Source organism: Adiantum capillus-veneris, chromosome 5, assembly GCF_014529385.1.
Source record: "Adiantum capillus-veneris isolate H3 chromosome 5, ASM1452938v2, whole genome shotgun sequence".
In the NCBI taxonomy this organism is placed as follows: domain Eukaryota; kingdom Viridiplantae; phylum Streptophyta; class Polypodiopsida; order Polypodiales; family Pteridaceae; genus Adiantum; species Adiantum capillus-veneris.
The window spans coordinates 59,756,414-59,900,592 of NC_140935.1; the positions used below are offsets into that span (position 1 = coordinate 59,756,414).

Below are 144,179 nucleotides of genomic sequence, written 5' to 3' on the forward strand. Positions count from 1 at the left end.
TATAGGCGCCTGTGCCTTGCCCGGCCGCCCAGAGTCTGGGCGTCCACTGACTTGTATACCTTATACATAGCATAAGTGTATAGGGGGCTGCTCACTCTTTTGAGTCTCCCCACCCACATCGTGTGTGTGTCTCCTTCTCTCTCTCTCACTCTTCGTCTGTGGTGCTCCCCGATCCCCTTCAATTGGTATCAGAGCCCCAAAAACAGTGTTTTTTGCATAACTTTTGCATACGGAATGCGATTTATGCAAGGTTAAGGTGTAACCTGGGGTTATGGCACGCTCCAAACGCATTGGTGATGTCCATTTGAGCTGATTTTTACCTCTGAAATTTCTGCTGCTGCAGCAAGTTTTTGCTGCATTTTTGGGCTGAAAACAGTGTTTTTTGGTATATTTTGCACACTCGGACTCGGATACATGTGATCCAGGAGTCTACCATGGGGTTTTGACATGCTCCGGACGCGCTCGTCATATCAGAATTTTAAAATTCTGAACGCTGAATTTTCTGCAGCAGCAGCAGTTGTTTATTGTGTGTCGAGGATTCCACACATGGTTTGCTCTCAGATGTGAGAGTGACATTTGCTGCAAGTTTCCTCACAGGTGGGAGGATACGATGTATGCCTTATGAGATTTTGATGCTCAGGGAGACTAATGTGATTGCATTTTGAGCTCGGCAATGTATGCCTCGAGCATGTTTTTTGGCAGTCATAGGTAGAGCAGATATTTGTGTACTAGATTTGCAGGTGTTTGCAATGATGTATGCAAAGTGTGGAGATTTGGTGCATGCATTTGGAGTACGGTTTGATGCGCTTTGGTTGCTCATGGTTTTGAGCGTGCAGTCAGTTTGGTTACTTGTTTTGTGGCCGTTTTACTGACGAAACTCTGGCGAAATTTTCCCAGGAGTTTTATGCGCATCATTTATGCGATCTAGGTAGAGATTGCGGGTTGCACTCAACATTTGCGTGCGGTGTTCTCTGCAGGTGGGAGATTTGTGCGTGTGTATGCATCGATACCGCACAGTGTAGGCTTGGTGATTAGCTCACGGGTTTGACAAGCGTACAGTTATCTTGGCACACTCACAGGAGTGAGTATTGTGATGTATGCTTGTGTGTCTACGAGCTAGGTAGCCGGATTCGAGCACTAATGGCTTGAGGTTTTTCAGCAGGTTTCAGCTACAGGTTTACAAGTTTACAGGCAGGTTTGAGGGCTTATTTGGGCACTGAATTTTCAGCCATTGTTTCCTCTTTGCAGGTGTCCATGTATGGCTCAGTTGTAGGCTGATTTGGGACACATTTGTGACTTCTTTATGCAGCTGTTTAAGAGCTGAATTTTGGGGCTGATTTGCAGCCATATCTTACAGACATATTTGCAGACTTTTGTTGATGCGATTCGAGTCAGATTAGGGCTGATTTGGTTGACATTTGCTACTCATTGTTGGTTGCTCTTTTGCGAGCATTATGGCTGATTTTTCATTTGACTTCCAGCGTTATGGTCTGACACAGTTTGATGGTGCAGATTTTGTTGCTTGGAAGGAACATATGCTTGTTGCATTGGCGGATTTGGGGCAGGATAAACCCTTGCATGGTTTATCGGCGAAGCCCAATTCTATGCGTGATGATGATTGGCAGGATCTTGATGAGTTAGCCATGTCTACGATTTGTTTGCATCTGGTTGAGTCTGTTTACTGGTAGGTCTCGAGGGAGACTACAACTCATGCTTTATGGTAGAGTTTACATGCTATGTACGCGGCATCCATGTCTACTAGGGAGTCTAGTCCCACTTCTATGTCCATGGGAGAGATTGGTCCCACACGCAAGTCTCGACGGCATAGAGACTTGACATGTTGGCATTGTGGACATAGAGGGCACATTAGGCGTCGATGTTTCAGGCGTTTGAGACAACGGAGGCGACAGATGCGTGATGCAGATTTGGGCATGACAGATGCTAGTGAGATCAGTACGGTGGTTACTGAGTATGCTTGTGATGGCGATGTCACATTTACATCTAGCTTGTCTTCATACGATCTTATGTCTACGGATTGCATATCGGATTGCACATTGTCTTCACATTGGTTACTAGATTCAGATGCTACATTCCATGTCACGTCGCATCGTGAGTGGTTTAGCACGTTTTCTAGTGGGAGACTTGGTTGTGTGCACATGGCTGATGGTGCTGTGTATGACATTGAGGGTACAGGAGACGTATGTTTGTCCTTGCCCAGTGGTATGAGATTTACCCTGCGTCACGTGCGTTATGTGCCAGATCTGAGACGGGATTTGATCTCAATCAGACAGTTACGGGATAGTGGATGTCAGATTTCGCTACGAGAGCGAGATTTTGTGATGCATTTGGGTTCGCTAGTGATTGCGAGAGGTGCCAGGAGTGGTACAGGTTACCCATTGCAGGTGGATCACGCGAGAGACGGTGTTGTCTCTGTGATCATGCAGCCAGGTAGACAGCGAGAGAGCAAGCGAGTCTCTTTTGCTTGTGGGTTGCAGGATACTTTGCATGGAGTGCAGAGTAGTGAGCTCGTTGTGCACACAGTTGGGGCACGACTTGAGCAGTCACACAGAGAGGTGACAGAGTCATACATGCATGCTTTGCTAGTGACTGAGCAAAGCAGAGAGTCAGTTGTGCGAGATACTTCTATGCAGGATAGACAGGTAGAGCGGTCTTTCTCTAGTGAGTCACGACAGGAGGACGTTGTGCAAGAGTCTATGCATATGGAGCTAGAGCATGAGAGCTCTAGTGAGTCACAACAGATTGAGTGGTCATGTTTGCAGTGGATGATTGCAGAGGAGGCTGAGATGTCAGCGATTATGCAGTCATTCCTTTCTATGATCAACAATGAGCATGGGGATATAGTTGTGCAGCATATGTCTTCCAGCAGACACCTAGAGCAGCTGGTTTGCTCTGAGGTTGCACGACAGGTTGATGCGTCTTTTGTGGACAGTCAGGAGATGCATGTGGCTGACACGCCTTGTCAGTCAGAGATGCCTATTGCCAGGGATATATATGTTGATGCATGCTCCGTAGAGCTAGCAAGGCCTGCTAGCATTGCATCGGCATTCGGTGGTCTCATGTATGAGATGTTGATCTTGAGACCGGATATCGCAGCTGCAGTGGGAGCATTTGCAGTTGGGGTTGTCAGTCATTTGTTGACTGATGATGGCATAGTGCATGAGGGAGATATGCAGGTATTGCGTACATACTTGCAGTACGTGTGCGGTACGTCTGGTGGTGTATGGACTTACACGAGAGCAGGACAACCGGATGCACACGATCACAGCCAGCTAGTGGGCATCGGTTGAGAGTGGTTTTCTCTCACCTTTTGTAGTCTTTAGACTAGGTTCCCTTGCTTAAAGGCACAGTCGCCTTTAAGTGGGAGGTTGTTGGGGTATAGGCGCCTGTGCCTTGCCCGGCCGCCCAAAGTCTGGGCGCCCACTGACTTGTATACCTTATACATAGCATAAGTGTATAGGGGGCTGCTCACTCTTTTGAGTCTCCCCACCCACATCGTGTGTGTGTCTCCTTCTCTCTCTCTCACTCTTCGTCTGTGGTGCTCCCCGATCCCCTTCAATAAATTGAGATAGAACCTCTTTCCCTTTTGCTAGTTCTACCACTAATTTCTTGGTGCGATATTGGTCTAATTTAAGTTTCCTTAAACATTTAGGGGAGAGAAAATATTGAGTGCTGCCACAATCTATAAGTAGTTCAAAATTTTCACCTTCTCTGTTTGCAGTGGTTTGGATGACAGCATACTGTTGCCGAGCTCCAGGGTTATCAATGGCGGCAAAAAGAGTAGCTCTTGAATCTTCCTCATCCAGCAAGGTAGGCTCTCCTACTGCAGCATAAGATCTGGCTTCTCTACCTCTTCTTCTGCCTTGTCCTCTATTGCCTCTACCTCTTTGATTATTTCCTTGTCCTATCTGAGTTTGAGGAGTGGTTCCGGTAGCAACTCGGGGATTTTGCCCCTCATGACATTGACTCCTGTAGTGTCCCATTCTATTGCATCCATAGCATCTGATGTTTGGAAAGGTCTGCTCTATAGTGGCTGGAGCTGACACTGCCCTCCGTTGATTTCCTTGGCTACAATTTTCCCTTGCTCTTCCTCTAAAGTTATTGTAGTTGTAATAACTCCTGGCAGGGGGATTTCCTTCAGCTACAAGTGGTTTGGCTCTTAGAAGAGATCCTTGAATAGAGATGGGTCTCATAGCTTCCAGGCGGGTACTTAAAGGTTTGTTTAGACCCTCACAGAAATGAGCAATCTATTGTTCCATAGTCATTGGTGGTGTGTAACGTTGTAAAGACACATATTTGGTGTAGTACTTTACCAAAGTAAGCCCTAACTGTTTAAGGGCGAAGAATTCATTCATTTTAATAGCTTGGTGACTTGGAGGAAGATATATTTCTTTCACTGCCTGCTTCATTCTTTCCTAGGAGGGACTAATGGAAGGGTTATCTCTACAGTATTGTTTCCACCAGAGTTTGGCATCTCCGGTGAGTCGAAACATTCCTAACATTGCCTGATTTTTCGAAGCAGTTCCTGTTGCCAAGAAATAATCATCCATTGCGTCGAGCCAAAGGCTTCGGCATCACGTTCTAAGTTGGTTCTTTCTCCCTTGAAAGTTAGGAGTTGAACTTGTTTTAACAATAGTTTCTTTTCCTAGGTGGGAGTATAGAGACTTTTTGCATTTCCCTGGGTTTGTAACTAATGAAAATCTTTTAGTGATTACACTACTTTTGTTTTGTCATGCAAGTTTTCTAATCTATATACTTTTAAAACAATGGAAAGAGAAATCTAACAATCATTATCACCATCTTACTTAAACTACACAAGCATGTCATAAAACCATGGTATATACAAAGGTTAATACAACACTGACTCATACTATGTACAAGACGGACTCCTACTATGTACAAGATGGACTCATACTATGTACAAGATGGACTCGTACTATATACAATGTGTAATTCTCTAGATCAACATCCTCTTCACCACTGGTGGATTTGATAGGGGATCAAAAAATATGACATCTTTTGGTCCCCTAAATTTTAGGCCTACACTCATGGGCCTGATCCTACCTGGGTATATTACTTTCGCTACCTGATCATATACCCATTGATTTTGTGACACTTCTACCCCATCTATACTAATGATATGATCTGGATTTTCAGTCCCACTGAAAGAGAAAACTTTGATGGTCCGAAGTGTTTCTACCTACTTGAGTCTTTTCAGATTGAGTGTCAACCCTTCTAACTGTCCCGCATCAATCAGGAAAATTCCCCCAAACTGTGACCAACTGATTCCCCATGTAGGAGGAGTAGAAAACATTACATCTAATAATTGCATGATGCTCTTGCGAAGTACAAAGTTATTGGAGCTACAAGCAGCCTCGAACATGATGTTGAAAATCACAAACTTTTGGTAAGCTTGGTGGATATTTTCCTGTATTGATACGGAAATTCTCATTTCACAATATGCCATAATTAAAAATGCAATATAACTTGTGCCTATTTTTTCAACTTTTATCCTCCTAAGGTCAGGACCTTATTAAACCATGCTCTGATACCACTTGTAAGGTCCCCAATCCCTCCGACACCAAAAACGGGATGGTACCATTCACAGGTGTCTAGGCCTACTAAAGTAGAAGTCCTTAAACAAGAAAAATTATAGGGAATTCACCCTTACCATTGACAATGGTTTAGGTTTATAGCCCTAGAAAGAGACCTAGTCCTATCTCGCAGTGGAAACGGGACCATAAAAAAATAATTTTCGACCCTATAACTTCATCATTCAGATTATGGTTTCCTTAGCCAACAAATTTTTCCCCCTAACATATGTAAGGGCAGAGCCGTTGGTGGTTTCCTCTTCCAAGTGAAGAAGTTTCTAAACGTTTTAGCGCGCGGGAATGGATAGTTACCTGACTAATCAAGTCCACCCATCCATGATTGACAACCTTAGTCAATCCCCACTTACCACCCCACACTCACACATGATTTCTGTGTTCTTTAATTACTACCACATTCTTTTCACAATTAAAACAATGATTCCTTTTTAACTTTCACAACTGCATTTCATTAAGACAACCTTTGAAAACAGTATTTGAAGACATTCTTTCAGCAAACAAACATCTTTAGACTTAAGACAAGGTACTGTCATTCTGAAGTATCTCTGACTAGTATTGGCTTGTCTCAAGACCACCTATACAGGGGTGAAAAAACGGCACCCACTCCTTATTTATAAAAACCGGGGTGGAAAAAGCCATCACCCAAAGTCCCGGCGCCCATACGCCAACCGACTGCCCATACAACCGAGCGGGTCCTCTAGGATAAACTTGAAAGTACTATCCACAAACACAAACAAGCACGGGGTAAAGACTCCACTCGTGCTGAGAAAACCGACTCATCCATGATGGTATCTCCATCATTACTCATTACCTGAAGTAAAATATTTTCAAAGAATGAGAGGTGTCTTGAGACAAGCTGTCTTAAAGATGGTCAAACATTTCTTTCTTAGGTCAATCAGTCATAACCCAATCATTTCTTTCCTATTTACAATCATTGCTCGTTGGTTTCGTTGAAGTTACCTTCCATTTATAGCCAGTTTATCCTTCATAACCTTACGTATGCAATGTTAACTTCAAAATGATCTTTAAAAGATTTTAAGTGAACAAAATAGAAATCCACATGGGACTGCTCGTCCATGTGCTGTGGGGCGGGAGCCCGTAGACTTTCCTCCGTTGGCCTATGGCTAGGCCCAGCCTCATGGTCATTAGTGGCCTTGTTTCTTTTGTTGCTAACATCCTCTTCCTCGGTAAGAGGATTTCCTCTGGTTCTCTTTGGAGCCATGTTGGCAGCTTATAAAAAGACTTAATCGATTAGAAGTTTAATTGAATAATCTTTTTTCCCTTTTTTACCCAAAAATAAGGATTTTTGGAGTAAGTAGGTATCTTTAATAGTCAATTTGAGGAGATATTCCTCTCGTAACTTATTTATGCTATAAGTAATTTTCCATAATTACCATTTAATTTGGGAATCCCTTTAGCTAGATTTATCCTTAGTCTATAATCCATTTTAGCCTTAGTAAATTATAATTTCTATCGGCTAATGGATTACTCACCCTAAATTGTAATTGAATATGTTCTATCTTTAGGAATTTTCATAATTTGATTTATAACATTTTCCTCCTATACTTATGGTCTAATTTAGACTGAATTTTACTGATAGTAATTTGTTATACCAACCATTTATGATGAGATAATTTTCCCACCCTTTAACAGTGATTTTGGACCTCATATATTTATTTGGTAATTAAATAAATTCATTTATTATTTTCCTTCTTTATTCTATTCGCAAAATGGGTTACTTTTCTTGAAGATAAATACCTAAACTATTTATTTGAGGTTGGGGTATTTACCATGGGTTCCTCAAGGTGTGTTCTACCTCTGGTATTAATATCAACAGTTTTTGGATTAATTTACTATATTTTTTCGTTTAGTTTTCCTAAAAATAATGAATTTTACTGGGATAATTAGGTAAACTAATTATTTGAGGGTAACATAATTATAATGGTTTTTCTAAGGTGTAATTAACCTCTAATAAATAACTCAAAGCAATTTGAATTCATTTACTAATTTTCTTCTTTTAATTTTTACTAGAAACATAGTATTTCTTCTAACGTAATTAGGTAAATTAATTATCTGAGCTTGACATAATTATCACAGGTTCATTAACATGTAATTAACCTTTGATAAATAAATTAAAGCAATTATAATCAATTTACTAATTTTCTCCTTTTAATTTGTCTTAAAAATAGAGTATCTTTGCTAAAGTAATTAAATAAATTAATTATCTGAGCTTGATAAAATTATCACGGGTTTTTTGACATGTAATTTATCTCTGATAAATAACTCAAAGCAATTGTAATCAATTTACTAATTTTTCTTTTTTAGTTTGTCCTAAAAATAGAGTATTTCTTCTAAAGTAATTAAGTAAATTAATTATCTGAGCTTGACATAATTATCATGGGTTTCCTAACATGTAATAAACCTTTTTAAATAACTCAAAGTAATTGGAATCAATTTACTAATTCCCCCTTATAATTTTCTTTAAAACAAAGTATTTTTGCTAAAGTAAATAGGTAAATTAATTATCTGAGCTTGACATAACTATCACGGGTTTCCTAACATATAATTAACCTCTGATAAATAACTCAAAATATTTTGAATCCATTTATTAATTTCTTCTTTCTAATTTGTCCTAAAAATAGAGTATTGCTGCTAAAGTAATTAGATAAATTAATTATCTAAGCTGGACATAATCATCACAAGTTTCCTAATGTATAATTAACCTCTGATAAATAACTCAAAGCATTTTGAATCATTTTATGACTTTCTCCCATTTACTTTGTCTTAAAAATAGAGTATTTCTATAAAAGTAATTAGTTAAATTAATTTTTTGAGCTTGACATAATTATAACAGGTTTCCTTACATATAATTAACCTATGATAAATAACTCAAAGCATTTTGAATCAATTTACTAATTTTCCCTATTTAATTTGTTCTAAAAATAGAGTATTTATTCTAAAGTAATTAGATAAAGTAATTATCTGAGCTTGACATAAATATCACTGGTTCTTTTACATATAATTAATCTCTAATAAATAACTCAAAGCATTTTGAATCAATTTGATTATTTTCCCCTTTAATTTTCTCAAAAAAATAGTGTAATTTTGCCTAATTAATTATGAAAACTACTCAAAAAATTATAAGATAATTTTGTAGCTTAATGACTATCTAATGAAGCTCTGATAATTACCTCAACTTAATCTAAACTTAATTAATATATTTCCCATTAATTTATGGTTGATTTGGATAATTTTAGCCCTAATATGATAGGATAATTAATTAGCTTAATATTTTCAAACTTTAATTACAACAATCAGCAGAGAATATTTAATTAAGAGAGGATTTATGAGTATACATATGTTTAATCTTTAATTTAGTAGATTAATCTAGCCTTGCTAATTAAGAAGGATTAGGCTAATTACCATTTAAGTTAATCAACTAGAGCTTAATCTCTAGTGATTTCTGCATAGCGGTCTCTATAGATGAGAGAGAGTGTGTCAAGGCTCCGAGTCTAATTTTTTATGAAGGGAAGGGGGTCTTTTTATAGTTTTCTGGGTCCCGGGCAATTTTTGGCATGTTTTGACACCCCAAGCAGGCCCCCAGCTTGAAAATGGCGCCAACTGCTGCTAAATCAGTCTCTGGCAGGTTCCCCCTTGCTCCACACTACCCCCATACCTTCCAGAATTGATTTTAATTGATTTTACTGATTTCTAATGATGAAAATTGGAATATCAGTTAATTGTAGAACCTTAGGATAAGAAAGTCTTTGTTAATAATTATTAAATGAAACCATCCAATTTTTATTAACTAATTGAATTCCTATTGTAACCTTCCAGGGCCTGTAACTTTTCCAGTTTTTATCAGATTCTGATTCTGAAAATTACTAACCATAGTAAAGCTCTGCTTATGATTCCAAAAATACCAATATTAGCCGTGTTTGAATCCTTCAACAATGGTTTTCAAGTTAATTTTACAAGCTTTGTACAATTTTTAAACTTTCGAAAATTGAAAACCTTACAGTATTCACCTTTTGGAGGTTAACACATACTCTAATTTTTCCGTTCTTTTTTGGTACTGCTACAATTGACGACACCCAGTCATTGTGCTCGATTTTGTAAATGAAATTAGCTTCCTTGACTTTCTCTATCTCTTTATTATCTTTTTAGCAAATGTCCCATTGTAGGTTTAGGGCCTTTGTCTAGTCGGTCTAGCATCATCTCTCATAGGGATAGTGTGCTGACATATTTCAAAATCCACTCCCTTCAGATCTTTGTAAGACCAAGCAAAGATGGTCATGTTTTCCTTAAGAGTTTTAATGAGGATTGCTGCTTCTTCTTGACACAAATCTATAGCTATGTATGCTAGATTTGAGTCTTCTCTAGCTTGGCAATTTCAGGACCCTCATAGGATTTTCCAGGTTCCTTGGGTTGTCTCATGGACTGTTCCACTATGATCCATCGATCTTGTAGAGTATACTTCTTATAATGTGAGGGAACGCTGATTGTCCCCAGTCTATCACTCTCAAACTCCATTTCAGTGGTCCATACCTCTTTTAAGGTACTTTTCAAACCCTTATACTTAGCTTTTTGCTCCTCTTTTGTCATTGGAGGTTCCTTTCCTTTGGTTTCACAATGTTTGCTTGATTTTTGGGTAGTTTTTTTTTGTTGATTTGTGTTTTTTCCTTTCTCCGAGATAGGGTATATGCATGTGATCTTATTCTTGATACAATCTTTTCTATCTACCATCATCAAGAATCGAGTTTTGTTTGATTTCTTCTCAGGTTGCTCTCTTGTTTCCTATGATATCTCTATTGGTGTCTGGAATACTGATTCAGAAACTCAAAAAAAAATTATTCCCCTCCCTTGAGCAATAGCTTGGCCCTGACGTGTTCCTTTTCAAAGTTAGATTTCTCAATTGTGAGTGTGTCCTCCTTCAACTCATCAATGGCATCATAGTAGTGATCAGAGAAACTTGTTGCTCCTCGACCAGTCTATGGATACCATTTGGATAGGAATTATGTTGTATTCCTCCTCATCACAAAATTTTCTAGGGTGTGGATTTGTTGATGCATACATCCATAGTGGTCAAAATATGAGTCTACTCAATTGTTCAAACAAGTGTTCTGGAACGGGTCGATGTAAACTTCCAGTTTCAAAGGCTCCACACATCCAAACCAGTGTGTCTTTGTCCAACCACAATGGTAGTTTAGTTCCAACTGATGTCTCAGAAACCAATTCTTGGATTGGTGTCCTCGGAACATCCTTATATGAATGGTCTTTCAAGTTTACACGTGTAATTGATACAACTTGTTTCAAGTAAAGATAGTCATTTCCCTAGTCTTGGATCAACTGTATTTGTCTCATAAAAGGTTGTCCCAATATGATTTCATAGTTCATTTTTTTTCCCAAACCCACAGTGCTGTGTAGAAAGATCGTAACACTTATTATCCAAAAAATTCCCTTAGGTTTTACAAAAATTGGCTTTTATACCTTAGCCAAAGGTTTTGGGTTCAAAAATGTAAAAATTTATTTTGCAACCTAAGATTCCATTGATACAATGTGGAAGCATTTAGCCTCACTCTATTTGGCTCATAATCACATAATTGTTTACAGCTTAACTCTAAAAATCAAAAAGTTACGAGGGCTTAAGGCTATCAATGATTAAAAAAATATGAAAGATTACATCATAGGCTAGATATATAGGCTCCGATGTTAGCAATGTGGTAACACTAGACGACAAAAATGAATTGGTGTGTGGATCCAAGATGAAACAAAATAAGTTTCATCATTAACATGATATGTAGGCACCTTCCCATGTTTACTGAGAGAGAGAGAGAGAGAGAGAGAGAGAGAGAGAGAGAGAGAGAGAGAGAGAGAAGATCCTTAGTGTGAGCTATCATTATTAGTACCCAATCATTATAGTCAAAGACAGAAGAGTTGATCCTTAGCATGAGTGATCGTTATAAGTTTGTACCCCATAATCCAAGGCATGAAGAGGACCTTGGGCACCCAAGAGAATGTCCCTTTCCCATGTTAAAAAGCAACATTCATTTACTTCTGCCAAGTTATTTCAAGGCCCAATAGGATCCCAAGGGTTGGCAGATCCTCATTGCACACAATGACATGTGTGTGTGTTTGCGTGCACTTGCACGTGCATGCATGCACACATGCTTGCCCTTACCCAAGCACCATACTCACTATTGGTAGTAGGCCAAAATGGTCCTACTACCTCATCACATTGATAAGAGAGTCACAATTGAGCATGATACTAGGCCAATTGTTATGTTTAATAGCAATGGTGATAGTTTGGAAGAGTTCTTGTCTACTAGATCGGTGAAGGTAGTGTTTGTTAATCAGTTGGTTAATCTCTTCAAACTTGAAAAGATGCTAGAAGAGGAGTATAGAATTAGGTAAAGCATACCCAAATAGGTATTGATAGTAGCTCTAAAAGGTTAGTTACCATTGTTACAACAAATTATGCAAGGAGTATGTTTAGTTTAACTCTTTTCCAAATAAACCTGAGGTTGGATTCCCAAGAAAAAAGGACCAAGTAAAGTAATGAAAAAGTTAAGAAATTTTGAACTCCAATTCAAGATTTACGACATGATGAGTAAGTTAAGTTTTCAAAAAATCAAGGTAAATAAAAGGTAACGCCCTCATGGGGAGATATATTATTAGTTCTTAGGATATCATCTACGTATCTGAAAGTTTGTGAGAAGTGATAAGCTTCTTCCAAAAAATTTGCAAACCATGTTTTTCATAAACAATGCATTACACTAAAAAAAAATCAAGATGTAGGTTGCACACAACTAGTGAGTAGAAAAAACCCATTGGGATTCCTTTACATTGTCTAAAGAGAAGTCCACCAAATTGAATGAAGTAATTTTCTAAGCGTTGATGGTTGTAGATAACCATTTGGATTTCCTAGTAAGTGAGATCTTATTAGAGCCTTGAAGCTTTCTTCCATCAAAGGCTAGGTTGATAATTTCAAGTAAGATATTAATGAGTCCAAACTCCCCGATAAGAGGGATAATTTCATAATATTGGGTAATGTTTGTAGTGAGAAGACATGAAACTAATTTTCCACAAGATTAAAAATTGCTTTTGTAAAGTTTTTAACAATCCAAACAAAATTGCAATCAATCTATAAAAAAAAATTACAAATTTTCTATTTTTTCACAAATGTGTTCAAATTTTAAAAAATATCAAATTGAGACAAGTTATGATATCTTTGGTGATATATGTAGAGATGCAATCAGAAGCATAAGATATCCATCTACATTTGTGTTTATGAATTGTGTACAAAGGAAAGAGAGTAGGCAATTTTATAGTACCAAGAGAATACTCAATATTGATGCACTAGTTCTCAAAGGTAAGTATGTTATGAGATGTTAGCCACGCAAGCCTTTTACACCACGAAGATTGCATTCTTTGATGCTTTGTCAAGCCTAACAATGAACCACTTTTGTGAAAGGTTTTGGAAGTAGCCTCCAATCTCATGAGTAGTCCAAGTATTTTTAGACGAGAGCCATTAAGGTGGTAAGTATACAAAAAAGCACTTTTTCAAATAGTTTTAAAGGTCTATTCGGATTGAAGAATACAATTGGATTGCAGAATCCAATTGGAGTATACCAACCAAGTCGATCAAACAGGCAAATAAGGTTGAAAAGGCAAGATGAGGATTTCTAGATTGAACCATAAAATGGTTCAAAAGTTTAGCAAATAATCTTCTTTCTTTTAGATTATTCACAATTTTTAAATCACAACTACACATGTTCCGCAAATCCATCAAAGAGTCTATAAAATTTTGTAAATTGATTACAAAATTGATTACATCTGATGTCAGGAACAATATTTTTTCTGAGGAAATCAATATTGTATACTAACTGCTTGACTAAATTATGATAAGTCCAACCCACCATCATATTTTTAGTTAACACTAGAGTGGTAACAGAAACACTTTTATGTCCTTGGACACTTTTTTATCCCGTTAACCAAGCAACTTTCTAGATGGAAGAGATGCAAATTGATTTTTGAAGTGTTCTATATCCACAAAATTGTATTATGATCTGAGAAAAAGTTGGCATTTTTGGGCATATGGATTCCATCATTTACCTTGTGCTTCCAAACAATTTTTCAACCTAAACCATGTTGAAAAAGGAGTGTTGTTTTTGGAGTTTTTTCATGATTTGCCAATATGACTACCTTTAAAGTCATCTTGATGAGGCTTAAAGTGATATATATTTATCTATTAACATTTTTAAGGTGCATGAATGCTTAAAAGGAATAGTACATGCCTAGATTCCAAGTTATGTAGTATATACAAGGATTTGACCATGTTGATTTATTGATAAAATAAGAACATTTTGGATTTTCTAAGAAAATTGGACGTTACTTGTGGTTGCAGATATTATTGTGCATATGGATCCCATATCACATGGACATTCTTCCTTGACTTTTACAGCAACTAATACCCCATATGACTAAAGAAACAACGACGGGTTTTTTTGGCATTTTTTAAAAAATAATATGGTGCCTTAGGAAACCATAGATTATGATCAACAAATCATGAAAGTTACTGGGAAAAATACAAAATTTCTTTAGGGTCATTTGGACTAGATTGACTTTTCCACTTTGTTGTTTTTTGTTGAAATGCGCAAGTACATACACTTTGGAGGGTTTACATGACCAAATGGTAAGGAATTTCATCAAGTACTTATTTTTCCCTAATAGATTTGTCTTTTAGCTTCAACCTCAACAGGAGAACATGTTGAGAAAGAGTATTGAATTGCTTCCCAAGATCCTAAAAGAACACTTTTATGTCCTGTTAGGTTACCAAACTAGTGTTAATATACACATGGTGAACCAAAATTTTATCCAAACATTCATGAAAGATAGCTTGGAAGGGAACTAGTCCAAAAGATCATTTTCAAACTAACAATGTACAAAAATCGTTCCTTTATTTTGCACTTCATGAAGTATCATCTTTCTCCCACATGGCCCTACATGAAAAGTAGACACCGAATAAAAGCACTCTTGCCTCTGCCTCTAGTAAAACTTCCAGCCTTCTCTCTATTATTCCTAGAGGAAGATCCAGAAGTCAAAAAAGATGTAAAAGACTTGTCAAGTGAGTTAAGGGAGACAGGTCATTATAGAGTGGATGTTACTTCCTTGTCAATATAGGTTTTAAGCATGTTAGTAGCCAATTTGACACCCTTATTATTCCCATATGTTATCAAAATAATGCCAGGATCATCCGACTTAAGCTCTTTAAGAATGTCCAGAATCAAGCTCCTAGAAATGGCAATCTAGGAAATAACAAAGGACTTGTCTTGACCTCCCAGCCCTTGGGAGATTCACTAGTACCTTCCGTATGGTGGCACGTGAGTGTACAATAGGGGGGTTTTCTCAGAACTCCCATAAGCATATACAATAGGGGGTTGCCCCCAAATTTGGGTATATATAAATATCGTACATAAGGAGGGCACAGGGGCACAAAGGGGACGCAAGGGGTGGGGGAATATTAAATTTGTTCCAAATAGTATTTTTCATGCTAATAGTGAACATAAATATGAAATAAGTAGATGTTTATCTACATTGAAAGAGCATTCAACAATTTATAGATCTTCTATTTCAATATAGGGAGGTTTATTTATGTTTTTAATGGCTAAAATCCAATGAGGGGATCCTACATAGTAGATTATGAATTTGTTCAATAACAATATAGATGTGTCTTAGTTGGAAAAATTTAGTAAAAGATTGCCTATTTTCCATTCAAGGTGAAAATAGGTTTAGTACACATAAGGTAGGGGGGCTTTGCAAATATTCAAAAACTCGTATGTAGAGGTTTATGTAAGTTACATGATCTCCATAGATAGGGATCTATGAAGGTTATATGATCTTTGTAGATAGGGGTTGGGTCAAGACACAGTATGGACGGTTCTCTATATAGGGGAGTTTTGGCTCAAGGGTTGCTTATAGGTGACGTCCCCTTATAGAAGTAATAGTGGATCCCTTGAGTCCTAGCCAAGCATAGAAAAGAGACAGATGAATCTCGATTGCTTTATTTAAAAACAAAATCTCCAAGTGAGTAAGAGCATATCACATTGCATGGTCAAACCAAATCGTACTAGATTCACATGTTGCTTTTGGATCCAAAAATTTGCAAGCACATTTTAGATAGGGTCTAAAAACATTTTAAACAAACTCTAGTCCATATTACTCTTAGCAAATTCCATGGCCCCTTTAGTTCATATAATCCAAAATTGGATTATATGAACATTTGGATGCACGTTTGGAGGAGTGTAGAAAGTTCAAATTGAAAGGGGGTTTTATAAGTTTCCCTTTGTCAAGGAAATATACCCCCTTGAGAATCTTGAGCCTAAAATCTTCAAGAGTGGAGGCAGGCACTTTAGTCAAAAACACCCAAGTTCCACTAAGAATGGGGACCCAAAAAGCTTTTTTGGGAAAGATCTATAGTTGATGGTCCACACTAAAAGATTCCCTATCAATTTGTCTACAACATCCTATGAGCTTTGATGCAAACCGTCTCATAAGACCTTGAATGGAATTACTATTGATATGATTTGTCATTAAGTTATAGAGCTAATTACAAGGTGATTTGGAATAATCTTCAATAGTCTCATAAGTATTTTTTTACTCAAACCTACTCAAATTTTGTGTCAACAAGTGGTTAATATATTATTCCTTATGCCTTGCCTAGTCAACTGGTTAAATGTACACATAATTGTTGGTTTAAACACTATACATTTATAACCTGGTGTAGATCCATTGGTTTAAGCAACACCGACTTGTTTGGTGCAAATTCATTGGTTTAGACGACATGCCTTTTAATGCACATTCATCGATTTGGGTAGCAATAGTGTAGATTCATTGATTTATGTAGCACACCATAAACAACAGATTCACCAACTTAAGTAGTTAAATTGTAAATCCATCGATTTAGGCAGCACAGGTGCAAATTCTCGTAGCATGCCCAATTGTGTTCAATTTGTCAATTTAGGCAACACCAATAACAAAATCATGCTGCAATGGTCGGCCACCACTACTGCTAGTATGATTTTGTCAGCCCGAGTATGTGATAGACATGCTTTGGAATATATCGATTTGGTTTATGATGATATGATGTAGACAATGTTTATGGATTAGACTTGGAAATCAATAAAACTTGGTTATTGAACAATCATTGTGACCAATGATATCCTGATACATCTAGATATGACACATACTGCTTATTCTAGTGATATGGAACACTAGAATATGCAGTATGTGGATGATGGAAGGCATAAGGAATTATTGTATTTAATTTTATGAGATTTTATATTGGTACATGATATTTTTCACATTGTAAACCATTTTCTCCTTACCCCTTACCTCATACCCCTTTGGTTGAAGCATGTAAATTTCCTCCTCTAAGTCCCCGAGAGGGAATGTTGTATTTACATTCATTTGTTTGAGACTGGCCGTGAAAATTTTGGTTTTTGGTGAGTGATTTTCTTCACGCATGATGGCTTCTCCTCATAACGGGGGCCTTACAAATGTGCGTTTTTAATACAGAAAATTACAAGGGGTAAATCAGGCTCCATACTTAACAAATCACTGTAAGCAGTAGGTCAATTAACCAAGCAAGCGAGGGACAACAAGAGTCAAAGGAAAAGGATGCCAAATTGTAGCTCACGGGCTGCATCATTGCTCTCTCTCTCTCTCTCTCTCTCTCTCTCTCTCTCTCTCTCTCTCTCACACACACACACACACACACACACACACACACACACACACACACACACACACACACACATTAGACAGAGCGTGATTCCTCTTCTTGGGCAATTAGATAGAGAAAGTGGGAGAGAGAGCAGACGCTCTCGGGTGTGTATACATGAGAGAGAGTGAGATGGCAGTGTCTTTTGACTAGTGCACGATCGAGTAAGCCACTCATCCACCGGCATCGGTCCCCTTGACTCTTGGCCTTAGCTTTTGGCATCGAAGAGCTACGACATTCTGATTGAGAGAGCTTCTCCCGAACGGCTTCTTATCGGCATCGATTTGGAGACCAATTTGGCGGCTACGACATCAGCGCTTCTATATGGCACCAAAAGGCGGCCTTGAGTTTTTTCTGAGCCTTGAGCAATAGCAAGAGAGAGTGGCTTCCAACATAGTTTTTCCATTGACTACCCTTCCACATGCTCATCCAGAGTGGTTTGGCTTCGATGGGTTTCCCCAGCTTCCCGACTTTGACATACCTGGAGAGAGATTGAGCAAAAGGGCATCGACACTCCTCTAGCCTGCATTTGAAGTGGCTCGGGTTTGTAGCATCTCCTTGGTGACCCCCCCTCAATGGAATTTTGGCCTCGACAGTTCTCCAATTTCTAGCTTCGGCCACACATACCAACACATACAGCTCTGACGGACCATTCCATAGTGGTTTTTTCCCTCGAGCATGCTCGGATCTTGGATGATGTTAACGACCATAGGCAATTGGTTTTGCTTTGCGTTTGGTTTTTGATCAACGTGTTTTTTGATTGATGAGGTAGTGTGTGCCAGTTTTCAGGCATTTTGCTCATAGGTTGTGCATTCCTTAACAGTGCAGATTATGCGGCACATGTAGTGCTCTTGTATGACTATGTGGGTAAGTATCAAAGAGTTTTTAGCACGATTTTGTGCAATTTCATGCTTTGTATGTATATGTGGATATAGCTTGAGCTAGGTATAGCTTGCACGTAGTGGGTTCATAGGTTTACAGGTTTTTGGATACATGCAATTGTCCATAGAGCCACTCGTTCATGAGTGAGCCAATTTGCAAGGTTTTTGACAATGCATGTATACCATTTATGGACCTGTTTATTGAGACACTGAGTGTTTGTTTTCATGCGGTTTTGATGAGTTTTTACTCAATTTACAAGGGAAACAATACCCAAATTTTCCCAAGATTCTCGCCATGTTTATGTGTATCTACAGTTTACTCTCTGATGGTTTAGTGGTCAGGTTTGACTCCCACTTTGATAGGTTTTGTTAGCTTGGACACAATTTAGTGTTCTTGTACCCACTCGGAATGGGTGTCGTTTTTTCACCCCTGTATAGGTGGTCTTGAGACAAGCCAGTACTGGTCAGAGATACTTCAGAATGACAGTACCTTGTCTTAAGTCTAAAGATTTTTGTTTGTTGAAAGAATATCTTCAAATATTGTTTTCGAAGGTTGTCTTAATGAAATGCAGTTTTGTGAAAGTTAAAAAGGAATCATTGTTTTAATTGTGAAAAGAATGTGGTAGTAATTAAACAACACAGAAATCATGTGTGAGTGCGGGGTGGTAAGTGGAGATTGACTAAGGCTATGAATCATGGATGGGTGGACCTGTTTAGTCAGGTAATTAACTATCCATTCCCACGCGCTAAAACGTTCAGAAACTTCTTCACTTAGAAGAGGAATCCACCAACGACTGTGCCCTCACATATGTTAGGGGAAAAAAAGCGTTGGCTAAGAAAACCATAATCAAAATGATGAAGTTATAGCGCCGGAATTTTTTTTTATTGTCCCATTTCCACTGCGAGACAGGACTAGGTCTCTTTCTAGGGCTATAAACCTAAACCATTGTCAATGGTAAGGTGAATTCCCTTGAATTTTTCTTGTTTAAGGACTCTGACTTTAGTAGGCCTAGAGACCTGTGAATGGTACTATCCCGTTTTTGGTGTCGGCAGGATTGGGGACCTTACAAATATTGCCACCATACAAGATAACTATCCTCTTCCTATCACAAGTCATGTTTTAGAGTGGGTAGCTAGAAAAGAATCTTTTAGCTTCTTGGATGGTTTTTTTGGTTATAACCAGTTGGCCATAGATCCAAAGGATCAATATAAAGTGGCTTTTGCAATGGAATGGTGTATTTTTGCCTATAAATTCATGCCTTTTGGGCTGATCAATGCACCAGAAAAATTCCAAAGACTAATGGGCCATGCGTTAAAAGAGTATCTATGAAATTTCCTAGAAGTTTACATGGACGATCTTTATGTGCATTCAACAAAAAGAGAAAACCATTTTGCGCACATCAAGTGTGTCTTTTGAGAAATGTTGTCTATATAGGAGTTGTTTAAATCCTAAAAAGTGTGTATTCATGGTTAGAGAGGGCATGATTCTTGGACATGTTATCTCAAAAAATGGTAATGCTACTGATATGGACAAAGTGGTAGCAATTGCTAGACCGATGAGTGTCAAAGAGGACATTGTGGCTATTACCATAGATTTATCTACATGTATGTTGTTATTGAAAAACCCAATAATGGCCTTATCACGCACTTTGAATGGACTAAAGAGTGTGAAATGTTGTTTCAAAAGCTTAAACAAGTCGTGTCATTGACATCAATATTGAAGACCCCAGACTGAAATAAAGTTTTCCATGTGCATGTAGATGCTTCAAAATTTTGATATCGAATGTATACTAGCTCATCAACCAAAAGAAGGGACAATGGATTTCCCTATTTCATATGCTGCCAGGTAGCCAAACATAGCAAAAAAGACTATACCAAGACTGAAAGAGAAGCACTTGGAATGGTGTATGCCCTGGCAGCCAAACATAGCAAAAAAGAACTATACCATGACTGAAAGAGAAGGACTTGGAATGATGAATGCAGTCAAAAAAAATTGACACTACGTATTGGCTAAGAAGTTTGTCTTCTTTGTGGACCACCAAACCTTACTCTATTTGGTAAAACATGTCTGCAATACTAGTAGGATTGCAAGATGGTTTATCATCCTACTACTGGAGTTTGATTTTACTCTGATAGTTAAGAAGAGCACCACACATCAACAAGCAGATCACCTTTCAAGGATCGATTCTAGGGAACCCCCGAAAGGAGTGGATGATGATTTGCCAGATGCTTACTTGTTCTCAGCAGAAATGATTCCTAGATGGTCAGAAGATCTCGTCTCTGTGATGACCATTTCTCAAGTAGATTCATAAACTTCACTTCCAATCACACCGCGACTAATAGAGCAGTCAAATTTGTACCAGTTATTGGCTGTAAGATTGTATAAATAAAACAAAGGATTCTACTTCCTCGCATAAGCCATGAGGAACAAGCAAACTACCTAAATAAATCTCTTACTATGGTAGTAGAAATTCACTTTGCAGAAGATAAACTTTGTGACGACTAACTTGGTTAAGAGTTTACCGGTTTACCATGAAACAAGATGTTCATGCGTATGTAAAAATTTGTTCCTAGTGCAAAGAAAGAGCAGCCATTCCACATGGAACATCATTCGAGGTATTCATTGCACCAAAGTGGAGTAGATATCTGGTAGAATATCTAACAAATTAGAAATATCTAGAAGACATGAGAAAACAAAGAGACAGAGAGATAGAGATCGAAGTAACTAACTATATGATGGTCAGTCAACAACTTTACAGACGAGGAAAAGACCAACAACTTAAACTATGTGCCAACAAGGATGAATACCTTCCTATTTTGGAACAAGCATGTGTGGGGCTAGCAAGAGGTCATTTCTTGCATGAAACCACAACTAGAGCTATATTGATGGCTAGCATATGGTGGCCAACTCTGTTTTCCAATGTGAACAAATTTGTTTGATGATGTGACTCTTGTCAGAGAGCAAAAAATAACGACTAAAATCGACAACATGCCATTGCAATCTATGATGGGAGCAAGAGCATTTGCTAAGTGGGGTATAGACTTTGTTGGTCCAATACAACCATCTGCCTGTAAGACTCACGCACAATATATTACTGTGGCCATAGATTATTTGACTAAATGGACAGAAGCTAGAGCCACTAGGAAGAATAATGCTCAAACCACTACAACATTCCTGTATGAGTGCATATTTACATGATACAGACTTCCTATTGAGCTCGTGAGTGCTAGAGAGACGCACTTCCTCAATGAGGTGATAGAAAATTTGTTGAAATGACTTTATGGTGATCCACAAAAAATTTGCACCCTATCATCATCAGATGGCCAAGCAGAACATATGAACATGATCTTAAGTTTTATGCTTACTAAGAGTGTGAGCTATGGAAGAACTGATTGGGAGATGAATCTTTATTTAGTCTTATGGACTTATAGAGTGTCATTCAAAATGACTCTAAACGCCACTCCATTTAACTTGTTCTACAAACTTGATACTATATTACCAATAGAGTTTTTGTTTCCAACTCTCATAGTTTCACATGTGTTAGAGTGGAAAGGTCATGAGTTGTCAAAATGATTGGAGGATTTGGAACAGTTAGATGAGCAGAGACTAGCTGCTATTGAACAAATATATGCTCAAAAACAAAAACAAAAACAATTCTTTGATTGACATTTGTTGAAAAAAATATTCAAGCCAGGAGATTTGGTATTGGTTTACTCGCTAAAGCAACACATCCCTAAGTTCAAGAAAAGGGACATGGTCCTCTTGCAATTGAAAGTGTTTCACCAAGCGGGGTAGTTAAGCTGGCCACCTTAGATGGGGAAATAATGAAAAAATTGATTAGTGGATGTCGCTTAAGAAAGTAGCATTTTCCATTGAATAGTCATCTCTTGCAAAGAATGCACACAGCTAAGAAATGTAAGCTCACGACAACAAGTGATCAAATAAGCTCTAGAGGAGATGTGCATTTGAATATTGAAGTGAAAAGCTGCAATGCAACATATCCCTAAAGTTTTGCTAGTCAATACACTTTAGATTCACCCTCAACACTTTAATCAGTCTTTAGCAAAAGATGAAGTGGAGACTGATGATGAATGGTTGGACGGATTGGACATGAGGATAATAATAATATTGAAAGATGGATTCAAAGTCAAAGCACTTACAGACACAGGTGCTCAACTCAATGCAAAAAACTATTCAACCTATAAAAGGGCAACCACCCATCCATTGGAGCATTGCAGGGCTAAAGTCAAAGGCTACCATAAGGAATTCACTCCAACATTGGGTTTGATCAATCTCAATATCTTTGTGCATGGATTTCTATGTTCACATATGTTTATATGCATACCCATCGATGAGCATATGAACAAAGATATTGTACTGGGCGCTCCATGGATGAGGATATACAAAGCTATTCAGGATTGGGATGATAAAGTTCTCAAGTTAACACTCAAAGGGGAACAATTGAGAGTACCATTTTCTCACAACTGCGAAGAGTGGAAAGCAGCTCTTAAAACTTCTAAGTTGCTAGAAAGCACGGTCAACTAAGCATCACCAATGTCAACTATTGGACATCAAATTCATCCTCATAGCACATGAATGCAAGGAACCAAGAAACTTTGGGTCTCAAAAACTCAGCTATACAAAAATCCTACGTAGATTTGGGTGCCCAAGTAACTGTTGATCAACAAACAACAATCAAAACCAACACCTCCACAACCTCTCGGCCAAACAAGTCACAACAGTTGCATCGGCTTAAGTGAATGTGGATAACACCAAGGCAGCTTGAAGCCGAGCCCCAACCCAAGATAGAGTATGGATGGAAACCTAAGTCTATTTGAAAGTCATTGATACCCAACAAAGTGACTTACAGAAGGGTACCAAAACTTCAACCACCACCAACACAACAACTGACATCATTGGAGAATGATCCCATGAAAATAGATGGTTGTTCACCGTGAACTATCAAAGAACAAGAACAATTGCTTCAAGATCTACTCTTCGAGAGAGTTAACCAATAGGATGCTTTGTCTTTGACAAACCTTGAGCTCTCCGTTCAAGGCTCTCCTCTTACCCAACATAGCGTCTTAAATTGCATTGACATCGATGGCATGGTAGAGCCAATCTAGGCTATGCATACACACGACTTGACTACCCATGCACTGCACTACCCGGGCTACACCCCATCATCCTGGACGACTCTGACAAGGAGGGGGGAAAGCACTGAATGTGGACCCAGATAAATGAAATCGACAAGGAGAAGGGTAATGTTTTGAAGTATTTGTATGTTAATGTGTGAGTTTTTGCAATCCAAGCACGATGATCTTACAAATAAAGAGAAAGGGGACAATGTAATATGATAACCCCTAGGTGTGTGTAAATAGTGTAAATATCATGAAAAGCCAAAAATATAATAATTTTCACTCTTTTTGTGTGTTTTTTTGCCAAAAGAGTCATCAAAATGGAGAAATCCAAAAATATGGCCAAGTCTATTGTTTGTGTGTGTGTTTATGTAATTTTTAGATTGAAATTTTATTTTTTGAATTATTATCGTAATTTTCTCTTGATTTTTTTAATAAAAAGGATCAAAAATAAAAAATAAATAGTAAGAAGGCTCAGATGGAGAAATGAAAGATACCTTGGTGATTAGGATGGGAAGAAGGATGAGCATGTTAAATCTTGTTCAATTTTGACGATGGTGACAGAAAGCCTAAATTGGCCCAAAACACGTGATTTGTAAAATTCTTGGAAAAGGAGCAATCAATGTCCAAATGAATTTTCTTTTGAAAGGAAAGTGTACTACACAGTCTAGTAGGACTAATTAGGGAACTTGGGAGAAAATGAGTTGGGAAGCCCATATATGTATAGCCTAGGTCGACCAAAACTAGTCTCATTTCTACTTTGTCTACCTGGAGAGAGTATTTAAAGCCCTATCTTGTGCTTTCGCCTGCTTCTATCGACCTCGACACCACACAATCTTGTGCTTTTGCCTCCTTCTATCGACCTCGACACCACACAGTCTTGCATGAGACATGAGCGGTAGGTTCCTAACTTACTAATGTGCATATTTGAACTCACTTTGGGGGTTGGGGTAGCTAAAAAAAACCCTAGGTTATCGGGAAAGAATGAAGTGAAAAATGATTGTACCACGAGATCTGCGGACCAAAACTTACCAAACTTGACGGGGGGCATAGCAAGCACTATTAGAACATTCCCAATGACTCATATGACCATTTGACTCAAGGCTAGGGGGTCTATAGATAATAAATTGAAATTTGGTCCGAAGTCAGAATCACAATCTGACTTCATAGAAAGCTTTGACATGGGTTTCATAACAGATGTACCTAGTGTTGGGGTATAGGCACCTGTGCCTTGCCCAGCCGCCCAGAGTCTGGGCGCCCACTGACTTGTATACCTTATACATAGCATAAGTGTATAGGGGGCTGGTCACTCTTTGAGTCTCCCCACCCATATCTGTGTGTCGTGTGTCTCCTTCTCTCTCTCACTCTCCGTCTGTGGTGCTCTCCGATGTTGGAATTAGGGTTGCAGAGAAACACACACATCTTGGAGAAGACGAAGGAAGCTCAAGGCACACAATAGAGAGTGTATTACTTAGTGTGCAATGGAAAGATAGATAGCCCTAGAGTGATGGGCGTATATACAATGCACGGGGGGGAAAAACCTCCTAAAGAGGGAAAAAATGCCCCAGTGGTCCTAGTGTGTTCACAGACATCACTACCACATGTATATGGTAACAAATCCCCCCTGGAGTGATGCGGTGAACGAGAGCTGGCACATGAGTAAAGGGAAGTGCCATGCCCTGAGGACAGGATCGGTCCACAAAGGGGAGTAAGCCCAACGCTTTGCGGAAAGCTTCAAGCTTCTCACGAGACAATGCCTTTGTGAAAAGATCTGCAAGGTTGTCCTGTGTTGGCACATAAGCCAAGCTGATCTCTCCTGCTGAGAGCCTCTCCCTGACATAGTGGTAATGCACCTCAATGTGCTTTGTGCGAGCATGAAAAACTGGGTTCCTCGCAACTGCCAATGCGCTCTGACTGTCAGTGTAGATAGTGTTGGCAGTGTCCTGTCCAACACCCAAATCAGCCATAAGGCGTCTGAGCCATACACACTCAACCGTAGCTGTGAAGACTACCCTGTACTTAGCCTCACAACTCGAAGTGGCCATAGTAGGTTCCTTCTTGCCCAACCATGATATACATGAACTGTTAAGCATGAAACAAAAACCACTTGTGGACACTCGCGTGTCAAAACAGCCAGCCCAATCTGAGTCCGAAAAAGCATGTAAGTCTGGCGGCAATGATCCCCCCTTGGGATAAAACAAGCAAAGATGTAAAGTACCACTAAGGTAGTGGAAAATCCTCTTGACAGCCTGCCAATGCTTAGACCCTGGGCTATGCATAAATTTGCTGACCTGTGAGACTGCAAACTAAATATCCGGCCTCGTGTTGCATACATAAATGAGGCAGCCAACAACAGTTTGGTAAAGAGTGACATCAGCAGGATCGCCAGCATCATGTAGACTCAACTTCAAACCTGTTTCCATGGGAGTGACAATAGGTTTGCAATCCTCAAGTCGAAACTTACATAGCAATGTCTCTATGTAACTTTTCTGACACAAGGCAATACCACCATCACACTGCTTAAACTGTATACCCAAGTAATGATGCAACAGCCCCAAATCTTTCATCTTGAAAGTAGCATTCAAATCAGCCTTAAATTCAGCAATATGTCTCTCATTTGGTCCAGTGATCAACAAATCATCAACATAAAGAACCACAATGAGAAGTACATCACCCTCACGCTTTACATACAATGTGCTTTCTATTGGACTGTTACGAAAGCCTTGTTTGACCAAATGAGTGTCAGCTTTCTCATACCAAGCACGAGGAGATTGCTTCAACCCATACAAAGCCTTCTTACATCTGCACACTTTGTCCTCTTGTCCTTTTATGACAAAACCGCGAGGCTGCGTTACATAAACTTCCTCAAATATGTCACCATTCAAGAAAGCAGTAACAATGTCTGATTGATGTACATCCCAACCAAAATGAGCTGCCAATGCACAAAGAAAACGCACAGTAGTCATACGACAAGTGGGAGCAAAAGTCTCTTCATAATCTATGCCTTTTTGTTGTGCATAACCCTTTGCAACAAGTTGAGCCTTATGGCGATCGATCTCACCATCCGGCTTGCGTTTCAACTTGTAAACCCACTTCGTACCAATGGCCTTTTTGCCAGGAGGCAAATCACATAAAGTCCATGTGTCATTTTCTATAGGTGCATCATATTCTGATTGCATGGCAACCATCCAATTTTCTGAATTCTGTGCTTCATCAAAAGACACAAGCTCCTCAACATCATGTAAGCTAGACACAGCCAAAGCATAACAATCTGATGCATAAGATGCATGGCGAGAGCCTGAACAAGTACGACCAGACAAAGGTGCATCCAATTTACTATCACGCAAAGTGTGCACCAGCCGTTTTGGCATACCTCTAGCCTGCTCATTTTCAGCCCTTTCCTCATCAAGTACATCATGTACATCTGCATCAGTAATAGGCTGATCTAAAACATTTTCAGAAACCCCCATAGGCTGTACATTTGCCTCATTGGAACTTACATTCGTATTTCCACCACTGAAAAGACGCAACAAAGTGTCATAAATGTCCTGTGAGCTTACATTATTGTCTCTAGTACATGACAGCAAGGGCTGAAAAGAATCTTCCACAAACACTACATCTCGAGAAAACAGAATACGTTTTGTTTGCGGATGATACAACCTGTAACCTTTGCTTTCAACACTATAACCAACAAAAATACATTTGACAGCCTTATCATCCATTTTCTGCGCTGCACTTGTGGCGCCAAAGCATATGCCAAACAGCCGAAAACATGCATGTGCTCAATACAAGGCTTTCTATCATGCCATGCTTCATATGGAGTAATAGATTGCAAAGCTTTCGTAGGACACCTGTTAAGTACATAAGTGACACACATGTGGCACTTGTGGCACCAAAGCATATGCCAAACAACCAAAAACACGCATATGCTCAATAGAAGGCTTTCTATCATGCCATGCTTCATATGGAGTAATAGATTGCAAAGCTTTCGTAGGACACCTGTTAAGTACATAAGTGGCACACATGATGGCCTCCAGCCAAAAAGAATGCGGCAAAGCTTGACTTTTGACCATACATCGTGCCATTTCCGTCAATGACCTGTTTTTCCTCTCAGCAACACCATTTGTGCTGAGGTGTGTAAGGCACTGTACATTGGTGTTTTATCCCACGACTAGCCAAAAATGCATTAATTTCATGAGACATATACTCCCCCCCTCGACGGAGGGTGCCCATAGTACATTTCGAGACATTTTCAGCCATAGCCAGAAATTGTTTGAAGCACATAAAAACTTCGGACTTCGCTTTAAGGGGAAATACCCATGCATGCCTGGAGTAATCATCAATGAAAGTCACGAAGTACAGGTAATTGCCTAAGGACGGAGTTTGCATGGGCCCACAAACATCACTATGCACAAGCTGCAACCTGCATGTGGCCCGAACTGAACCATCCTTTGGAAACTTAGAACGCTGCATCTTACCCAAAATACAGCCTTCACAAACATGTTTGACAGGTGCTTCAAGAGGCGGCAAAGAAGCAACCATATCAGATTTCTGCAAACGCAGTAAACTGGCAAAATTCAGATGACCAAAACGTGCATGCCAAAGTTTTGCATCTGAAATAGCCCTTGAATCTAAAACAGAATTTGCAAAATTTTGTACACACTTGTCATACAAAGTGAGATTATACAGCCCACGGCACAAAAGCCGAGATGCAACAATTTCATCACCAAAACTGAGATCATGAACTGTACATCTGTCATCTACAAATTTGACTACAAGTCCAAGTCTAGCAAGTGCGGATACAGACAAGAGATTCTTCTTGATCCCAGGTACATAAAGTGCATCAACAAGTGTGAAGGAACTGCCATTAGCAGTAGTAAGCACAATCTTTCCAACTCCCTGAACTGGATAAGAGGCGTTGTTGGCACAAGTGACTGAATTCCCATGAGGGACAGACTCGAGAGAGGTAAACAATTCACGATGTGAGGTAATGTGCTTTGTAGCACCACTGTTGAAATACCACACATGTGAATCTATAGCAACTGACAAGCATGCATCATGGACAACAGGATTGTAAGTGGACTCTGCGCTAAAAGCCCATTCTGCATCAACATCAGCAACACAGTCTCCTTTCACAGAAGACTCAACAATGGCTGCATTTGTAGTGGAACCAGCATTTGCAGTGGAACCACCCTCTTTCTTCTTAGCCTCTTTGGCCTTCAACTTAGGACACGACTTGATCAAGTGATCATTGGCTTTACAATAATGGCAACGCATCTTCTTTTTGTCCTTATCACCAGAATTTCCAGACGAATTGCTGCAGCAAAAGCATTAGGAACAGAATTTTTGCCACTCGCAGCAACCATAAGAAGTGGCTGCATTACTGTTACCACCCTTTCTTTGAGAAGCAATAAAAGCTTGTTCAACTGCACGCTGCCTAGTTCTGTTTTTTCTAGAAAGTGACTCTTGCAACAACAATGTGCATAATGCATCAAACTTGACAACTTCAGGATTTCCTTGGGTCATCAGTCTCCAAGTACTAGAAAAAGTCTGGTAGGAATCTCGTAAGGCATCAAGAACAGTACGTCTGCACAAGTGAACTGTCTGAACTGACTTCACTTGCAGAAATAAGTTGCTCATTGATATCCTTGACACTAGCAAGGAAAGTGTCCATATCATCTTCCTCATGCATAATCTTCAACTCCAGCTCTTTACGTAGCAAAGAAATTTTAGCCTCATTGCAACTTGCATAAAGACCTGCTAGAATATCCCAAGCCTGTTTTGCAGATTTTGCTGAACGGATGTGAGGAACAATGGTGCGCTTCATAGAAAACACAATCAATGCATGAGCCTGCGCATCCTTAACATCCCAATGAGCTTGTTCTGCCGTAGGCAAATCAACTCTAACAGCTGCAATCCTTGCAGCAAGACCTGCAACATCCTCAACATCGCCTACATCCTCAGAACCAGGACGTACATCAATGCCCTGCACAATGTTCCAGACACCCTTTGACACAAGAGCATGTTGCATCATATAAGCCCACATAGGGTAGTTGTCCCCATCCAACCTGTCCTCAGCAGCAAACATCTTGCACACATCTGTGTTGTTGTTGTCAGCCATGAAATGATGCCCCTGATGTGAAAACTGCCCGAAAATAGGAGAAATGGAGCGGGAACAACCTGTGCCGTATAGCACAAACTGTAGAAGACTATAAGGCACCTGTTATGCAGAAAACGACACTGACAGAAATTCTGCACAAAATGACGAAATAGCCTATGCAGTACTGCTTGTAGTGGAAACGGAGGCCGAAATGAGCCCAAATCAAAATTCTGAGCAGACCAAGCTCTTCGAGATCTCCCAAAACTTTTGTTGACCTGCGAACGCTCACCAAAGCTCACTGAAATCGGAGAAAGTGAGCAGGCGTGTGCTGGAGCAGCTGGCGACTAAGCCCGAGAGGATGTGACCTGCTCTAATACCAATTGTTGGAATTAGGGTTGCAGAGAAACACACACAGCTTGGAGAAGACGAAGGAAGCTCAAGGAACACAATAGAGAGTGTATTACTGAGTGTGCAATGGAAAGATAGATAGCCCTAGAGTGATGGGCGTATATACAATGCACGGGGGAAAAAACCTTCTAAAGAGGGAAAAAATCCCCCGGCGGTCGTAGTGTGTTCACACACATCACTACCACATGTATATGGTAACATCCGATCCCCTTCAATTGGTATTAGAGCAACAGGTGTGAGAGCGTAGATGTCCGGACGGCTTCGCGATGAACTCCTCGGCTATGGCGGAGAGGTCATAGATCTGAGCGAAGAAATAGAGGAGGCTTGTGGACAGCCATACAGAGGCTTGCAGGAGAGCTCTCAAGAGCTTCCTAGTGATCATAGATCAGTCCACAGTTCCTCTACAGATCAGCCCACTGTGTACATCATTTTCCCTCTTCTCGATAAGCTTTGCAACGGCTACATCGGCGATAGATTGGAGCTTGGAGCTTCCATAGACATGGAAGCATTGTGAGATTAATACATTCAGCTCACGCATCGAGGTGGGAAGTGAGTTTGAGCTTTTCTATGAGCTCAAAGAAGCACAGAAGAAAGTCGTTCAGTTTTTTGGCAGTTTGACAGCAGTCTACTATTTTGCTCATAACTTGAGGTACAAAGTTCCGATTCCAAAACTTTTTGGTTCAAAATGTGTTAGAAAATAATTCGTAGCTAAATAGATAATTGAGTAGATTACTTAATGGAGAGAGACAGATTTATATACACGAGATTATAGAGTAGAGAGAGAGTACACACGATATATGTGGTTCACCCAATGTGGGCTACGTCCACGGGAAAGCAGCCACTCAATGGCTTTAGTACTTCAAAACAAGAAGTAGTTTACAAAGGGATTATACCCTTAATGGAGCTCCCGCCTTGCTTCACTCTCACCACCTCACACTCACCTTGTTGCATCAACTTCACACTATGAAATGTGTGTAGAAATGGCCAAAAGGGCTACCCTCTCTTATGAGAGATAGCCATGTGTAGCCGCCCTTGTGCGAATAAGTCCAAATCGGACCCTCCAATCCGCCCATGTGTGGCCGCCCTTGAGAAGACAAGTCCGCTTTTGAATTCGACCACCGGCCATCGGCCATTGACTTCTGACCACCGGCCATCGGCCATTGACTACCGGCCACCGGCCAACCGACCGGTTGTTTTCCGACCACTTTCCGGCCGCCGTCCGGCCATAATATTCCGGCGAAAAAAAGTCTCGGGGGCCTCCGCCCCCGAGGCCTTTAAAGTTGCCCCTGATTCTTGTCCGTGAAAATTTTGGTTTCTGGTGAGTCATTTTCCTTCACGCACGATGGATTCTCCTCATAATGGGGGCCTTACAAATGTGCGCTTTTACCACAGAAAATTACAAAGGGTAAATCAGGCTCCATACTTAACAATCTCCCACTTGGAGACTGATCTCCAAACCAAACCTGTGACTGATTTCCATTCTGGCTTCTTATCCTTGAATGCCGATTGAAGAAGAGCAAAAGCTCAACTTCTCCTTGTTGACCACCTTTGTAAACATGTCTGCAGGATTTTCACTTGTATGCACCTTTCCTAGCTTTAGTTGTCCCTCTTCCAAAAGAGTGCGTATGAAGTGATATCTCACCTCAATGTGCTTTGTCCTTGAATGAAAGGCTGAGTTCTTCGCAAGATGGATAGCGCTTTGGCTATCACTGTACAAGACACAATTGTCTTGTTTGAATCCAAGCTCTTCTAAGAATCTGTGAAGCCACATAATTTCTTTGCTTGCCTCCGTCATTGCTACATACTCTTCTTCCGTGGTAGAAAGTGAAACCACTTTCTGCAGCTTTGAAGCCCAGCTTACTGCTGTGCCTCTAACCGTGAACACATAGCCAGTAGTGCTCCTTCGAGTATCTTTGTCACCTGCCATATCTGCATCAGCATACCCTTCTAGAAAAATATCAGTTCCTCCAAAATACAAAGCATTTGTTGTTGTCCCTTTTAGATACCTAAGTATCCACTTCACAGCTTGCCAATGCTCTTTACCTGGGTTGTCCATGAACCTACTCACAACTCCCACTGCATGTGCAATGTCTGGCCTTGTCCAGACCATAGCATACATTAGGGAACCTACCGCTGTAGCATATGGAACTTTAGACATATAGGCTATCTCCTCTTGTGTCTTTGGACACATATCCTTCGTTAGTTTAAAATGACCAGCCAAAGGTGTAGAAACTGGTTTTGCATATTGCATTGCAAACCTTTCTGGTACCTTCTTGATGTAATCTTCTTGAGATAGCTTTATTGTCTTCTTCGTCCTGTCCCTTGATATTTTCATACCAAGTATCCTCTTTGCAGCACCTAAATCTTTCATTGAAAAAGATTTGGACAACTCCTCTTTTAGGTCTTTGATGTCCTGCATGTTAGCACTTGCAATCAACATGTCATCAACATACAACATTAGGATGATGATCCCATCTCCCAAATTCTCCGTGTAGACGCAGTGATCCGAGTTGCATCTTGTGAATCCATGATCCAACATCCATCGATCAAACTTCAAGTACCATTGTCTTGATACTTGCTTTAAACCATACAAGCTCTTCTTTAATCTGCAAACCATTTTCTCCTTACCTTTTACTTCATACCCCTTTGGTTGAAGCATGTAGATTTCCTCTTCTAAGTCACTGTGAGGGAATGCCGTATTTACATCCATTTGCTCGAGATTTAGATCATGAGGAGCCACAAGGCTTAAGACAAGCCTAATTGAGTTCATTTTTACAACAGGAGAAAATATTTCATTGAAGTCAATACCTTTCTTTTGAGAAAAACCTTTTACCACAAGCCTAGACTTGTACCTTTTCTTCCCACCTTCTTCTTCCTTTAGCTTGTACACCCATTTGTTTTGAAGTGCCCGCTTACCTTTAGGCAACTCAACCAACTCCCATGTTTGGTTGCGATGTAGTGAGTCCATCTCCACTTGCATGCTCTTCGTCCATTCTTCTTTGGATTCATGTTGCATAGCTTCTTCATATGATTCCGGCTCTCCAGAATCTGAGATCAAGAGATGGTTGAAGGAAGGAACAAACCTTTCTGGAGGTCTACTTGCTCTTGTAGATCTTCGGGGAATAGGTTGAGGCTCTTCATTTGGTTGACGTTGTTGCACATTGTCACCGTTTGCAGTCCTTGAGTCTTCACCGTCCTCAAGCTCCATGTACTCATCACCTGTTTCTTTTGTTTGTTTTCTTTCCAAGTAATCTTTGTACATATTTTGTTCTTTAAAAATTACATCCCTACTCCTTACGATTTTACCATCTTCAGGATTCCATAGGCGATACCCAAAGTCTCCTTCTCCATAGCCAATGAAGAAACACTTTTTGGACTTTGCATCTAGCTTTGATCTTAGGCTTCTATCTATGTGCATGAAAGCCTCACACCCAAACGCTTTGAGAAATGCATAATTCACCGGTTTACCTGTCCATGCCTCTTCTGGAACTCCCCCATCCAATGTCGTTGAGGGTGACCGATTGATTAAGTACACAGACGTACTTATAGCTTCCGCCCAAAGCTCAAGCGGTAGGCCTGCATGTAGCCGCATGCTTCGTGCTCGTTCCATGATTGTCCTGTTCATCCTTTCCGAAATCCCATTTTGTTGAGGTGTCCTTGGGGTTGTCCTTTGCCTCCGAATGCCGTTGCTAGCACAAAAGCTTTCAAAAGATTGGCTGCAATATTCGCCTCCATTGTCAGATCTGAGGCATTTAACCTTGGTACCTGTTTCATTCTCCACAAAGGCTTTCCACCTTTGAAATATGGAAAATACATCGGATTTATTCTTCATGACATAAACCCATGTTTTTCTAGTTGCATCGTCTATGAATGTTACATAGTACAATGAGCCACCAAGTGATGGTGTACTTGCAGGACCCCAAACATCAGAATGAACCAACTCAAGTTTTTTATTTTTTCTTTCATTTCCTGATTTTTGAAATTTTACCCTCTTTTGTTTACCATAAACACAATCTTCACAGAACTCTAAGTCCACTTCTTTCAAACCTGGTAGAAGCTTCTTTGTTTGAAGGATTTGCATTCCTTTGGCACTCATATGCCCAAGTCGGTAGTGCCACACCGCACTGTCAACTTCTGTAGTTGCTGCACAAGCTGAAGGTTGCGTGCTAACAGTACACAAGTAAAGTGTACCGACTTTTTCTCCCTTGGCAACCACCAAAGATCCCTTTGAGATCTTCCACCGTTTGTTTCCGAATGGAATGTTGTGACCTTCATTGTCCAATTGTCCTGTAGAGATCAAATTTTTGCGAAGAGAAGGAACATGCCTAACATCTTTAAGCTTCCATTCATTTCCGTTAGCAGTTTTGACAGAAACTGTACCTTTGCCGACAATCTCACAAGCTTCATCATCTCCCAATTATACATACCCAAAATTACCTTTGGTGTAGTCTTGGAAATGTTGCTTGTGTGGTGTCGCATGGAATGAAGCCCCGGAATCTACTATCCAGGAATTAGACACATTGTCTAATGAGAGAATTAGAGCATCTTGCTCTACTTTACCTGCCACATTGGCCTCCGATGTTGGCTTGTTGTCTTGAGACTCTGTCTCCTTCTTCTTCTTGGACCAGCAATCCTTCTTGACGTGGCCCTTCTTGCCGCAGTTCCAACATTCAAGAACTGACTTTGTGCGTGACTTGCTCCGCCTTGAGCGATCACGACCCTTTTGGTTTTTGAACCTCTCCTTAAGCCTTCCTCTTGTTTCCACTGATAGTGCAGCACATGATGATTCTCCTGTGCTTCTCCTTCGCATTTCCTCTCTTAGGAGAACACCCACAACATCATCAAACTTAAGAGTATTTGTGCCAGAGATAGAATGACTTACAGCCATCACAAGGCTGTCCCAACTATCCGGTAGAGATGATAGTATAAGGAGAGCTCGCACTTCGTCATCGAAATTGATTTTCACTGATCGAAGTTGACTTATGTTTGTGTTAAAGTCATTTAGGTGTTCTGCAACTGAACCATTCTCTGCCATCTTTAGATTGAATAAGCGCTTCATAAGAAATACCTTATTGGATGCCGATGGTTTCTCGTAGAAGTCGTCAAGTGACTTCATCAAGTCCTTTGTGGTCTTCATCTCCGAAACATTGAAGGCCACCGTTGACGCCAAGCTTAATCGGATTGTTCCCAGTGCCTTTCGATCAAGGACAATCCATGCTTCATCTGCCATTGTTGCGGGCTTCTTCGCAAGACCGCCTAGTGGCAAATAGAGGTCCTTCTGCTAGAGATAGTCTTCAATCTGCATCTTCCAATGTTGGTAGTTTTTGCCGTTGAACTTCTCAATCTTGAGCTTCCCTTCCTCCGCCATAACTCCCACTCAATTCAAGGAATCCTTTCCTTGAGATAATTTAGCTACGAGCAAACCTTGCTCTGATACCAGTTGTTAGGAAATAAGACGTAGCTAAATAGATAATTGAGTAGATTACTTAATGGAGAGAGACAGATTTATATACACAAGATTATAGAGTAGAGAGAGAGAGAGAGAGAGAGTACACACGATATATGTGGTTCACCCAATGTGGGCTACGTCCACGGGAAAGCAGCCACTCAATGGCTTTAGTACTTCAAAACAAGAAGTAGTTTACAAAGGGATTATACCCTTAATGGAGCTCCCGCCTTGCTTCACTCTCACCACCTCACACTCACCTTGTTGCATCAACTTCACACTATGAAATGTGTGTAGAAATGGCCTCCTTTTATAGGCCAAAAGGGCTGCCCTCTCTTATGAGAGACAGCCATGTGTAGCCGCCCTTGTGCGAATAAGTCCAAATCGGACCCTCCAATCCGCCCATGTGTGGCTGCCCTTGAGAAGACAAGTCCGCTTTTGAATTCGGCCACCGGCCACCAGCCATTGACTTCCGACCACCGACCACCGGCCATTGACTTCCGACCACCGGCCATCGGCCATTGACTGCCGGCCAACGGCCAACCGACCGGTTGTTTTCCGACCACTTTCCGGCCGCCGTCCGGCCATAATATTCCGGTTAAAAAGAATATTCCGGCGAAACAAAAAGTCTCGAGGGCCTCCGCCCCCGAGGCCTTTAAAGTTGCCCCTGATTCTTGTCCGTGAAAATTTTGGTTTCCGGTGAGTGATTTGCCTTCACGCACGATGGCTTCTCCTCATAATGGGGGCCTTACAAATGTGCGCTTTTACCACAGAAAATTACAAAGGGTAAATCAGGCTCCATACTTAACAAAATGGACCTGGCTTCAAACTCTATGACTTTGTAGAAGGAATCATTCTCTGATTCGGAGTGCAGGTGGGTCAGAAATTAAAAACACAGAGACTGTTTTTCAGGACAGTTTTGGGCTCTATTGTTTTCTTTGCTGGAGACAGCTTACCCGTGCACACTGCAGGTAGCAAGCACATATGAGGTGTTACAAGATCGGGTTTGACTCCTAGGTACAGGTTGATTCTAGTACTCCCACAGGTGTTGCCAGTTGCAATTGAGTGGTTCTTCTGCAGTGTTGTGGCTTGCATACATGGTCTTTGAGCGGGTAATGCTCTATGTATTCTTATGTGGTGAGCAGTAGATCTTGTGAGCAAGTGCAGAGGTTGGTTGTGGATGACATGTATGGTCACCTGTGGTACTCTTTGTGAGCATTTGTTGGACACAGGTTTGCAAAGCTTATGCATGTATGTTGAGTGTAGTTTGATGCGCATTGATTGCTCATTGTATTGAGCTTGCAGGACAATGGTTATTTTGTGTTGATAGCCATTGTGCGTCGAAACTCAGGCGAAATTTTCCCAAGAGTTTTATGCGCATCATTTATGCGATCTAGGTAGAGATTGCGGGTTGCACTCAGCATTTGCGTGCGGTGTTCTCTGCAGGTGGAAGATTTGTGCGTGTGTATGCATCGATACCGCACAGTGTGGGCTTGGTGATTAGCTCACGGTTTGATAGGCGTACATTTATCTTGGCACACTTACAGGAGTGAATATTGTGATGTATGCTTGTGTGGCTACGAGCTAGGTAGCCGGATTCAAGCACTAATGGCTTGAGGTTTTTCAGCAGGTTTCAGCTACAAGTTTACAAGTTATAGGCAGGTTTGAGGGCTTATTTGGGCGTTGAATTTTCAGCCATTGTTTCCTCTTTGCAGGTGTCCATGTATGGCTCAGTTGTAGGCTGATCTGGGACACGTTTGTGACTTTTTTATGCAGTTGTTTAAGAGCTGAATTTTGGGGCTGATTTGCAGCCATACAGGAGCTTGCTTTACTCTACAGGAGCCTCGTACACTTGGCATTTGGGGTTTGCATCATTGCCATTTGTGGAGCATAGTGTGGTTACACTACTGCAAGAGATTTTATGCGTGGATTCGCATGAGCATTGTAGGTGCTGGTGAGCTGTTTTTTTGAGAGCATTTTCTCGTTGCAGGTTGCTTCTTTTGGATCAGTTGAGTGCATTTCATTGCTACCGTACCTAGAGTAGAGTTACAGCTCTTGGTTATTTTTGACATTCACTTATAGTAGTCAATATGTGTGATACTTTTGAGTCTAGGACAATGACTCATGAGAGACGGCGTTCTCGTTCGTGTTGACACTTGAGATGTTGGCATTGTGGTCACACAGGGCACATTAGACGGCGATGCTTTCGTCGTATGAGACAGCACAAGAGACATGCTAGTCTCAAGGATGCAGTAGATGCTATAGACTCCGTTGACTTGATAGTTTTGCAGGATCAGATACAGTGTCTGAGTACCCTAGTGACAGCGAGGTCACATTTGCTTCCTGTATTACTCCTGATTTTGACGTCTGAGGATAGTGCACTTCTTTTGCAGTGGGTGCTAGACAGGGACAGTTCTAGCAAAGTGCATGGTAGTGTGCGATTGGTAGATGGGTCACTGCATGAGATTGCTGGTTCAGGAGATGTGAGACTATCATTACCGAGTGGCGCATCGTACGTGCTCAGAGATGTGCGTGCTCAGAGATGTGCGGTGCATCATACGTGCTCAGAGATGTGCATCATGTGCCAGATTTGACGATGAGTTTGATCTCCGTTGGTCAGCTCAGGGATAGTGGATGTCGGGTATCGCTGCTTGAGCGATCTTTTGCGTTGCATTTGGGTTCGCTAGTGATTGTGAGAGGTGCTAGAGTTGGCACATGGTACCCATTGTACATAGTACTGGTGCGAGATGGTCGAGTCTCAATCTTGTTACAGCCATGCAGAGAGCGAGAGACCCGGACAATCTCTTTTGCTCATGGATTGCAGGGTGCTTTTCATGGAGTGCAGAGTAGTGAGCTCATTGTGCACACAGTTGGGGCACGACTTGAGCAGTCACACAAAGAGGTGACAGAGTCAGACATGCATGCTTTGCTAGTGACTGAGCAAAGCAGAGAGTCAGTTGTGCGAGATACTTCTATGCAGGATAGACAGGTAGAGCGGTCTTGCTCTAGTGAGTCACGACAGGAGGACGTTGTGCAAGAGTCTATGCATACGGAGTTAGAGCATGAGAGCTCTAGTGAGTCACAACAGATTGAGTGTTCATGTTTGCAGTGGATGATTGCAGAGGAGGCTAAGATGTCAGTGATTATGCAGTCATTCCTTTCTATGCTCGACAGTGAGTATGGGGATATAGTTGTGCAGGATATGTCTTCCAGCAGACACCTAGAGCAGCTGGTTTGCTCTGAGGTTGCACGACAGGTTGATGCGTCTTTTGCGAACAGTTAGGAGGTGCATGTGGCTGACACGCCTTGTCAGTCAGAGATGCCTATTGCCAGGGATATGTATGTTGATGCATGCTCCATAGAGCTAGCAGGGCCCCCTAGAATTGCATCGGCATTCGGTGGTCTCATGTATGAGTTGCCGATCTTGAGACCGGATATCACAGCTGCAGTGGGAGCATTTGCAGTTGGGGTTGTCAATCGTTTGTTGACTGATGATGGCATAGTGCACGAGGGAGATATGCAGGTATTACGTACATACTTGCAGTACGTGTGCGGTATGGCTGGTGGTGTATGGACTTACACGGGAGCAGGACAGCCGGATGCACACGATCACACCCAACCAGTGGGCATCGGTTGAGAGCGGTTTTCTCTCGCCTTTTGTAGTCTTTAGACTAGGATCCCTTGCTTAAAGGCACAATTGCCTTTAAGTGGGAGGTTGTTGGGGTATAGGCGCCTGTGCCTTGCCCAGCCGCCCAGAGTCTGGGCGCCCACTGACTTGTATACCTTATACATAGCATAAGTGTATAGGGGGCTGCTCACTCTTTGAGTCTCCCCACCCATATCTGTGTGTCGTGTCTCCTTCTCTCTCTCACTCTCCGCCTGTGGTGCTCTCCGATCCCCTTCACCTAGGTGGAACCAAATGGAAACCAGATAGCACCCCAAACACAATAAGTTGGCTAAGACTACCACAAATCGTCATTTTTGAGCTAGGGCCTCAAAACCACCCCAAATTGGACCAAACTTGATAGGACCACTCCTCAAGGCGTATGGGACACCACCCCAAACTTGGATGCAAGAAAAGTGACCTATATCAAGTGCCAAGACAAAACTACCAGAGTCAGAGGAACAAGTGCAGAGAATAACTTTAGAGACCAAAACCAATTCAAATTAGGGCTAAAAGTTACTCACTAGGCCTGTAGGACAAGTGGGTAGCATTAGAAGTTGAAAAAGCTAAATTTTTGCAAGGGTAGATAATAAGCGTGCTTATTATTATCGCCTGACCCCAAAATGGCCCAACTTGGCATTTTCTCCTATTACACTCTATCCTCATGATGCATCAAGGCCCTGAACCCCCTCACATGTCAAAAATCATATCATAATACCACCATCAAAAAATGCACCATACCTTCCAAATTCCAAGATTTAGTCCAAGGCACCCCCTTCCAACCCAAAATAGAGCAAAACTACATTCAAGGCAAGGAAAAATCATGTACAACCTACCGAAGCCAAGAAAATGCAAAAATGATGAAAAATTGAACAATAGATAATAAGCGCACTGAATATCTACTGTTGCCAAATGAGTCCAAACTTGCAAATTCTTGTTCCCATAACCTTTATCGTGCCCTCACAAGCTTGGACATCAATTTTGAAACAAATTGGATGCTCCAAAATTTTGCACCAACACTTTGTCATTTTTAGAGCCTTCTAATCAAAAGATGATCCCAACCAAGCATCCATGCATCCAAATCTACCAAAACTTCAGATCCTTATATTTTTAGTGCCTACAATCCTTGTGCGTAGCCTAAATCCACTTTTGATGCCAAAATCGTGCCCTAGATAATAAGCACCCTTGTTATCTCTGATGCAATTTTTTTGCCATATAACCTTTTTGTAATAGAAGACATTCAATAACATAGATGACATTCTCTTTAACACTAGAGCATACAAAGAGTACAATGAGCCAGACTTTTGGCCTTTGAGCATGACCAAGTTCCCTTTTTTATTATTCAGGAACCGTTGCCAAACACTGTAGTGTATCCAAGATCATCAAGTTTTCCTACTGAAATCAAGCTCTTCGTTAGCTTTGGCACATAGCTAACACCTCAAAGCATGAACTCAATACCATTACACATACACAACTTCACATCTCCAATGCCACATATCTTAAGCTAATGAGAATCACCTAGCTTAAGTGAACCATGTGTAGAGGCATAACTGGAGAACCACTCATTTTGAGGAGTAACATAAAAATTGGCACTTGAATCAATGATTCAATTTTGCACATAGCATTTGTCAAGAGCTAATAATGCCTCTAGACTCAAATCACAAGTGAAGACTAATACATTTGACAGATGTGGCATGCCAAAAAAACCATCAACATGTGGAGGCTCAACGACATTGATCTCCTCTATCTTCACACTACTTTTAGAAGGTGCAAGACTTACAACAATGGATTTACCCTTTTCTCTTTGCAATAAACAAGAATCTTTCTGCATGTGTCGATTCTTGTGACAATGGTAGCATTCAATGTTTCATGTGTCATGTCCACAACTCTTTCTATGCGCATTCCTGTGATCTTGAGAACAACCGCGACTATGACCTCTTTGCCATTGATGGTTTTTCTAGCTACTTGCACTAGCCATATATGCATCACCATGTCCACTAATGTCAAGAAACTGACATTGAATCTGAGCAAAGCACTAGGAGCATCACTGAAAACAAGCTTTCCCTGAGGGATCGAGTTGCTAATTGTAGTGTTAAACGTATCCCATGACAAAGTCAAAGAACATAGCAAGAAAATGGCTTTCATTTCATCATCAAAATTAAGTTCCTTTGATATCAACTGAGTAAACACGTTGTTAAACTTGTTCAAGTGTAAATTGACACTGCTACCTTATTTCATGTTCAAATGCATAAGCTTCTTCATTAAAATCAATTTGTTCAATGCACTCTTACCATCCCAAGCTGAGCATAACGACTCCCATAATTCATGTGCAAGCAATAGTCTTGTCCATAATTGTAAAGGCGAGACCATAAATGGGGATCCCTAGCAACTTAATCCGCCTCACACTGGGTAACTCGGCCCCCATTGCTCGGCTTCAAAAAACCTAACTCGGCCCCCATTGCTCGGCTTCAAAAAACCTAACACAATGACCCTCACAAAAGGTTATGCAGACACAACTAGCCATAGTCTTAGAAAGGGCTCTTCTGAATTGAGCTAAAAAATGGTTGGGCCTATCAAAAATGGCTTCACAACGACGTACAATGGAAGTCCATCCTCTTGCCTATGAGTATCTCCACATAAGTAATTTAACATATTCTATAGCCATTATAGCTAGCGGAATTGCCTCTATGGAGCACTTGTATACATTGGGATTACTAGTAGATCTAGTAATTAATTATATGGTCGATGAACAATCAATTACGACTCAATATAGACACCTATAAAAAGGATCCACTACTTTCATTTTGGGATTTGTGTCAAGTAATTGCGAGTAGATCTCTATTGTATCCATAGGCCTTTGAGAACTCTTGTAATCTAGCACTCAATACCAATTCATTTGTACTTCTAGCTTAGCAATTTGAATACATTAGTTCCAGTTGTCTTTTTGTCCAACTTCTAATCTTTCATTTTAGTCCAGTTGTCTGTTTGTGTTTTTATTATGCATTTGAAGTCTAATTATATTCATCATATATGATCTAACTCTGAAGTTCTAAGTTGGAATAGCTATTAAGTAACTAGCTCATTCCATTTTGGCAATCATGGTAGTGAGTTAAGGCTCTTGACATGAACCGCTCTTCCATTTAGAATTCAAAAGTAATCAAATACTTGCAATATTATCAAGATGTTTGGCCAGAGGAAAGAGGCCCACTACAGTGTTTATAGAGGATCACGACCACATCAGCACATGTCAAACAATTAGAGTGAAAGATGAGTGGAAAGAATACTTCCCACAAACTTTGAAGGATGTAGTCATGAATTCATATCACCACTATGCACCATGCAAGCTTTGAACCTACAACAAGTTGAAAAAGGCATTTTTGCTAGTGAGAATTGTACAGATGAATATATCCTCTGCGAGCTAAATAAGATCAAGCAAGACAAGTTGTTGGGTAGAAGCTTTATGGAGAAGATCAAGGAGCTAACTAGACAACTAAATGAACCTCCAAAGTAGTTGATGAGATCTTCTACAAAGTCGTAGATCTTTTAAAAAAAAAAGAATCTGAGATCTACAACTCAAGTTATGAGCAAAATAGTGACCCGCTATCAATCTGCCCTAAAGTGAGCAACCTACTTCTCTCTCTCTCTTTGAGCTTACAGAAAGCTCAATCTCTCACCCCTTGTAGCTTGTGGAGTTCAACCCCTTATCACCTTGATGTGTGAGCTCTATGTATTGAGCTCACAATGCCTCCATAGCCATGGAATCTTTGTTGCCGATGTGAAGCTGGTCAAGAAGAGGGAAACACCGAGAGAGAAGTAGCACTGCAACCAGAAAAGAAGTAGCATTGCAACCTTCGCCTCTGATACTACCTTAAGAGTGCGCGATGCATGCGAAGTGCGAGGGAGAAAAAGAGCAGACACATAGTGTTAGTGGAGCTCTCAATGAGGATTTGAATGCCTCGCTACTCCTTATTGTTTTAGGTGATCAAAAGAATAGATAAGGGTAGTACGATCAATGTGATGGGTGTTGCTGGAGCTCTCAGTGAGATTTGAATGCCTCACTACTCCTTATTGTTTTATGTGATCAAAAGAATAGATAAGGTTAGTACGTTCAGTGTGATGGGTGTTCGGCCAGTTGGCCTGAACCCTAATAGAAAACTAGCATCCCATAGCATATATCAATGTGAAAAATGTGTTGTTGAAGTTGAGTGGGGTTGAAGTCCTAAAGGACTAGACAATGACTCTAGAAGCCCAAACAGAGCAGACAACAATCTTCACACAAGGTACAAAAAGGGAGTTGGAAAAAGATGCAACAAGTACATCTGAACCATTAACCAAAAATTCAAAACTCACTAAAGAATTATGGGACCAACTCAATGCTAGGACGAAGAAACAAGGGGTCACTTAGAACAATCAAAACCATGGTAGCTTTCAAGGTCCATCGGACTAGACATCTCATAAAATAGCTGATAACACCAAAGGAGGATGGGAACAATAACCTCTAGAGCAATAACTTGGCACCTAGGAGTCAAGGATATTTACATGTAAAGACAAAGGAAAATTTGTGCTGATAGAGCTAGACTCAGACTGTAGCTCTAAATTCTCTAACCAATGTTTGAGTACGAGAAAGTGCTTGCATAAAGAAAAGGCACTTCAGATATGAACCTTTCGATAAGATGAAGTTGTATATTTGGATATGGAGAGGTACCAAATGTTGTATGTAGGGGTAAACAAATTCAAGCTATAAAAAATCATCAATTATCATGAACAAAAAACCTGTAGTCTGCTAGCACGTTTGAATGCTATTCAAGTGCTAAACAAAATACCAAAATATGTTTTGAGACTTGATGGTGAATCCCTAAACCAAGCAACTCACTACAATGAATATCCAAAGCTTGGGAATTTGGATGGAAGTGCTATTGGGAAACAATCCAGTATACAAATGTCTGCTTGAAAATTGGGATCAAGGCACTATTATTGAATATCCAGATAACCAAATGACTAATGTCACAGAGTCACAACTCTATTGGAGAACAACACGTCCAACACTTAAGGCCCAAGAACTCAGACGACCCTCTGAGAGTAGGAGAGTGCTCTGAAAATTCTTTTTCATTTGGTGAGGGTTTTGAGAAAGATGATGCAACAAGAGAATTACATTGTCATACCAACATTGGGCAGTACCAAACTCACTAATACTGATGTTGTTGGGTCCAAGCCCTTGTCGGTCAGTGGGAAAAGCCCCTTATAGGCATCCAGTAGCGAATCAGTTAAAGTCAAGTTTTGCATGGTTTTTGTGGCTTTATAAACATTGTAAGCTCTCAATCAAAGAATATAGCGTATTAATTTTTATTCATATTTTGTCTAATCTCTCTCTCTTTCTTTCTCGCTTCTACTTGCTGCTCATCGTCCCCGAGGCGGTCACTTTTTAGAATGTGTATGATATCACGTGAGTTAACCGGAGAGGATTATTAAAAGACCAAAATGTATAAAAATGTATACATACAGAGGGGGGTGGGGGTTTTTTAAATAGGCTCACAGTGTAAGTATAGTATGTATATTGGGGTATTATTAATTACCTCTTGAACGCACGTGATATAGGGGTCTTTTGATAAGTGACTGCCCCGGGTCATCGTCTCGCCATGGATTGCCTCCGACTTCATCCTCCCTAGCCCACTGTCCCAACAATTGGTATCAGAGCTTTGGCTCAAACCTCGGCTCTCGACTCAACACAGCGCGGGTACAACCGCTTGCAGAGGGGCAGCCCGAATTTCAACCTGCAGCAAAATCGAAAGCAAATGCCATCATTCAGTTCGCCCTGGCCCTGTGGTGAACTTTCGACATACCAGCAAGCCCTAGTTCGGCCTTCTCAGCCTGCTGCAAGCCAAAGTCTCCATTCACGTCTTGTTTCGGCTGCTGCAGACAACTCACGGTTATGTTTTATTGTGATTTTCACACTGAAAACAAAGGGCCACCCAATTTTGGTCTTGAACTTTCTATCCAAGCGGGTATTCACACATAGTGTGTTGATTCACACCTCGCAGCCGCAATTTGGCATATCAATCAAAACAGAGTGGCTATTGGCAAAAGGAGTTCTGTGCATCAAGCATTTTGAACGGCCATCATATGGCAAGGCAAGCCAGTATGCACTTTCCTACAACATTTCAGCATCTTAATTTACACGCAGCACCTCTCTCGAATGCGTATACCGAGTATACCAGTTTAGTGGTTCAAATACAGCTAATAATGCGGCAAGTGATGCAGACCATGATAATTTTCTTCAAAGCACTCGGCATATCAACAGATGCAACACATATTGGTATGTATGCAAACTTTCATTGTTCAAGAATTACGAGACATCGATGCTCACAACAACCAAGACGGATTTCCTTCGAGATGAATTTACATCGACATGTTTGGTTTTGCAAAACCGATTATCATCATCATTATTTGTTTTATCCTATTTTATGTCAGTTTTTCTACAGTCTATTGTCAAAAACAATCATATATGTAACATTTAATGGCCTAATAACTTATGTGTAGCGGAAATTAGCATGAACATAGTGGGAATTTCATTAGAATAGATTCCTAATGAGAATTACAAGAGTGCTTGGGTGGAGAGAGCAACAAAAAGCATAACACCTAGTTAGATAGCATCGACAATACTTTCAAAAGAGAGAGCAATTAAGCTATTGACAACAGTTGAGGACCGGATTTTCATGGAGCCGGTCCCCCCTCCAAAAGGCTTTGTATTATGGTTTCTCCCATCAAGAGAGACATTGTACAAAACAATTCTTTGTGTTCCTTCAAGACTAGCTAGTGCAATGAAGATGGAAACTTCATGCACTAAGCAAAACACTTAACAAACACAACTTGAATTATCCCTGTTCTCAGACCCAAGACCTCACACACCTTCGAAGATGGTGAGAGCTAGCAGGGTATGAGAGTAGATTGAGAGGAAGAAGGAGTATCTTACGAGAAAGATGTACATCTCCTCACATAATCACTCATATGTAGCATAGCTTAGCTTAGTAATTAGCTTGGTAGAGGAGATGAGCATGCATTGAAGCTTGGCTCTTGGTTGGATTTGCATCCACATGCCAAGAGAGTGTTGATGTAGGCTTCTATCTCACAAGCTTGGAGTAGGTGATGAGTTCTCCATTAAAGCTTGGGAAGAGATAGTCTTCTCTTTCTTCCACATGAGCTTGTGTGAGTGTGTGTGTGTGTGATAATGCCTTGCAAAAATCAGCCCCCCTCTCTCTCTTGGGCGAGCCCTCTTGCTAAATGCTCTTCCTGAAGCCTCATTGGCCCTCCCCAAGTCAAGCCAATTACAATTAAGCAGCATAAGTGATAGCCTTCTGACATGTGTCCCCCTTTCCCCTTTTGTGAGAGCTTTAGGTAATTAAATAATTAAACTAAACTCTCATTGGACCCCTTTGCCTCCTGGCCAATAGGAATCAGGCAAGCCATGGGGCTCCTGAATGCTCATTGGACCCCTTGGGAGACTGCCCAATAGTCTTCTAGGAGACTTAATTCTCATTGGTTTCTTTTATTAAATGTTTTTAAATTAATTAAACTAGATTTACTCTAGCTTAATTTTCATTGGTCCACTTCAAGGGTCATCCAATGGAAATTGGGCACACCTTGTGGGCATCTGGCCTAGGGAGCTGACATGTGTCCCTCATTCCCTTTGTGTAAAGGGAGCCTGTGTGTGTGTGTGTGTGGCTTTCTCTCTCATCCCCTACCTTTAGGGCTCGCCCCCTCACATGTAGGGATGTGCAAAGACTTTTAGGGCACACACAAAGCATCCAATTTTCCCTAGGGTTGACCTTTGGACACAACCTTTGAATTTTGGAACCTTAGCATTTTGGAAGTCTTAATGGGCTGAACCTTAGGGTCTTTTTAGCCCATTGTTTCACATGGCTCTTTTGCAGATGGCCCCCCCTTTGGATCCCTATTTTCCCTCCTTTGGATCCCTACTGTGGCCGGTCTACTAGCTTAACCAATATTCTAGCTTTTTCTCCTTCTGGCCTTCCCCACATTAAATGATCAGTTTAATATGAGAAAATCATTTAGGAGAATTAGATATTGATTATTATGACAATATATTTCCTGTCAAAAGCCTTGTAGTCGGTTATTGTCATGCTATTTCATTGTCATGCCAAATTTTGTACGGGTTATAGACACTGCCACCACATATGAGTGGTAAGACCTCCCAATTTATCAATTTTTGTTCTCAAGTCCCATTTTTTGTCCCTCTTCTCATGAGGTTACTGGGTACACCTGAAACCCAAGGTTTGGCAGTGAACCAAAAACTCCAATCATTTTGGTAGCTAATTTTTGACCTACACCCTATCTGTTCAAGGGGGAGTTCATCATCGCACCAAGTTATGGATACACCAGAAATCCTTGGTTGTCAGAGAACTAAAACTCACGGTTGACGAGTACACCAAAAACTCGAGGTGTCATGAGAGTGGTCTGTCCAGTTCGGGCTTAAGGGGGGGATTGTTGGGTCCAAGCCCTTGTCGGTCAGCCCGTGGGAAAAGCCCCTTATAGGCATGCAGTAGAGACTCAATTAAAGTCAAGTTTTGCATGGTTTTTGTGGCTTTATATACATTGTAAGCTCTCAATCAAAGAATATAGCGTATTACTTTTTATTCATACTCTGTCGAATCTCTCTCTCTTTCTTTCTCGCTTCTGCTGCTGCTCATCATCTCGCCATAGATTGCCTCCGACTTCATCCTCCCTAGCCCACTGTCCCAACAGATGTATGTGGTCCCTACAAATGATGATGAGCTACCACAATTCTATCCGGCTCTCTATTCTAGTTAAAATGAATTGGTTGATCAAATGAGATATGTGAGACTAGTAATCAAATTCGGGAATGGTATGAGTAGAGCAAGGTGCTCTGGGTGGCTTGGAAATATATGCTCAATAAAATAGAACAAAAGAGCACAACATCTAAATTGAAAGATAATTTTGGTCAATTTTAGGGGTATGATGGATCAATGACAGGTCCAGATTAGTCTACTGATCAATTACACAAATGAATTGTTACAATTACTAGTAGAAGCCTCCAAGGTTCGTGAAAACAATTGACTAAACCTCAGTTCAAAGAGATGGTTGAAGTTCTATTCAAAGCCCATATGAAAGCAAATCAACCAGATCAAGCAGAGTGGATACACATAGCCTCCGTATGTCATAAGTTGGCACGAGCAAGGCTCACTAAAGGCAAGAAGACCCTCTACGACCTTGACATAAAAACCTGGAATGTTGTCATGCCATATGAGCAGAGATGTTGATGGAGCAAAGGGAGCAATTGGAGTAGGAAGCAATCTATGGACTGATTCAGAAAGAGAACATTGATTCTAATACTACTCTAGGTCAAGCTCAACCACGAGTCCTTTAGATGCCACCATGGGATGTACCAAAGGGCACGTTAAACAAGACTCAAGATAAACAGAGGTCCAAACACAAACGCTGATATCAGAGCAACATCTAAAATTTTTGAATTATGCCAAAATACAAGAAAGGGGAGGAGGATGTAAACAATGGGAACTGGCTCTATGGAAGCGCTTGTATACAGTAGGATTACCAATAGATCTAGTAATTACCAAGAAATAATTTTGTAGTTGAGCAGTTAGTCAAACCCATTAAGACACCTATAAATAGGACTCGCTAGTTTCATTTTGGGGTCTTTCTATCTATGATTTGGTCTTTTGCCAACTAGTCCCGAGCTTTGTTATATCCATAAGCCTTTGAGGGACTCTGCATTCCAAGCATGCATAACATAGGTATACCCGTAATATATATTAAAAAAGAGATAGATTTCTTATGTTTACTTCATGAAATTAACACTAATTTCCATATGCAAAAAAAGAAAAGAAAATAGAGAACTCTAATCAATTCAAGACATAGTAGCTATCTTGTGTGATTAATCATGCATTCCTATACAGGTTCAATTAATTTTGGATATTTGCAAGAATGAGAAGAAGAAAGAAAGTCTTAGTTGTTATCTTTGTTCTTTGAGCTCTCCATAGCTATGATTCCATCACCTGCAACATATCCATAGCTCTAATACCATTGCAATACACGGAGATATGATGGCCTTGTAAAAAACAAAAAAAGTGAGCATATTGGAAAAGAAATCAACAACATGCATACTTGGAAAATTGTACACATGTGAAATCAAATAGGATATGAGATCAGAGAGCGAGGAAGAGAGCATGGGAGCATGAGCATGCACCTCCTAGAGCGAATTATTATGCATCCACGCAAGAGAGAGAAGAGGAGAGGAGAGAAGAAGAAAATACATAGGACACTGGGTACAATCTCCCCCCATGCAAGAGTGAGCATTTTCCTCTTACAGGTATATATTTATAGATTTCATTTAACACGCAAATGATTAAAATTGTTTGCGTGGACATAAAATAATAGTTCTCGCTTGATCTCTAGGCTAGTTGCCATTTGAGATAATTGAAGGCCATCTTAAGCCTCCAACTATCTTAAAAATGCATCAGAATATATTTTTTGAGATGATGAAAATGTGTGTAATATTAAGATATCTTTTCAAAAGATAAAAGAAGCCATTCAAGACTCATATCAAAACCAAAAAAAAAAAGCTTATAAGCATTGAAGACCTTCAAAATTTAAGAAAGAAGAGGGGGTTCTGCTTAAATTCCCAAGGGCTCGATTATGGGCAAGAACTTGCAAGGCAAACCCACAAGATGTCAAAAGTTCTAGGTTGAAATTGCTAAGAAGTACTATGGTCCACTCCAAATGTTGAAAAAACCAATGATACAATAGCTTATAGACTTAAGTTTTTATGGGCATATACATAATGCATTTCATGTGAGTCTACTTAAGCCATAAAAGGGTAGCACATCCAATGGATCCCATTGAAGAGGATCCTCGAGGACTTGATGAATAAGGGGAGATCCTACAACGTAAGGCTATCCTTAAACACGAAGACAAGACTCTATGAAGTGAAAAAGTAATATGCAAGTATTCGATTAAGTTTCAAGAATTACCCCCTTGAAGATGCTAAATGGATGTATAAATTTTAGCTAAAGGATGCTCTTCCTTTATTGTAAGACTACAAGTTTCTTCATGGCTTCATGGCTTCATGGCTTGAATGTAGATTAAGATACTTTTACGATGACTACATCACTGAAACTCCTTTTAGCTTGCCATTTAGCCTAGGGAAAGTATTCTTGCTTAAATGGGGATTCCAAGCAAAAGATTCCTTCACTTGATCTATGCTTAGTCCAAGATAACTATTGATTTCAAGGGAGGGATATGTAATCAAAATTAAATTTTGATGTAATTTAGGCCTTGTTATGGCCTTTCTCTGTCTAAAAATGACTATAGTAGGGAGAGAAACCACATGTGGAATGACAATGAGGCATGGAAGGAAGTGCACTCATGACTAAGGAGGTGTCGAAAGATGAATGCCACTTTATAAGTGCATGGAGAATTTTACAAGACTCAAATGAAATCCCGATCGATCCAAAATAGCAAATTATAGCTTATGGTGGGTAGGAACGAGAGGAGGAACACAAGGTGAAGTGAGTAGAACAGTATGTGGATAGGCATGAGGGTTTAGAATATTCAATTGCTTCTTCAAAAATCCCAAAGAAGCTAAATCTTCACGTACATATTCTCAAACTTCGAACTCTTCCACTTCCTCTTAGAAATTCAAATTTACTATTTTATAGAACACTTGCTCATACTAAGTTGGATCATATTTTTAAAAAAATCAAAATTTAGCTCTTTTCAATCTCTACAACTTTGTGTAAGAGGTTCAAAGTTAATTGAGGGATTACAGAGGTGATAAAATATTATTACAAGAGACTATTATAAATTCTAGAAACCTTTCTTAGTATTCCATGTACTACTTTGCTATGGAGCTTTTTATTTCCAAGCTCATAACCAAAGCCCCATGATCTCACTCCTTTTCTATGCAATATATCTGTATTCATTAATTATTGATGCTTTGAAGAAGAGGAGAAGGACATACGATGATCAAGCCTCATGACATCCTTGTGGCTACTAATGGTTTAGAATTACAACTTTAAGCTTGAACTTGATTTTGAGCCTCAATTCTGTATGCTAGTGTATCACAAGGGTGCACGGCTAGCCTCATGATATCCTTATGGATACCAAGGCCAAGAGGCTCGAACCTCGCCTGCATATGCTAGTATAACACTATCATGCAAGGCTAACTTTACAATATATCATTGTGGCTACTAAGGGCATAGAACAAGGTGCAAGGATAGCCTCATGACATTCTTGTGAGTAAAAATGAAAAGAGGACTGAACTTAAGTTTGAGTCTTGCCTACATATGCTAGTGTAGCAGTACCATGAAAGGCCAACCTCATGAAATCCTTATGGCTACCAAGGGAAAATAAAAACACCTTTAGCCTCAGTCTTAATTTTGATCCTCATCGCCATATGGTAGTGGAACACTAGGATACAAGTCTAGCCTTATGATACCCTTGTAACTACCAAGGGCATAGAATACCATCAAACTACAGTTTGAGCCTCAATTGTGTATGCTAGTGTAGCAGAAGGGTGTAAGGCTAGCCTTATGAAACCCTTATGGCTACCAAGGGCAAGAGTCTCGAGCCTCACTTGCATATGCTAGTATAGCCATATCATGCAATTCTCTTAGGGAAGCTTTATGACATCCCTGTGGCTACTAAGGACATAGAACAAGACCTTTAGGTTTGAATTTAAGTTCAAGCCTCACGTGCATATGCTAGTATATGACTAGTATAAAGGATAAGCCTCATGAAATCATTGTGGCTACCAAGGTCAAGAGGCTCAAACTTAAATTGGAGCCTCACCTTTATATGATAGTGTAGCACTAGCGTGCAAGCCTAACCTTCCGACACCCTCATGGCTACCAAGGACAAAGATTAGCACGTTTAGGCTTGAACTTGAGTTTGAGCCTTCACTACATATGCTAATTTAGTAGTAGAGTGAAAGGCTAGCCTTTCCAAATCCTTAAGGCTACTACTAAGGGAATATAACAACACCTTTAGGCTCAAACTTAAGTTTGAGCCTCCTCTACATATACAAGTGTAGCACTAAGGTGCAAGGCTAGACTCATGACATCCTTGTGACCATTGAGGGCATAGAATAACACCTTTAGACTTGAACTTAATTTTTAGCCTCAACTGAATATCCTAGTGTAGAACTACCATGCAAGACTAGCCTCAAACTTAAGTTCAAGACTCCTTTGCATAGGCCAATATAGCACTAGGGTGCAAGGCTAGACTCATGACATTCTTGTAGACATCGAGGGCATAGAATAACACCTTCAAGCTTGAACCTAAGTTTGAGCCTCAACTGCATATCCTACTATAGCACTACCATGAAAGATTAGCCTCATGACAATATTGTGGCTACCAATGGCAAGAGGCTCGAACTTAAGTCTGATCCTTGCCTACATATTCTAGTGTAGCACTACCATGCAAAACGAGCCTCATGAGTCATGACATCCTTGTGGCTACCAAGGGCATAGAGCAACACCTTTAGGCTTAAATGTAACTTTGAGCGTCCTTGGCATCTCCTAGGGTAGCACTAAGGTGCAAGGCTAGCCTCTTGACATCCTTGCTGCTACCAACGGCATAGAATAACACATTTAGGCTCCCGCTTAAGTTTGAACCTTAACTGCATATATTAGTGTAGCACTAGGGTGCAATGCTAGACTCTTGATATCCTCGTGGCTACCAAGGATAAGCAGCTTGAACTTAATTTTGAACCTTGTTTGCATACACTAGTATAGCACTATTGTGCAAGGCTAGCCTCATGAAATCCTTCTGGCTACCAAGGGCATAGAACAACAAATTTAGATTTAAACTTAAGTTAGAGCCTCAAATGCACATGCTTATCTAAGGCTAGCATCTAAGATGAACCTCATGACATCCATGTGGCTACCAAGGGCAAGAGGCACAAACTTAAGTTTGAGACTCATCTATGTATGATAGGTAGCACTAATGTCCAAGGCTAACCTCATGACATCCTTGTGGCTACCAAGGGCATATATCAACACAACTAGATTCAAACTTAAGCTCGAGCCTCAACTGCATATGCTAATGTAGCAATAGGGTGCTAGGGTGCAAGGCTTGCTGCAATGACATCCTTGTGGCTACCAAGGGCAAGTGGATCATTTGCATATGCTAGTGTACCACTATCACGTAGGTAGCAGTAACCTTATGACATCCTTGTGGCTACCAAGGGCATAAAACAACATCTTTAGGCTTGAGCTGAAGTTCAAGCCTTTCCTACATATGCTAGTGTAGCACAAGGATGCAAGCCTAGCCTCATGAAATTCTTGTGGATATTGAACTTTAGTTCGATCCTCAATTACATATGCTAGTGTAGTTGTAGCATCTAAGGCTCTCCACATGACATTCTCGTGGCTACCAAGGGCATATAACATCAACTTTAGGCTTGAATTTAAGTTCAAGCTTCCTCCCCATATTCTACTCTAGCACTACCATGCAAGGCTAGCCTCATGACATCCTTCCAGATACCAAGGTCATAGAGCTTCAATTTAGGATCAAACTTAAGTTCGAGCCTAGATTGCATATGGTAGTGTAGCACTAGCTTTCAAGGCTACCCTCATGACATATTTGTGGCAAGCAAGGACATAGAACAACACCTTTGGCTCAAACTTAAGTTCAAGACTCGCCTGCACTTGCTAGTGTACTATTTAACATAAAACCCATGTTCCTTGTTTAGGTTCTTAAATTTTATACATATAGTTTTAATAGGAATGGAGGCTTCCAATGTACCAACTACATTGGGTATTCGTGGTGCACAAATCTTCACATTCGATGCTCTTGGAATATCTACTCAAGCCAAGACTATTGCTCCAAAAATAAAGGTTGATAAGCCATTTGAATTAGAAAAAGAAGAAGGAATGAGATGGTTTGTGCATACCTACGATATGGATACAAACTACAAAGGTGTTATCCATCTAAAATTTCTCAAGGTGAGATGAAATATGGAGATATGGGGATTGTTGTGGGTGTCAAAGATAACGTGGATTCAACAACAATGCCATGCTTTTCATATAATGCACTACCTATTGGAGAGACCACAAAGGAAAACAAGTTTTTCTTATCGTTGGGTAGTTTTCATGTAGTAACAAACATGAATGGTAGCAAACTAGGAAAAGAAAACTCTATTGTAAAAGTTGGGATTGAAGATCTTTAACTTAACTAATCAAGAAGACTCATTTGTGGATTGTGTGGATGACTTGGTGAAGGTAGTGAAACATGCAAAGTAAACCTTGAGCTTACCGAAGAAGGTTGTACCAAGTAAGAAACCAATAGAAATTCTAGCTAAGAAATTTGTGAAGAAGATAAGGAAAGCCATAGTTAGGGGTGCATTTGCAATGCTGGTGCAAGGTCTTTAAAGAATGCAAAGAATGTCGTTCCCACCATTAGTTTTCTAAAGGCCCCTAGTGTAAACGCATCGATAAAAGGTTCACATGAGTAAGAGGTAGAAGGACTCACAAGGAAAAGAAAGTCAAAGGATGATTCTACTATTGAAGAAGAAATTTTTTGTGAATTTGACACACAATCTAAACACATTCAATGCACAATATGAAATACATGTTAGTGATTTTCATTGATTTCATCAATATCAAAAGTCTTATAATTGAAGGGATCTCTAGCCGATCAACCAAGGTCCGTATTGAATCCAAACAACAGAAGATGGAACTATGGAGATTGCAATGGTTGCTCTTTTTGTTAGCAAGGTTGATAGATTTGAGTTGATTGACAAGGATCCTTCTAAGAGTCTTTTTCTCAGTCTCTAGTGGTAAGAATTAAGAATTTATTGATAGAAGCTTCATTGATGGCCTTACTGTAGGGTTTTGTCCTAAGCATAGCTCTGTTCTAGAAGTATTTTGTGGTGAATTTGTGTTGGATCAAAGCCTCTTAAATAAGAGAAGGGCCATTTCTCTATGTAAAGATGATTTTGAAGCAACGGAGTTAGAGACTCAATGCTCTACTCTTTTGGAGGGTGATATGTTCTTGCAGGAGTGGTGTGGTGCAAGTCAAGTGTCCCTTGCAAGACAAGCAATGTGATGCAAAAATAGAAGATTCTTGACTCATATCCTAGTGTAGCAGTTACATATATTATATGTGACTCATAAACTTTTTGTAGCTAACAAGATATTGACATTTATTTTGTAGGCTCAAAATTAAGTTTAGGCTTTGCATCCATATGTTAGTGTAGCACTACCATGTGGGACCATACTCATGAGCATTGTAGAAAAAGAATCTTACAGATAAGAAAAATATATATAGATTATGAATAAAAAGGGATCATACCTTGAGAAGTTTATAGATAAAAGGTTTCATAAATAGGCTTCTTGGCATAGTATTTTATTGGAGCAACACATGAGAAAACACAATGTTTGAATATGTAGCTATAGTCATTAATGGAGTTTTATCTTTCCTAAGGATAAATTCTAAAATTCTTGGATATCATGCTACTGTGTCAATTGAATTTTATTTTGTATCTTGGTGTTTCTAAACACCACACTCTTTTGAGGTCGCTTCGATTCTAAATTTCATTTTTGAGTATTTTAGAAATTTTTCGGTGTTGATATAGAAAAAGATTTAACGTTAATGTCTCAAAATTGAGGATTGATTTAAAGCACTTCTTTCACATGAAGAATGTTGTATAATACAAATTAAGTTTAGTGGCATGTGTCTGATGTCATTGCAATTGATGTATGTACCTATGTCTTTAGATACACACACCCCTATAAACATGTGTCAAGGAATATATTTCAATGGGACATAGAGTATGCTCGAAAATAGATGACATCTCCAACCACACAAAAGTATTAGGTTTTTTTATTAGAAGTATAAAAAATGGGACTTGAATATTTTCCAAAATTCCAAAATGTGTTTTTATAAACCATTTGATACTTTCATGGTCAAACACAATCTCAGATTGAGCTCCATACAAATAATGTTGCCGCGTTTTCAAAGCAGACACTATTGCATAGAGTTCTCTTTTGTAGTAGAATAATTTTCTTGTGTTGCATCAACCTTCTTGCTTTCAAATGTAATTGGCCTTCCTCCTGCAAAAGGAGTGTTCCAACGGCATGGTTACTAGCATTTGTTTCTAAAACAAACGGTTTCAAAAGATCCACAATAGCCAAAATAGGAGTGGTAGCTAATGCGTCCTTGAGAGCATCAAAACTTTGTTGTTGAGATTCTTCCCATTGAAAGGGTTTTTCCTTGGTTTTCAGTTGGTCCGTTGTTGGAACAACAATATGAGCATGTTTTTTAATGACTTTTTTATAATAACCTGCAAACCCTAATAAAAACTGTAACTCTTCCAAATTTCTAGGACAAGGCCACCTTCTAATGTCATCCACCTTGGAATTATCCATATATAGCCCATCAACTGAAATCACATGCCCTAAGTAGTGAGTTTCCTCCTTGAGAAAATCATGCTTTGATTCCTTGGTAAATAATAATTTTTTTATAACAATTCAAACACCTCTTGTGGATGTTGTAATTTCCTTAGAGGCACTTGACACTAGAATGTCATTGAATATGGTTTCAAAACACTGTCCATAAGTGTCATGAAAGTTGCAGGTGCCTTGGTTAACCCAAAGGACATAACCAAAAACTCATAGTATCCAAACCTTGTTCGGAATGCAGTTTTGGACATATTAGCAAGCCTAATGCATACCTTGACCGCAAGTCTACCTTCTTAAACATACAATTAAGAAGAAATTTCCCAGTTTTGTTTTCAAGGATGAAAATGCTTCTTTAAGGGGAGAGTATTATTAAGCCAAGCGCCAGAGGTCAGGAGCCCGGGGCCGGTCTGAACGCAGCTCAAGGATGCCTATAAATGGCAAAGGCTATTCATTTAGACAACCTCTATCCTCACATAGGATATACCATTAGAGTGACCCCCAAAATGTCTTATGCAGCACAACATTGATGTCAAGTTAGGGATAAAGCCCATTAGCAATCCACCATATCGGCTCAATCACAGTGAAGCGAATGAGATGGAGCATAGGCTTGCTGACTATCTCATTCAAGGCTTCTTTCAATTTAGCTCTTCATCGTGGGAATCTTCCATACTATTGGTAAAGAAGAACAATGTTTTCGTGTGTATCTGTGTGAATTATTGGGATTAAACTCAAACTCTAAAGACAAAGTGTCCACTACCAAGGATAGATGAGTTATTTGACCACTTAAAAGACACGGAATATTTTACAAAAATAGACATACACTTTGGCTATCATCAAGTCTGTATACAACTAGAAGATATCCCTAAGGCTACCTTCATAACATGACTTGGACATTACAAGTTTTTGGTTATGCTCGTCTAATCAATTTTCTAGAAGTGCATTCATGCCATTGAGTATCTTGCGAGCATATCTTGGTTATTGTTTTCCTTAATGACATACTTATCTAGAGTGCTATTAAAGACAAGGACTTGTAAGATCTCCATTGCTTTGTTATATTCTATAAGAGAGTAAGTGTGATTTTAATAGAAAGAAACTCGCTATCTTGTGCATATTATCTCTTTAGGGGTATTTTAGATGGATAAGGAGGAAGCTTTTCCTAAGTGGGTTCATCCTAAAAATTTGAAACAATGTCAAATTTTCTTTGGATTGGCAAGATTTTACCAAAAGTTTGTCAAGGATTAAGCGAAGATCATTCTTCCAATGATGAACCAATTGATAGATCAAGGAAAGCCTTTCATTCGGGGAGAAGATTCTTGTGGAGTTTTGAAAATCTCATGGTAGCTTAGTGAATGAAACTATTTTAGTGCTAAGGACCACATAAAGCTAATTGCGATGTAGACCGATCCTAGTGATAGAGCTATTGGAGCCATTCTACTATGAGTTGATAGACTAGTTTCTTTTTTAGAGTAAGAGACTCAAAAATTATATACTGTTGTGTATGTTTTAAGAAAGTGGAAATACTTTTAGTTTGAGATTGCGTTCAGTGAAGCAAGCATTCAATGATTCACAACAAATTTATTTGAAGGGTCAAATGGCTCAATGGGCTAGGATTCCTCAAGGGCATTATGCTTCATTATGGTGGTGCAAGGGATGGTACAATGTAGCAATAGATGTTCTCAATTGATGCGGGAGACCAATTCTCTCTTATTCATAAAACTAAAACGTGATTTCTTTTATACTCTTAAGAACCATTGTGAGCATGACAAGGCACTCCCATGTGTGGAACAATGTCAGAATGGGGGATACTTGTTACTCTATGAATGGTAGTACTTGAAGTTTTTCCATGTGCAAGTCTCCGCTCCAAAGTGATAAATTTAATCATGGAGGAATTTTTTTATCGTAAACAAGTGCCTACTTCTAAAGGGGTCAATAGGTGTATCGTGAATGCATACTCTAGGTGCCAAATCCATTATGAGTGTTATGATTATAGTCCAAGTGTTGGTCATCCACAAATAAGAAAGACCTATTCTCTTAATAAAACAAAAGTTTTATACATCAGGATTACATCATCATGTTCAAAACTGTCTTGCATTGTCAAAAATGTCAAGTTAATAAAGCCTATCTTAAGGTGTTGGACTCAGGCATTCAATAGAGATTCCATATGGCAAGTGGGAAAGTATCTATATAGATTTTATAGTTGGTTTCCCTTCTACTATATGAAAAAATGACTCTATAGGTAAATAAGATGTGTCGGTTTATACCCACCAAGTCAACATGGAAACATGCCATTAGCATGGTAGCTTGAAACATTTAGAGCGTCTGTTCACTACATTTTTATTTTTGAGTAGATAATGTGAAGATGTTTACTTGTGATTGTATCCAACCTTTTCTTGTCACTTATCATGATCAATGCTTTTTTATTATGGCTAAACCTTTGGAATGGAGTCATTTTTTGAATAATATCTTTATTCAATTCTAGCAATTGAAATTTTTTTATTCTTTTTTTTTTATGAAAACAAGAGGATTTAGTCTTGCATCATGTGTAGAATCTTCATCTCTTTGATTTGTTTCTTGGACTTCTTGTGTGATATGAGAGTATCTTCATGAAGAGACACTTCTCAAAGGTTAGCCCAAGTAGACCCAATTTTGTTAAATATGGAAGACCAAACAATACTTAATGATTTCAATAAGCTACTTAGCTTTTCCATCAAACAAGAAATACAATCTAAGTGACTCATCAAGCATACTAATCCCTTACATGCCAATGCTTTAGCTTTAAGAATGCAAGGACTAAAACACAGTTATGATCAAGCTTTAGAATCAACGTTAGGTTCCAACCATCAACACGCTTATCACATTGAACAAAGACGTCACCTCAAAATGTGCCAGTAGGAAGAGTACAACACCCATCCTTCTACACGCATAATTCCCAAGCACAAAAGAACAACACTAGAAAGTCATGGTTTGGTATCCTCAAGAACAAGCATTGCATTTAGAAATGAAACTTACGAGTGTGAGGTGGCATGTTCTTAGTGATGCATGTCTCTTTCCCTTGTGGTGTATTGATGATTGCACAAGCAATGGCCAAATGATCACTATGGTAACAAAGCAAAAACTTTTCTGTAAGATTTTTTGAGACAGCCTTGCCAGGCATATCCTCTTATCATGACCTATCCAACAGATACATTTGGAAAGAAAATCTCACTCCGCATTTTCTGGAGACAGCCAAGAGCTTCCTGGCCCTACCCTTCTTTGGGCACATCCTGCAGTCAATGCATTCTAAGAGCCCACATCCCTGACAACAAGCTCATTAAAAACATCTTCTTCTCTCAAAGTATACCATATTTGGCTAACATGTCAACCAAAGCATTGCTAAGCACGATGTCTTTTTTTAAGAGCACCTGACTACCAATCTCATCCTGAATTACTTTGCCCACCTCAACGCCTTGCATAATTCGACATGCGTTCCCAATGCCATCAATATTTTGCACAATGCAACATACCTTCAAACTGCATGCATGCATGTTCTCAATGTTGTCAAGAACTTGTGCTTTAATGTAAACCGCATTTGCATATATATCAACCAAAGTATCGCCAAGAACAACAACTTTTTCAACAGCCCTTCACTAGCAATCTCATCCTGAATTTCTTTCCCCACATTAATAATGCTAATGATATGAAAATGCAAGTACAGATGACCGCATATGGAGAGAAGCCGTCACTTTACGTCTGCCAAAAACAGTGAGAGCTTCCTGGACTACCTCTATCAATGGGCATACCTTGCAATCAATGCATTCCAAGACACTGCATCCTGGATAGGAAGCTCATCACGAATATTTTACACAGTCAAGAGTAAACATTTGGCGTATATGTCAACAAAAGCACTGCCCAGGATAAAGTCTATTTTAAGCAACTCTTGACTAACAACCTCATCAATAATATATTTGACGATGTCAACATCTTGCATGATGCCAAATGCCTTCAAAATGCAAGCATAGGTGACCCGTTTAGAGAGAAACCCCTTGCTTCACATCCACTAGAAACAGCCAGAGCTTCCTGGTCTTACCACTCTCGCTGCAATCATTACATTCCAAGAGAGGAAGCTCATTAAGAACTTGTCATGCTTTCAATAGTACAACACATTTGGCATGGATGTCCACCACAGCATTACCAAGAATGATATTGTCAAGAACCGTTAATGCTCTCGAAAGTGCACAGTACTTTGTTGACAAAAGCATTGTCAAGCACAATGTATTCTTTCAGCGGCACCTGAATACCAATCTCAATTGCACTTGTTTTCGCCCACCTGAATGTCTTGCTATATCCTTTCACAATGCTAACATAGGTAACATAGGTGACCGCATCTTCACCTCCACTGAAAAAACCAAGAGCTTTCTGGCTCTGTCCCTGTTGCCATCTCCTGCAATCAATGCATTCCAAGAGTCCACACCCTGGACAATACGCTCGTCATAAATTTTTTGTGCTTTCAAAAGTGCACCACATTTGGCATTCCTGTTGACCGCAGCGTTTCCAAGCACGACGTCTTTTTTCAACAGCCCCTGACTAAAAATCTTCTCATGAATTTGTTTGACTAAGTCAATATCCTGCATAATGCTACATGCCTTCGAGCATAGGTGACCACACTTCCCATAAGCCGAAATCAGCCCAAAGCTTCTTGGACCTGCCCCTGTTGGGCATATCCTGCAATTAGTGAATTCCAAGAGACATTATTACAAGTAGCTCATCAAGAACTACTCGTGCTTTCAAAAGCACACTACAGTTTGTATACAAGTAGATCAAAGCATTGCCAAGCACAACCTTTTCCTTTTCAAACAGCCCCTAACTAACAATTCATCAGGTGTTCGTTTGTCCACATCAACATCTTACATACTCCCACATGCCTTCAAAATACAAGCACAGGTGACCAGTCCTTGCTCCACATTTGCTGGAAACAGCCAGAACTTCTAGCATAAATGACCGCAGCTGGAGAGACTTTCTTGCTTTCCATCTAACAAAACCAACCCAAAAGCTTCGTGGCCTCATGTTTACCAAAGTGTTGCCAAGAATTCCTGTTTTCAGACGACCTGACTAGAACCTTTTGAGCTTCACATCCCTACATTTTTCCAGGCACCTCTAAGAGCAAATGAAAATAGAGGATCGTCAAAAAGATGGCATCGTCATAACTACTCTCATAGCATTGTCAAAGCCTTCCATATTCAACGAGATCAATCATGCAAGTCAAGCGTTTTCTGTCCCGTGCAATCCCACATTTTCCTCACATTATCGAATGCATTTGGCCCTCATCCATTAGATGTGAGAGACTACATGCATTGAGCACATTGACAACAGTTATGTCCTCTAGTTGCATCCACTGAAAACAGTTCAGAGCTTCCTTGGCCAGCCCTTACTGAGCATGTCCTCCTAGAGGTGCAGTTCAAGAGACCATCTGGAAGGAAACGACTCCGCATTTGCTGAAGATAGTCCAGAGCATTCAGGCATTGCTCATGGTGGGCATATCCTGCAATCAACAGAATCCAAGAGACCACATCCCAACATGAATGTAAACCAAAGCATTGCTAAGCATGACATTGTTTTTTTTTTTCAAGAGCCTTGAACTAACAATCTCAGCTTTCAAAAGTACACCACGCCTGACATACATATGGACCAAAGCATCCTAAGCGCGACTTCTTTATGAGTTCATGAAGAACAATCTCATTGTGACTGGGTTTGCCCAAGTCAACATCTTGCATAATCCCTCATGCCTTTTGTTTTTTTTTCAAGAGCCTTGAACTAACAATCTCAGCTTTCAAAAGTACACCACACCTGACATACATATCGACCAAAGCATTTTAAGCGCGACTTCTTTATGAGTTCATGATGAACAACCTCATTGTGACTGGGTTTGCCCAAGTCAACATCTTGCATAATCCCTTATGCCTTAAAAATGCAACCCCAGGGGACCGCATCCAGAAAGAAACCTTGCCCCAAATATCCTACCGTCAAGACTAACCTCCTACATAAGAATTATGTCCGAAACTTTTTGTGCTTTAAAAAGCACACCCATGTGGACCAAAGCACTGCTGAGTATGAGGGAATGTCCTGCAATCGATGACCATATCTTAGATAGGTCGGTCGCTAAGGAATTTGTGCTCCTTAAAAAGGTACAGTGGCATACAACTTGATTAAAGCATTTCCAAGCACGACTTGTTTGTCAACAGCCACTAACTGAAGATCTAATCCTGAATTTGTTTGCTTGCAAAAAATGTTTTGCATAAGACCACATGCCCTCAAAATGCAAGCATAGGTGACCACATTTGGAGAGATTCTCTGGCTTCGCATTTGCTGAAAAAGCCCAGAGCCTCCCGGCACCACCCTTCTACATTTAACACCTTGCTAAGAAAAGGCCACGATATACTAATACTAAAACGCCTAAAAAGATAAAAAATATGATATTACTAAAACACCTAAAAATCATAATTCCTAAATCATATCACAGCTTTATATATCTATTAGAAGGGACCAAAAATTAGAAATTTTCTCAAGAATTTAGGTTGAACAACGCTCATAACGTAATTTCTGGAAGCAAACATTTAACAGGCAAGTGAGAAAGATTGGATGACTGAAAACATAATATGAGACTTTACAAAGCATCTCATTGAATCTCATTTCATTGCACCATATGAAAAAATGGTTACAACCGCCATTTTACTTGAATTGGGTAGAACAGAGTCAATGTGTTACAATATTGGCCCATCCTTCACATGCTAAAATTGGGAAGATTGGAGTTGAATGCCCCTCCATGACTTCGTATAGTGACCAAGAGGAAATCCTTTTTCTTTTTCAGGGGCAGGCCAAAGGACACATTGGAGTTCAATGTGTATCGCTGCCCCTCTTTAACATTCTACAATGACCAAGAGGAAATCCCTTCTTTTTCGGCAGAGGACCAAAGGGGATTGGTGGGGGAATAACAATCCACTTTGCTGATGCACGTATTACAGAGAACATGAAATACAGCCACGAAGTTGCTTAATTAGTCCAGATCGTTTATGGAGGGACCACTTTGCTTTGGAGTAGCTGATGAAAGGGCTTTTTGACCTTCAAACTGCACTCGCAGTCTCTCATACCGTGAGAGCTCAACTTGAGACAAGGAAGGTGTCAAGTCTTGTAAGGCCTACAAATGTAGCAAGGATAGCTTCAATGTGCTCGATAAAAAATACAAGTATTCTGAATTGATCCAAAATTTAGTAAAACCAAAAAGAAACACGCCACAAAGGTAGAAGATTACCTCTGTAAAATCTTCATGTCTCACAATAATCTCTGCATCTTGATTCGAATCTTGCATGCAAGTCTGAGAACCAAAATAATTACTATTATTCTTATACTTATGAAGTAAACAATATTATAAAGCATCATCAAAAAAATATATTCCCTATATGTGAATTTACAAACAGCAACTGTTGTTTCACCTGTCGCTTGACTGCAAGCATCCAAGCATCTGCACAAAGAGCATATAAATCTGCTCCAGTGAATGTGACAGGACAAACTTGGGCCACATCCATCAGACTAACATCCTGATCAAGCTGGAACTTCCTTGTAAGAGCTTCCAAGACCCTAGTAACGAAAAAATTGGCCTTTCATACTCTTCATATCAGAAAAATAGCAAATAATATTGGTAAACTCAATGAAATACAAAAACACAGGTTTACAGCAAGAAGCTTAACTTCACTTTATGTATCATCCACAAGAAAGTTACCGCTGCCTGTAAGAGACGTCAGTGCTAATGCCAACATAAAGAAGTTTGTCAAATCGACCGGGACGCAAGAGGGCAGGGTCTATGAGGTCTGGACGATTACTTGCACCGATTATAAATAGATCCTTCAAGGACAAAACCAAAAATTGAGAACCACAATAGAGGCAACTTGGGTTTGGGCTAAAATGAGAAATTCAAGCACCTGCTGGCCTTCATTCAGTCCATCAATCTCTGCAAGCATCTGCAAAAGAAGAGCTCTCTCTCTCTCTCTCTCTCTCTCTCTCTCTCTCTCTCTCTCTCTCTCTCTCTCTCTCTGCCCTGCACCCCCGCGCGCTGCTCGCGCGCCCTGCCCTGCTCTGCTCCCGCAGCCTCGTGCCCTGCCGTGCTCCCGCTCCCGCTCTCTCTCTCTCCCCCCCTGCGCTGCCCCGCCCCCCCTCGCGCTCCGCCTGCAGCCCCGCCCCTGCTCACGCGCCGCCCCCCGACGCACTGCCCTCTGCTCTTCTACGCATAGGATGTCCCCCCCGCGCGCGCGTAGACCATTCTCTCTCTCTGCCATACTGTCCCCGCCGCCCTCCCCCTTCTCTCTCTCTCTCTCTCTCTCTCTCTCTCTCTCTCCCCCCCCCCCCCCCTCTCGAAGGACGCGTGCTGATCCAAGAGAGCAAGATAAATACGCTGGAAGACCGAGTCACGACTCAAGAGGAAGAGATTGCGTCACTCAAGAAAGATCTATCCGAAGCACGATCAAGAAACACACTGGAAGAGGGCGAACTGCAACCCTCGGTAATCGAAGAAATCAACACGATCAAGGAGCAAGTACGGGCCATCAAAGAGGGAGAAGAGCAACACAAAGAAATGACGACTTCTTGGGTGGATGTTCTTACCAAAACTCAACAGAAGGCGGATGAAGCCGAGAAATGGATCAAGGTGGCCAAGAAAGGAAAAGGCAAGGAGATAACGCCCACGTCCACACCCACTATCATCAATCAGACACTGTCTTAAAGACAAAGGCAATGTGGACGAAGAAGTAAAAGAACTCACAGCCTTGATGGGGGTTCATGAGCCGACGCACACAAGGGCATGGAAAGTGGGCAACATAAAGAAAAATGGAAGCAGTGGAGAAACCTCAAAAGAAAGAGCACTAATCCTCCGTTTTCCCTCCATGGAAGCGAAGAAGTCCTTCTTGAAGAAAAGACCAACTCTTAAAGAGACCGGCATCTTTCTCGGGGATGATCTCACCCTCTCGCAGATCGCTCATATGCAGGAAGTAATGCCGGGGATTAGAGCGGCAAGGGGAAAAGGCAAGATTGCCTTTTACCGAGATGGAAAAGTGGTAATACTAGAGCGACGCTCAACGGTGCGAGACTTATGGGACCACACTCAAAGTGGCTGCCTGGAACTATAATGGATCTATGCATCTTGATGTGGGTGCTTTTGAGGATAGATTTACTGGAAGAGACATCATCTTTTACTCTGAGACACACCAGGCCCCTGGGCAATCCATGCCTCACATCAGTGGATACAAGTGGGAGACAGCTGACAGACAGGAGACACGCTCAAAGCACAGAGGGCGGGGCTCGGGGGGAGTGGCAGTGTTATTTAGAGAGGATCTACAGCCACTGATACAGATAGCCCGCAGGGATGAGCAGGCTAGATACATGTGGGTGAGATTGAAAGCAGAGACAAGCAAATATCTCTACCTAGCTATTTGCTACTTTCCCCCGAGTACATCAGTTTATGCATCACCCAGAGGACAGTCCCCTTTCTCTATTTTGGATGATGACATATGGGAGTTCTCTACGGATGGTGACATTATCATCCTAGGGGACTTCAATGCTAGGACTGCCCATCACCAGGCAGTGTTTTATGATACTTCAGAGGAGATGCTAAGAGAGCTAGATATTGTAGAGACGGGCCTGTCCAGACTATTACACGATGTGGAATATACTGAGTATGGGCGACATCTGATAGACGTGGGCACCGCACATGGATTGGCCATCTTGAACGGCCTACAGAGATTTCCCGCTGCGGGTGGTTTTACATGCTTCCCACACAGACATGGAGCCAGCACAGTGGACTATGTCATGGCACAGCCGAATCTCATCTCTAGTATCCAGGATCTCACAGTTGGGCCCAGACCGGTCAGGGTGGCAGTGGATCATGCTCTGGTATCGATGACCATCTCCTTCCAGTTCAATGTAGCACACAGGCCACGGGTAGCAGCCCCCACTCGCTACACATTCACACGGGAGACGGATTCTGTATACATGGACGGGATCTACAGACGCCTATGCACTGAGGACCCGGGGCGACCTCTGGAGGAGCTAACTACTATACTGACACAGACATTACATGATGCAGTAGTAGAAGCATACCCACACACCCAGCCTCAGCAGAGCCGCCGATCAGGGAGCATGCCTGAGAACAGCTGGTACGATGAGGAGTGCCGTGAGACTAGAGCCAGACTTCAAAGGGAGGTGCTTTTGGGGGACGTCACTCACAGACAGTCACAGATTGACTTCCGACGCCTGGTGCGGCGGAAGAAGAGGGCTTTTTTGGCTCGACTCAAGCAAGATCTATATCAGCTATTCTTGAGTCAGGACTCGCGTGAGGCGTGGCGGCTCTTTCATGAGCAGTCCCCCTCCCCCTGCTATTTCCTCCACAAAGACCTGGGGTCAGTACGCATCATCTTCGTACACAGTACCTGGACAGCCGCCCCTCCCCAACCCCCCCGATCCATGCCCACATAGATGTGTTTTTTTCACCGCTAAGATGGTGAAGAAAGCTATTGACACGATGAGGACTGGGAGAGCATATGACCATGATGGCAGAGCTTCTAGCAGTTATGGCTAACCGTGCCATGTGTGAGGGCCTACCAGACACTTGGAGCCTATCTACGATCATACATATCTTCAAGTCAAGAGACCCCATGGAGCTTGGGAATTATCGCACTATTATGATTGGGCACACACTGGCACGGTTGTAATATGTATGCATCCATTCTTGAGCAACAGCTGAGTAGATGGGCAGAGATGGAAGGAATGCGTGCAACTAGGCAGGCAGGGTTCAGGAGAGGCTTCCTACTCTTGACCATATCTTGACACTCAGGGCCATCATCGAGGAAGGCAGATCTCATCGGAGACGGATCTATTGTAGCTTTGTGGACTTCCGCAAAGCTTTTGACACAATACCCAGAGCTAGATTGATGCGCAGACTACAGGAAATGGGAGTACCCACAAAGCTCATTTGGGGGATCATGGCATTGTACAGATCAGTAGTAGGGCATGTACGCACCCCAGAGGGACTTTCTACACCGGTCCACTCCACTATTGGGGTGAAGCAGGGCTGCCCGCTCTCTCCTACTCTTTTCGGTATGTATGTGGATGAGGTTTCCGACTACATTGAGAGCGATGGGGATAGAGGTGCACAGTTGGCAGGGACATGGATTCCACTTTTGTTATATGCTGATGATATAGTGTTGATCTCTGAATCCCCAGAGGGAATGCAACGTCAATTGGATGCTTTGCATACGTTTGCCCACGAAAGTGGTTTGTCTGTCAACCTTGGTAAAACCAAGGTTATGGTGTTTAATACCACCCCACAGTGGATCAGGAGGTCAGCACCTACATTCACATACGGCCAGGAGACTGTGGAGTACACAGACGCTTACACTTACCTTGGAGTGGTTTTTAGCGGACCTGCATTCTCACTCAGAAGAGCAGCAGAGACCAGACTGACTAGAGCCCACGCAGCATTGGGTAGATTGGAGAAGATGTGCTCGCAGGTTCAGTTTCAGGAGCCCCGGACGAAGCTCTGGCTCTTTGACACTTCGGTGGCTTCAGCATTGCTCTATGGAGCTGAGATATGGGGACCTTCATTGGATCACCACGGGAGGCTGGGTCGCACAGACGGATGGGGGAACATGGAGAAACCTCTCGTCTCTATGATCTCGCGGCTCATTAGAGCCAAGGCATCAGTACCACGGGCCATTATCCGAGCAGAGCTAGCGGCCCCCCCACTAGTGGTGGAGGCGCTCACCAGATCAGTCTCCTTCATAAACCGCACATGGGAACTTCCTAGAGACAGATATGCTCGCATAGCACTTGAGTCCTCTCGACAGTTAGCCATACAAGGAGATACAACATGCTGGTATGGGGAGATGACATCATGGTTTCAGGCGCATGGGTTCAGCATAGACAAGCTGCCACCATTCCAGTACTCATTGGATGCACCATCTCTCACTCTTACACAGTCAGAGATCACTAAGCTCATCCGCCAAGACCTGACCCAGCTAGACACCAGGAGGACATGGATACAACCAGCACAAGAATTGGGCACGAAGATGGCTTTCTACAGAGACCACCTTCTCCAGCTTACGGAAGATGGTTTTGTGACGAGACCCAAATACATGGATACCCACTTGTCTCATGGGATATGATGCGCTATTGGCCAGTTACGCACATCTTCTCACCAGCTGCGGATTGAGACTGGGAGATACAGCGGAGTACCAACAGAGGCCAGGACATGCCCCTTGTGTGACATGGAACCTGAGACAGAGCTGCATTATACATGCCGCTGCCCCGTCTACTACGAGATACGAGGCCGCCTCCATTGCTTGTTCAGAGAGGGTTTTGGACCACTCTCAAGAGTCATGGGATACGAAGATCAGAGATGCCTGGGTTTGTTCTTGCTCGAGCTGCGCAGACACTGAGATAGCCTGATGAATGGCGAGGCTAGCCAGTCTCAAAGACGGATCACAGACTTCTTCAGAGCAGACACGGGACAACCACAAGAACCACTCCCACAGCAGAGCTCCCCTCCGTCCCACACCAGAGGCACACTGATCGACCTAGCGATTGAACTGGGGAAATCCAGGCGCCCACGACTGCGGAGGACTACACAGCATCGACGGAGGCTACGTCAGAAGATTCGGAGCACGCTGGCCAGGCATGCACGACACCCGGTCAGACTACTAACCATGGAGGAAATTGATGAGATTCGCCAACGACCGATGCTAGATCTCTTGTGATTCAGCTATCCCAACAAGCCGCCCATTTTTTGCTTAAGTTTTAGCTTAGTTTTTTGCTTAGTTCACATCGACCAATCTAGGATCCCATAGTATATATCTTTGTTTTGTACTGTGGCTTTGTTATTTTGTTACTCCGACTTTGTATCAGATCCACCACCTTGTAACTTTCTGGTCTCATAGGTCACTGTGGCCTTTTGAAGACGTTAGTATAACATTTCATTTCATTTCATTTCTCTCTCTCTCTCTCTCTCTCTCTCTCTCTCTCTCTCTCTCTGTGTGTGGCAGATCCAGACATCCACGACCTCGGGGGGTCTCCCACTACCGACGAAGGTTGCAACAGAAGATACAGATCACTCTAGCTCGACATGCAAGACGCCCAACCAGAGTTCTGACCATGGAGGAAGTCGATGAGATCCGACAGCAACCGATGAGAGATTTCATCTGAACCCACAAACCCCCCCCTCCCCCCCCCCCCCCCCCTTTTTATTCCCTTTCTCCTTAGTGCCTTAGTGTTTTAGTGTTAGTTCTTTGTAACTTGGTAACTTTGTAACCTGGTAATTTCTGTACTCAGACATGGTATCAGATTCACCAATTGTAACTTTTTGGTCTCATAGGTCATTTTGGCCTTTTGAAGACGTTAATATAACATTTCATTTCTCTCTCTCTCTCTCTCTCTCTCTCTCTCTCTCTCTCTCTCTCATAGGTCACTTTGGCCTTTTGAAGACGTTAATACATATAACATTTCTCTCTCTCTCTCTCTCTCTCTCTCTCTCTCTCTCTCTCTCTCTCTCTCTCAGGCCGAAACTGTTAGCAGGTGGAATTTTTCAAAATTTTCAAATTTCTGCAAAAATTCACAATTTCAGTAATTTCGGGACAGAAAATTTTTCAGAATTTTCAGCTTTTCAGATTTTCAGAGCCTCTGAAGGGCAGAGATTTTCAAATCTTCAGTAATTTCAGATTTGCAGAGAATGTAGATGGAGAATGTAGATGGGTGTGGCATAAGCATGTATGCGTGATGTGGGAGCGCAATACGCATGTATACATAATGTGGAAACACGTATCTGCACAGTATGGTCTTCTCCACTCTTTTTTCCTCTCTACCTCTCACTCCTCCATTCTGCTTCTCGAACATGAAGAATCAGGTTGACAAGGACGACCCCCTGGAGCAGGCCATTCAAAAATGCAAAGAAGAAATGGGCGAAGTCATTAACAAAATTATTTGCAACCTCCTGGGCACAATAAAGAAGCTTGAAGAACGTGTGTCGAGTCTCGACCCAAGAAAGCAAGATAAACACAGTTGAAAGTCGTGTGACTGCCCAAGATGTGGAGATTGCATTACTCAAGAAGAAACTTGCAGAAGTGCAATCACGCAACACACTTGAAGAGGGAGAGCTTCAACCCTCAGTAATTGGAAAACTACACACGATTAAAAAGCAAGTGCGGGCCATCAAAGAGGGGGAGGAACAACACAAAAAAATGACTTCTTCTTCGGTGGATGTTATCACAAAGACTCAACAGAAAGTGGACGAGGCCGAGAAATGGATCGAGGTTGCCAAGAAAGGGAAAGGCAAAGAAGCAACGTTCACACCTACCATTACACTAGAAGAGGAACAAAGAAGACATGTGCATGCCTCACATGTGAGAATTTAAAGACAAAGATAAGGTGGAGGAGGAAGTAAAAGAACTTATGACTATGATGGGGGTTAACGAGCCAACACATACAAGAGCTTGGAGAGTGGGCAGTAAGAAAAATGGCAGCAATATGGAAACCTTGAAAGAAAGGGCACTTATCCTTCGTTTCCCCTCCATGGAATCGAAAAAAGACTTTCTGGAGAAGAGACCGACTCTTAAGAAGACAGGCATCTTCCTCGGAGATGACCTCACCCTCTCGCAGATGTCACGTGACACATCCCAACCCTATGTGTTCGTGGACAAGCTACACCATAGCAAGGTTCCCGTCAGCCAAGTCAGTTTAGATTAGCAGTGATCTGGCACTTTTGTGAGTCTATTCGTAGACCGTGCATGCCCAGTCACTTAGCATAGATGCATATCCTCCGGTTGCACACAGCATGATCATCGGAATTCCCATCAGAATCCATTAGCATCAATTAGGGGAATTTTCCAGTGCATTTAGCCTATTTTCCTATTTATTGGTTATTTTCACTTATTATTTTTAAGTGACTTTCCAACAAAAGTAGGTAGGGCAATTTTGCTAAGTTAATATATAAGCAAACCCAAGTTAGCACTAAATGGCAAAAGAGGCAGCAGGAGCACCTTGCTCAACAGGCAACTTCTCAGCAAGACCAACCCCCGCGACTACTCTGGCGTTTTCTCCACAGAAGACCTAGCGTTTTTGCATCAGATCAGCCTTGGCAATTTGTGCACAGCAAATCAGCCCCAGCGTCATCACGACACAGCAGATCAGCCTAGCGTTTTTGCATTTGCAGAACCTCGGCGATAGAAGGACCAATTTCAGCCCCTGGCGTTTTTGGATTTCAACAGCAAATTAAGACCGGCATCATTCACCTAAAGTGTAGCAGATTCAGCCCGTAAAGACCATCAGTTTTCAGCCCTAAGAAACCTCATTTTTCAGCCAAGAAAACGCAGCCAAAACAGTCATTTTCAGCCACCGAAACAGTCTCGAAATTCAGCGATTAGAAGATCTCAGATTTCAGCCATCATTGTCGTCATCGTCATCGTCGTCGTCGTCATCGGCATAGACCAAGTTGCATCAGTCCATTGCATACGCATTGTACACCTTTGTGCAATCAAAGTAGACCACTCTCGCCGACGAGAGTGGGGCCTTCGGAGGAGGGTTTTACAACCTCTCGGTGTCGTATCTCTTCTCTCTCCTTCTCTCACTCATTCATTTGCACGCACAATATCCACTCACTTTGTTCGTGACCACAGCACTCTACAGACGGAAAGCTCTCTCTTTCCCTAAGAACTAAAAGGAACCTTGAGCAATAAAGATCACTAATCTTGAGAAAATACAACATTCATTCCGTTGCACCTAACATTGGTATCAGAGCTTTGGAAGTGTTCTGCATTACTCAAGGAAATAACCACAAGAACCACAAGAATTTTTTTGCTTGTTGTGATCGCACGAACCCAAGTTTACTTGGGCGTGGCGATTCCTAATCGTGTTTTGTTGAAGAGTGACAGGAATCCCAAGAAAGAAGGGCTTGTCCAGCCTCCCCTTGTGTCTCTTTTCACTCATTGAGAGCGGACCGTGCACTTAGCGGCCACCCAATCGACGTGAGGTGGGAAAAAGCAACCTTGGTGTGAGCGCAAAGCCACCAAGGGGTGCGCCCGCAGAAAAGAGTAGAACTCGGGTGAAGAGAACATCCTTCTTCAACGCGATTTGCAAGCGAAAGAAAACCTCAAGAACCACAAGATTCTCACGAATCAAGGACCCCAAGAACCTCAAGAACCCTAGATTCTCACGAATCAAGGACCTCAAGAACCCCAAGAACCCAAGTTCCTCGTGAACTTAAGAACCCACGATTGCAGAATGGTCATCACTCGAAGCGGAATGGATACTTCGCTTGGAGGCGATGAGCATGAGAGAGGCCAAGAAGAATTTTCCCCACCAGGAGGTTTTTCTTACTCTTCCCCATCTACAACACTGATTGCACTAACTCCAATGGAGGAGTTGGAACTGTTGTTTATGGAACAGACTTTACAACGCAAAGCAAGAAATGCAGTAAGAATGGCAGCCATAGCGCGTGAGCGTGAGCAAGCACGCTTGGAAGCCAAAGAACGACAAGCCACATTGGATCGTGAATTCAAAGAAATGGAACGCAAACAAGCAGAGAACCAAGCAAGACAAGCAGAATTTGATCGTAAGAACAAAGCCCTCAAAGAACAGAGCGATCAACAGAACAAAGAGATGTTGCGACTCTTTTCTCCATCTCTGGCACAAATGCACCAGAATCGGGAAAAGGAGACTCTCTCGGTCTCTTCTTCTCCAAAGCATGACACACAAGATTTGCATGATTGTGTGGAGCATGATGATGATTTGATTGATAATGATTTGCATGATGAGAAGCATGATGAATTGAATGATAATGATTTGCATGATGATTTGAAGCACAATGATAAGCATGATGATTTGGATGCTAATGATTTGCATAATGATTTGGATGACAATGACAAGCATGATGATTTGCATGATCAAGATGTGATTTCTCACAAGCATGATGAGTTGCATGAAGAAGATGTGATTGTTCACAAGGATGATGTGTTAGTTGATGCTTATTCTAGCGAAGCTAACCTCGTTGTAGATTCGATCAATCACCAAGAATCGATCTTGGCTTTCGAGTCGAGGTCCACAGATCCCCCACAAGACGATTCAATAGATCCCGAAGAAGCAATCTTGGCTCTTGAGCCTTGGTCCAAAGAACCCTCACAAGAAGTATTATGTGTTCGCATGATTGGTACGGACGCATTGTTCGAGTGTTTCATTCGTGAAGGTTTCCTGTATTTTAGTCAGCATCGTTATGTGATCCCTTTTCCTAGGCATGACATATTGTATGTTGAGCACGTTTCTCTCATGGATGAGCACGAATGTATGCGGATTGTTCATGAAAAGTTGAAAAGTTTGTATGTCAGGAAGTCACATTCCATGTTTCTTCCGTGGCATGACAGTTTCCGAAAGAGCACATCACAGTATGAGCACCAAGCATGGGCATTTCCATTGTGATTTGCCATAGTTGATTGATTTCGATCAAACAGAAAAGATTCGACCGCATTGTTTGCATGTGTTTGATGAACGGGTTGTAACTCCGTCTCTATGTTCATCTACATTGCATACACAGTCTTTAGAGAAGACAAGATTTTTTTCCTTCACTATACATGGAATGGGTATGTTGATGGTTTTGTGTTGGAGATTGTTTCAGGAATTTTCAGCCATGGAGATTCTTGAAGACGAAAGAAGCGGGACTCTAGACGAAGTTGAACCAAGAAAGGAGATTCAGAAGACTTTGTGTCGCTTTCGGCGCGGCCCAAAGAAGCAAGCGTTGCAGACCTTTATGAAGTTCAAGTACCGCACGACCCACACATCAGAGTGGGCTGGCGAAGAGTCCCTTCCAGGATTCCGGAGGCTGTTGGCGATCTCCCTCGACGCTATACAGTTCGGTCCCAGTACCTCACTTTGAAAAGGAGAGGATGTCACGTGACACATCCCAACCCTATGTGTTCGTGGACAAGCTACACCATAGCAAGGTTCCCGTCAGCCAAGTCAATTAGATTAGCACTGATCTGGCACTTTTGTGAGTCTATTCGTAGACCGTGCATGCCCAGTCACTTAGCATAGATGCATATCCTCCGGTTGCACACAGCATGATCATTGGAATTCCCATCAGAATCCATTAGCATCATTTAGGGGAATTTTCCAGTGCATTTAGCCTATTTTCCTATTTATTGGTTATTTTCACTTATTATTTTTAAGTGACTTTCCAACAAAAGTAGGTAGGGCAATTTTGCTAAGTTAATATATAAGCAAACCCAAGTTAGCACTAAATGGCAAAAGAGGCAGCAGGAGCACCTTGCTCAACAGGCAACTTCTCAGCAAGACCAACCCCCACGACTACTCTGGCGTTTTCTCCACAGAAGACCTAGCGTTTTTGCATCAGATCAGCCTTGGCAATTTGTGCACAGCAGATCAGCCCCGACGTCATCACGACACAGCAGATCAGCCTAGCGTTTTTGCATTTGCAGAACCCCGGCGATAGAAGGACCAATTTCAGCCCCTGGCGTTTTTGGATTTCAGCAGCAAATTAAGACCGGCATCATTCACCTAAAGTGTAGCAGATTCAGCCCGTAAAGACCATCAGTTTTCAGCCCTAAGAAACCTCATTTTTCAGCCAAGAAAACGCAGCCAAAACAGTCATTTTCAGCCACCGAAACAGTCTCGAAATTCAGCGATTAGAAGATCTCAAATTTCAGCCATCATCGTCGTCATCGTCATCGTCGTCGTCGTCGTCGGCATAGACCAAGTTGCATCAGTCCATTGCATACGCATTGTACACCTTTGTGCAATCAAAGTAGACCACTCTCGCCGACGAGAGTGGGGCCTTCGGAGGAGGGTTTTACAACCTCTCGGTGTCGTTTCTCTTCTCTCTCCTTCTCTCACTCTCATTCATTTGCACGCACAATATCCACTCACTTTGTTCGTGACCACAGCACTCTACAAACGGAAAGCTCTCTCTTTCCCTAAGAACTAAAAGGAACCTTGAGCAATAAAGATCACTAATCTTGAGAAAATACAACATTCATTCCGTTGCACCTAACAGCAGATGGCCCATATGCAGGAGGTAATGCCAAATATTATAGCGGCAAGGGAGAAGGGAAAGATTGCTTTTTATTGGGGCAGAAGAGTGGTGATATTGGAGCGATGCTCCGCTTGACGGTGCGAGACCTATGGGAACACAGTCAAAGTTGCTACTTGGAACTGTAATGGATCCCTACGCCTTAATGTGGGTGCTTTTGAGGATATTTTCACTAGAGGGACATCATGTAAGAGTGCATGTGTGCGGACGCGTGAGAGAGAGAGAGAGAGAGAGAGAGAGAGAGAGAGAGAGAGAGAGAGAGAGAGGGGACCACAAACGCAAGATATGGTGAAGAGGGGGCGATCAGCCTCCCATGACTACCATGAGCAGAAGAGCCAATACAGCAGATAATGGAAGTGGATACCCCCCTGGCCCCATAAATAGGTGCCCAAGGGGAGGTAGGGCAATGCCTGGAAAAATTCCCCACAACCCAACAATAAAATGATATATGGAAATATATGAGGGCATCCGCACAAAGGTGGGCGGCTGGCCCCAAACTCGAGCGGTCGGACCAGGTACAACCTAGACTATGGGTGGCCACCCAGCCGTACAAGTATGCCCTAGACCTGTGAATCTAGCAGAGTGGTGTAAATCTAACACCTCCTCTCAGCACCTGATATTGAACAAACCGTATGAAGCCGAAGATGTGAGGCAAATGATGAAGATGTCTGCAACAGTATGGGGTGTCCCAACCGCCAAGAAATCTCCATGGTAAAGTGTTGTCACGAGCAGTGTAGCAAACTATTGTACGTCGCCGATACACGGTGAAGATACTGCGTGAAGGTCCCGAAGTGAGTGTGAAAACAACTCCTTGTCGTAAAAGAATTGCCAATAGACCTGCAAGCGTCCTGCCCAATAGGAGTTGTGGTGTATGTAGTCAAACCGTCTGGAGAAAATGTGGAAGCCCAGGAACCGTTATGAGAATGACCGGAAGCCTGTCAATGCATGAGCCTGCAGCCTAGTGTGGTCAGGTGACTTAAGCTGCATAAAACTTTAGGAAGGCCAGATGTAGCAATCTGCGTCGTAAACGTCCTCCGAAACTTCAATGTGAATGATCTGGGAGTGACCTTCTGCCTAGGTCGGGGGATAAGTCTGTTGTACGGTTACCGAGGGTGAGTGTAAGTAACTCTAAAGATAGCAATCCAAATGATCAGGAGTGTAGAAGAGCAACTACACTACCATCCAAGCCAGGCTCTGGGTGACTCCGGATGTAGTCGCAGGATGCTTGATCTCCCGCATCTTGCGGGTAAACTCTCCAAGAGAGTCCAAAGCACTGAAGTCCCACTCCAGTCTGTAGATCCAAGCAATGAACCTGTCGAAGAAGAGATCCAAGATCCTCTCCCTAAGTCCATGTAGATGCTCTTGTGTAAGAAAGTAATCTGACGTGTCGAGGTCAAGTGGTAAGTGTCTGTCCACCAAATATAGTGGTGTCTTCTCTAGGAATGTCAGAATCCCATGTGCCATGAGCATGCCCATATCTCGTGTGAACTCCTCTGCTGAGTGCATAGGCGTGTCCATAGCAAACCACAAGTCACCACCTCCTTTGGAGTGCGCAACCGCCAAATGATGGCTAGAATGAATGGATCTCCCAAGGATCGTACGCCCGTGTATGATCAAGCCGATGTCGAAGATACCGTGTACTGCAGCAGTCACTGAGAGACCGCATGGACCACCACAGAAAGGTGTCTTGGCAAGACGTAACTTCATCCTCTGTGAAAAACACAAGCCAAGAGGCTGCTGTCCACCCAAAAACACAACTGCGAGGTGACAAAAACACTGCTGTCCAGCAATTTTCAGCTTTACCTTGACGCTTTTGGTCTAGCTTTGGCTATTCCAAGAGTTCACGGAGATGAGCGGGTTGAATCTGGTGCAGGCTAGACTGCACAAGAGGGGAGTTACTCCGCTCCTTTGTCACAAATTGCCTGGATGGAATAAAGTCACTATTTTCCCTTTGGACTTCAGGGATACTGATGTGCCGGCAATATTCTGTTGGATGACTTTAGGAAAGAAGTACTTCGAAATGGGAATTCCCAAAAAGGAATCGGATTTTTGTGCTCACTCATGTGATTGTGTTGAGTGCAGGTTTGCAACCGGAATGACCGGTCTTGTGAGACTATGGACATGATCACAATAAGGATTAGTTGATCGGATATCGATGAGGTCCTTTGTAGATCTAGATGCGATTGCTAAAATGTTGCAAGGAATCATGGACTTGAGAATCTACAGACATGATCGCAATAAGGATTAGTTGAATCCGACATCAGTGAGGTCCTATGTGGATCTAGATGCGTTTGCTAAATACGTTGCACGGAATCATCGTCTTAGATCTGGAATCAATTTTTATGTCATTAATTTGATGTGAATGTGCACTGACTGTGTCTCTTAGTGCAAGTGCTAGATGTGTATTGTCTAGTGCGTCGGTACTTAGAGTCAGTGTCTATTAAACTCGTTTATGGCCTCTGTCTGTTTTGCAGGCGTAATCTAGGGCGATACCGTTCTTTCAAGAGGGGGTATGTCACAAAACGATGACGTGGCATTTTCTTTCGCGGACGGGCTTGCTGACGCGGTAGTGTACGGCATGTTGACATGCAAACTGTACGGACCCTTGCGATTTGCGCTGACACGTGCTCATGTGGCAGCCTATACGGATTTTTGCAAATTGCGCTAGCTGCTTTCTTTGGCAAATTTTTGCCCAGTTGCTTTTGGGACTAATTGCTTTTGAGTTTAGAAGCTTTTGGGGCTATGCTTTTGGGACATCCCTTGTAAGAATAAATAAGCCCAAGGGGCCTCACTCTTCAGGGCATCTAGACGCAGAGACTGAGAGCAGAGGACCCCTCGAGAGTTGTACTTTGCAATGATTAATGAAAAAGAAATACCAAAAGGGGCGCCAGACTTTGGGGCCAATACCTCTGGGCACAGAACTACGTTAGGCCGTGTCAACTCTCTCTCTCTCTCTCTCTCTCTCTCTCTCTCTCTCTCTCTCTCTCTCTCTCTCTCTCTCTCTCTCTCTCTCTCTCTCAAAGTTCGGTGGTTATGAAGTTTCTGTTCATGTGTTGCTATTGATTTCTCGCTTGGTGTGTCCAAGCCTGTTATAGATTCTAGTGCATCAAGACGTCTATCTGAATGAGATGACTGGATACCGGTGTAAGTGTATCAAGAGTTCCGAAAGGATGAGATGACTGCACAGTAATCTAGGTGCATCAAGCGTCCTAGACAGAATGAGATGGCTAGATTGAATGATTGAAACACAGTGTTCAGTATGAACTAAGTGTCTGATTTTGCGAGGTGCATGCTCTGTGGATGTATTGTCTTGTGAGGATAGTCATGGACATGGTTTGCTTGATTTGACATGTGAAATGAAGGGATATGAATCTAATAGTAACATATTTAGTACATCAAGACATCCATGAAAAGACCAGTGTGGTCTGGATGTGATTTTTAAATGGCTACAATGATCTTGATTTGTATCTAAGACCCTTGACAGGAAATGTGATTGATGGATGTCTTTCAAGAGAGCGGAATGTCAAAGTGATGACGTGGTGTGTCCAACTGGAAGAGAAATGGCCAAGTGGACTAAACCTAAACAAACTTCAAAACACCAGCTGTGGAGCCTAAAACCCTAAATATCAAAAGCTTGACCTTTATTCAAATTTTCAAAAATTGCGTTGTTGGTGCTGACGTGGCAAGCTGTACGGATTTTCGCGTTTTGCGTTGTTGGCCGCTAGGCACTTGTACGAGATGATTTTGGGTGAAGTGCTTTTGAACCTGATGCTTTTGGGGCTCTGCTTTTGTCACAAATTGATGACGTGGCAGTTCTGCCCGGACACACGTGTGCTGACTGTACGGACGCTCACGTGGCAGCAGTACAGATCCCCGGAATTTCCGCCGACATACTGACGTAGCACGCTGTACGGACAAGCCCGCTTTTTGCGTTGACAGCTGTACGGAATTCCGTATTTTGAGCTGGTTGCTTTTTGGGGCAGTTTTTAGGCCACATGCTTTTAGGAGTTGAATGCTTTTGAGCCTAAAGCTTTTGGAACTTTTGCTTTTGAGTTTAATTGATTTTGGGGCTCTGCTTTTGGCATCCCTTATAAGAATAAAAGAGCCCTAAGGGCCTCACTTCTCAAGGCATCTGGACGTAGAGTCTAAGAGCAGAGAACCCTGCGAGAGTTGTACTTTGCTCAAAGATTAATATAAAAGAAATACCGAAAGGGGCGCTAGTCTTTGGGGCCAATCTCTCTGGGCACAGAACTACGGCGGGCCGTGTCAACCAAATTGAGCTGTGATTTTAAAATTGTGAAGTATTTTAAGTGATTCTCTCTCGTGTTGCAACAGAATCTAGACTTGGGGTGTGTGGTGTCCAAGTTTGTTACAGCTTTTGGGCGACCCTTGTACTCTTTATAAGAGCCCTTTGGGCCTCATTCTGTAGAGCATATGGACGCAGAGTCTGAGAGCAGAGGACCCTCGGGAGTTGTACCGTTGCTAATAAAGAAATATTGAGAAGGGCGCCAATCTTTAGGGCCAATGCTTTTGGACGCAGAACTCCGTCGTGCCGTCTCTCTCTCTCTCTCTCTCTCTCTCTCTCTCTCTCTCTCTCTCTCTCTCTCTCTCTCTCTCTCTCTCTCTCTCTCTCTCTCTCTCTCTCTCCAAGTTCAATGATTTTGCATTTTTGTTCGTGCCTTGCTATTTTGTAACAGATTGGTCTCATAGGTCATTTTGGCCATTTGAAGACGTTAATGTAACATTTCATCACATCTCTCTCTCTCTCTCTCTCTCTCTCTCTCTCTCTCTCTCTCTCTCTCTCTCTCTCTCTCTCTCTCTCTCTCTCTCTCTCCAAGTTCAATGATTTTGCATTTCTGTACGTGCGTTGCTTTTAATTTCTCGCCTTGAGTGTCCAAGCCTGTAACATCTTCCATGGTTTCAGCGGCAAGCATTTTCAAGTTTCCCCATTCTGACAGAATCTAGACTTCGAACAGGGAGGGGTCATGTAGCTTTGTGCAAAAATAATCTTGAAAGCCTACTGAGTCCTTGGAGCATGCGGTTGGGAAGCGATTGAACTCCACCACTGCATAGCATTATCCCGCAGCTTGAGAGATCGTTGATTCTTTTGTGTAGTTCCCCAAGGCATAGATATTGTCAAACTGTAGTAGGAACTGCAAGGCTTTCTTTCTATCTTTCACTCCAAAAAAAGTGAAAAATCTTACTGTAGTTCCACCATCCCCAAAACCTTTTGGTTGGTATGGTGCAAACCCCGGATGTGGATAGTAGGGATATCCATATGGGCTCCAATCATTGTACCCACGAGGTGGTGGCGGTGGTGGTGGTGGTGGGGGAGCCGGTGGCAACGGCGATGGCAGAGACGGTTGCACTGGATCAAGGTCAGTCGACTGTACCATGTTCCTGAAAACTCTCCCAATTGGAACAGAAGGCTAAGTGGGTTGTCGGTTAAAGGCTCTTGTACTCTCTGGTGTCGGAGGAGGTGATACGGCCTGAGGCATCAGAGAGAGCAACACAGCATCCAGGTGAACACCGACTGAAGAAGCTTGGTAGAGAGAGCAAAGATGAGAGCAGCTAGCCAACCCGAACAAACCAGCCGCTAACAAGCAACAACAATAACCAAAACCCCAAACAAACAACCCGAGCCCACCAAAAGAAGAGGGAAGAAAACAGAACAAACAAAAGCAACAGAAACAAAAAAGCAGACAAGAGAGGACAGGGAAAAACGTGATGTATAATACTTGTGAGCCATGAATTAAAATTAAATACTAGAGCCTCATTAGCCAGCTATTGTTGCAAGGATGTCTTACAGAAAGATGGCAGAGGTGAGATAAACACACCCCAGATGGCTCTATCCAACAACACAATGACTACAAGGATTGGCAGTTCCGCTGCTGTGATAAGACAGAAGCTTACAACGGAAAGGAAAACTGAATACGGAAAAGCGTCAGTGTGAGACTCACCTGTGACACTACTCGATCCATAACTCCTCCCGAGTCCCCAGATGCACCACGAGCCGGAGCAAGGGCGTCCAACTCGTCAAAAAAGATCACACAAGGGCGAGCTGACCTTGCCTATCAGAATAAGAGAACAGTTAGTAGTTGATGCCTTTGATATCACTTCATCTTGATTGGAAAAAAACTTTTGTGAAGGATTGTCAATTACCTTTTGAAAAATTTCCCTAACATTTTTCTCAGACTCTCCAATGTACATGTTGATAAGCTCAGGCCCTTTCACACTTAAAAACTTCAACGAGCATTCAGTTGCAACAGCTTTAGCTAGCAATGTCTGCAATCACATTCATCACGTTGCAACATCCATGCAGTTTAGACTCAATAAGCCAAAGCACATGAATGTAAACTCTTGATAATCTTTACTTTTCCTGTCCCTGGAGGTCCATAGAGTAAAACACCAGAGCGCTGACGCAAACCTGAGGCAAACAGGTCCCTGTGTAGAAGCGGAAGCTATTCAAAAATTGACAAAAAAGTCAGTGAGTATCCATTGTATAAGGACAAAGTAGTCTGAAAAGTTTTATAAACTTGATAGTACCTGCACAGTGTCTAATATTGCTTTCTTGACATCTTCAAGACCTCCCACATCTTCCCATTTTACATTCGGCACCTGACCAGTTCCAATTTTTGATATGATTGTGAATAACTAAAATTGAATGATTGAAATAGTACATGCACATTTTAGAAATCATGTGGATACCTACCTTGGGGGCACCAAGCTCTGATGCCATCCTTGACTTGAAACGTTCAAAAGCTTTTTCGACAACTGCAGCACTTAGTTCCACTACATTTTCATCTTCCTCTTTTTGAATCTCACAATTTTGTTGTCCTTCAGGATCTTCCTGTAAGGAGCTGCAAGTTTCCTCATCAAAGTGCTCTATCTTTTTGGCAAGCATGCATGCACCAGCATCCGCCGCAATAGCTTGCAAATCTCTTGGCACAGTGCCAGCAGTTTGTGAAGCTATGTTCTTTGCCATTCTTTCCAATTGGCACTCCTAGCACAGTTAATAATGAGCATGATTTTAAGGAAGACAAAACTGTCCATTTGAGAACATGATAACACTCCAAAATTCTTGCCCAGAATATAATATGTCCAGAAAACCAAGGAGACGAGCAGAACACACCAACACCTTCAACAGACTAATTATTAGTTTCTTTGACTTGTGAGTACGAAACCAAGAACAGTGTAAAGCAATTTATGGTACAAGCTATAGTTGGACAGCGTTGACTAACTGAACATCCTAGTGTTGGAATGTTTCTCCCTTTGGTAATAGGTGACAATCAACTAAATGAACAGAAGAAAGGCAACACAGGACTTATAGTAAAAGCTCTCTAAAATCAACCTTTTATATGCCTCAAGAACATAAGAACTAAACCACTAAAGCTACCTATTCAACTGGGGTGAAAATAAGATTTGAAGATGCAAGAGTGTCAAACTTCAAAAAGACAAAAAGCACATACCAAATGACAAAAAAGACAAAGTAATAAAATATTTGCAAAAAAAATCATAGAAGGGCATGCAACAATGGAAGAATGTCTAAAGAAAACACTCATATAAAAATGAATGTCAGAACAAGGAAAATGTGGATTGCAATACAGAATGGTGATATCAATTTACTGAAAAAGGACATAAGCGAACTGATAGAAAAACAAAGGTATTTAGATCAATAAAGCACAATCTGAAAACATTCCTTAATGCTACACATGTTTCTAAATAGGCCCTATACCAAAGTTGAGCTTGACAACCTCAGATATGTTTACGACTCAGACAAATGAAGGTTTTTTCTAGTACCTTGATTGTCTGATTTCGAGCCTTTCCTCCACTCTTTTCTTGCAAAAGAGCATCTGTACACTGGTTGCTAAGATGAAGAAACTGATGGAGAAGGTGAGACCGCTGTTGCTCATCTGGAGGCTGCAACTTGAATTCATGGGTAAAAGATCTACGCAAAAGGGGAGGCATCCCCTCAGTGCTTTCTGCAGCAGCAACAACAAGAACAAGGCCTGGTCTATGCTCTTTAAAGTGAAGTCTGAACTGCAAACATTCTCAAAATCAGAATTATTTTTTGAAATATGCTATCAAATGAGACGATACACGCATATGAAATAGAAAAGGAAGCTAAGCCATAACAATACAAACATGATCATGACTCAAGACTCCATTTTCTGTAGAGAGTCCATCAGCTTCATTCAATGCTGCTTTTAGGTTCTGGCTTATGGCTTCTTCAAGAACAGTGACCACCCTTGAAACTGCCCCCGCACCGTCAGATAGGGACCCGGGGTTGGTATTCTTCCCCAGGGCCCTAAAGCGTCTCAGAAGTAAGACAGCCGGAGCATACCTGTACAGCAAGACCAATATTTCCACTCAGTGTGCAACAAACTAAATGGGGGTGCAGCAAACTCACAAAATTTACCTTCTTGCCACCTCAAATGCTTCGCTGAGTGCAGCAGCAGTTTTCCCATCTGTTGGTCCCAGCAGCTCATAGCAATTGTATTCTACTACATGCATACCAATCGCTTCTGCTGCAAATTCTACCATTGTGCGTTTTCCACACCCTAGATTTGTCACAATGACACAATTGAAACAGCCATTTAGATTCAAGTATTAGTATGATACTCAAAAAACTTAATGAAAAACACCTGCAGGGCCGATCAGGAGAACTGCCGTTTTTAAGGGTAGGGAAGGAGTGGTAAAAAGCGGAGGAGCTAGAACACGTGCCAATTGATCAATTGTAGGTGTCATATAAGCTACTGGCCTCCTGCTTGAAGTCCCTGTCATCAATGAAGGTGGCACTCGAGAAGGTACCGAGTCTACCAAGGCCAAGGCACTTTGGTTGCAATCTACCAAAAGAAAAGGTTCCATCTCTGGTTCCATTGCAATAACCTGCCCAGGCAAATTTCTAGAGAACCTTAAAAGTCATGCATTAGCTTGAAACGAAACATTGGACATGTACATGCAATGATGCAAGTAGCTACCACCAAAGAGCACCTCAAGAGTAAGAAGTAAAACCTTGAAATAGACTATGCGTTCCTCACTTGTGTTGTTGAATAGTCTCTGGTCCTTCTTTCCATTGACAAGGACGCGCACACTAAACAGATCGCCTCTAGCAAGGACTCTGCTACGCTTGAAATAATTTTGAAGCACATCTTGCAAGTCCTCAGTATGAAACTCTGTAAATTCTGATGCAGGAACTTTAACGTGACCTACTCGCACATGGAAGGCATGTTTGAGAGGAGCTTCCTTGATAGGCACATTTTCCTCAGCAACACTCTCTAAAAAACAATTAGAGCGAGGCGGGACCAGCTTCCACAACGGATACACATCCACCTTTGAATCTGCCAACAACGATGCCTCCAAACATAACTTTTGTGACTTGTCACTGCAGTGGCATGATAACCACTGGTGAAGCCAAGTAATGTGAAGGCCTAGGTTGAATGCCAGCATGGTAGACAGGTATGCGACGTCGCCTCTCAAGGTCGAGAATTTGATGGATGGTAATGTGACTGTTGGTAAAAAGCATAACCAATTTTCCGTGTCTTCATATGCAGCATCTTCATGGCCTTGGCAGTCCTCTATTGCCATATGTGGAGGATCTAATGCCACTATTTTTGCAGGCCTTCCAACCTCTGTCAGAACATGCCTTACCATCACCTACATAGAAAAGGCAAACACATATTTGAAGGGCAAACAGAGACACATACGTAAACATGTATGTATGTACACGTAGATGCATAATAGACGTGTGTGTGTGTGTGTGTGTGTTTTGAGGGATGAGAGAGGGATGCTCACCCATGAACCAGAACAAAGGGCAAGGCGCTTCAAGGTCGCCACGGAGAGGCCCACAATGTTAGCTTCATCCAAGTCTGTATATCTGGCTCGAAGATGATTGAGGTCGGAGGATGGGTGAAGAAGACCAGCCTGCAGAAGGAGCGCCTGCGGTTCAGGCCTTACCGCTTCATTGCCGCTGAGTCTGCATTCAAAGCTTGAAAGAACGTCTGCAGTACGTTGCAAAATCAGCGGCTCCCTCCTGCGACCCATCTTCTCCTTCTCTTCCCGTCCTCCTGCTGTTGCTTTGATCGCACTCTGATGGACGTTGCTTTGAAATAAGACAGCAAACTGATGAGCACAGAATTCACTCGGCCGGGTTCAGAGGGCGCCACGTGTTGCTCCCGCTACAAAATTGGAAGGGCGTTTTGGCCATTGACAATAACATCAAGGCACCTCTCTCTCTCTCTCTAGCACAAGGGCCAGCATGTCCGAGCAATTGAGCACATATCATGGCTAGCCGAGAAACGTGAGGCAAAGAAGAGGTTGTTACTAGTGGGAGCAGAAAGCAAGCATTCCGATTGGACATGCAGCTTGTGAGCTGGCTAGAAGAGGTGGCCCTGGAGCTTTCTCAACCATCGGCAAGCCAAAAAGTGAGCCCTTGTGCTCATTTGGGGGGAGGCCCTCCCAGAATCCCTTCCCCCAATATATATAGAATAGATTTGAAGGGTAAATTTTAACCTACCCTTTATTAGGCTGAGTTATACTTAGGCAAAAACTTAAAAGGGCTACTTGAAGATTTTTCAATATTATATCCTTCTTTTGAAAGGTAAAATTATTTTTGCTCTTCTCTGAAGGGCAAAAGTGCCTTCAAAGCTTGCAAAAATAAGCCACAAAACCCAAGGTGTTTTGTTTGGAGAAAATCAATGTTACTAAAAATTTGATGCATAAAAAAATGTTTGCTGAAATTTTGATGTAACTCTGACTGAAAATTTGATGCCTAAAAAAATGTTGAAAAGCACAACGAGCACACTTGCCTAACGCTTGAAGCCAAAGTGAAGCTCTGTGCACTTACTTAGGTTATATCTCCCGAAATGTATACTTAGCAGCAACGTGCACTATGAAGGAGTAAATAGGAGCTTTTGTGTGGTGAGACCCACAGGTTTGGGTGTGATACACTCAGAATATCAACATAGTTAGCGCAAGCATAGCTACAGTTCAACCGAGTAGCAATGAGGAAACACAAGTGACAAAAAAAGGGACAATAAATGCAAGTGATAGATGTAATTACCTATGCTTGCGACTTGAAGGTCCACACCATCATGCATGATGTTGACATCGGTGAGAGAATTCATGATGAATTGCTAGTTGTATAGGTCTTTAGCAAAAACTTGCTAGTGCTTTGGGCGACATGTATTATGCGACGTCCTTTTGAAAGTATTATCTCTTGTTTCATCAATATGCTTGTCTTATTGTTGTCCAAAATCAATGTACGTCCACACGAATTCAAACATTGACTTCAATTGTCACACCTTTTTTCACATGCAATTACCAATGCCTGCACCTAAAGGAATGCAACATTGTGCTAGATGTTGAGAGGGACAATAGAATTCATGATGAGATTGCTAGTTCGGGGCTTTTGTAAAACCATGTTTTGCTTGGCATTGCTCTGGTCAATATGTATACCGAATGGAGTGTCCTCGTGAAGCACAAAAAGTTTATGATAAGGTATTAATCTAGGATGTCATTTCTTGGAACCCAATGATGTTGATCGCAAAATATGTGGTTATGAAAAGGAACTTTGGGCCATTATCAAAAGAGGTTAGATGAGGGTTTCTTGCCACACAAAATCTCTTTGAATACACGTGTAGGGCTGGCTGTTGAGCTTCGTGTTGTTTTGGTTGCATGCAACATGAGGGCACCTCCACAACTGCATGGTTGAACTTAAGGAAATGATGAGGACTCAAAAGGGACGAGCATATTTTGCAAGTGTGTTGTTGCCCATCAATGGCTTGTACAGTTTCAAACAAAGCCTATAGCATTACAAAGAGTATGCATGTTAGTGGGCACCTTATTGGGAGTGTTGTCAATCAATTTGTTAATGGAGATTTGTGGGTAGTAGAAAGTCATGGCTCAAAGCTTCACCATCCGGAGCAATTCACCAAATTGTTTGCAGTCTTATGTGGCTTCATGTTTATGGATTTATCAAGCTTCATGGCAATCTAAGCTAGTTGATGTCTACAAATTTTGTGTCATTTTGATGGATGCCTAGTTAGTGTTAAGTATGGAGCCTGATTTACCCTTGTAATTTTCTGTGGTAAAAGCGCACATTTGTAAGGCCCCCATTATGAGGAGAAGCCATCGTGCGTGAAGGAAAATCACTCACCAGAAACCAAAATTTTCACGGACAAGAATTAGGGGCAACTTTAGAGGCCTCGGGGGCAGAGCCCCCCCCCCCCCCCCCCCCCCCCCCCCCGACTTTTTTTGCCGGAATATTCCTTTTCGCCGGAATATTATGGCCGGACGGCGGTCGGAAAGTGGTCGAAAAACAACCGGTCGGTTGGCCGGTGGCCGGTAGTCAATGGCCGATGGCCGGTGGTCGGAAGTCAATGGCCGGTAGCCTGTGGTCGGAAGTCAATGGCCGATGGCCGGTGGCCGAATTCAAAAGAGGACTTGTCTTCTCAAGGGCGGCCACACATGGGCGGATTGGAGGGTCCGATTTGGACTTATTCGCACAAGGGCGGCTACACATGGCTATCTCTCATTAGAGAGGGCAGCCCTTTTAGCCTATAAAAGGAGGCCATTTCTACACACATTTCATAGTGTGAAGTTGATGCAACAAGGTGAGTGTGAGGTGGTGAGAGTGAAGCAAGGCGGGAGCTCTATCAAGGGTTTAATCCCTTTGTAAACTACTTCTTCTTTTGAAGTGCTAAAGCCATTGAGTGGCTGCTTTCCCGTGGACGTAGCCCACATTGGGTGAACCACGTATATCATGTGTACTCTCTCTCTCTCTCTACTCTATAATCTCTTGTGTGTGAAATCTATCTCTCTCCATTAAGTAATCTACTCAAAAATCTATTTAGCTAAGTCTTATTTTCTAACAGTTAGATGGATGGTGGAAGATATTTTGAGTTTGGGTATAAGTATGAGATGTTATATGCAAATCCTTGTCAAGTGTGGCATTTAGATCTACATGGCCGCCACCATAACAAAATCAAGTTGCAAGTGCTCCCTTCTATTCATACAAAATAGGCTTGCCAAGATTTTCCTAATTTTGGGCAGTTGCAAGTGCTCCCTTGTAATCATCCAAAATGGGTTATAGGGATGAGATGTTATATGCAAGTCCTTGTCAAGTGTGGCATTTGGATCTACGTGGCTGACACCATAACAAAATCAAGTTGCAAGTGCTCCCTTCTATTCATACAAAATAGGCTTGCCAAGATTTTCCTAATTTTGGGCAGTTGCAAGTGCTCCCTTGTAATCATCCAAAATGGGTTATAGGGATGAGATGTTATATGCAAGTCCTTGTCAAGTGTGGCATTTGGATCTGCGTAGCTGCCACCATAATAAAATGAGTGGTAGGTGTTCCCTTCTATTCATCCAGAATAGGCTTGCTAAGGATTTTGGGTAGTTGCAAGTATTCCCTTGTAATCATCCAAAATGGGTCTGCCAAGGCTTGTAGAAATGCCAACAATTGTTATAGAGAAGGTCATGATACGTTCATTTACACTAAACACACTTTGTGTGCCTAGGAACTTCTATCCCCTTCCATATCGTGGAAAGTGAATTGAAGAGTTGGAACCTACTATAAGGTTTTTAGTTACCTCCATCTAGAGACTTATGCAAGCCAACATGCAACCCTTGCTACCCAAGATGTGTTAGCTAGATTCGTTTGTTCGTTGCAATGGGACTTTCTTTGCCCATCATTTTTGTAAACTTGAAGGTATTGATTTCCTCCTCATGCATTGCAAATCCAAAAAGAAAGTGACCTTTCATTATTAAAGAGAAGTAAAAATGATCCCCCAATAGTAGTAGAGGAGTGTTTTCATTACCCCTCACTATTGGAGGAGAAAACAAGAATACATGGGTAGTATACCTTCCCTATGGTTATAAAAAGTGGGTGAGGATGGTACCACCTCTCTTCCATATTCAGGTATAGTTTTTTCCTCTCTTTTTTACAGTTGGGGGGGGGGGGGGGGGGGGGGGGGGGGGGGGGGGGGGGGGGGGGGGGGGGGGGGGGGGGGGGGGGAGACACAAGCATGTGAGGACGTAACTGATTTCTCATTATCTTTTAAAGATAATATCTACAAATTTTCATTGCTATTGACATCTACTAACTCCCATATTTTCCAATCTTGCAAGGATCCAACAATCAATGCAATCAACAAGAGCTCCTCATATCAACCAATTGTACTTTATAAATGTCCTCAAAGTGACAAAACTGTTTGCTATGAAGTAATCGTGGCACACTAGTTCCAATTATAGGGCTTTGTATGGGTTGAAGCAATCTCCTCGTGCTTGGTATGAGAAAGTTGTCACTCATTTGGTTAAACAAGGCTTTCGTAACAGTCCAACAAAAAGCACATTGTATGTAAAGCGTGAGGATGATGTATTTCTCATTGTGGTTCTTTATGTCGATGATTTGCTGATCACTGGACCAAAGGAGAGACATATTGCTGAATTTAAGGCTGATTTGAATGCTACTTTCAAGATGAAAGATTTGGGGTTGTTGCATCATTACTTGCGTTTACAGTTTAAACAGTGTGATGGTGGTATTGCCTTGTGTCAGAAAAGTTACATAGAGACGTTGCTATGTAAGTTTGGACTTGAGGATTGCAAACCTATTGCCACTCCCATGGAAACAGGTTTGAAGTTGAGTCTACATGATGCTGGCGATCCTGCTGATGTCACTCTTTACCAAATTGCTGTTGGCTTCCTCATTTATGTATGCAACACGAGGCCGGATATTCAGTTGGCAGTCTCACAGGTCAGCAGATTTATGCATAGCCCAGGGTCTAAGCATTGGCAGGCTGTCAAGATAATTTTCCGCTACCTTAGTGGCACTTTACATCTTGGCTTGTTTTATCCCAAGGGGGGATCATTGCCGCCAGACTTACATGCTTTTTCGGACTCAGATTGGGTTGGTTGTTTTGACACGCGAGTGTCCATGAGTGGTTTTTGTTTCATGCTTGGCAGTTCATGTATATCATGGTTGAGCAAGAAGCAACCTACTGTGGCCACTTCGAGTTGTGAGGCTGAGTACATGGCAGTCTTCACAGCTACGGTTTAGTGTGTATGGCTTAGACGCCTTATGGTGGCTGATTTGGGTGTTGGACAGGACACTGCCAACACTATCTACACTGACAGTCAGAGCTCATTAGCAGTTGCAAGGAACCCAGTTTTTCATGCTCGCACAAAGCACATTGAGGTGCATTACCACTATGTCAGGGAGAGGCTCTCAGTAGGAGAGATCAGCTTGGCTTATGTGCCAACACAGGACAACCTTGCAGATCTTTTCGAGAGAAGCTTGAAGCTTTCCGTAAAGCTTTGGGCTTACTCCCCCTTGTGGACTGATCCTGTCCTCATGGGCATGGCACTTCCCTTTACTCATGTGCAAGCTCTCGTTCACCGCCATCACTCCAGGGGGATTTGTTACCATATACATGTGGTAGTGATGTGTGTGAACACACTAGGAACCGCCGGGGCATTTTTTTCCCCTCTTTAGAGGTTTTTCTCCTCCCCCCGTGCATTGTATATATGTCCATCACTCTAGGGCTATCAATTTTTCCATTGCACACTAAGGTAACACACTCTCTATTTGTGCCTTGAGCTTCCTTCGTCTTCTCCAAGCTGTGTGTGTTTCTTTGGAAACCCTAATTCCAACAACACCACAAAGAGAAGGCATAAGCCTCTAATTTCGAGGGGGGAGAAGGCTGCTCGAGACCTTAGGCGGGTCCAAAAAGAAAACTCTTTCTCTTCTACCAATACCTTCATGCAAATGGGCTCCCCTACTCTTGTTTGTTCGTCCAAGCAGTCTGAACCCAGCCTTGTCCCTAGTCCAGGCGCGATAGTAGAATAAACATGGATTACTGCATGGGTAGCTTAGAGCGTTCTGATCAACTGCCCCCCCCCCCCCCCCCCCCCCCCCCCCCCCCCCCCCCCCCCCCCCCCCCCCCCCCCCCCCCCCCCCCCAACACAAAAAAAAAAAAAGATCACACGCTCTCGCAACAGAGATGAGCCCTAAAATGAGAAGGCTACAACACCCTTTGAAGGGGTTTTTACCCTTGAAGAATAGGGGCTAGGAAAATGCTACCCTTCAAAAGATTACATTTGCACACTTTGTCCTCTTGTCCTTTTATGACAAAACCGCGAGGCTGCGTTACATAAACTTCCTCAAATATGTCAGCATTCAAGAAAGCAGTAACAATGTCTGATTGATGTACATCCCAACCAAAATGAGCTGCCAATGCACATAGAAAACGCACAGTAGTCATACGACAAGTGGGAGCAAAAGTCTCTTCATAATCGATGCCTTTTTGGTGTGCATAACCCTTTGCAACAAGTCGAGCCTTATGGCGATCGATCTCACCATCCGGCTTGCGTTTCAACTTGTAAACCCACTTCGTACCAATGGCCTTTTGGCCAGGAAGCAAATCACATAAATTCCATGTGTCATTCTCTATAAGTGCATCATATTCTGATTGCATGGCAGCCATCCAATTTTTTGAATTCTGTGCTTCATCAAAAGTCAGAGGCTCCTCAACATCATGTAAGCTAGACACAGCCAAAGCATAACAATCTGATGCATAAGATGCATGGCGAGAGCCTGAACGAGTACGACTAGACAAAGGTGCATCCAATTTACTGTCACGCAAAGTGTGCACCAGCCATTTTGGCATACCTCTAGCCTGCTCATTTTCAGCCCTTTCCTCATCAAGTACATCATGTACATCTGCATCAGTAATAGGCTGATCTTGAACATTTTCAGAAACCCCCATAGGCTGTACATTTGCCTCATTGGAACTTACATTCGTATTTCCACCACTGCAAAGAGGCAACAAAGTGTCATAAATGTCCTGTGAGCTTACATTATTGTCTCTAGTACATGACAGCAAGGGCTGAACAGAATCTTCCACAAACACTACATCCCGTGAAACTAGAATACGTTTTGTTTGCGGATGATACAACTTGTAACCTTTGCTTTCAGCACTATAACCAACAAAAATACATTTGACAGCCTTATCATCCAATTTTCTGCGCTGCACTTGTGGCACCAAAGCATATGCCAAATAGCCAAAAACACGCATGTGCTCAATAGAAGGTTTTCTATCATGCCATGCTTCATATGGAGTAATAGACTACAAAGCTTTCGTAGGACACCTGTTAAGTACATAAGTGGCACACATAATGGCCTCAAGCCAAAAAGAATGCGGTAAAGCTTGACTTTTGACCATACATCGTGCCATTTCCGTCAGTGACCTGTTTTTCCTTTCAGCAACACCATTTTGCTGAGGTGTATAAGGCACTGTACATTGGTGTTTTATCCCACGACTAGCCAGAAATGCATTAAATTCGTGAGACATATACTCCCCCCCTCGATCGGAACGGAGGGTGCCCATAGTACATTTCAAGACATTTTCAGCCATAGCCAGAAATTGTTTGAAGCACATAAAAACTTCGGACTTCGCTTTAAGCGGAAATACCCATGCATGCCTGGAGTAATCATCAATGAAAGTCACGAAGTACAGGTAATTGCCCAAGGACGGAGTTTGCATGGGCCCACAAACATCACTATGCACAAGCTGCAACCTGCATGTGGCCCGAACTGAACCATCCTTTGGAAATTTAGAACGCTGCATCTTACCCAAAATACAGCCTTCACAAACATGTTTGACAGGTGCTTCAAGAGGCGGCAAAGAAGCAACCATATCAAATTTCTGCAAACGCTGTAAACTGGCAAAATTCAGATGACCAAAACGTGCATGCCAAAGTTTTGCATCTGAAATAGCCCTTGAATCTAAAACAGCATTTGCAAAATTTTGTACACACTTGTCATACAAAGTGAGATTATACAGCCTACGGCACAAAAGCCCAGATGCAACAATTTCATCACCAAAACTGAGATCATGAACTGTACATCTGTCATCCACAAATTTGACTACAACTCCAAGTCTAGCAAGTGCAGATACAGACAAGAGATTCTTCTTTATCCCAGGTACATAAAGTGCATCAACAAGTGTGAAGGAACTGCCATTAACAAGTGCATCAACAAGTGTGAAGGAAGTGTGAAGGAACTGCCATTAGCAGTAGTGAGCACAATCTTTCCAACTCCTTGAACTGGATAAGAGGCGTTGTTCGCACAAGTGACTGAATTCCCATGAGGGACAGACTCGAGAGAGGTAAACAATTCACGATGTGAGGTAATGTGCTTTGTAGCACCACTGTCAAAATACCACAGATGTGAATCTGAAGCAACCGACAAGCATGCATCATGGACAGCAGGATTGTAAGTGCACTCTGCGCTAAAAGCCCATTCTGCATCAACATCAGTAACACAGTCTCCTTTCACAGAAGACTCAACAATGGCTGCATTTGTAGTGGAACCAGCATTTGCAGTGGAACCACCCTCTTTCTTCTTAGCCTCTTTGGCCTTCAACTTAGGACACGACTTGATCAAGTGATCATTGGCTTTACAATAATGGCAACGCATCTTCTTTTTTCCCTTATCACCAGAATTGCCAGACGAAGTACTGCCAGCAGAAGCATTAGGAACAGAATTTTTTCCACTCGCAGCAAAACCATAAGAAGTGGTTGCATTACTGCTACCACCCTTTCTTTGAGAAGCAATAAAAGCCTGTTCAACTGCACGCTGCCTAGTCCTGTTTTTTCTAGAAAGTGACTCTTGCAACAGCAATGTGCATAATGCATCAAACTTGACAACTTCAGGATTTCCTTGGGTCATCAGTCTCCAAGTAGTAGCAAAAGTTTGGTAGGAATCTGGTAAGGCATCGAGAACAGTCTGCACAAGGGAACTGTCTGAAATGACTTCACCTGCAGAAATAAGTTGCTCATTGATATCCTTGACACTAGCAAGGAAAGTGCCATATCATCTTCCTCATGCATAATCTTCGACTCCAGCTCTTTACGTAGCAAAGCAATTTTAGCCTCATTGCGGCTTGCATAAAGACTTGCTAGAATATCCCAAGCCTGTTTTGCAGATTTAGCTGAACGGATGTGAGGAACAATGGTGCGCTTCACAGACAACGCAATCAATGCATGAGCCTGCGCATCCTTAACATCCCAACGAGCTTGTTCTACCGTAGGCAAAACAACTCTAACAGTTGCAATCCTTGCAGCAAGACCTGTAACATCCTCAACATCGCCTACATCCTCAGAACCAGAACGTACATCAATGCCCTGCACAATGTTCCAGACACCCTTTGACACAAGAACATGTTGCATCATATAAGCCCACGTAGGGTAGTTGTCCCCATCCAACCTGTCCTTAGCAGCAAACATCTTGAACACATTTGTGTTGTTGTTGTCAACCATGGTAAATGCTGCACCTGATGTTAAAACTGCCCGAAAATAGGAGAAACGGAGCGAGAACAACCTGTGCTATAGCACAAACCGTAGAAGACTATAAGACACCTGTTATGCAGAAAACGGCACTGACAGAAATTCTGCACAAAATGACAAAATAGCCTGTGCAGTACTGCCTGTAGTGGAAACGGAGGCCGAAATGAGCCCAAATCAAAATTCTCAGCAGACCTAGGTCTTCGAGCACTCCCAAAATATTTGTCGACCTGCGAACGCTTGCCAAAGCTCACTGAAATCGGAGAAAGTGAGCAGGCGTGTGCTGGAGCAGCTGGCGACTAAGCATGGGAGGACGTGACCTGCTCTGATACCGATTGTTGGAATTAGGGTTGCAGAGAAACACACAGCTTGGAGAAGACGAAGGAAGCTCAAGGCACACAATGGAGAAGATGTTACTTAGTGTGCAATGGAAAAATTGATAGCCCTAGAGTGATGGGCGTATATACAATGCACGGGGGAAAAAACCTCCTAAAGAGGGAAAAAATGCCGCGGCGGTCCTAGTGTGTTCACACACATCACTACCACATGTATATGGTAACACGTGCCCACGTATGATTGTGAATGGACTAGTAGCAAGGCTACCAAGCTCAAATTTATTGACTACACCATATTTACATTATGCCTTCTAAATAACTAGTGTGAATGGGAGGCATGGAGTGCCTACATGTGCTCACATATCCCTAGTCTTCCAAAGAATCATTTTGCAAACATAGATCATTCCTTCCAATGGATTTTTTGAGTGAAATCTTTAGAGTTTTGGCTTAATTTTACACCATTTCCCTCAAAATCTAGGCACAATTTTTTATTTTCCTCTTCCTCTCAACTTGGATATTTTTAATTTCAAAACAACAAGAATATTATTTGAGACACACTTTTCACCAACATTGCATATATGGATTTGTAGTTTAAATTTCTTAATAGAAAATGAGCAATTTCAATTGGGATTGAAACCTTAATTAGCTTCACCCTTCTTTAGGCATAAATTAACCTTAGCACAGATTACATTTTTTGGTGCAAACCAAGCATCATTTCCACATACATATTATTGGCATGCTTATAACCAAAATTAAGGAATAGATTTTTAACATGAGATGACACAAATCGAGGGTTTTATTTTATATGGCTGAACCCCCCCTCCCAACAAAAAAAGGCTTTTCATTACTCGTGCTCTTGGAGAAATTTACAACAAAGAGAACCTTGAGTATACATAGATGTGCTTACGGATCTATCTCAACACGGGGCCAATGGTAAAGGGTCCCAAATGAGAGATGGTATGTCAAAGAGCAAGGTTAACTATTGGAGCTTAAAATACCTTAGGGTTAGCTTCATTAAAGACCTCCAATGGTTAGTGTTAAAATTCCTTTGACCTTAAGCAAGCTAGGGCTGAGAGCTTGAGGTGGGAACCCGACCTAAATTTGTCTTTGACCTTAAGCAAGCTAGGGTTGTGCTTGAGGTGGGAACCTGACTTAAACTTGCCTTTGACCTTAGGCAAGCTAGGGCTGAGCTTGAGGTGGGAACTCCAGCTAAGGTGCTTGTCATGCTTGATGACTAGGGTACTTGAGGTACTTGTCATACTTAATAAGGAAGTTGCTTGAGAAGCTTCCTATGCATGGGGAGTAAGATGCTTGAGTCAAAAAGAGACCCTACACACTTAATGAGGAAGTTTCTTGAGAAGCTTCCTATGTATGGGGGGTAAGATGCTTGAGTCAAAAAGAGACCCTACACACTTGATGAGGAAGTTGCTTGAGAAACTTCCTATGCATAAAAGTACCAAAGGTAGGGGAATCTTTGACCTAACCTTCCACTCACCCAAGGGGCACCCCTTTTCTAAAAGGGCACATGGGACACATGTCAAACTCTCACTAAGCTTAACCACATGGTGTGCTTGAATGCTATTGGTTGGGCTAAAGAGGGGTCCAATGAGCTTCTAGTTCCATCCAACAAATATCTATATATTTTCAAGCTCTCTCTCTCTAGGGGGTAAGGAGGACACTTGTCAAAAGACTACCCATGTACTTGATTGCATGCTACATGTGATTGGCTAGGGGGAGAGGGGTCCAATGAGCTTGCAGCATGTGGAAAAGTTGCAACTCGCCCCAAGCAAGCAAGGGGGGTGCTAGGGGGATATATCACCACACACACACTCATTTTGTGGACCATTCTCACTTGGTGAAAGTTGAGGAACACCACCTCCTTCTCAAGGCTTGTGACAAAGTGAGAGCCTACATCAACACTCTTGGCTATGGAATGCAAATCCAACCAAGGTCCATGCTTCAATGATTAAGCTTGCCATCTTCTCCATCTCCATTACTATGCTATTATGTATGCTAGCAAGAAGAGTAATGATAAGTGAGGAACTATTTCTTTCTCTTATGGAATGTTTCTTCTTCCTCTTCGTACCCTCATTCCCCGCTAGCTCTCTCCACCTTTGAAGGTGTTTGAGGCCTTGGGACCGAGACTTGGCATAGTTAATGCTTTCTACAAGTTTATGTTATGCTTGTGATGCATGAAGCTTTCCATCTTCATTGCATCACCTAGGTCACAAGGAACACAAAGATTGTATTGTACCAAGTCTCTCTTGATGGGAGAAACTATAATACAAATGCCTATTGGAGGGGGGACCGGCTCCATATGAATCCAGTCCTCGACTATTGTCATGTTTTCTAAACTCTCTCTCTTGTAAAAGTATTTTTCATGCCAAGTGAACTAAGTACCATGTTGATGTTGCTACCATCAATTAAGTTCACCCGCTATGCTCACAAAGTAATCTCTCAAAAGTGTTTCACCTAATTTCCTAATTCCGCTACTCTCAAAGTTCATAGGCCATTTCCATTACATTGGTATCAGAGCATTTGGTTTCTCTTTTCTTGCTTAAGAAGAGGGTCCTTAAGTAGCCTATTAATGGTTGGTTTTGTTAATTATATTAGGGTAAGTGGGACTGGGATCTGTTATCGATTTTGTTGAGCCCAATATGTGGGATATGGTGCACACCTCGGGAGATTTGGTCTTAATAATGGAGTATTTTTAGACTTGCCTATGGCTTTACCATTATTGAGCCATAAGAAGTTCAAAAGGAGCTATCCCTTGGCAACTCTGCTATGTTAGACCCACTCCACTACTCTCTATACTTAACCAAATCGAGCCGTGGGTGTAGATACTTAAGTGCCTATTTTTCAAAGGTAGAAGAAGTAGAAACTAAGGTTTTGAATTGCCAAAGCATACACTAAGTAAACACCTAAGTTTAATTAACATGGCTGACAATAACCAAGAGAGTAGAATGAACATTGATAACTTTGATTTTGCACATGAAGGTGTCAATGATCATACCCCCATGTTTGTTAATTATCTAGTTACTAGGTTGCAACAAGCTATGGGCAACCCCTCTTTGCAAGCCGAAGTTACTCAACAACTTCGTGCTTATGGGATTTCCTTTCCTCTCAAAGAGGAGAGAGAGCTTAGGAGGCCTCTTGGTGAGACCCCCAAAAGAAGACTCTCTCTCATATGAGTGGAGGAATCCAAAGAACGATAAAGTAATGACTCCCTAAGTTCCTCAAAAGATATGGTTCCATGAAGATGGCGGTCTAGATGATCGCCAACTCCTCCCAAGAGCAAACGGTTAACCCATAGTCCTTCTCCTCGTCACTCCAAAAGGGAAGAGAGGAAACAAAGAAAGAAAAGGGCAAGAAAGATGTCACCCTCTTCTCCTTCTTCTTCACCTTCCTCCTCTACCGATGAAAGCTATGGCTATTCTCCTAGAGAATACAAGAGGGGAGGACATCGCAAATCTTACCCTGCATGGCAAAGGTCACAAAAGCTAAAGAAGTTCAAAGAGGGAGGAAAGAGTATCTCTTTTCTCACCTATGATGGCACCTTTGGTGCTGCCAAAAAAGTATTGGCCTTCATGTAACAATTTGATGCGGCCTTTGGAGACGAGGGCTTCACGGAGTCCTCCAAGCTACACCATGTAGCTATGCACTTCCAAAAATCGGCTCGTCAATGGTGGGCTAGCCTTCGTGGCAATGGCGAAGCCCCAAAGACATGGAAAACTCTACGAGTTTCCATCATGAAGCAATTCCTTGCAAGTGATGCAAAGGACAAAGTGCTTACCAAATGGTGAAGTTTAAAGCTTCTTTCACATGAGTCTATCCACAAATATGTGGATAAGTTTTGTGATTTATATCTCAAGGCTATTGTCTTTCAAAATATAGACTTTGGCAAGCAAAAGCAACAATTCTGTGCGGGATTACCCAAAGAGATGGCCGAGTATGTCAACTTTGAACAGCTTGGTTCTATCGCCAAAGTAATCCACCACACCATGGTTACTTTCCGCATCAATTTCCAACAAGGGGCTAGGCAGAATGTCAAGACCATGGAAAATAAAGACAAAAGTGATGCCAAGGGGAAAACCAATGCCCAAAATTCTTACCAAGGCTATTCCAACAACAACAACAATCCATCCATGGAGAAGGGAGTTCACAAAGGTAAATATAAACTCTCTCCTAAAGAGCTAGAGGCTTTTCGTAAGGACCACAAATTTTTTTTAAGTGTGGGGAGCAAGGCCATGGTTATCGTCCTTACCCCAAGAGAATTTCTTGCAATGAGACTCCTAGAGCCTCTATGTTTGAAGATCCAAAATAGGATGTTCATTGCCAAGGATTTCTCCTTTCCTATGCTTGGGGAAAGATGCAAGAGCATGATGCCTTTATTTTGTTTGACCCTGGTTCCAACTCACAACTTCATATCCACCGAGTTGACCACTAAGCTAGGCATACAAGTCCACGAGTGGGAGATGCATTGAAAGCCAATGGAGCTATCAAGGGACAAGACATCTCAGTTACTTTCTTAATTGGAAAATCAAGGCTTCCTGTCCAAAGCTATGTGGACAAAAATGATTTCTCCATCTTCCCTCTCAAACATGACAATGTTATCATTGGGGCACCATGATTTAACCGCATGGCTCTCAACATGAAGTTCCCTAAAAGGAAATCTACGTCACCTTCAGGGAAAAGAGCATGTACATAGATGCTCATGAGTCGGGGAACACCATATCCTTGCAATAAAGAGAATCAAGAGGAATTAGAGTTGTCTAATTTCCTAAATGGATTCCAAGATGTTTTCATTGATGACATCCCTAGTGAGCTACCTCTAAAATGAGCGATGATGACCATGCAATTGAGCTCCTACCAGGAAGCTCACCACCTAACAAGCCTCCTTTACAAGCTCAACAAGAAGAGATCATGAGGCAAGTGCATGAATTGGTGGAAAAAGTGATGGTGAGGTCTAGCTCCTCTCCATTTTTTTCACCATTACTTTTAGTGCAAAAGAAATACGACACATATCACATGTGTGATGACTATAGAGCACTAAATAAGATCACTATCAAAACAATAGATTTTCGTAATACGGGTAGAAGATCTATTTGATAAGTTACAAGTTTTGGCCTGACACATGCTCCAGACGCATTCAAACTCATGATGGACAAAAGTCTTTAGGCCATTCAAATTCTCTTGAGGACTACAAGCGACACCTCCAGGTAATCTTTCAAGTTGTGAGAGAGAATAATCTTTTCATTAAATAAAAAGAAAAGAGATTTTTTCCTACAAAAGATTCAATATTTAGGTCACATTATCTCTAAAGATGGCACCCATATGGATGCAACAAAATTAGAGATAATAAAAGGATTGCATAATCCAAGGAATCTACAGGAGGTACGAAGCTTCATAGGTATGTGTGCATACTATAGATGCTTCATTAAAAAACATTCTCGCTAATAGCAAGCCCATTACATGACTTAACAAAAAAGAACGTTAAGTATTCATGGACTGCAAAAGTGCAAGAAGCTTTTGAAGAAGCTTAAGGAGAATCTTATCTCTCAACGTGTGCTCACACTACTAGATCTCTCAAAGCCATTCGAGGTCCAATTTGATGCTTGTGGTGATTGCCTTGGAGCTATTTTGCTTCAAGAAGGGCATGCCATAGCATATGAGAGTCAAAGACTCAACTTCGATAAGTGAGTATTGGGCAAATATGAAAAAGAGCTACTAGCTATTCTATATGCCCTAAACACGTGGAAACACTATCTCTTGGGGGCTCCATTCCTCCTATGAATGGATCACAAAGCCTCAAGAACTTCATGATGCAAACCAAGCTCTCCGACAAACAAATGAGGTGGGCAAATTTTCTATTGCAATTTAAATTTCATATTGCTCACCTTGTTGGCAAGCACAATCAAGTGGTCGATGCACTTTCACAATGACCAAGGGTAAATGTGGTGTCTATGGCAACTCACAATGATCTATCTTTTATGAGAAATGAGTCTACTACTGATTGATACTTTAAGTACGTAATTACAGCCTTTGCAATAGGGAAGAAAAAAGAATTATTCACCTTGAAGGATGGTTATCTTCCAAATGGCAATAGGCTATGTGTTAATCACCCATACAATAAGAACTTCATGTATGAATCCCATACTTCTGCTTATGCGGGGAAAAGAGGGATTCCATAGTCTACTCTTCGAGGAGTAGAAATATATTTTTGTTGGTCTATCATGAAAAGTAAACATACAAGAGTATGTTTCAAAATGGGTGGTATACCAAAAGTTGAAATTTGATCAAGGGAAGGAACTTGGATTGTTTTAGTCGACAGGCTTAACAAGAAAACACACTCTATGCCTGTCAAAAAGACTATTAAGGCACATCAAATGGCAACCCTCTTCAGATCTCAAATTTTCAAACATCATGGATTTCCAACATCCATAGTGTCAGACAAAGATCCTAGAATGACCAGTAATTTCTAGAAGGGTCTCTTTTGGAATCTAGGAAGTACCTTGAATTTCTCTTTCGGCCTATCATCCACAAAAACGGATGATCAAATTGAAATAACTAATCTAACGATCCTTGAATCTACTAAAAGCCTACATCATGGAAGTAGATCAATGTTCTCAATTAGAGAAGTACGTACCTCTTATAGAGTATGCGTACAATGAAATTGTACATACTTCCATTGGGAAAGCACCCTTTGAGGTTAAAGAGAGAAGATCCAAAAGTCCCTTACTACTTAAAGTACATGGGAAGATCTTCATTGTTGCTGATGAATATAGCCAAGACTCACAAGAATATTTTCCAAAGATTAGAGAGGTTATATCCATCTCAAATGAAAGGTAAAAAGGGCTATTGCTAATAAGCATAGAAGAGCCTTAGCCTTTAAGAAAAATGATTGGGTCTTGCTAAAGTTTCTCAAGGGTCATCTAAGGCATACTACGGGCAAGAATCCTTCGGGCTACCAAGAGTATTATGCTAAACTAGCAAAAAGATACTATGGTCCTTTTTAAATTCTTAAGCCAATCAATGAGATGGTTTATCAATTAAAGTTTCCCAACCATTGGCTCATACGCAATGCTTTCCAGGAGAGCCTACGTAAGCCCTACAAAGGAGCACCATAAAAAAAAAGCAATAGTTATATACTCTCCAAAAATCGAAGATCAAGAAGAAGTACTTCAATCCAAGTCCATCCTATGACATGAAGACAAGGTATTTAGAAATGGTTAAGATTATCTGACGATATCTTATTAAGTTAAAGAATTATCCTTTTAAAGATGCTAAATGGATGCAAGGAACCTAGCTTAAGGATATTATGAACCTTGTCAATGCTTACAATGCTGCACTAGAGTATGTCAACTCAAAACGGCTTGGTTCTATTGCCAAAGTAATACACCACACCATGGTTGCTTCGCGCATCAATTTCCAACGAGGGGCTAGACAGAATGTCAAGCCCATGGAAAATAAAGACAAAAGTGATGCCAAGGGGAAAACCAATACCCAAAATTCTTACCAAGGCTATTCCAACAACAACAACAATCGATCCAAGGAGAAGGGAATTTACAAGGTAAATATAAACTCTCTCCTAAAGAGCTAGAAGCTTTTCGTAAGGACCACAATTTTTTTTTAAAGTGCGGGGAGCAAGGCCATGGTTATCGTCCTTACCCCAAGAGAATTTCTTGCAATGAGACTCCTAGAGCCTCTATGTTTGAATCTCCAAAAGAGGATGCTCATTGCCAAGGATTTCTCCTTTCCTATGCTTGGGGAAAGATGCAAGAGCATGATGCCTTTATTTAGTTTGACCCTGGTTCAACTCACAACTTCATATCCATGGAGTTGACCTCTAAGCTAGGCATGCAAGCCCACGACTGGGAGATGCATTGAAAGCCAATGGAGCTATCAAGGGACAAGACATCTCAGTTACTTCCTTAATTGGAAAATCAAGGCTTCATGTCCAAAGCTATGTGGACAAAAATGATTTCTCCATCTTCCCTCTCAAAAATGAGAATGTTATCGTTGGGGCACCATGATTTAACCGCATGGCTCTCAACATGAAGTTCCCTAAAAGGAAATCTACGTCACCTTCAGGGAAAAGAGCATGTACATAGATGCTCATGAGTCGGGGAACACCATATCCTTGCAATAAAGAGAATCAAGAGGAATTAGAGTTGTCTAATTTCCTAAATGGATTCCAAGATGTTTTCATTGATGACATCCCTAGTGAGCTACCTCTAAAATGAGCGATGATGACCATGCAATTGAGCTCCTACCAGGAAGCTCACCACCTAACAAGCCTCCTTTACAAGCTCAACAAGAAGAGATCATGAGGCAAGTGCATGAATTGGTGGAAAAAGTGATGGTGAGGTCTAGCTCCTCTCCATTTTTTTCACCATTACTTTTAGTGCAAAAGAAATACGACACATATCACATGTGTGATGACTATAGAGCACTAAATAAGATCACTATCAAAACAATAGATTTTCGTAATACGGGTAGAAGATCTATTTGATAAGTTACAAGTTTTGGCCTGACACATGCTCCAGACGCATTCAAACTCATGATGGACAAAAGTCTTTAGGCCATTCAAATTCTCTTGAGGACTACAAGCGACACCTCCAGGTAATCTTTCAAGTTGTGAGAGAGAATAATCTTTTCATTAAATAAAAAGAAAAGAGATTTTTTCCTACAAAAGATTCAATATTTAGGTCACATTATCTCTAAAGATGGCACCCATATGGATGCAACAAAATTAGAGATAATAAAAGGATTGCATAATCCAAGGAATCTACAGGAGGTACGAAGCTTCATAGGTATGTGTGCATACTATAGATGCTTCATTAAAAAACATTCTCGCTAATAGCAAGCCCATTACATGACTTAACAAAAAAGAACGTTAAGTATTCATGGACTGCAAAAGTGCAAGAAGCTTTTGAAGAAGCTTAAGGAGAATCTTATCTCTCAACGTGTGCTCACACTACTAGATCTCTCAAAGCCATTCGAGGTCCAATTTGATGCTTGTGGTGATTGCCTTGGAGCTATTTTGCTTCAAGAAGGGCATGCCATAGCATATGAGAGTCAAAGACTCAACTTCGATAAGTGAGTATTGGGCAAATATGAAAAAGAGCTACTAGCTATTCTATATGCCCTAAACACGTGGAAACACTATCTCTTGGGGGCTCCATTCCTCCTATGAATGGATCACAAAGCCTCAAGAACTTCATGATGCAAACCAAGCTCTCCGACAAACAAATGAGGTGGGCAAATTTTCTATTGCAATTTAAATTTCATATTGCTCACCTTGTTGGCAAGCACAATCAAGTGGTCGATGCACTTTCACAATGACCAAGGGTAAATGTGGTGTCTATGGCAACTCACAATGATCTATCTTTTATGAGAAATGAGTCTACTACTGATTGATACTTTAAGTACGTAATTACAGCCTTTGCAATAGGGAAGAAAAAAGAATTATTCACCTTGAAGGATGGTTATCTTCCAAATGGCAATAGGCTATGTGTTAATCACCCATACAATAAGAACTTCATGTATGAATCCCATACTTCTGCTTATGCGGGGAAAAGAGGGATTCCATAGTCTACTCTTCGAGGAGTAGAAATATATTTTTGTTGGTCTATCATGAAAAGTAAACATACAAGAGTATGTTTCAAAATGGGTGGTATACCAAAAGTTGAAATTTGATCAAGGGAAGGAACTTGGATTGTTTTAGTCGACAGGCTTAACAAGAAAACACACTCTATGCCTGTCAAAAAGACTATTAAGGCACATCAAATGGCAACCCTCTTCAGATCTCAAATTTTCAAACATCATGGATTTCCAACATCCATAGTGTCAGACAAAGATCCTAGAATGACCAGTAATTTCTAGAAGGGTCTCTTTTGGAATCTAGGAAGTACCTTGAATTTCTCTTTCGGCCTATCATCCACAAAAACGGATGATCAAATTGAAATAACTAATCTAACGATCCTTGAATCTACTAAAAGCCTACATCATGGAAGTAGATCAATGTTCTCAATTAGAGAAGTACGTACCTCTTATAGAGTATGCGTACAATGAAATTGTACATACTTCCATTGGGAAAGCACCCTTTGAGGTTAAAGAGAGAAGATCCAAAAGTCCCTTACTACTTAAAGTACATGGGAAGATCTTCATTGTTGCTGATGAATATAGCCAAGACTCACAAGAATATTTTCCAAAGATTAGAGAGGTTATATCCATCTCAAATGAAAGGTAAAAAGGGCTATTGCTAATAAGCATAGAAGAGCCTTAGCCTTTAAGAAAAATGATTGGGTCTTGCTAAAGTTTCTCAAGGGTCATCTAAGGCATACTACGGGCAAGAATCCTTCCGGCTACCAAGAGTATTATGCTAAACTAACAAAAAGATACTATGGTCCTTTTTAAATTCTTAAGCCAATCAATGAGATGGTTTATCAATTAAAGTTTCCCAACCATTGGCTCATACGCAATGCTTTCCAGGAGAGCCTACGTAAGCCCTACAAAGGAGCGCCATAAAGCAATAGTTATATACTCTCCAAAAATCGAAGATCAAGAAGAAGTACTTCAATCCAAGTCCATCCTATGACATGAAGACAAGGTATTTAGAAATGGTTAAGATTATCTGACGATATCTTATTAAGTTAAAGAATTATCCTTTTAAAGATGCTAAATGGATGCAAGGAACCTAGCTTAAGGATATTATGAACCTTGTCAATGCTTACAATGCTGCACTAGAGTATGTCAACTCAAAACGGCTTGGTTCTATTGCCAAAGTAATACACCACACCATGGTTGCTTCGCACATCAATTTCCAACAAGGGGCTAGACAGAATGTCAAGCCCATGGAAAATAAAGACAAAAGTGATGCCAAGGGGAAAACCAATGCCCAAAATTCTTACCAAGGCTATTCCAACAACAACAACAATCGATCCAAGGAGAAGGGAATTTACAAGGTAAATATAAACTCTCTCCTAAAGAGCTAGAAGCTTTTCGTAAGGACCACAATTTTTTTTTAAAGTGCGGGGAGCAAGGCCATGGTTATCGTCCTTACCCCAAGAGAATTTCTTGCAATGAGACTCCTAGAGCCTCTATGTTTGAATCTCCAAAAGAGGATGCTCATTGCCAAGGATTTCTCCTTTCCTATGCTTGGGGAAAGATGCAAGAGCATGATGCCTTTATTTAGTTTGACCCTGGTTCAACTCACAACTTCATATCCATGGAGTTGACCTCTAAGCTAGGCATGCAAGCCCACGACTGGGAGATGCATTGAAAGCCAATGGAGCTATCAAGGGACAAGACATCTCAGTTACTTCCTTAATTGGAAAATCAAGGCTTCATGTCCAAAGCTATGTGGACAAAAATGATTTCTCCATCTTCCCTCTCAAAAATGAGAATGTTATCGTTGGGGCACCATGATTTAACCGCATGGCTCTCAACATGAAGTTCCCTAAAAGGAAATCTACGTCACCTTCAGGGAAAAGAGCATGTACATAGATGCTCATGAGTCGGGGAACACCATATCCTTGCAATAAAGAGAATCAAGAGGAATTAGAGTTGTCTAATTTCCTAAATGGATTCCAAGATGTTTTCATTGATGACATCCCTAGTGAGCTACCTCTAAAATGAGCGATGATGACCATGCAATTGAGCTCCTACCAGGAAGCTCACCACCTAACAAGCCTCCTTTACAAGCTCAACAAGAAGAGATCATGAGGCAAGTGCATGAATTGGTGGAAAAAGTGATGGTGAGGTCTAGCTCCTCTCCATTTTTTTCACCATTACTTTTAGTGCAAAAGAAATACGACACATATCACATGTGTGATGACTATAGAGCACTAAATAAGATCACTATCAAAACAATAGATTTTCGTAATACGGGTAGAAGATCTATTTGATAAGTTACAAGTTTTGGCCTGACACATGCTCCAGACGCATTCAAACTCATGATGGACAAAAGTCTTTAGGCCATTCAAATTCTCTTGAGGACTACAAGCGACACCTCCAGGTAATCTTTCAAGTTGTGAGAGAGAATAATCTTTTCATTAAATAAAAAGAAAAGAGATTTTTTCCTACAAAAGATTCAATATTTAGGTCACATTATCTCTAAAGATGGCACCCATATGGATACAACAAAATTAGAGATAATAAAAGGATTGCATAATCCAAGGAATCTATAGGAGGTACGAAGCTTCATAGGTATGTGTGCATACTATAGATGCTTCATTAAAAAACATTCTCGCTAATAGCAAGCCCATTACATGACTTAACAAAAAAGAACGTTAAGTATTCATGGACTGCAAAAGTGCAAGAAGCTTTTGAAGAAGCTTAAGGAGAATCTTATCTCTCAACGTGTGCTCACACTACTAGATCTCTCAAAGCCATTCGAGGTCCAATTTGATGCTTGTGGTGATTGCCTTGGAGCTATTTTGCTTCAAGAAGGGCATGCCATAGCATATGAGAGTCAAAGACTCAACTTCGATAAGTGAGTATTGGGCAAATATGAAAAAGAGCTACTAGCTATTCTATATGCCCTAAACACGTGGAAACACTATCTCTTGGGGGCTCCATTCCTCCTATGAATGGATCACAAAGCCTCAAGAACTTCATGATGCAAACCAAGCTCTCCGACAAACAAATGAGGTGGGCAAATTTTCTATTGCAATTTAAATTTCATATTGCTCACCTTGTTGGCAAGCACAATCAAGTGGTCGATGCACTTTCACAATGACCAAGGGTAAATGTGGTGTCTATGGCAACTCACAATGATCTATCTTTTATGAGAAATGAGTCTACTACTGATTGATACTTTAAGTACGTAATTACAGCCTTTGCAATAGGGAAGAAAAAAGAATTATTCACCTTGAAGGATGGTTATCTTCCAAATGGCAATAGGCTATGTGTTAATCACCCATACAATAAGAACTTCATGTATGAATCCCATACTTCTGCTTATGCGGGGAAAAGAGGGATTCCATAGTCTACTCTTCGAGGAGTAGAAATATATTTTTGTTGGTCTATCATGAAAAGTAAACATACAAGAGTATGTTTCAAAATGGGTGGTATACCAAAAGTTGAAATTTGATCAAGGGAAGGAACTTGGATTGTTTTAGTCGACAGGCTTAACAAGAAAACACACTCTATGCCTGTCAAAAAGACTATTAAGGCACATCAAATGGCAACCCTCTTCAGATCTCAAATTTTCAAACATCATGGATTTCCAACATCCATAGTGTCAGACAAAGATCCTAGAATGACCAGTAATTTCTAGAAGGGTCTCTTTTGGAATCTAGGAAGTACCTTGAATTTCTCTTTCGGCCTATCATCCACAAAAACGGATGATCAAATTGAAATAACTAATCTAACGATCCTTGAATCTACTAAAAGCCTACATCATGGAAGTAGATCAATGTTCTCAATTAGAGAAGTACGTACCTCTTATAGAGTATGCGTACAATGAAATTGTACATACTTCCATTGGGAAAGCACCCTTTGAGGTTAAAGAGAGAAGATCCAAAAGTCCCTTACTACTTAAAGTACATGGGAAGATCTTCATTGTTGCTGATGAATATAGCCAAGACTCACAAGAATATTTTCCAAAGATTAGAGAGGTTATATCCATCTCAAATGAAAGGTAAAAAGGGCTATTGCTAATAAGCATAGAAGAGCCTTAGCCTTTAAGAAAAATGATTGGGTCTTGCTAAAGTTTCTCAAGGGTCATCTAAGGCATACTACGGGCAAGAATCCTTCGGGCTACCAAGAGTATTATGCTAAACTAGCAAAAAGATACTATGGTCCTTTTTAAATTCTTAAGCCAATCAATGAGATGGTTTATCAATTAAAGTTTCCCAACCATTGGCTCATACGCAATGCTTTCCAGGAGAGCCTACGTAAGCCCTACAAAGGAGCACCATAAAAAAAAAGCAATAGTTATATACTCTCCAAAAATCGAAGATCAAGAAGAAGTACTTCAATCCAAGTCCATCCTATGACATGAAGACAAGGTATTTAGAAATGGTTAAGATTATCTGACGATATCTTATTAAGTTAAAGAATTATCCTTTTAAAGATGCTAAATGGATGCAAGGAACCTAGCTTAAGGATATTATGAACCTTGTCAATGCTTACAATGCTGCACTAGAGTATGTCAACTCAAAACGGCTTGGTTCTATTGCCAAAGTAATACACCACACCATGGTTGCTTCGCGCATCAATTTCCAACGAGGGGCTAGACAGAATGTCAAGCCCATGGAAAATAAAGACAAAAGTGATGCCAAGGGGAAAACCAATACCCAAAATTCTTACCAAGGCTATTCCAACAACAACAACAATCGATCCAAGGAGAAGGGAATTTACAAGGTAAATATAAACTCTCTCCTAAAGAGCTAGAAGCTTTTCGTAAGGACCACAATTTTTTTTTAAAGTGCGGGGAGCAAGGCCATGGTTATCGTCCTTACCCCAAGAGAATTTCTTGCAATGAGACTCCTAGAGCCTCTATGTTTGAATCTCCAAAAGAGGATGCTCATTGCCAAGGATTTCTCCTTTCCTATGCTTGGGGAAAGATGCAAGAGCATGATGCCTTTATTTAGTTTGACCCTGGTTCAACTCACAACTTCATATCCATGGAGTTGACCTCTAAGCTAGGCATGCAAGCCCACGACTGGGAGATGCATTGAAAGCCAATGGAGCTATCAAGGGACAAGACATCTCAGTTACTTCCTTAATTGGAAAATCAAGGCTTCATGTCCAAAGCTATGTGGACAAAAATGATTTCTCCATCTTCCCTCTCAAAAATGAGAATGTTATCGTTGGGGCACCATGATTTAACCGCATGGCTCTCAACATGAAGTTCCCTAAAAGGAAATCTACGTCACCTTCAGGGAAAAGAGCATGTACATAGATGCTCATGAGTCGGGGAACACCATATCCTTGCAATAAAGAGAATCAAGAGGAATTAGAGTTGTCTAATTTCCTAAATGGATTCCAAGATGTTTTCATTGATGACATCCCTAGTGAGCTACCTCTAAAATGAGCGATGATGACCATGCAATTGAGCTCCTACCAGGAAGCTCACCACCTAACAAGCCTCCTTTACAAGCTCAACAAGAAGAGATCATGAGGCAAGTGCATGAATTGGTGGAAAAAGTGATGGTGAGGTCTAGCTCCTCTCCATTTTTTTCACCATTACTTTTAGTGCAAAAGAAATACGACACATATCACATGTGTGATGACTATAGAGCACTAAATAAGATCACTATCAAAACAATAGATTTTCGTAATACGGGTAGAAGATCTATTTGATAAGTTACAAGTTTTGGCCTGACACATGCTCCAGACGCATTCAAACTCATGATGGACAAAAGTCTTTAGGCCATTCAAATTCTCTTGAGGACTACAAGCGACACCTCCAGGTAATCTTTCAAGTTGTGAGAGAGAATAATCTTTTCATTAAATAAAAAGAAAAGAGATTTTTTCCTACAAAAGATTCAATATTTAGGTCACATTATCTCTAAAGATGGCACCCATATGGATGCAACAAAATTAGAGATAATAAAAGGATTGCATAATCCAAGGAATCTATAGGAGGTACGAAGCTTCATAGGTATGTGTGCATACTATAGATGCTTCATTAAAAAACATTCTCGCTAATAGCAAGCCCATTACATGACTTAACAAAAAAGAACGTTAAGTATTCATGGACTGCAAAAGTGCAAGAAGCTTTTGAAGAAGCTTAAGGAGAATCTTATCTCTCAACGTGTGCTCACACTACTAGATCTCTCAAAGCCATTCGAGGTCCAATTTGATGCTTGTGGTGATTGCCTTGGAGCTATTTTGCTTCAAGAAGGGCATGCCATAGCATATGAGAGTCAAAGACTCAACTTCGATAAGTGAGTATTAGGCAAATATGAAAAAGAGCTACTAGCTATTCTATATGCCCTAAACACGTGGAAACACTATCTCTTGGGGGCTCCATTCCTCCTATGAATGGATCACAAAGCCTCAAGAACTTCATGATGCAAACCAAGCTCTCCGACAAACAAATGAGGTGGGCAAATTTTCTATTGCAATTTAAATTTCATATTGCTCACCTTGTTGGCAAGCACAATCAAGTGGTCGATGCACTTTCACAATGACCAAGGGTAAATGTGGTGTCTATGGCAACTCACAATGATCTATCTTTTATGAGAAATGAGTCTACTACTGATTGATACTTTAAGTACGTAATTACAGCCTTTGCAATAGGGAAGAAAAAAGAATTATTCACCTTGAAGGATGGTTATCTTCCAAATGGCAATAGGCTATGTGTTAATCACCCATACAATAAGAACTTCATGTATGAATCCCATACTTCTGCTTATGCGGGGAAAAGAGGGATTCCATAGTCTACTCTTCGAGGAGTAGAAATATATTTTTGTTGGTCTATCATGAAAAGTAAACATACAAGAGTATGTTTCAAAATGGGTGGTATACCAAAAGTTGAAATTTGATCAAGGAAAGGAACTTGGATTGTTTTAGTCGACAGGCTTAACAAGAAAACACACTCTATGCCTGTCAAAAAGACTATTAAGGCACATCAAATGGAAACCCTCTTCAGATCTCAAATTTTCAAACATCATGGATTTCCAACATCCATAGTGTCAGACAAAGATCCTAGAATGACCAGTAATTTCTAGAAGGGTCTCTTTTGGAATCTAGGAAGTACCTTGAATTTCTCTTTCAGCCTATCATCCACAAAAACGGATGATCAAATTGAAATAACTAATCTAACGATCCTTGAATCTACTAAAAGCCTACATCATGGAAGTAGATCAATGTTCTCAATTAGAGAAGTACGTACCTCTTATAGAGTATGCGTACAATGACATTGTACATACTTCTATTGGGAAAGCACCCTTTGAGGTTAAAGAGAGAAGATCCAAAAGTCCCTTACTACTTAAAGTACATGGGAAGATCTTCATTGCTGATGAATATAGCCGAGACTCACAATAATATTTTCCAAATATTAAAGAGGTTATATCCATCTCAAAGCAAAGGCAAAAAGGGCTATTGCTAATAAGCATAGAAGAGCCTTAGCCTTTAAGAAAAATGATTGGGTCTTGCTAAAGTTTCTCAAGGGTCATCTAAAGCATACTATGGGCAAGAATACTTCGGGCCACCAAGAGTATTATGCTAAACTAGCAAAAAGATACTATGGTCATTTTTAAATTCTTAAGCCAATCAATGAGATGGCTTATCAATTAAAGTTGCCCAACCATTGGCTCATACGCAATGCTTTCCATGAGAGCCTACGTAAGCCCTACAAAGGAGCGCCATCAAAAGAAGCAATAGTTATAGACCCTCTAGAAATTGAAGATCAAGAAGAAGTACTTCAATCTAAGTCCATCCTATGACATGAAGACAAGGTATTAAGAAACGGTAATATTATCTGATGATATCTTATTAAGTTAAAGAATTATCCTTTTAAAGATGCTAAATGGATGCAAGGAACCTAGCTTAAGGATAATATGAACCTTGTCAATGCTTACAATGCTGCACTAGAGTAAGCATATGAAAATGCATTTTAAATGAAAAATGTTTTTGTCTTATAAGACTAGTTCTCTTTTTATTGTGTGCACAAATTTAAATAGTATGCATGCTTAGAATCATGTTTGTTGTGACGACGTCTCCCAAACACCTAGAAGAACTTGTCACTCTACTTTGGAAGTATGATATGGACTAAAGAGCAGACATGCTTGCGGAAGCTATATGTCCCAAGCACCAAATGGATTAGTCATCCATCTTGGAATGATGTCGTAGGGTAAAAAGGGATGATCTACCTGCTAAGACAAATTGACTAATGACTATGACTTTATCTCTTTTACCTCATAGGCGAGGACGATTATGATTTCAAGAGAGAGGTAATGTCATTAAATATCTAATATCTAACCAACCCAAATGATTTTCTCATATTAAACTGATCATTTAATGTGGGATAATAAACGGGAACAAGGGTTAGATTATAAACATGTGCTTACGGATCTATCTCAACATGGGGCTAATGGTAAAGATTCCCAAATAAGAGATGGTATGTCAAAGAGAAAGGTTAACTAATGGAGCTTAAAAGACCTTAGGGTTAGCTTCATTAAAGACCTCCAATGGTTAGTGTTAAAATTCCTTTGACCTTAAGCAAGCTAGGGCTGAGCTTGAGGTGGGAACCCGACCTAAATTTGTCTTTGACCTTAAGCAAGCTAGGGTTGTGCTTGAGGTGGGAATCCGACCTAGACTTGCCTTTGACCTTAGGCAAGCTAGGGATGAGCTTGAGGTGGGAATTCCATCTAAGGTGCTTGTCATGCTTGATGACTAAGGTACTTGAGGCACTTGTCATACTTAATAAGGAAGTTGCTTGAGAAGCTTCCTATGCATGGGAGGTAAGATGCTTGAGTCAAAAAGAGACCCTACACACTTAATGAGGAAGTTGCTTGAGAAGCTTCCTATGCATAAAAGTCCCAAAGTTATGGGAATCTTTGACCTAACCTTCCACTCACCCAAGGGGCACCTCTTTTCTAAAAGGGCACATGGGACACATGTGAGACTCTCACTAAGCTTAACCACATGGTGTGCTTGAATGCTATTGGTTGGGCTAAAGAGGGGTCCAATGAGCTTCTAGTTCTATCCAACAAATATCTAGATATTTCAAGCTCTCTCTCTCTCTCTCTCTCTCTCTCTCTCTCTCTCTCTCTCTCTCTCTCTCTCTCTCTCTCTCTCTCTCTCTCTCTCTCTAAGTTGCTCTCATTTTTGGCACGCCCGGTGGACCTCAATTGAAGTTTCACTCCACTGTGCCTATAGGTTGAGGAGCCAGCTCGTTAAGCTCTCTCTTGTGTTCGTCTGGAATAGCTTAGTCTAGCTTGGTGTGTCCAGCTCAATACTAGACCAACTAGTCTAGTCACTCGTCCTGCAGTCACTGGTCCTAGCTCGTCTTGGTCTACGTCTCTTGTCCTGGTCTAATCCCTTGTCATCCAGGTCTAGCCAAAGTAGGCTGGTTCTAGTCCTCTCTCGTCCAAGTCTAGCCAGAGTAGGCTGGGTCTAGTCCTCTCTCGTCCCAATCTAACCGGAAGGTCTAGTGGAGTTGGTGCAGTAAGTGAAGGTATTCGTGCTCAAGGCTTGGGTGGGCTTGTGGTTACTGCATGACATATACAAGGTCGTAAAAAGAGCGACAAAGCCCACTACTAAGTCCCTTGAAGTACTACCACAGGAAGCGTCATCCCTTTGGGCCAAGCAAAAGTCCACCAGCTCCATTACCCCTACCTTCTCCCTCAACCAATTCTACACCTCTCCAATCACCCTCATCAATAAACTTCTCACCCACTATGTTACAACAAGCTTTGGTGCAACAAGCCCTTGCACAGACAGCCATAGAAGAGCTCACGAGTGTTCTAGCTAAGGTGAATATTAAGTTTTCAACTTTCAAAGGTCTCTCCACAGAGGATGTTGACGACCATGCCCGGAGGTTTTTTTCTCTCTGTAAAGGTCATGGCCTTAACCGAGAAGATGCCTACTTAGTACTCTTCCCATCTAGCTTGGATGGACTAGCAGACAAGTGGTACAATCAGTTTGCAAAGAACCACTTTACTACTTGGGCTACATTGAGACAACAATTTTGTGAAGCTTTCAGACCAGGCAATTTCCAAGAAATGGTTCTGGATGAGTTGGCCAACATGCTGCTTCAGCCCAAAGAGACTTTTGCAGAACTCATGACCCAAACAAAGTCTCTGGTCGCCAAGTTTCCTCAGTCACCAAGTGAGTCCATGGTCGAGAAATGGGTAGAGAAGGCTCCTCCAAAGGCTTCTCACCAAAAGCTAAGAGAGAATCTCTGACCTAATGCCACCTTGGAGGAGTTTGTTGCGACTGCTACTAGGATAGAGGGGGCAAGGAAGCTGTTTACCGACTCTTCTCAGGTAGAGACTACCTCTGTACTCTTGGAGAGTCCATCTGACCTTTTGACTTCTCTACGTAGGGAACTTGAAGCCCTAAAACTACAACACGCTCTTCAAGAGAAGAAATCAACCTCTCTTAGACAGGAGAAGCCCCCACATCATGAGGCTTTGGATCAAATAAAGAGAGAGCTAGAAGATCTTAGGTCTCAGCAGGGGAAAAATCTAGACATGAAGACGAGGATTGCTACTATATCAAGGGATTGCGGCAAATACAACAAGGTATTGGTCCTTCTCTCCAACAAGGGCTAGCACCAGCATCCAATATGTTTTCCCCCTATGGCCATCCAAATTACATGCCACCTTTGCTCAATACCCCTATTGTCCAAGGTATGTCAAGTACTTTTCCATCTCAAAACTTTTATACCCATGCTGCTTCAGCCCCTCAGAGCTTCTACACAGCAAAGACCACCTCGTCCCCCATTTTGTCCATCAAATTGGCCCATTTTGTGCTACATATGTGGAGAATATGGGCATTACCAAAGCAAGTGTCCTTTACCTAAAGGGTCTCCTCCTTACCGTCATTGTTTGGAGTCTAACGACTACTACAGTAAGGATTGTCCCAAGCAAAGGGCATCCTCATCTTCGGGCCCAACTCAGAACCAACAAGAATTCACATTCCCGAAGATCATTCTGATTGCAGTGAACACCATCCCTCAACCATCACCTGCTACTCATATGGTTAGGCCACAACAAGTGGGGGAGCCCGTTGGCGTCCTCACTCGGGCAGAAAGAGTAGCTCTTGGTCTCAGCTTGCCAAAGGGACATCTCGTCCATCTCCACTTCCACAACTTGACCCAACTGACGAGCCCTTCATTGGTGCTAAGAGCAGGCAAGTCTCTATGCTATCGGACATTGATGGAGCCTTCTTGGAAGCAGTGGCTGACTTGTAACAGGTCAAAGTTCTAGAGGAAGCCCAAACCGCAGAAGCGAAGCCCATAGAGGAAGCAATCTTGAAGAACACCTTTCAGTATCCCTTTACGCTATGCTCCGACTCAATGCAACCCTCAAAAGTGACACCCTCTCAGTCATTTAGTCTTTGTACCTGGGTGTAGGGCCTAGTGGCGAGCACCTCCCAGTACAGCCCTCAGAGTCTTACATAATTTCCTATCTAGTAGCACCTCTCACCGATTACAAAAGTCCTCATCTCACAATATCTATTCTTGGGCATCAATTCTCTGGCATCATAGTCGATGGTGGTTCTGGGATCAATTTGATGCCAAAGTTCACTATGTTGGCTTTAGGTTTGCAGCCTTCCCTCCGTGCTCCATTCACTGTTACATTGGCCAACCAGAGGATACTCTATCCAGTGGGCATAGTAGACAAGGTGCCTCTGAAGGTACAAGACTTCACCTTTAGCTTGGATTTTGTGGTCGTCAGTCTTCCCCAGGTGGAGGGAGGATTTCCTTTGCTTATTGGTAGACCATGGTTGCGGCACACTAAGGCACTTCATGATTGGGGAAAGACACCATGTGAATCCATACTCCTGGCTCCCCCATGCAACCAATTTGACTCGAAGGAGTTATGGATCTAGTAGTTCATCATAGCTCGTTGTTGTCAGTACAGTCCAACCCCGACCTTGAGCAGCCTATACCCCACTTGACGGGTCTGACGAAGACTAGTTGTAGTGGTTGGAAGCTACCCCATCAATGTCATGCTATGTGGTCTCTATTCAAGCCTCACCTATGGATACTCTCTCTCTCTCATCCTCAGGCTGACACCAGTGACCCAAGTCATATAGAAGAACATGTGCCAGTTCTAGAAGCAAGTGTGTTAGTCCCTGATGACCATGATTCAAGTGTTCCTCTGATGAAAGTCGTTGGCCTTGGTAAACCTATAACACATCACCGAAGGGAAAAGAGATCTCCTCTGCATGAGTTCACCAACATTCCACCTCTTCCTTTAACATCCCCTGGGTGTGACGCCCCACCCACTCAAAAGCACTCCGCTATGTCTAACGACTTACCCTTGGAGGAGCTTCCACCAAGATGGTTACAAGAGGGGTATGCAGAGTTTCCAATTGATCAAACACCAGCCCATGATGTCTCAAAGCTCCAAGAGGCATCTCACTCTTCATCTTCTGAGGTGCCCTCTCCAGCTACACCTCTTGACCCAGTCAAAGAAGTCAACTTGGGTGACCCTGACAACCCTCAGCACATCCTCTTAGAAGCTTGGTTATGGGAGCATCCCGTGCTACTCAATCGTGTAGTCTCTTTCATGCACTCTTTTAAAGATGTTTTTGCCTGGTCCTACAAGGATTTGGAAGGGATCCCACTAGAATTGGGTGTCCATACTATCCCTATGGTGGAAGGGGCTAAGCCTGTCAGAGGCTGAGCTTACAAGCTCAACCCAAAGTATGCAGAAGCTGTCAAGTTAGAGCTAGAAAAAAATGCAAGAGGCAGGAATCATTGTACCTGTGGAGAACTCTGAGTGGTTATCACCCATGGTGATAGCGCGTAAGAAGCAGTCCAATAAAATCCATGTGTGCGTAGATTATCGCGCTTTGAACAAGTAATTATCCCAGATAGTTTTCCCACACCTTTCACTGAGCATGTGCTCGAAGATGTAGCAGGGCATGTATTGTACAGTTTCATGGATGGGTTCACTGGATACAATCAGATGGGCATCCATCCAGGGGATCAAATCAGAACGGATTTTGTGTTCTGTCCCTTGATTACAAATCATCTTCGCATCGTCATGGACAATTTTTTTACCTTCTTGGGTGCTCAATGTTCAACCACAGTGGAAACTCTAGAGGAGCACCTCACTCAGCTCTCCACTGTCTTCCTCAGGTGCAGAGAGGCACGCCTAAAGCTCAATCCGAACAAATGTCATTTTTTGGTCACTGAGGGCACACTTCTAGGCCATGTGGTGTCTGCTAAAGATTTAGCGCCTGACCCTGAGAAGATAGTGGCCATCTTGAAGTTACCACCTCCCATCAACCCAAAAGGTGTTCAAAGCTTTGTAGGCCACATAGGCTATCATCAGGTGGCTCAATCATTGACCCAACTCACTAGTGCTATTTTACCCTTCCAATGGTCAAAACCTGAGGCTGAAGCATTTGCATACCTCAAAAAATGCCTCACTGAAGCACCTATTCTAGTGGCTCCCGATTGTTCTATCCCTTTTTATGTGCATACTGATGCGAGTCAATTGGCTGTGAGTGTTGTGCTAACTCAGCCTAGTAAGGAGTACAACCTGGATCGCCCTATTCAGTATGAAGTCACCTGCTCACCAAAGCAGAGCGCAACTATAGCACCACAGAAAGGGAAGGTTTGGCTATTGTATATGCTCTCTAAAACTTTTTCCATTATTATTAGGGGTCCATCCCACAATTATTACTGATCACCATGCCCTGTGCTATTTGCTTAATAATCCACAAGTTGCAGGTCAAGTATGGCGATGGCTACTCTTATTTCAAGAGTTTGATTTTGAAGTGGTACTCTTACCCAACAAACATCATGTCCTTGCTGGCCACCTCTCTCGCATTTAAAGAAGTGAAGAAGCAATAGGGGTTCAAGGTGGATACCACTCTGGAATGGTATGGTGATGTCTTACATTTGCTGTCTACTAGTTTGTACCTTCAGAATGCGTCTCCACTGCAAAAGAGATGATTGCTTTTAAAGTCTAGGCCATTCAGTGTGATTGGAGGCCAGCTCTACAAGTCATGACCAGATGGTGTTCTGAGACGGTGTGTCTCCCCTCATGAAGTTGAGAATATTTTGGAGGATTCCCATAGTGGTCCCACTGATGGCCATTACCCTAGTCACATCACCGCCAAAAGATTCTACAGAGTGGTCTATGGTGGCCCTATGTTTCTTGGGATGCAATTGCCTATGTGAAAGTATGTGATGTGTGTCAGCACTGTGTGGACCTAAACCAAGCAAGCAATCCAATTTTCCTCTACAGGTCTCTATGGCATGGCTGCCCTTTGAGCACTGGGGCATAGATTTTGTGGGTTAAATTGCTCCTCCGGCCCAACTAGGTAACTGGAAGTATCTGCTGGTGGCTACATATTATGCAACTAAGTGGGCAGAGGTATTGGTGACAATTGATTGCACTTGCAATATTGTAGCCAAGTTTCTATATGAAAATATTTTGTGCAAGTTTGGATGTCCCCTGGAGATCATCAGTGATAGGGGCAATCACTTTGTTAATGAAATGATTTCAACCTTGCTTGACAACCATAAGATTTTTCATCGTAAGTCTTGTTCCTATTACCCTAGAGAAAATGGGCAGGCTGAGAGCACCAACAAGGTTCTGATAGCCCTTGTGCGGAAAGCATGTCATCTCCATCCGACTTCTTGGGCTCAAGCTATCCACGACACCCTTTGGGCATACCAAACTTCCTTCAAAGCCACTACCAATCACACCCCATTTCAGTTAGCCTTCGGTTTGAAGCCCTTTGAATTCAACTCAGGATCTGCGCGAGTAGGTAGTCTGTGTGCCAATGGGGGTGTGGGGTCTGCCTCTGTCTCTCATCTCGCCCCATTGGAAGAAAGCCGCCGTTTGGCTTCTCACGCTCTTGAAGTAGAGTAGCTTCGTCGCAAAGCGTGGCATGATCGCCATCTTTGAAAGCCAAAAATTACGCAAGGATCACTAGTGCTAGTATAGCAAGCTAAGTATCAGAAGAAAGCAAAGAAGTTGGTCCCAGCTTGGCAAGGACCATTCATAGTACAAGAAATTATACCACAGGGGGCAATACAATTAATGACTCTGGAAGGTGCTTCTCCGCCGCTGGTAAATGGCTTTAGAATTAGATGCTACTACCCTTCACCATAATCCATGGGTTAAAGTCCCTTTTACTACTACTTTCCATCCTGCGAGTTCACTTCTATCATTTGCCGTATCCCAGTCTTTCTTTACCTTCATCTTTGTCCCACTTTTCAATAGTTCTTCTGGTCTATGTCTATCTTTTGTCCCCCAAGTTTTTCACTAGATTCTTGCCCTGTGTTAAATCAAATTAGTGAGGCATATTCTTTCAAAGTTACATTTTGCTTGGGGGTTAATTGCATCGTCTATTTATTGAGTTACTGAGGTCTCAATCTATCCATATTAAATTGGGTATTCTCTCTTCTCATGGAGCCTTCTCGATGCTTTCTCATCTAAGCCGCATTGTTGCTTTCCCTCTTGGTGTCCCTTTTTTCAGAATATGCTAGTTGTTGTATCACTCTGTCTTTTCCCATTCATCTTACATGTGGAATTCAAGATCTGTTGGGTAGCCATGGTCAACATCACAATCTAACCTTCTTTTCCCCTAGCTATGTTGTGTAGCATGCAACCTTTCCTTTCCTTTTATGGATGCTCTTCACAAGAACTTACAGATAGAAATAGACGGAATTCTTGCAGAGTTGGTGTACAAATTCACAGCTATCAAAAACTGGAAAACATTGTACTTCACATTTAGAGGGCAACAATTTATCAGATTTAACAATTTCTACCTCCCTCTTCCTACCCTCCCCACTCGACCCTCACCTGCCATCTCTTGCCCCTATCCTCATCCCTTGTCCCCTCGCCCCTCACCACCCCTCCCTCGCCCCTGCCTAACACCCTCGCCCCTACCCTTCTCAGTAGTTCCTCTACCCAGTCCCCTCTCCCCTATCTCCCCTTCTCTCGCCCCTACCCTCATCCCCTCGCCCCTATCTCCCCTTCTCTCGCCATCCCTAACCCTCTTGCCCCTACCCTCATCCCCCTCGCCCCTACCCTTATCTCTCGCCCCCTACCCTCATCCCTCACCCCTCCCTAACCTACCCTCACCCTACCCTGTCCCCCTTGCCCCTCACCACCCACCCTCGTCCCTTGTGGTCTCGCCCCTCACCTATTCCCACGCCCTTTCCCCTAAAGTAACCTCACGCCTCGCCCCTACCCTATCACCTAACCTCCTTACCCCTACCCTATAACCTCGAACCTATCCACACTCCTCGCCCCTACCCTATGCCCTTGCCCATACCCTAATTAGTCCCTACCCTATTCCCTTGCTAATAAATATAGTATCCGACCCTCTCCCGCGAGCCCTACCCTCTACTCGCCCATATCTAACCCTCTCGCCATGGATCGCTCGTCTTCTTCAACAATTAGCAGATACATTTTTTTCTTCCATCGTCCCTACACACCAAGAGCCCCTTGCTTATTTTGTTACCCTAGAGCTTTTTCTCTCTCTTTGCTAAGATTGATTGATATGGCATGTACCAGCAAGCAAGTCCGAAAGGCAGCTTTGTGCAAAAAGCCAGTTGTGGCTGCAGAATTAGGGAGTGAAGACTCAGATAATAGTAGCAAAGATTCACCTCAAGTGACCCCAGTGATGAAAGCTACAACACCTCAGCAGCAGACTCAACACCAGATTCTAAAGCTGACTATGATTCAAATGCTTCCAGTAATCATGCGGAACAACAAAAGATGATTCAAAGCAAAGTCAAAAGTCAAGTCATCACTCATGAGATAAGGAGGCCTTCTACATCTAAAAGCAGCTCAACCTTCTCCTTGGATTTTTTTCTACAGTCACCTCCACCATCTCTGTGCAAAGTCCTTTCCAATGCTCAGCTACAGAGTCTAGGTCTCACAGCACTGGCTACAAGAGATCTACCAACCATAGTTCTTGTTGAGATGTACCAACCACAGTTCTTCTTGAGATGATCCACGAACTTTTGAAAAATTTTCCCAAGGTAAGGGGCCACAAACTCACACCTACACGGCTTGGCCATGCCATGGGTATGACCACCTTTCGAGCTTCGGTGAAGCTTGTCACGTGTACTTTTTCTCAGTTTTCCAAGGATGCAACCATTCAAGCATGTTAAGAGCTGCTCAGCATGGATCACCCTGACTATGAAAGAAACGAACAGCTCCTGGCCATCTTTAGGTACTATTTTCTAACGAGAGAAGCAAAAGCAGATAAGGGGAAGTGTGGCCTACCCACTACATTCTCCCACTTGGATGGCCTCTATTGTTTGATAAACAACTTCCCTTGTGGATTCCACCAGATTCTCTTTAGAGCCTTACAATCTCGGGCCAAACGATTTCGGGTGCAAGTACAGTTTGTGCAGTTGAGCTTCAAATGTTTTGCAGCACCTCTTTTGGCATGGGTAATAAATATTCATGACACCCTTGCCCAAGTGGATGAGGATACTCAACCAGTGTTGCGAATCGGGAAAAGAAATCTCTAACTAGTGAGATTGAGCAGGCAATAAAGAAGAAAAACAAGATCAAAGCCAAGGTGGTTAAGGACTCAGTAGAGTCTCTATGATCATTGCCAAGGTCAGAGAGCCAATAGACTAGGGTGACACATATTTTGGGATGCTCTTCGTCTACATCCATTCCTTGCTCTACAGTGCCAGTGTCTACTTCCACTCCTCGTGACGAGTCCGCCACTTCTTCCTCATAGCATCCTCTTCCTTCTCTCATTTTCACCCCTCCCCTAGTAAATATATATCCCACCCCATCAACACTAACCCTCCCAGATGTACCCACTACACCAGTGGTAACCATCTCACCCATACCTAATACCAGCAGTGCCACCTGCACGTCCTCTAGCATCTCATGCTCCAACACCTCATGCACCTGTTGCGTCTTCAACAATGGCGAATTCTACTTCTCTATTTGAGCTTTTTGAGAAGATATAACAGGACTCCAGGAATGCTATTGCCACCATAGAGTTAGGAAATGAGAAGTTAGTGGCTACACACCAGCGTCACTCTGCTACTTACACCGCTATGGAGGGATCTCTGTGAGTCACTGAGAGCACCATCGGGATGCTACTATTTTTGCACTACAACAAGCCTTGAAGTTAAAGTCCCAAATGATTAATGACCTTAAAGCTCAGGTACAAAAATTTAGAGAAATTCTTTTACATAAAATAGGACTACCCAGCCTACAATGATGGCCGTGGGGTATGGATGGACTGCATCAGGTACACCAATGCAAAATGCAAACAGGTCCTTCTCAGCAATTTATGGGACTCTACACACAACCTCGAGTTCAGTACTACAATCAACAATATCCTCAGGGGTTTCAGTCATCACCATTGCCTCAGATGAAGAACGTTCCTTGCTCTGACGGTCTTGCTGGTGCACACCGCCATGGCTGTGTTACTCGACGTCCTCAGTACACTACAAGACAGGTGCTACCCTTTTCCTTATAGCAGGTGGATACCCCCTTCCTAGGCGGCCCAGATATGGAGACCAGAGCCCAGTAGTAGGTGTCTGTCCCCTTCCCAGGCGGCCCACTTATGGACAACAAGGCCCACCAACAGCAGGGTTCCACCATTGACTTCATGGCTCCACCTCCAGAGACTGATGCTTCACGTGGTGTGGCGACTAATCTTTCTCTTGGGTGATTGCATGACAGTTTTTTCACCATGGTAGTGCAATGCAGTAGTGGTTTATTTTATAGTCTTACGATCTTTTAGCAGTTTCAGTTGTTTCTCTCACCTAGATGGTAAGTGGTTTTGTGGCACGCAAAACCACTTACCATGGTAGTGCAATGCAGTAGTGGTTTATTTTATAGTCTTACGATCTTTTAGCAGTTTCAGTTGTTTCTCTCACCTAGATGGTAAGTGGTTTTGTGGCACGCAACCTGTAATAGCAGGGCTACAGTGTCACTGGCATGGCAAGGTAGTTAGTCACAGTTGGCTAGGTTCCACACTAGACAGACTCTCTTGTCGGGTCTGTGACACGTGTCAGGGATATGGGTGGTGGTCTAGTCAACACCATGGCCAGCGCACCACCACCACATTTCAGAGATAGGCTTAATTGGACTAGATATTGGTGAGCCGTTGGTGGCTCTTTATGGTTGTATATATCTGTAGTTGTTTAGGTTTTATGGATTATCTACTTTTGTGTGGTCAATCATCTAGAGTCTCTAATCTGGAGTTGTACACAACATGTCTACACCATCCCTGCATAGTTGAGCCTTGACACCCCATTGTACCTATGAGATCTGGGCTGGAGCTGAGTGTGCTGCCATGCCAAAGTCTGTATCGGTTTCTTTGAGTTTGTTGATGTTCTTATTGTTCATGATCTACTGAGTCGTACTGTTGTTGCTCTGTTGTTCTTACTTTGTTGTTCTTTGTCTTCTGTGTTTGCATTCTATGGAGTGAGATATCACGTACATTGCACTGAGGAGAGCACCCACTATAGAGGGCATGACACATTATCTCCACCACTATAGGCTAGCCTTGCATCCTAGTGTTACATTACCATATACCGATGAGGCTCAAACTTATTAATGGTGTTAGTTCTTTCCCCTTGGTAGCCACAAGGATATCATAAGGTTGGCCTTTCATGGTAGTGGTACATAATATATGTAGGCAAGCTTTGAATTTAAGTTTGAGCCTCTTGCCATTGTTAACCACAAGGATGTCATGAGGCTAGCCTTGCACGTTAGTGCTACACTAGCATATGCAGGCAAGGCTTAAACTCGAGTTTGAGCCTAAAGGTATTATTATGTGCCCTTGGTAATAGCCTCATGGAATGGTATTGCTACATTAGCATAGGTAAGGGAGGCTCAAACTTAAGTTCGAGTCTCTTGCCATTGGTAGCCACAAGGATGTCATAAGGCTAGCTTTGCACCCTATATGAGCTAGTACTACATTAGCATATGCAGTTGAGGCTCAAACTTAGGTGGTGTTATTCTATGTCCTTAGTATCCTCATGGATGTCAAGAGACTAGTATTGCACCTTAAGGCTATAGTAGCATATTCAAGCGATCCTACACTAGCATAGGTACTTGAGGCTTGAATTAAGTTTGACCCTAGAGGTGTTGTTCTATGCCCTTATTAGTGACAAGGATGCCATAAAGCTAGCCTTGCAAGATAGTGTTTTACTAGCATATGCAGGTGAGGTTCGAGCCGCTTGGCCTTGGTAGCCATAAGGATATCATGAGGCTAGCCTTGCACCCTTGTGCTACACTAGCACACACAATTGAGGATCAAAATTAAGTTCAAACTTAAAGGTGTTATTCTATGCCCTTGTTAGCCACAAGGATGTCATGAGACTAGCCTTGCATCCTAGTGTTACATTACCATATACCAATGAGGCTCAAACTTAAGTTTGATGCTAAAGGTGTTATTCTTTACCCTTGGTAGCCACAAGGATGTTATGAGGTTGGCCTTTCATGGTAGTGTTACAATAGCAGATGTAGGCAAGCCTCAGACTTAAATTTGAGCCTCTGATGATTGTTAGCCACAAAGATGTCACATGTGAGGCTAGCCTTGCAAGTTAGTGCTACACTAGCATATGCAAGCAAGGCTTGAACTTAAGTTTGAGCGTAAAGGTGTTTCTCTATGCCCTTGATAGTAGACTCAAGGATGTCATTGTTGGAATTAGGGTTGCTAGAAAACACACACAACTTGGAGAAGACGAATGAAGCACAAGGCACACAACATAGTGTGCAATGTAAAGATAAGATGGCCCTAGAGTGATCACGGGGAAAAAAACCTCCTAGCGAGGGAAATAAATGCCTTGATGGTCCTAAGTGTATTCACACACATCACTACCACATGTATATGGTAACAAATCCCCATGGCAGTGATGTGGTGAACGAGAGCTGGCACATAAAGTATAGGGAAGTGCCATGCCCCAAGGACATGATCAATCTACAAAGGAGAGTAAGCCCAAAGCTTTGCGGAAAACTTCAAACTTCTCATGAGACAATACCTTTGTGAAAAGATCTGCAAGGTTGTCCTAGGTTGGCACATAAGCAAAGATGATCGCTCCTCCTAAGAGCCTCTCCCTGACATAGTGGTAATGCACCTCAATGTGCTTTGTACAAGCATGAAAAACTAGGTTCCTTGCAACTGCATTAGCTTTACAATAATGGCAACGCATCTTCTATTTTCCCTTATCACCAAAATTCCCAGATGAATTGTTGCCAACAGAAGCATTAAGAACATGCAATTTACCACTTGTAGAAGAACCATGAGAAGTGGCTACATCGTTGTTACTACCTTTTCTTTAAGCAACAATAAAGGCTTGTTCAACTGCACGCTATCTAGTCCTGTTTTTTTTGGAAAGTGACTCTTGTAAGATCAATGTGCATAATGCATCAAACTTGACAACTTCAAGATTTCCTTGGGTCATAAGTCTCCATGTACTAGCAAAAGTCTGGTAAGAATTTGGCAAGGCGTCAAGAAGAGTTTGCACAAGGGAACTGTCTGAAATGACTTCACCTGCGGAAGTAAATTGCTCACTGATATCCTTGACACCAGCAAGGAAAGTGTCCATGTCACTTCGTCATGCATAATCTTCGACTCCATCTCTTTACGTAGCAATGCAATTTTTGCCTCATTTACGACTTGCATAAAGACCAGCTAGAATATCCCAAGCTTGTTTTGCAGATTTTGCTAAACAAATGTGAGGAGTAATAGTGCATTTCACAGACAGCGCAATCAATGCATCCCAACGAGCTTGCTTGGCCGTAGGCAAAACAGCTCTGGCAGCGCAGCCCTGCCACCAAAACCTACAACATCCTCAACATCGCCTACATCCTCAGAACCAAGACGTACATCAACCCCTTGCACAATATTCCAAACACCCTTGGACACAAGGACATGTTGCATCATGTAAACCTACATAAGGTAATTGTCCCCATCCAACCTATCCTCACTAGCAAACATCTTGAACACATCTGTGTTGTTGTCAGCCATGGCAAATGTTGCACCTGATGCGAAAACTGCCCAAAAAGAGGAGAAACAGATTGGGAACAACGCTTGTGATACATCAAAAACCGTAGAATATTGTACGGGACCTGTTATGTAGAAAATTGTAGTGATAAAAATTTTGCACAAAATCACGAAATAGCATGTGCATTACTACTTGTATTGAAAACGGAGGCCAAAATGATCCCGAATCAAAAATCAAAGAAAGTGAGCAAGCGTGTGCTAGAGCTGCTGGCAGCTAAGCCCAAGAGGACACAATGTGCTTTGATACCGATTGTTGGAATAAGGGTTGCTAGAAAACACACACAGTTTGGAGAAGACGAAGTAAGCACAAGGCACATAATAGATAGAGTATTACTTTGGAAAGATAAGATAGACCTAGACTGATGGGTGTATATAAAAATACACGGGGAAAAAAACCTCCTAGCAAGGGAAAAAATTCCCTGGCAGTCCTAAGTGTGTTCACACACATCACTACCACAAGTATATGGTAACATTCATGAGGCTAGCCATGCATGGTAGTCCTACATTAGCATAAGTAGGTGAGGCCCAAACTTAAGTTCAAGCCTCTTGCCATTGTTAGCCACAAGAATGTTATAAGGCTAGATTTGCACCCTATATGAGCTAGTTCTACACAAGCATATGTAGTTGAAGCTTGAACGTAAGTTCAAGCCTAAAGGTGTTATTCTATGCCCTTGGTATCCTCATGGATGGCATGACACTAGATTTCCCCCTAGTGCTACAATAGCATATGCACTTGAGGCTCAAAGTTAAGTTTGAGCCTAAAGGTGTTGTTCCATGCCCTTAGTAGCCTCAAGGATGTCATAAAGCTATCTTGGCATGATAGTGCTATACTAGCATATGCAAGCGAGGCTCGAGCCTCTTGGACTTGGTAGCCATAATAATATTATGAGGCTAGCCTTGCACCCTTGTGCTACACTAGCATACACAATTGAGACTCAAACTTAATTTTGAGCTTAACTTTGTTATTCTATGCCCTTGGTAGCCATGAGGATGTCATGAGGCAAGCCTTGCATCCTAATGTTACATTACCATATACCAATGAAGCTCAGACTTAAGTTTGAGCCTAAAGTTGTTATTTTGTGCCCTTGGTAGCCACAAGGATGTATGAGGTTGGCCTTTCATGGTAGTTCTACACTAACATACATAGGCGTGCTTGGAGTTTAAGTTCGAGCTTGGTTCTATTGTTAGACACAAGGATATCATGAGACTAGCCTTGTAGTGCTACACTAGCATATACATGCGAAGCTCAAACACGATTTTGAGCCTAAAGGTGTTGCTCTATGCCCTTGGTAGTTGCCTCAAGGATATCATGAGGCTAGCTAGGCATGGTAGTGCTACATTAGCATAGGTAGGCGATGCTCAAACTTAAGTTTGAGCCTCTTGCCATTGGCAGCCACAAGGATGTCATAAGTTTAGCTTTCCACCCTATATGAGCTAGTGCTAGACTAGCATATGCAGTTAAGGCTCGAACTTAAAAGTGCTATTTTATGCTCTTGGTATCCTCAGGGATGTCATGAGACTAGTCTTGTTTTTTAAATGCTATTTCCCACCATGTGACTAGTTTTGCAAATGAGTAGACTTATAAGACTATAAATTGTACTTGTAGTCTTGTAGGCTATACTTTGGTAGACATCTTTATCCATGACAGCTTTAAAGTCCAAATTTTAATTCTCCAACTCGAGCTCAAGGTTGAGGTTGAGGTCCAAGTCCCAACGAATGCATGCTTTAGCTTCAAATCAAGGTTGAGGTTCAGGTTCAACTTGACTTCACCTCAAACTTGAGGTTGAGGTCCAAGTACCATGTTCCAAGGCTGAGGCCAAGCGTGAGACTTCTACATGGACCTAAACAAAACATTCAACAAAAGCTATTTATCAATGCTCGAAAAAAGCTTGTGGTTAGTGTAATCCCACCTACAAAGTTTAACTTTTACATATAAATTTCAAATTTGAAGGTGGAAGAAGAATAAGAAGAAAAGTATTTTAACGTTGTAGGAAACTTAGAAAATTTTAGAGAAATATTGTTTGAAAGCCTTTAAACATAGTCAAATTCCCTCTAAAATTACTCTTATGTAGGTTTTCCAAGCTTTTGAAAAAAAACATATTTTAGTCAAATTCCCTCTTAATTTTCTCTAATGTAGGTTTTCCAAGCTTTTGAAAAAGGTTTATTTCTGGCACTATAGCATTAAATTAAATGCAAAAGAACACGTCATATTGTCATGGTGACAATAGTGCACTAACAAAAGCTATTATTTAGTGGAAAGAACACGCTGGCAAAAGTGCACTTTAATTTGAAATTCAAACCTAATGTCGTACGTCAAAGAAGACGGCAAGGGAATGGACATGTTGTTCGTCGATCCATGGCTCACATCTCTCCATGCACAGGGATCTCCTCCCTCTCTGTGCGTGCCTTAGAATCCCTCACAGACGTTCAAGCTGAAAGATTAGTTCTTGGTTTGTTTGCTTTGCTTAGCAAAAACCTTAATATTCTCACCCCTTTCAGTTGCAGTCACCAAATCTTGGCAGGTTGTCTGGACCACTCATGCTGGAAAATAGTTGAGGTGCATACCGTCGCTCGCACTTGCATGACACCCCAACATGGGTTTCAGTCTCTAGCCCTTGTTTGCCTATGCATGCACAAAGGGAGAGGTTGTCGAAGTTGTACTCGAGAGGCTCTTGCACATATCCAAAGCATGAAGTTGCAAAGGATATTCGCTTACACTTGAAGTACGTTTATGACAGGATTGCACCAATGGAAAAAACCTGTTTGGAGGTGTAGGCCAAGATCCTTGTGGAAGTTTATAAAGGACTAGCCTCATATGGATGCAGGAGCTACTCCACTACAACTATCATCATCCACGTCACGATCATTAGCATAGCATGAAGGGGAGTTGATACTGCATCGGTGCCTACACATGCAGAGGCAGGGCAGTCAAATCTGGAGGAGTGTTCAATTGTGATCACATGTGCTTTGGCACTTAATTGTGGAGCTTGTGGGAATCGTACAAGAGTCGGAGTAGCATGACAATGATATTGCTTTGATCCTATTTGATATCCCTACTCACCCAATTGAGAGTCCTCATCAATCCCTCTTCTCACCACCAGTACCATCCACAAGAGCTCTAGCGCACCAGCTCAGACATGCACGACTCTCTCTCTCTCTCTCTCTCTCTCTCTCTCTCTCTCTCTCTCTCTCTCTCTCTCTCTCTCTCTCTCTCTCTCTCTCTCTCTCTCTCTCTCTCTCTCTCTCTCTCTCTCTCTCCCCCCCCCCCTTTGTGGGATAGATATTTAAGGTCTCTTGGGATAGTTTCATACGACGTTAAAACAATCTTCTTCTTCGTCTTCTTCTCTCATAGCTAGAAGTTAAGCCACAACTCCATGCCTTCATCTCTAGTAGTTCAAACTTAATTTTGAGCTTATGTCAATATCTACCTAGGAGATCAAACTTAAGTGCACTACACACAAAGGTGAGTATCGCCATGTGTCTTCATTGCTCAAGTTTGTTCACATTGCTGAAGTGACACTAAATACTCAAATTTGCTTGGCAATATGCAACAAACAGCTTGCAAGCTTCTAGTTATCATATAGGCTGCGAGCCATTCGGGTTAGGAGTTTGAGCTTTCTTTGCATTTCTTGCTACAAAGTGCATGAAGGAGGAGGTCATCCGAGGGGTGCAGGCTGCGTGTTGAGCGGGTGGGTCCAAACAATGTCCTTATTGTTTTAGGCAAATAGCATGCTCACACATCTACAAAATGACCCTACCCAACTACATGTTCTAGAGAATCTAAATAGTACCTTATGTTTGAGATCTCTATGCCTTTATCTACCTAGCAACTCAAACTTAAGTTTGGGCTCATATCTATATCTACCTATAACCTCAGTCAAGCTCCATGCCTCAATCTACCTTGAAGCCCAAGCTCCTTGAACTCCATCCCTATATCTACCTAGAAATTCGATCTCCATGATGTCAAATATTTTGAAATAGATTTTTCATTAGATAGCTTGACATTGCATAGCTTAGTAGGTCATCCGACCAAAGCCATTGCAATTTAGGCTAAATATGAGTGATGGCATACCTTTGATGTAGTACAAAGTATACCTCAAAAATGTTGATTGGAAAGTGGTGTAGAGTTATGGAAGAGAAATGTCCAGGGAAAGGAGACAAAAGTGGGTATGCTAGGTGGGTCAACCATGTCCTTGTGTATTGGGAGAATCTTATGCAAGCAAAGACACTATCTTTGATGAATTTTGGCCAAGGAATATATGTGGACAAGCTCATCCTATTAACCTTTCATTGGAAGGTAATCCAGATGTGGGACTTGATGTAAATGAGAGCCACAATTGTGGTCCAATGCACAACAAACTTTTGGAGGAACTCAACCCAACTCTTGATGTGGCAAAGGGTGACGTTGTACTTGTGCAAACTTGTGATGCAAATTATCCAATTGGCTAGGAGTGACAACAACAAATATTGCTCTGAACAATGAGTCAGCAAACCACCGACAAGTCAAGATACACTACTTGGTATTGATTTCAAACAAGAAGGATGAAAATGATGTGGAAGTTTAGAAAGATTGTTGGAACAAGTACTGGCAAGAGAACACAATTTAGTCACCTGTCTCTCTTGCAACTTACATTTTAGTTAGTTTGATAATGAAGCATGTGTGAGTGGAAAACTTGATTTTGGATATGTGTGTGTGTGTAAATTTGTAAACTATCAAGTGCAAACACATTGTAGTGTATAATATGGTTGTTAACAACACACAATATTAGATCTTACATACTCATTAGCATCCACTAAAAATTGTACCACAAATTTCTTTTGTGCAACAAATTAGCACACCACAACCTCACCTCAAGTCCATGTGACACAGAGAATTGTCCCAAATTTGAGCATTTTTCCCTATTTTCCTAAATATGTGTTTATAAAGCAAACAGATTTGAAGGGAAAAGATCAAGTGGACTAAGATTCTTCAGGAGTATGATGCAAAGCTTCGACATCGTAAAGGACAATACAATGTTGTAGTTGATGCTCTTAGTTGTATGCTTGAGATCACCTCTCTTCTTTTCACTAAGTTTTGAAGAGAGCTTTTGGAATCTCTCAAGGGAAAATATGAGCATGACGATGCATGCTCCAAAGTGTGGAGCCATGTACAAATGAGAGATCACTCTCACTCCAATGCTGGTAGTGTGTCTTTAACCTCCACACCCAGTTCTCCTTTTTTGAGATGTATGAGCTTATCAAATAACTCATCCACTCTCAAAGACGGATACTTGTTCTTAAGAGTAACTAAATTTCGTCCTCGGTAATCTACGCACATACACATACTACCATCCTTTTTCTTCGCCAACAAGGTGGGAGAGGCCCACGGTGAAGAATTGGGTTGTATAAATTCTCTACTGAAATAGTCAGCAAGCTGACGTTCCACCTCAGTAGTCTAGGAATGACTCATTTTGTAGGGTGGTTTACTTACAAGCTTATTGCCTACAACCACATCTATGATATGTTGCACAACACATGTTGGTGGTAACCCTGTGGACAAATCATCTCGGAACACATTGTTGTAAAAACTTGTACTTGTTCTGGAGAGAGAGCGAAGTATCCATAGTTGGAAGACAAGAGAGAGAAGCATGTAGCGTTGAGGAATTGTCATTAAAAACATTATTACCATTTGACAGAAAATGATGCAGTGAGTAGCACAGAAAGAATTCTTCTATTGCATCTTGAGAAGAGAGCTTCATAAGCTCAGTTGTACAAATGAGTGGCGAGGAAGTAACACCCTTCTCTCCCAATAGCAACACATGTATGCCATTGGATTTGAACGTCAAACTATTGTGCTCATAGCTACGTTTAAGTGATGACCCTAGACACAACTCCTTGACTAAGGACCACATTTGCACGGTCCATAATCATGACTTGAAAATTCAAGGATGTGTGATGTCCTTAATCTCTAGCAGTACATCCTTCACTTGAGTATCCCACACCTCAACATCATTGTCATTAATCATTGCTACCTTGTAATGGTGGGCACTTGGAGTTTGGGGCAACTTGAACTGTTTCACTAACTTATAGTTTATGAAATTGTGCAAAGCACCATTGTCCACCAAGATTTTCACCTTATGAATTTGGATAGACCCATGCATATGTACCAACTCTTGTGGATCAAAGTTCGGTTGCCACATTGAGGCCATGATAAAGCACTCATGTACCTCTTTGGTGTATATTATCTCCACATTGGAGAGATGAGAGGACTCAAGAGGTAGTAATTGCACCATGTGCACTACTTTCTCCTTACTTTGGGCAACAAATTTTCCCTTGGGATGATTTTTTTTTTCCATGGCCACTTCTTAAACATGCAAAACATATATTTTCCTTTTTAGCCTTCTCGAACTCTTCCCTAGATAGAGGGTCCCTAGACCACTTGGTCTTCTTGGATGTCTTAGATACATCTATTATAAACTTTCTTTTATTGTGCTCATGATGTTTGCATACAATTTCATGTGCAGTGTCAGACAGGTAAGCATTATTCAATGCTTTCTCATTGGGATCATCATGTATATACGCTTGCACTATGGCCTCCTTTAAGCTCGGGTGTCAACCCACGGATAAACCCCTGCAATTGCTAAAAGGTATCTAAACCCTCCAACTTGAGAATCACATCATAATAGTCCAAGATATACTCCAATAGTGTCTTATGCTAATGCATAGAGCACTTGTTGCAAGCATACCAATTTTTTTTTGCTTCAATTGTATGAAAAAGTTATTTTATAAACATAGTCTCAAAGGCTTCCCAAGTCTGTGGTATGATGCTCTTCTCCTTGAAAGTTGCCCACCATTTCTATGCCTTGCTTTGTAGTGTCAAATTTGTTTGCAATGCCTTGATTGCAACTAGAGTGCATCTAAGATCGTGAATCCCATCCCATTTGCTTAGGAATATATTCACAATATTTTTGTTGTGTTCCCTTTCCTCTCCCCTAAAAAATGGTGGCTTGGTATTCTTTAACAAGTCATCCATCTCTTTTTTGGAGAGAAGGTGTGACCCCTCTACATTGGAACCTTGCTCCTACATACCAAGTGTGCTCCCGCCAAGCACGAGGGAGGCAAAAACCCAAGTCTTCTCATTAACTTGTCCCTTGGCCAACTATTGTAGCAATTGCACAAGTATAGCCTGCATCCAAGTTGCTCTTCAAAGACATGACAAGACCATGTAGGAGCAAAGAATTTGCGGTCATAGTGTCTCAAATACATTTTTGCATTATGTAGTTATGGACTTGAATGGTAGGATTTCGTTTGGCACATGATGTCACAAGAGGAGAAATATGGTATAGGAACTCATGGAGTTTGGTTTAGCCACTATGGATCAAGGTTTATGAGGGTCTCTCTTACTCATGTCACTACTTGTTTATAGTTGTCTCCATACACAAGTACATTCGTACTTGTTGGATGTCATTTTTTTGGACATCCTTATATGAAACATATTCTACATGTGGAGAATATGAGTCTCTGGGACTTACACTAACACATGTTGTCACAAGAGGAGCAACATGGTCTAGGAACTCATGGAGTTCAATTTTTCCAGTGTGGAGCAAGGTTTATGAGGGTCTCTCTCACTCATGTCACCGAGTGTTTACAATTATCTCCATACACAAGTACATCTCGTACTTGTTGGATGTCATTTTTTTGGACATCCTTATATGAAACATATTCCACATGTGGAGAATATGAGTCTATGGGACTTACACTGGCACCTATTTTTCAATGATGTATCATGACAAAGTCCCTAGGTACTAATCAGATCTGTTAATTAGACCGTTTTGAGCACCTTGTATTAGGAAAAATTTCAGTGAGACAAAAAATTATTGGATACCTAGTAAGACTTGTTAAGGTTACAAGTATGGTTCAAAAACTTTAATGGATGGTTGTTTACACATGTAGCAAAGCTATGTTTTGTAAGTGAACAAGTTCATTTGGTACCTAGATGTAATTGATTTTCACATTCCATTATGATCAAATATGTTAGCATGGCCTTCACATGGAAAGTATTTAGTTCTTTCCTTATGGGCTGCGAGCATAACGTTTTACATAAGCATTGGCAAATACCATCATGGATATGCAAGTTCGGATTTGTTTTTGCTAAATGCACACACACCTAGTGTGCATGCACACTAGGTGTTATGGGTCCTAGTGTTTAGCAAAAAATGATTTCAAGTGTCATGCACATTCATGAACTTAGTAGATTCTAAAGCATTTCGCACTATAAGTGCAATATCTCTATGAGATTAATTGTGGATCTACCAATCACTGCTAGAGGTCATGGCTCCATTTGGATGCTTGTAGATCAATTTACTAAAGTTAACCAAGATGGTTATTCTTGAAATTGTTGATCACCCAACAATGTTGCAAGGAATTGTGATCCCTATTTATCAGTCATTTTGGAAAATTGTTTGTAAATGATGGGGAAACACACCTCAGTACTATCAGTCATCCAAAGAGGATAGGAAGCTTACAAGTGTTAATCTTATGCTAAAGGATATGCTAAGTGCATACATTAGCACTTAGCAATCCAATTGGAAAGCTTATCTCTCTAGTTAGAGTTTTCTTACCATGAGGCAAAGCATGTTGCGACAAAGTTTATTCCCTTCATGCTTAAGTTAGGTTCTCAACCTTGATCGGAAATTATGGCGGGGTTGTTTACTGACAATATACGATAACAAGTCAAAGACTTAATCTTTGTTGATGAGTTATGTTAGTATGTTACTTTCATGGAAAGTGAGAAGAGGTATCCTTTAGATACATCTTAGTTGTGGTAACTCGTTTAGCATACTCTAGTGAGTTATAAAGGGAGTTTACATATTAGTTTAGATTTAGGCCGGTTACAAAAACGGTTGCAAAAGGACAACAATGTGGAAAATCAAGATGTTACTCTCGATTTCATTGCGTCTCCTACTGAACTCTATTTCGGTCAAATGGACATTTGGATCCATGAAGGGTGCCAATGTGGAAAACATTAGTGTTCTAATGAATATATCGCCACTTTTGTTTTTGAGGACGAAAACACTTCTCTAAGGGGGGAGTAATGTCACGCCTAGGGTAAGACCGGGAAGGTCAAGGGCCAGGACGAACATGCGGTAAAGTGTACGCTTTGTCATACGTGTCGGAAGCTAGGAACTTGCATGTGCACTGTGTGCGAGCCTCAAAAGGCTGCAAATACACAACTAGAAGATCCTAGCAAGCTCAAAGGGGTAGAGGTGTGTCACTCACCGCTCAATGCTTCCATTGTGAAGGATCCTGTGCTACGAAGAAGAAGGAACCGTTGTTGATGTTGTGCTCAACCACCTCGTCACCGCCGATGCCACCGCAATGCTCGTTATCTCTCTCTCTCTCTCTCTCTCTCTCTCTCTCTCTCTCTCTCTCTCTCTCTCTCTCTCAAGCATACACACACACACACACACACACCTGTGAGCACACGAAGGAGAAGGAGATAGAGATAGAGCAAGAGCACTTCTTAGCTTACACCTCCCAGAATGAGGATTTTTAGGTCAAATGGACCTTTTATAAGAGTTTGACCCATTCACACATGGGTGCCCATAGTGGCCGATCGTTGCAAAACTACTGTAAAAACAAGATAAGTGGTGCGCCTTTTATCGGTGATCACCTACACACCTATTGGACCAACAAGCCCGGTCCATGACTCAATCAAATAAATAATATGCGTCTGTCGAAGGTGATAGGGTGTCCGCCGTGAGGGTTAACATGTCCCCCTTCCTAATGTAGATTCCGTCCTCAAAAGCTATTGAGATGAAGTTCGTTCGTCGAGGTGGAAGAGCATCCGAGATTGAATGTCCTCTTCAATCACTACAAAATCAACCAAAATCGGCATAGTAGCTGCATTCTCATATACAATTAAAAAGCATATGCAGTCGTAGGTACACAAATTGATTAGTAACAGAATATTAAACAATTTGTCAGCAGTAAACATTAAACTGTAATATAATTAAACACATAAACAATTGTAAAGGTCAAAAACTAAATAAGTATGGGGTCGCTAATTTAACGGTCGAAAGGTACTAGAGGTCAACTATTAATACCATGGGCAAGCTTCTTAGTTTTCTCTAGTCAATTAAGTTGTTTAATTGCGAAAGCCAAGTATTTCATGTTCGAGGGCTGACTAGAGGCTATACCTAGAAGACATTGTAGTTAAGCTACAATAAAAGGAACTGCTCATGAAATCATCACCTGATTTATTCCCTTTTCTTTGACCCCCAAAGTCTTTTCACATTGATTCAATTTTGATGTGTGTGCTTATTTTGTATGCCTTGGGTTTTTTGCTTTTCAAGGAAAAGCGCTCATACTAGAAACCTCTAGAGGTCTAGTACTATAGGCAATACATGTGAGTGAAGTACCAAATTAAGATTTTACATTGTGGCACTTTTGATTTTTTTAATTATTTTTTTTAGCATTTCAATTTTGTAACTTTTGGGGGGTCATATGACATTGTTACCCTCCCCGGCCTCATCACACTAGTAAACTCCCTTTATAATACTTAAGCTAAAGGTTAATAGGACTAAGCCCACTAGAAATCCCAAGTACATTGCAAACAATGCTGCATAAATCAAATGAAGAACCTAAAGTAACCATTGATTCTTAGAAAGGCATTCCCCATGGTGTTAAGAGAAGATCTTTAACTCCTAACTTGGTCAAACTAGCTTAGTCATACTGCCTAGACAAGGGATTATGACAGAAAATTATATAGAATCTAATGTTTCATCTAAGCAAATGTGCTAAATATTGTGCTACCAATCCATTTAAAGCATACAAACATGGATGCAAAAACAAAGACAAGGGGCAATGCTAATGGACAAGAAACACTTGTTCGTGTTAATGATCACACTTGATTCGGAGTGAACAAGATAAAGATTCTATGAAGTCCAAAATCGTAACAATGGCAACACGTTTTTTTACACACTACAAAACACAAGGAATACCTCTAGAAGGCACATCGGTGTGGGAAGAGGCAACAACCTTTATTGAATATAATCAAACAACATAAGGAACCCTAACCTAATTATTTGCACCCACCCCCAGAGAATCAAGGGAACATGATATTGTAGAGATGGGGAGGTAACCCTAAGGCTAAACCCCTCTCCTCATCATCATCAAGAAAAACAAAGCTATCATCTGTGAGACCATATGTGCTATCTGTGTGATCATGTAACTCTTCCTCATCATTGGAGGCACAAATGTTCACTAAGAACATCACTAGACGTCTATAGTCATCTTGGTCAAGAGGGTAAGTTTGTGCAATCGGAGAGACGTCCAAAATTCCTCTCACATACTAACGTATCTACCAAATCCCATTCACATGCAAGCACGGGTAGACTATGTGAAACACTTATGAAAAGTAAAGGGGGTACCTCTCACCCAAGGAAGGAGTGGATGACTCTATCGTACTGGCCATCTCTATACACATAGGTAGATGATGGTTAGTGTGAAAATATTATAAGGGTCATGTCAAAATCTCATGTCCTTATGCATAATGTGTTTTTCTGATTTTGGGTCATGTACTAGAACTCGTAGGTTTTTAGATTTTTGTTTGGTGGCTCTTGCTCTTTTACTTTTTTATTTTTGTTTTTGTGAGTATAAGGCTATTTATATATGGTCCCTATGGTTGGAAGATTGAGCGGTCAGGGATGAAGGTTAAGAGGGTAGCAAGTGAATGATGGATGTCAGCAAATACTCTCCCCTTCCTTCGGTAGATCATACCTTTTGGAATGATGTCATCACTACCAATTGTTCCAAGTTGTCATGGGTGAAGACTTTGACCAATAGTTGTTGATTCCCCTCGGCATTTCATCTAGTGGCGAGGGTGGTAAGGTACTCTCCCATGATTTTATTTGCAACATTGTTGTAGGTGGTGAACTTACAACGGGAGGTGCAAACTCTTTCTTGTTTGTATGGATATGTACAATGGTAGGTGGAGGTTGTGTTGAAACTTCTATTTCCGTATATGAATTACATGAAGAGCAAGAAGCTTCATTCATTTTTTCTATGGTTGAGCTGAGCGAAACAAGCCTTTCTCGCTTGGGTACCCAAACTAGCTCCACATCAGGTGTATAGTGTTTTGTGATTTTTCCTTTCCCACGATCTTCAATCGACTTTATCATCACAGGATTTGACTCACATGAGTCAGCTGATAGGTAAGGACACAATTTACGTTTTGACACCCAGATTTGATCATTTCCTTGATAGTAGCCTTGGGCTTCCAATAGTCGTTTACGAATCCAACGCAACGTTTTCTTACATTTCTAGGAGCGAGTGGGGCGTTTCTTACAAGGCTCCTGTTTTTTTATCATCAGCATGGTTGCTAAAGAAGCTTTAGGGACCCACTTGTATGTTTTCTTAGTTATATTTCGATGGATCTTGCGTATCTCATTTTTTGTTTCAACTACAAAAGTTGAAGCTTTAAAGAGTTGGGCTGTAGGGACATATGGTTCAACCTCCTGGACGTGCACTGTTTTGGGTTTTATTTCCTTGGGAGATAATATGTCAGGGACTATGACTTGAGTGATAGGGCTAAGAGTTGGTTTCTATGTTGTGACACTCCCTGTCCCCCAATCAATAGTGCATTTGGTGGCTATCATCCACGCACGTCCTCGGTTTATATTGCCTTCCATAGTTCCAACAAGCATGACCAAAAAGTCTTGAGTCACAACCCTGTTGTCATAACTGACAAAAGTGTGCCAGATTTCAAAAACCATAGTTTTTTTCTTGTTGACACCCTTGACTTGGATAGTACTCTCAGATAGAAATGGCTTTGTAACTGACACCACACCCCATATGACAACATATTATATTTAGCACCCGTGTCCAATAAAGCATTATATAGCACTTTCCCATAGGCACTATTTAGTTCAATAGGGTATCGTAGAGGTGTGTCAGAGTCTAATCAATCATCCTTTGTTTCAACGTGAAATGCCTGTGTGACTCTTAGGTTGGCATCTTATACGTTGTTGTTGCTCCTTAGCCTCAACTTGAGCTTGTATCTTCTTCAATTTTGTTTGTGCCTTGGATGCCTTTTTTTAATGGATGGCACGTAGCTCCTCTTGGTTTAAAGGATCATAGTATCTTTTAAATTTTCTCCCATTGAGGAATCCAATGGTTTCAACTCCATCAAGAGTCTCCACAAGAATGGTACCTTGTAGGGTGATTTCACATACTCTATATGGTCCTTTTCTCGAATATTTGAACTTTTTCTTTTCGTTACGCACTCCATACATAAGGACTTTATCACCAACATTGATACCTTTATTCTTTAGATAACAGTCAAACCATTTCTTCCTCCTATCTTTCTTCACAAGTGCATTTTGCACAGCCAATTGTCTTTCTTCGTCTAACCTCTCAAGGATATATAAACGATCAACTAAAGGGTTACCATCTCAACCTTCTTGTGAAGCTACATGCAGACTAGGATTTACAAACTCCCATGGCATAACTGCTTCTTGGCCATACACCATTTTGAATGGTATACAATTAATAGCCACTTTGTAAGAAGTACGATAAGCCCATGGAGTTGATGTCAACTTCAAATCCCAAACTATGTGATGAGCTTCCACTGTTTTGGTCAAGATAGAAATTAAGGTCTTATTAATGCTCTCAGCTTGGCCATTTTATTATGGGTCATACCGTGTAGACTTATGGTGAGCTATCATGAAGTTTGTTGTGAGTTCCTTGATAACTCTATTTATAAAATGAGTACCATTGTCACTCACAATTTCAAAGGGACAACCAAATCTTGTAATAGTGTTCTCAAAGAGAAACTTGGCAGTTGACCTTGCATCAGCTTTGCGTGTTGCCCTGGCTTCCGTCCACTTTGTCACATTGTCAGTGGCAATGATAATATATCGATATTGAGTGTTATGAGCTGCCGAACTAATTGGGCCTACAAAGTCTAAACCCCATTTTTCAAATGGTTGAGTCACTTTAACAGGATGTAAGGTCGTCTTATCCTTTCGTTGTGTGATCTTGTAACGTTGGCATTCATCACATCCTTTCGCAAAAAGTGATGCATCCTTGAATAAGGTAGGCCACCGATAGCCTGATTGCAACACCTTTCTAGCAGTTAGTTCCCTTGAGAAATGTTCTCCGGCTATACCCATGTGGGCTTCTTGCAGTATGTATAAATACTCATCCTCATAGGCACAACGTCTAAGAATATCGTCCTTCCCTAGCTTGAACAGAGCTCCTCCAATTAGAGAATAAGGTTCACATTCTTTTCACAATTTTTGAGCTATATCCTTACGAAGCTCTTTGGGTGGAAAACTGTTAACTAAAAGTTCACAATCTTCTCACTCCATTCAGGCATGGTGTCAACTAAGAATAGGAAAGTATCGGCGGGCAATTCATCATCGACTACAGTAGGGGCTTCACCATTGGGTATGCAAGACAAATAATCCGCCATGACATGTCTTTTACTAGGCTCACCACAATAGTAAAATAAAACTCAAGAACAACTAACAACCATTGTGTAATTCTTCTCGTGGGGCAAGGTTTATTTACTAGATACAACAAGGCTTGATGATCAACATAGAAAACAAACTTGTTGGCAAGAACGTAGTAGCGAAATTTCTTTATTGCATAAATCATAGATAAACCTTCCCGCTCTGTAGTGGTGTAGTTTCTTTCAGCGTCATTCAATTGACGACTTGCAAAGCTAATGGGGTAGTCCAATTTATGTTCTCTTGGTTGAGCTAGAACACACCCAATAGCAAAGTTTGATGCATCAATATGCACAAGAAAAATTACATTCCAATCGAGCACTCATAGAATGGGAGCGCTTGTCAAGGTCTTTTTCAATGACTCATAAGCATGGTCACACTCCACGGTCCAGTGGAACTCAGTAAGAAGTTTGTACAAAGGACGAGCTATCTCAGCAAAGTTTAAAATAAACCGCCGGTAATAATCAACATGGCCCATGAACCTTTGAACTCCTTTATAATTTGTAGGTGGTGGCAAATCAGCAGTGGCCTTAATTTTGCTCTCATCTGTGGAAATCCCATTTTCGGACACTATATGCCCTAAAATGACTACATGTTTAACCCAAAATTGACATTTAAAAGGGTTTAAGGAGATGCGATACAATCTGTACTTCTCAAACACTTTTCGTAAACATGATAGATGTTCTTTCCAAGAAGAATAAACACAAAGATCATCTAAGAAAGCTTCGCAAAACTCCCTAAAAGTAGTGTTTATTAATCTTTGGAAGGTAGCAGGAGCATTGGTTAAGCCAAAATCCATAACACAAAATGTAAACACCCCAAATTTGGTTATAACAGCCATTTAGCTTGTTCCTCTGGTGCAATTATGATTTGATTGTATCCAGAGTACCTATCTAAAAATCTATAAGCTTCCTTTCCTGCAACTCTTTGAAGTACATGTTCTGAATATGGCAAGGGGTAATGGTCCCTCCTAGTGGCGGCATTGACCATTACCATTCTTTTTTGGCACAATCACTATTGGAAACTGTTAGCAGCAAGCTAACTCAGATACCATTTTTCGAAGCTCTCATTATAAAAATAATTATTATGTTGATGAATCAAGAATATTGTAACTCCTATTTCTCGGATAAACTTTGTAATTGATGACCCGGGGCTACAAGCTTCCAGATTGTATCAACCTGTCTTTAGTTAGAGCTCCCAGATTATTAGTTTTGCTAAGGTATAAAAGTCAATTTTGTAAAGTTATATTAAGTTTTTGGATAATAGAAACACAGCGTGAGCTAACAACGCTCACTTCTCGCCTTCTCGCGCTTTCTACTTCCTCCCCGGTTGTCACATTGCAATTGTGTCTATTGCGTTGCAATCGCAGCTAAGAGCTCTACGCATTGATGTAAGCATTTCACCGTATTTCGTAGCTTTTGGCGTCACCGATCCACGGTCTAATCTCATTATAAGTAAGAATTTATACTTCAAAATCAAAAACTAACTATAGCTGGGGTACTAGGGCATCATTGCTAAGCATTTAGATGCATTCTGGGTCGAAAACGACTAGGTTAAAAACTCACTACTATTAACAATTGTGATTTTTGCACTTGACCTAAAGTGAGATTTGAGACCATAAGCATGCGTGCTTTGGTCTTATATATATGTCTTAGAAGTTTTGTAACGTTTGGATGTCGTTTGATGATGTAATGGATGCGATTTGTTTGCCGATGAGCGATTGGCTTTTGGTGATTTCAGTAATTTGAGTGGAGCCTGAGTTAGATGCAAGTTGTTTGTTGTTTTTTAAAAGATTGACAACCTCTTGTAGCCTCTATACACTAGTCGAGTTAGCTTCGTCCCATGGATTGACAATTTATTCGTGGTTCTTGCTACATCTACAATAAGATAGGAGTGAGGTTAGACACCCGTCCCACTTTGGTACCGCTGTCGAGGATCGAAGTGACGTAAACTAGGAAAAAACACGAGCATCTTATGAAGTTATCCTTTAACTTCCTCTAGGATCTCCTAGAGTAGAAACTTTCTTTTTAAAAACCATATAGCTTAAGATTGTCGTCTTTTGCTGTGTAGAGGTAGCTTGGAAGTAATCGTACTTACTGAGTGCCTTTAGGATTATAGGATTGTAGAATTAGATTAGGGTTAATGATTGATGGACGAGACAAGTCTTAAGATCAAGGTTCAGAAAACCATTAAAATAACCAAGAAAACGAGTGTTTGTGGGCACTTTTCACAACCCCATTGCAGTAGAACCTAAGAGTAGGGTAAGTAGAATCGGAGGTGGATTTTAGAACATTGCTCTCTCCGAAAGAATCAATTGTGAGTTGTTATGCGAAGTTACAGAATTTCAGGTCTACGGTAGAAGAGCACCAAAAGACTGCCGACCACTCAATCCGACTGAAGAGTATGCTTAGAAGTTGTATGAACCAGTCGGTAAGCTCAAGGCCACATTGAGGTAAAAAATTCAAGAGTTTGCAAAAACTCGGATTATTTACTTTTCTTGATATTTTAGGCCAAATTAAGTTTTGACTTGACTCATAGGCTTAAAATAGCTCATGAAAAGACTGTCCAGTGAAAAAGTTCAAAAAAGTGTTCCTTTTAAGCCTAAAGTAAATAATCACGATTATTTACTTTCATTTCAAAATTGACCAAGGTTGATACCAGAGACTCTATGCATGTGTACAAACAATTTTTGTAAGGGACCATAGAATTTGGATCACCAAATTGACCAAAAACTGGGT

At 41.5% G+C, this 144,179-nt stretch overlaps 2 protein-coding genes across 2 annotated transcripts; both read right to left on the reverse strand.

Moving 5' to 3' along the window:
- Positions 1-59,704: 59,704 nt before the first annotated feature.
- Positions 59,705-61,113, reverse strand: LOC147457377 (pentatricopeptide repeat-containing protein At3g21470-like). The gene is made up of 4 exons (XM_086513314.1): positions 60,874-61,113; positions 60,283-60,314; positions 59,905-60,013; positions 59,705-59,782 (listed from the first exon to the last, which is right to left on the reverse strand). The coding sequence occupies exons 1-4, from the start codon at positions 61,111-61,113 to the stop codon at positions 59,705-59,707; spliced, it is 459 nt and encodes a 152-aa protein (XP_086369440.1).
- A 2,042-nt stretch (positions 61,114-63,155) lies between these two features.
- On the reverse strand, positions 63,156-85,818 carry PEX6 (peroxin 6). Its single transcript, XM_086512268.1, has 16 exons — positions 85,407-85,818; positions 84,627-85,268; positions 84,257-84,500; positions 84,031-84,172; positions 83,757-83,955; positions 83,412-83,651; positions 82,324-82,614; positions 82,158-82,229; positions 81,986-82,072; positions 81,774-81,896; positions 81,572-81,682; positions 64,456-64,494; positions 64,257-64,378; positions 63,970-64,114; positions 63,789-63,851; positions 63,156-63,674 (listed from the first exon to the last, which is right to left on the reverse strand). The coding sequence occupies exons 1-16, from the start codon at positions 85,653-85,655 to the stop codon at positions 63,534-63,536; spliced, it is 2,910 nt and encodes a 969-aa protein (XP_086368394.1). The 5' UTR covers positions 85,656-85,818; the 3' UTR covers positions 63,156-63,533.
- Positions 85,819-144,179: the final 58,361 nt, after the last annotated feature.

What these genes read in the sequence shown, in the direction of transcription:
- PEX6 (XM_086512268.1), bottom strand. Translation starts at nt 85,655, where the DNA reads ATGGGTCGCAGGAGGGAGCCGCTGATTTTGCAACGTACTGCAGACGTT. An exon ending in TCTCCTGATCGGCCCTGCAG is followed by an intron (nt 84,173 to 84,256) that starts GTGTTTTTCATT and finishes TGACAAATCTAG; the next exon opens with GGTGTGGAAAACGCACAATG. An exon ending in CAATATTAGACACTGTGCAG is followed by an intron (nt 82,073 to 82,157) that starts GTACTATCAAGT and finishes ATTTTTGAATAG; the next exon opens with CTTCCGCTTCTACACAGGGA.
- LOC147457377 (XM_086513314.1), bottom strand. Translation starts at nt 61,113, where the DNA reads ATGCAGGATATTGACTTAGTCAAACAAATTCATGAGAAGATTTTTAGT. An exon ending in TGGAATGCATTGATTGCAAG is followed by an intron (nt 60,014 to 60,282) that starts GTATGCCCATTG and finishes GCATGCATGCAG; the next exon opens with TTTGAAGGTATGTTGCATTG. An exon ending in AGGATGAGATTGGTAGTCAG is followed by an intron (nt 59,783 to 59,904) that starts GTGCTCTTAAAA and finishes GTGGGCTCTTAG; the next exon opens with AATGCATTGACTGCAGGATG.